This window comes from Capricornis sumatraensis, chromosome 8 (genome assembly GCF_032405125.1).
Source record: "Capricornis sumatraensis isolate serow.1 chromosome 8, serow.2, whole genome shotgun sequence".
NCBI classification, from domain to species: domain Eukaryota; kingdom Metazoa; phylum Chordata; class Mammalia; order Artiodactyla; family Bovidae; genus Capricornis; species Capricornis sumatraensis.
The window spans coordinates 102,823,446-102,961,493 of NC_091076.1; the positions used below are offsets into that span (position 1 = coordinate 102,823,446).

The 138,048-nt window shown below is 54.7% G+C and overlaps 5 protein-coding genes and 1 non-coding gene across 12 annotated transcripts; 4 read left to right on the top strand and 2 right to left on the bottom strand.

Annotated features, from left to right (window-relative positions):
* Nucleotides 1-869: 869 nt before the first annotated feature.
* RBFOX3 (RNA binding fox-1 homolog 3) lies at nucleotides 870-20,412 on the top strand. Of its 4 annotated transcripts, none has more exons than XM_068977581.1 (11): nucleotides 870-1,091; nucleotides 6,889-7,026; nucleotides 9,036-9,089; nucleotides 9,953-10,045; nucleotides 11,615-11,675; nucleotides 15,576-15,629; nucleotides 15,876-16,008; nucleotides 16,467-16,647; nucleotides 17,568-17,629; nucleotides 18,533-18,611; nucleotides 20,368-20,412. In XM_068977581.1, exons 1-11 carry the CDS (start codon nucleotides 870-872, stop codon nucleotides 20,410-20,412), a joined length of 1,122 nt encoding a protein of 373 aa, XP_068833682.1. The 4 variants fall into 4 exon arrangements, with proteins under 4 accessions (XP_068833682.1, XP_068833684.1, XP_068833683.1 ...); XM_068977583.1 differs by having other exon boundaries at nucleotides 16,608-16,647; XM_068977582.1 differs by having other exon boundaries at nucleotides 6,892-7,026.
* Nucleotides 20,413-26,596: 6,184 nt separating this feature from the next.
* On the bottom strand, nucleotides 26,597-35,274 carry ENGASE (endo-beta-N-acetylglucosaminidase). Its single transcript, XM_068977512.1, has 14 exons — nucleotides 35,153-35,274; nucleotides 34,423-34,490; nucleotides 34,079-34,280; nucleotides 32,512-32,660; nucleotides 31,778-31,935; nucleotides 31,044-31,192; nucleotides 30,539-30,704; nucleotides 29,519-29,622; nucleotides 29,082-29,190; nucleotides 28,712-28,902; nucleotides 28,223-28,371; nucleotides 27,670-27,778; nucleotides 27,218-27,332; nucleotides 26,597-27,016 (listed from the first exon to the last, which is right to left on the bottom strand). The coding sequence occupies exons 1-14, from the start codon at nucleotides 35,272-35,274 to the stop codon at nucleotides 26,597-26,599; spliced, it is 2,211 nt and encodes a 736-aa protein (XP_068833613.1).
* Nucleotides 35,275-47,496: 12,222 nt separating this feature from the next.
* Nucleotides 47,497-71,525, bottom strand: C1QTNF1 (C1q and TNF related 1). 3 transcript variants are annotated; one of them, XM_068976605.1, is made up of 5 exons: nucleotides 71,475-71,525; nucleotides 70,787-71,105; nucleotides 53,811-53,973; nucleotides 50,264-50,403; nucleotides 47,497-49,673 (listed from the first exon to the last, which is right to left on the bottom strand). In XM_068976605.1, exons 3-5 carry the CDS (start codon nucleotides 53,957-53,959, stop codon nucleotides 49,123-49,125), a joined length of 840 nt encoding a protein of 279 aa, XP_068832706.1. In that variant the 5' UTR covers nucleotides 53,960-53,973; nucleotides 70,787-71,105; nucleotides 71,475-71,525; the 3' UTR covers nucleotides 47,497-49,122. The 3 variants fall into 3 exon arrangements, with proteins under 3 accessions (XP_068832706.1, XP_068832708.1, XP_068832707.1); XM_068976607.1 differs by having other exon boundaries at nucleotides 53,811-53,976; XM_068976606.1 differs by lacking the exon at nucleotides 71,475-71,525 and having other exon boundaries at nucleotides 70,787-71,136.
* Nucleotides 66,618-66,690, top strand: TRNAG-UCC (transfer RNA glycine (anticodon UCC)). Its single transcript has one exon. It is a non-coding gene; the product is annotated as a tRNA-Gly (tRNA).
* Nucleotides 71,526-80,108: 8,583 nt separating the features above from the next.
* CANT1 (calcium activated nucleotidase 1) lies at nucleotides 80,109-96,443 on the top strand. The gene is made up of 4 exons (XM_068976803.1): nucleotides 80,109-80,179; nucleotides 90,848-91,499; nucleotides 93,267-93,470; nucleotides 94,220-96,443. The coding sequence occupies exons 2-4, from the start codon at nucleotides 90,869-90,871 to the stop codon at nucleotides 94,588-94,590; spliced, it is 1,206 nt and encodes a 401-aa protein (XP_068832904.1). The 5' UTR covers nucleotides 80,109-80,179; nucleotides 90,848-90,868; the 3' UTR covers nucleotides 94,591-96,443.
* A 10,099-nt stretch (nucleotides 96,444-106,542) lies between these two features.
* On the top strand, nucleotides 106,543-116,934 carry LGALS3BP (galectin 3 binding protein). Of its 2 annotated transcripts, none has more exons than XM_068976537.1 (6): nucleotides 106,543-106,641; nucleotides 108,817-108,892; nucleotides 109,874-110,074; nucleotides 110,747-110,878; nucleotides 113,046-113,298; nucleotides 115,335-116,934. In XM_068976537.1, exons 2-6 carry the CDS (start codon nucleotides 108,841-108,843, stop codon nucleotides 116,365-116,367), a joined length of 1,671 nt encoding a protein of 556 aa, XP_068832638.1. In that variant the 5' UTR covers nucleotides 106,543-106,641; nucleotides 108,817-108,840; the 3' UTR covers nucleotides 116,368-116,934. The 2 variants fall into 2 exon arrangements, with proteins under 2 accessions (XP_068832638.1, XP_068832639.1); XM_068976538.1 differs by having other exon boundaries at nucleotides 109,883-110,074.
* Nucleotides 116,935-138,048: the final 21,114 nt, after the last annotated feature.

A 138,048-nucleotide genomic window follows, 5' to 3' on the forward strand; every position in this document is an offset into this window, starting at 1 on the left:
CGGGGCGCTTCCGGGCCTCGCCGAGGGCTTCTCAGAGCCCCAGGTTGGCTGGGGTCAGCATCGAGGGAATACATTTCCCCCTTGGGCAGCAGACCTTTGAGGGTGGGAAGGCTCACTGGGACATCTTGGAGATCCTCGAGACGGAGGCCAGAACGCTCTGTGCCCCGTGGACAGCACCTCACCCTATGGCCACCATGAAGCTGAGTTGTACGAGGCTCCATGTCTTCACGATCAACTCCAGTCCTCCCCTCTGCAGGCTGTGAATCGTGTCCTCTCACACCTGCTTTACTGATGAGAAAACCGAGGCTTAAAAGCCTTTCTCAGGCCAGAGAGCAGGGGTGTGGCCATCCAGGGCCAAAGGCAGGATCCTGGTGCTGCTGGAAGGTTCTGTGTCTTGACTGGGCCCATGTCAGTCTCCTGGTGGGGAAGGTTTCACAAGCCGTCACCGCTGGGGGGCCCTGCGTAGAGGGTACACGGGGCCACCCTGAGCTATTTCTTACAGCTGTGTCTGTCTACAGTTATCTGGAAATGTTTAATTATTTTTAAAATTCGGTGGATTAAAAATGAACCTTTAGTGTGCTCCGACCTGACAAATTCACACAAGTGGGCTCAAACCCAGGGGTATCTCGCCACAGACCTGGGCTCCCCTGAATGCCCCTGGCAGCCCAGCTGTGAGCTGGTTGCCCTGTGCTGGGGGAGCCCCGCCCCCATGCGGCCTGGACAATGCTGCTGAAAGTCCAGTTCAGGACCACAGGGCCTCCTGGAGAGAGGCCAGTGAAAGGAGGCAGAGTCCCGGCCACACCGCGGTCTAACCAGCCTTGCTCTCTTCTCTGCAGGGCAATCAGGACGCCACGGCTCCGCCTGAAGCGATGGCCCAGCCCTACCCCCCGGCCCAGTATCCCCCTCCGCCACAGAACGGCATCCCTGCCGAGTACGCCCCACCCCCACCGCACCCCACGCCGGACTACTCGGGCCAGACCCCGGTCCCCCCAGAGCATGGCATGACCCTGTACACACCAGCACAGACCCACCCGGAGCAGCCGAGCAGTGACACCAGCCCACAGCCCATCACAGGGGCCCAGACGGTGCCGGTAAGGGCCCCCCCAGCCTCGGAACTCCAGGGGGCGGGGCCTCGGAGCCTGCGGATGGAGAGCCAGCCCATAGCAGGGGTGTCTCCGCCCCCAGGAAGGCGCTCTCAGCCTTCCCGCTCTTCACCATCCGACACCCAAGAATCTTTCCGGTGGGCAGATGCCACGCGGGGGCCCCCCTCTGCCTCCCCGAGCCATAACTTCAGGCCAGCTCTCACCTTATCTGGGAGATGGAGCGTGACCTCAACCATCAGTGACCGGTTAATGGGAAGCGAGGGCAACAGCCAGGTGGGGGGAGGGGGGGTGCTGGGCTCGCCCGGAGTCCCGGGGAGCTCAGCAGCGGTGGTTGTTGGGGCGGGCGGGGAACGGAGGGGAGGGCTGGCGGCAGCAGAGGCCCGGGAGCCCCTCAGAGCTGTCTCGGGTTGCAGGCCCTCCTATCATTTCTAATCACTTGTAATCTATCTGCTTGGCTGCCCTCCAATCAGATAACTTCAATTATGTGGTTGTGACGCAGTTCTAAGGATAAAGTGCTGAGCCCGGCACTTCGAGATTTCCTGAGAGCCAAGGGTCACGTTCAGGAGTGGCTGCTGCCCCTGGCCCGCCTGGGGTGGGCGCCCTGTGGAGGGAGCCCCTCCGGAGACCAGCTGCTGCGTCCCCGCTCCCAGCCCCCTCTGTGGATCCACGCCCCGCTGAGCTCCAGGGCTCTGGGTTCATCGAGCTGGCCCTACTGGCCTGGTGCCAGTGCTGACCGCTCGCCTGATGGGTGCCCCGCTCCGTGTGCCTCCTCAGCCCCTTAACCCAGCCTGGCTCCCACGGTGTACCCCTAGATGTGGATATCACCTTCCCTCACTGTGTGGGCAGCATCGTCCAAACTCTGGGGAGAGCGCCCACTCACGCTGCCCACCATGGGCTGGACCAAACAAACCCTCCTGCCTTCTTGGAGTGCTGCTGGACCTGAGTCTGCGCCAAAAGTACCAGTCTTCTTGATTCTCCCAGCGTCCCTGGTACAGGGTGTCCGCCACAGATGCCCCCCAAGGGTTCCACGGATAAGAAGGGCAATGTCCATGGGTCTCAGAACAGGGAGCCAAACCATACTTCCCTGGCCACTGCCGCTTCTCATGCCTCAGACTGTGACCTGGATGTGCTCAGAAAAGAGAGGTGAGTAAGGTAGGCAGCAGGGTCCCTGTAAGCAGGTCACAGTAGTCCAGACCACCAGCCGGCCGGTCTCTTTCTGATGGACAATGGCAGATGGGGTCAATCTGGGGAAACGTCTCATGACCTCCTTGGGAACAAATGCTGACCCCCCCAGAAGCAAACCCAGGAGACAAGATGACCAGATTGGCCACTGACACAGAGGAGGCTGAGGCCGACCACTGACACCTCCACAGCACAGACAGGCCTCCTGGGCCGCCTGACGCAGCCTCACCGCGACCCGTACAGAATCATCTTCATTTGGCCGACTTCTGCAGGGACCTGCTTGTGCCGGGCTCCGAACCAGCACGGGCGTGCACAGGAAGAAGGGCCTGACCCCACCCCGCGGGGGCCGTCACTTCCCACCAGTCACGGACGTTACATAGTCCCCTTCCACTCTGCGAGAGTCTGCGGCCCCGAAGAGGACCCAGGAGTCTCAGAGAGAAGCTGACTGAGATGTGAGAGCCTCACTGCTCGACTGAACGCCCCCCTCCCAGGAAAGTGCCTGGGCCAGAGAGCTGCTGAGCCTGATCCAGGCAGCCTCGGCCTTCCTCTCTCCGCAGGGAGCTCTTCAGGTCCTGGGGGGGGGTGAGTCTGCTGCTCTTCCCCTGGGACACTGAGATAGAGGCCCCTCAGGTGGAAGTTACTGGACTAGCGGATGAGCTCAAAGACACTCAGAATTGCCCAGCGAAGACTTTGGCTGCTGCTGCTGCAGGGCGTGGATGCTCCAATCCGGAGTGTTTCTTCCATCAGAGGCTTCGCACCTTGGGAGGAGCTGAGGAGGGTGGTCACTGCCTGTCCTGCTCGAAGATTCCAGGAGCCACTTCTCTTCAGCAAACTCTTGGTCCTCCTAGCCCTGCTGCTCAGCTCTCTTACGTCCATCCCAGATCAGGCCTGCGTCGCTTCCCAGAGCCTCCCCTTGGCCTTCCCCAAGCAGCCTGGTGTTAGAATCGGGAGGTACGGGGTAGCAGGAAGTGTAGGCTCCAGCTTGTGTCCACCCTGCCCTCTCCTGCCTGTGGATTCCGTTTGTCACCACAGTGTCATCTCTGTTCTTTTATCAAAAGGCAGCAGAGGACGCAGAGTGACTGGGACTGCTAATGGAGCAGGCCTGCCTCACTACTCTGCAGGACGCCCTGGGGTACAGGTTGGGGACCACCTCCCGGAGCTACCTCATTCTTGCAAGGTTTTACGGGGTCCCCTGCAGGGGTCCTCCCCACCCACCCGTCCACCCTGTGTGGTGGGGCAGCCACAGGGACATCCTCGGAAACTCCACCTGGAGCGGCAGCCTTCGGTCCTTTGTGCTCTTGGCTCCTGGGGGTGGACCGTGGTTGGAATACACCACCCCAGGGTGCTGCCCCCACTCAGGCAGGGTGCAAGCAGACGGTGCCATCAGCATCGATGCACCACGAGCAGCGGCCAGCAGAGAGTTCCCGGAGCATGGTGTCATTCACAGAGTCCAAAGAGGACACACAGCTCCACCTGAGGTCCTGAAGAAGGCTTCATGAGTGGATGGCTCGAGGCCTTATGGGGAGAACACCTCCTCCGAAGCTGGCTCACCACCCACCGGGGGCGAGCCATGTCGGGTGAGCAGCCGACGGTCACTGCATGGGTGACTAGGAGGTCTTGGAGGACCGAAGATGAGGGGAGAGGGGGCCGCAGAGAAAGGGTTTCCTGGAGCTGCTTCCTCTGTGTGGCATCACCCAGCCTTGGTTCTGTCCCAGTGATGGCCCCCGGGTCCTGGCCTGCTGCCTCCCACCCCACTGGACCTACTGACCCTGCCCAGGGCCCTCTCGGCCTTCCCAGTGCTGGGCTTGGGGAGGCCCGGGAGAAGGGGGCTGCAGACTCTTTGGAGGGTACAAGGATGGAAGATGCGCTGTCCCATGCAGAGGGACGGGATGCTGCCTTGAAAGGGGGACAAGGATCGTGTCACCACGTGGGCTAAGATGACACGGAAATGAGGAGGACGCAGAAGGACGCAGAAGCAAAACGGCCGAGAGCAGCTGGGGAGGGAAGGGGTGTTGCTGCTGCTGTTTCTCGTTTCCCTGCGCTTGAGGACCAAAGGCAAAGATTGCTTTAAAGAAGAAAAAGGGAAGTGAAGTCCCTCGGAAGGTGGTGCCAGCTGCCCAGACCGCTGTGATAGATGGTGGGAAGGCCTCCGTCTCCCCTCGGGGCAGCCAGTGTGCTGTTACACTCTGGGGTTTCTCCACACATCTTACAATTTCACAGTCATTGAACCCATTTATTTGCCTCTGTTTGCAGCTGTGCTTGGGGCCGAGGGGGGCTTTTCTTACTTTTCCTGGCCCCCCTCATCACCCCATCTCTCCCACCTCACCCTCAGCTGCACCCCTAAGGGCCTTTGAGGTGGGAAGAAGCAGGGAGACACACAGTGGGCTCAGTTCTGCTATTAGGAGAGGCCCAAGATGTTGCAGAAAGGACATCCTAGCCTGGCCCCAGATGCCCCAGCTTCATCAGTGCCATCCCATGGTGCCCCGCTCCTGCCCAAGGCTCCCCATCTCTGAGTGTGAGCTAGGTTTCCTCCCACCCCGCGACGCCACCACCCACCGTAGTCCTGGCTACCAGGTTCCACTGACCACTGCCCTCTGCTGGCCCAGAGTCAGCATTGCATGCTCCTCTCCCGCTGGTTTCCCAGATCCAGAGTCCATGAGTCACCTGTACCCAAGAGCAGCCAAGGGCACAGATGTGTGAAAGGCATGTGGGGGGAGGGTGATGGGACACCGGACCCAACCTGACACAGGCACACGAGAGGATGATGGTTTCAAACCCATATGTAGGATCATTCGCCCTGTGCTTCCTCTCAACACAGGAATACAGAGCTGAGTCTACGGGGCCGCTGAACAGGATAGCCCCACACCCCTGCAGCCCTCCAGACCCCTTCCCGGCTTGCCACCAGGAAGTGTGCCCAGGAGCTGACCCTCCTCCCCTCCCTTCCTGTCCCCTGTGGCATCTGCTGCTCTGGGGCCTGGCTGAGCGCAGGAGATAGGGGAGCGGCCCTGTCCTTCCAGAGAGGATGACCCGGGTGGCCATTGAGAGCAGCCACTCAGGAGACCAGAGACAGACCTCCAGCCAGTGGCCTTGGCGAGGGCCAGTCCTCAGCCACAGCATGAAGGCTCGGGTGCAGTGAGCTCGCCCTGCTTACCATCCTGGCTCCGGGAGGCTGTGGTACTGCCCAGTACCCCTTTGGTGGACAAAACCCACCAGAAGCAAGCAGGCAGTTGCCGGTGACCCGTGGGAGGCACACACCAGCACCTCTCCTCTCAGCTGTCCTCGTAGCGTGTCTCTGCAGCCCAGCCTCTCTCCGCCGGCCACGTGGGAGGCCGCAGCCACCAGGACTTCTGTTTGTGCAAAGTCTACCCCAGCCTTGAGGACCCTGTCCTTCCCCCTTCGCTCTCCGTAGGCGTGTCGGACAGGAGCCAAGCCCCCCGACTGTCACCTGGAATTCTGACTCAGAGGAAGACCCCCACAAAGGTTCAAGTCCAAGCAGTGTACTGGGGAGGTGATCCCAGAAAACCTGGGAGGGGAACCAGGACTTGAGACAGGAAGAGAAAAGAAGCAGTAAAAGATGCTTTCTCAGCCGGTTGTGCCCACAGGGGATGGGGACATGGCATCAGAGGAGAGCCCCAGAGGAGCTGGTCCAGAGGAGCCCCAAGTGAGAGGATAGCATCTGTCCAGTCACCCAGTCTGTCATCGGCTCTGCTCCTGGACACCAACACTAAGCGACACACAGAGGACCGGAGATGCCAGCCCCAGGGTTGTGATGAGGCCCCTCGGTGGGCCCGCCCTGCACTCACCATGCCCAGCCTGCCTTTGGCCTGGGTATTCAGCGGGACCCACCAAGCTGAAGGGCAGCCTGGCTGTGAGCTGGTGGCCTGTCCCCATGGAAGTCCCCAGTGAGGAACCTCACACGTGTGCCCAGCCCGCTCGCTGCACCGCACTGCCTCGAGGCCTCTTCATGGCCTTGACCTCTCAGGGAGCTGGTTTGGGGGACAGGGCGGGGAGGTAGTCCTTGCTTTGTGGCAGCTTTGTTCCCAGAGACCCAAGTCTTTCAGAATCCCTCTGTTGATCAGTTTGGGTCCAGAATCAGGACCAGCTCTGAGGCACTGGAGGTTGCCACCCCTGAGCCCTGGACAATGCAGAACCCCAGAGCAGGGCTAGAAGAGGCAGTCTGGGTGGGCCCCCCAGGGGCCACATCCCTCCTGATGTGTGTGCCACGAGTGGCTTCCAAAAGCCCTCCGCTTTCTTATCAGGCTGGAAACCCCAAACGTTCCCTGTCCTCCCAGAGCTCAGGCTGTCGGGGAGGTACCGCACGACCTCAAGAACTGGGATAGCCAAGGGACCACTGAGGTCGGGCATCAGTGGACAAGCTGAGCCACAGGGTGGGAGAGCGCACTGGGCCAGGGAGGCCTTGCTCTGTGATGGCATCACAGACACTGCTCAGGGGGAAAGCCCGGACGTGGGACCGCTGAGGTTGAAGCGCTGCTATGAATCCTGTGAATCCCGGGCAGGGGGAAGACCTGGTGTCTAGATCCTCCGCTACTATGGGGTGGGCATAGAAGGGGGGCACCTCCCAGCCCGGGTCCTCTCCCCACAGCAGACAGACGAGGCGGCACAGACGGACAGCCAGCCACTCCACCCCTCCGACCCCACAGAGAAGCAGCAGCCCAAGCGGCTGCACGTCTCCAACATCCCCTTCCGGTTCAGGGACCCCGACCTGCGGCAAATGTTCGGGGTGAGTGCGTGCAGCCCCTCCATCTGCCCCCCCACCCCCAGCGCGGCCCCAATGTCAGAACAGCCCCCCAGTTTCCCGCCTCCCGTTGCCCTCTGGGTCCAGCCCCGCTCTGACCCGAGCCTGCGGGATGGGAGCGGGGAGGCGGGACGCAGGCTCCAGGGAGGGACCTGCGTGACTGTCACCACAACCCCAGGCGTCCCTGGTGGCTCAGCTGGTAAAGAATCCACCTGCAATGTGGGAGACCTGGGTTTGATCCCTGGGTTGGGAAGATTCCCTGGAGAAGGGAGAGGCTACCCAGTCCAGTATTCTGGCCTGGAGAATTCCATGGACTGTATAGTCCATGGGGTCACAAAGAGTAGGACATGACTGAGCGACTTTCACTTTCACCCCAAACCCTTGCCCCTCAGGCCCAGGCAGGTGCCAGTTAGGTTTATCATTCTGCTGTTGAGGGCTCCAGAGACCTCTGTGCCCAGAAGGGCACCCAGCCTCCTGGCCTCACACCCAACAGCCCCTGCCTGTCCGGTGTGCCTGGGGCCCGGCCCAGGTACTTGACATCTCTGGGCCTGCAGCCCCCAGGCCCAGACAACAGGCTGGGGCAACAAGGAACCCACACTACGGGAAGCCAGTGAACATTCCATCCCTGGATTCTCCCGGTCTGTTCCTAGACTCTCTATAGGATCCCAGCGAGTGGCAGTGTCACCATGAGATCCTACAGGGAGGCTTTTAAGTCCTGCGGTGACTTTATTCTGCCACGTGATTTGAGCCCCTAGCAGGTGCTGATGCCCACTCAGGGCTGAGGCTGCCCTGTGGGCGGGTAAGAGGGCAGCAGCCTGGGTTCAGGCCTGGCCGTGGAGGACACATGCACCCCGGCTATGTTCTCTCTCTCTCTCCCGTCTCCCACTCCAAACTCTCCTTCCCCTGCCTTCCCTGTGCCCACTCCCCACTTCTGCCTCAAGTCCAGCAGACTCTGACCCCTGAACCCCAGCCCCCTCTTCATGCCGCCCTCAGGTGGGATTTGTCAGGTAAACGGGAAGTGGCCTCGGGATGGGGCCAGGGCCCATTAGATTGGGGTGAGACACAGTGGGGTCAGGCAGAATTTAAGCAGCTGGTGTTGGGCCAGTTCACTCGGATGCCATTCCGGTCCCTACATCATGGGTCTCAGCACACTCTGTCCCTACGGGCCACCCACGAGCACCCCCCCTTCCCTGCAGAACCATCAGCCCACTCTGCCTGCATCCCAGCTGCACCTCCCCCTCTCTAGCACTCGGCAGGGTTGGCACTGCCTCACTGTCTGGCTCTGTGCTGCCTCCTGAACGTTTCAGGATGAAGGGGAAACTCCAGTTGCATGTACTGGAGGCCCCTTAGGACCTCAGCTGGAGTTTTAGGGGACTTAATCCCCAGCTTCCTGATCTCAAGTGCCGTGAGAAGGACAGGGCTACCCCTTGGGGGTTCCAGGCCAGCGACGGGGCAGGAAGGGGTTAGCCAAAGTGTCTGGGCCCAGCTGACTGGTATGTCCCGGGCAGGTAGAGGGGCCTGGGGTCACTGTCCTCTGCACCTCACACAGCCCAGCCCCCAAACAGCACAGGCAGCAGGCAGCGCAGGGTCCTTCCTGGGCCCTGTGTCTCTTCCGGGGTCTCCTCTACACAGCGGCACCCCACCTTTGGGGAAGGGCTTATCCACAGCCCTGTATCCATGTGTGTGAATCAGGGCCGGCTGTCAGCAGCTAGGGGCACAGTCCAAGGAGGGAGACAGAGGAACACTGGTGACACATGGGTGGGGCAGGTGTCCTGGCAGGAGAAGCCCTCTGCACGGGAAGGTAGGGACCACCCCCACAAAGCTATGCACATCCCTGCAGGAAGTGGAAAGGGCCACCCCCCGCCCCCCCAGCCCGGGAGCAGAGGACCAGACGGAGGCAGTGGGCAGCGGTCCCCATGGAGAGCCGGCGAACCGGGCCGGCAGTCTTAACCCACCCTCTCCTGTCTCTCCCACCCCCATCTCTGTCTCTGCAGCAATTCGGGAAAATTTTAGACGTGGAGATCATTTTTAACGAGCGGGGCTCCAAGGTGGGTGCCGCCCAGAGGCCGCCACCATTACAGCACCCGGCTGTAGGTCCCGCCAGGCTAACGTGTGAAATGTGCGTTTCCGCCCTGGAGAGCTCCGAGCCTGAGGACCCCTGAGCTACACGGGTGCTTGCACTCCCCGCTCCTCCGCCCGCCCCGCCCTCCCCACCCTGCTGTCTGTGTTGTCGCTGCGCTGCCGCGGACGCTTCCTTCTCTCTAAGCCGCCGGGACCTCTCTGTCTGCACTCAGAGAGCCCCCACCCCTGGGCCTGGGGCCCTCCCCAGCCTGCGAGCTGCTCCCCTGGGGCCACTGGCTTTCCTGGAGCTGCCCCCCACCCCCGGCCTGGGGCTTGGAGAAGGGCCGGCAAGGGGCAGGCGGGAGGGTGCCAGCTCCTGGATGGGAGGATTCCCCCTCACCCTTGGGCTCCCTGGGGTGAAGATGGGTGAGGCAGCCCCCACTCTGGGTCCTTCAGAAGCCCAGCCTTGGGCACTCCCCCCCCAGGTGGGCTTAGGGCGACAGTTCTGGCCCCTGGTCAGGTCAGCATCTCTTTTTCAGCTTTGGCCTGTCCCCTCAGGTGCCAGGCGGTCAGCTCAGGCCAGGCTCAGGCCAGGCCAGCAGCTGCCCCTGCCAGGGGCCGTACCCCTCCTGGGCATCCTGCCAGTGGTACCAGGACAGACCTCTGAGTCTCCTTCAACTCACCTGACTCAATCCCTCTCTCTCTCTCTACCCACCCCCCATTGCCCTGCCCCCCCACCCACGCCCCACCCCCCCACCCACGCCCCACCCCCACCCCCTGCACACCTCCTTTTTTTTCCTTTTTCTCATCCTATGTCTTTCTCTCCGTGTCTGTCCTTCTCCGCTCACAGGGTTTTGGGTTTGTAACTTTTGAAACTAGCTCAGATGCTGACCGAGCCCGGGAGAAGCTGAATGGGACGATCGTAGAGGGCCGGAAAATTGAGGTGCTCAGATAAGTGTGCTGCAGCAGGGACGCCCTTGAGAACCACCTCTGGTCACCCTGGGGCCCCCCACCCAGCCCTGCCACTGCCCTGCAGAGAGCCGGGCCAGGGTCCCCGGGGCAGGGCCACGCTGAGGCTGGAGCCGAGCCCACCACCTGCCGCCCCTCTTGGGTCTCGATCTCAGGCTCACCCAAGGGCCCCGCACCCTGCCCTCTCCCTCTCCTTCCCATGGGGCTGGAGAAGCCCCAGAAGTCATCTCTCTGAGGCTTGGCAGCTCCAAGGACCTCAGCCAGCCCAGTCTGCCCCTAGTTGGGAGGGGATCATTAACCAACCCCCCGCTGGCCACTCTCACCAAGGAGCAACAGTTGCCCCACTTGCCCCCTCCCCACGCTGCCCCATCCTGCCATCTGCCCTTTGCCTTCGTCCCCCAGAGAGTGGGCAGCAAGGTGCGGCCACGGCGGAGGAATGGATCCAGCCCAGAGGAGCAGAGGGGCGAGGAGGCAGGGTCCTCCTGACACTTAGCCAGCTTCCCCAGGGCCCGTGTGCACCCTGCTCAGGGCTGTGGTTCTGATGGCTGGGAGCTGGGCTTCCCAAGCAGGCTCAGCAGTGAGGGCGGCCACAGAGGAGGGCTCAGTGGCCAGTGCAGAGCCAGAGGAAGGGCGGTTGAAGGCTTGGGGGCAGGGGTGAAGGGGGCCTTCCGGAAGCGGGACGAATGCTACAGGCACTGACCGCGGCTGGGCTCCAGCTCAGTGTCCGGCAACACTCGAGGCTGTGGCCCCAGGCCCCTGGGGCTCACACGGACTTGGGGGGAGGCAGTACGGCCCAGACGCCTCCCTCAAGTTCCCCGCCTGCTCTCTGCTCCCTCTGCAGAGGCCCTCCCCTTCCTTCCTACACCCCAGCCTGGCCCTCTGGGCGGCCCAACCAGGGCCTTAGATGTCTGGACAGTAGGACCCACTTGGTGCCCACCTGGTCCTCCCACATTGGCCTTGCCCCCCTCAACAGGCACGTATGCCCCCCCTTAGGAAAACTCTCTGCTGGCTTTGAGGAAAGGGATGCAGCCTGCACAGAGAGGTGGCCAACCTGGTGCCAACGACTAGGAAGGACTCAGCAGCTGCCCACGGCAGAGAAGTCTTAGGGGCCGGTCTGCTAGCTGCGCTGAGAGCACTTTGTGGAGAGTCCACCAGTCAGCTGCTCCCACGGCCATGGGTTGCCAGAGATAGGCTGAGCTTGGGCTGTAGGGACAGCCGTGTGAAGGGCAAGAGCCGGGCAGGGGCGCTGGACGTGATGTCTGAGCCAAGGCTGGGGACCTGGGCAGCATGAGGAGCAGTGGTAGCTCCGGCCCCCTGGGTAGGGCGGGGTGCCCAGGGAGGGAAGAGCACGGGCCGTGGTCGGTGGGGGACCAGGCTGGTGGCAGAAGCTTTCCCGTGCCTCGCCTGGGAGCCCCGGGGGCCTCGTCCCCAGCCCCCGCCCCCTCCAAGGTGGCCACAGAGGAGAAGTTCAGAGTGGGACCAGGCGGCCAGTGGCCTGCAGGCTAATACCCCTTTCAGCCTCTCCCTCTCTCTCTCCGGGCAGGTCAATAACGCCACGGCCCGGGTCATGACCAACAAGAAGACTGCCAACCCCTACACCAACGGTAAAGGGGCCCAGGACCCCTGGGAGGCTGCAGGGGCTGCCAGTGGGGACAGGGGGCCCAGGCCACTGGAGGCCGGACTCCCAGGATGCTAAGCACCCCCTCGTGCTCTGCTGTGGTCCGAAGGGGATGGGTCGGTGAGGCAAGGGAGACTGGGGACCACCCTCTTCCCACACAGCTGGTGAGATCCCCATGGGGTGTCCAGCACCCAGAGGCCAAGGGCAGGCTTCAAGCGCAGGGGGAAAGTGGCCACTTCCTGGATTGTTCCTTATTTTCTAAGCACTGAGGGAAGCCCAGGCTAGAGGTGTTCAGTATTTTAATGAGTGTGATGACAGACGGACAGTTGCCTTCTCCCAACCCCCAGCCTTTGAAACACTGAAAGGTTGAGGCCCAGTTAGCCAAGCGGCCTTGCCCATACCGACCCGGACCTGACTGTAAGCAGAGGTGACCCGTCTTTGAGACGAAACTGCCGATGCTAAATGCTGGCAGCTGGGAGCAGTGGAAGGACAGCTCTTGGCTGGCCACCCTGTGCCTTAACTTCACCGGGCAAGGAACTGGTTTGAGTGTAGCTGGCACCTCGTTGTAGCCTTTTTGAGTTCGCACCTCTTGCCAGGGAGCAGCAGCCTCGCTCCGTCAGGATGGGTCTTTCGGCTTTGCTTCCCATCCCCCAACCCCCAGCAGGAAAGAGTGGACCAAGCCACCCCAAGACTCGCTTGTCCCGGTCTGATCAGTTGTGCATGGAAGCAGGGGATGGGCCAGCACAGAAAGCCTGTGCCAGGACTGTGGGCAGACCTACCACCTGACCCACCAGCCCAGGCCCCTCACCTGACCTCCTGGAGTAGGGCTGGGGCTCTGGCCAGACTCCATTTAGACGAGATTATTGTCACTCCCATCCTGTTGTTTTTTTTTAATTGAAGGATAACTGGTTTACAATATTGTGTTGGTTTCAGTCATACATCAATGTGAATCAGCCATAGGTATACATGTGTGCTTTTTTGAGGATAACAAAGCTCAAATTCTTTCTAAACCTCTGGAGGCTCCCAGGCTTTGCACCTGTGCTGGGCCTGTACTGGATGTGACTTTAGAGACCTGGTTCTCAGTGCAGGAAGGGAAGCCGTAGACATGCTTACAGGGTCAGGGTGACCCTGGGGGCTGCACAGCCCCACCTGAGAGCCACACGCCTCTGCTGTCTGGCATACCTGAGGGTGCCAAGGAGCATGGGATTCAGGAGGGAACCAATCCCTCAGTGACTGCATCCTTGGCACGGATGGGCACAGAACCAAAGCCAGTTAAACAACACAGAGTGAAGAGAGGAAGAAACCTCTGCCCACTTTGGCGGCAATCACAGGTGGCTGCGTGGCCCAGCTCGTGGGCTCTGCTGACCAAGGCTTGACTTTGCTTAACGCTCTGGAGGACTCAAATTCACCGTTCGGTCAGAGGGGCAGAAGTTTCCACTTCAGGAAACAAAACTCTCCAGGTTTGACCGGGTGTTACTATCTGCAAAAGAAACAAAGGATCCCCCCAGGTGGCTGTCAGGCTGCCTCCGTCATCTGGGGTCCCAGAGGCATGCAGGATTCCAGAACTGGTAGAAGGAAGTGCCAGGACCATCCGAAGCAGAAGTGCAGACTCTGAAGGGACCAGAGGAGGTGCCGGATGGGACCTGGGGGCTGGACTGGGGTAGGTGGCTCCAGGACTCTGCACCACTCTGGATTTTTACTGAGAAGACTCAGTTCCAGCTTCCCGTGTAGTCCAGTGGCTGAGTCCACCTTGCAATTCAGAGGATACCGGTTCGATCCCTGGTTCAGGGAGATGCCACAAGGCAACTAAGCCCGTGCATAACTACTGAGCCTGTGCTCTGGAGCCCAAGAGCCACAACTACTGAGCCGACATGCCATAGCTGCCGAAGCCCTAGAGCCCACGCTCCACGCAGGGAAAGCCGCTGCAACAAGAAGCCTGCACACCACAGCTAGAGAGGAGCGCCTGCTCTCCCGCAAGGAAAGAAGGCCAGGCGCGGCAATGAAGACCCGAAGTGAAAGCCACTCGGCCGCGGCCGACTCTTTGCAACCCCACGGACTATACAGTCCATGGAATTCTCCAGGCCAGAGTGGGTAGCCTTCCCTTCTCCAGGGGATCTTCCTGACCCCCAGGTCTTTCCCTCATTGCAGGGAGGATGCTTTATCAGCTGAGCCACAAGGGAAACCCAATGAAGACCTAGCGAAGCCAAAAAAAATACAGAATTAAAAAAAAAAAAAAAGACGACGACTCAGTTCTTGGGACTGGAGTTCTTCTCAGAAGATGAACTATTTCTTCCCTCCTGACCTGGTATCTATAGAAGATTCCGGAAGCACAACAGTAACATTCAGGCACGTCATGTGATGGTGGACCAGGGATGGACAGCAGTCTCACAAAAAGCGTGGAGAACAGGCCACCCTGGGAGGAACAAGGCCAGCAAACTCTGTCCTGGGCACTTCTCGGCTGTCAGCCCAGCAGTGGGGCTGTCAGACTCTGGGATGTGGAGCTGGACCTGGGGGGAGTGCTGCAAAGACCCCAAGAGCTGAGGGGCCAGAGGCTGGGCCTGGTCAAACAGGTGGACCCCCCGTCCAACCTCACTTCCTGACCGCCTGGGGATGGTGAAGTTTCTGCCGACTGGTGTTCATCCCTGGGACCTCAGGTGGGAGCAGGCCTTCACTCCTGCACCTGGGTCTCTGATGGGAGATGAAGACCAGCCAGGAGGAGCCAGCCCACTGCAGAGAGGAAGAGGCTGGGGCCCAGGGAGTGGCCAGGAGCATGGTCTGAGCTGGTTTGGGCTTTCCTGATGGCTCAGATGGTAAAGAATCTGCCTGCAATGCAGGAGACCGTGGTTCGATCCCTGGGTTGGGAAGATCCCCTGGAGAAGGAAATAGCAACCCACTCCAGTATTCTTGCCTGGAGAATCCCATGGACAGAGGAGCCTGGTGGGCTACAGTCCATGGGGTCGAAAAAAGAGCTGGACACAACTGAACAACTAATGCACACTGCACTCACCAGCCCTGTAACTGGAGGCTGCCGTGCCTCTGTGAACCTCTATTTGCTCATCTGTAAGATGGGAGAGGGTGACACCTTCCTTGTTGGGTGGGTCTAGAACAGTCTGGCATGTGGTAAAGGGAATGTTAGCTGTCCTTCTTATCATCCCCAATCCCAAAGCCCTGCCTTCCCGCCTCTTCCCTCAGCAGCCCTGCCATTGGCTGCTTTGGGGAAAAACAGACACAGGAGAGCAAACTCAGCCCTGGGGAAGGGAGCCCTCGAGGAGCTCCAGCCCAGGACAGACATGGGCAGGAGATGGAGTAAGTCGCCATGGCCGAGGCCAGGCACCTTTACCGAAGCCTCTGACCCTCCTGGAAGGCAGCCAGGCGCCTGCATGAATGATACAGCTCCCAGGAGGCTGGGCTGTCAGGCGCCGAAGCACCCAGACCACCAGCACCCCTATCCCAGCTGCTACCTACAGACGCTTGCATAACACGTTCCACTTTCCCTCTTAATGCTCTTCAGCAGACATGCAGACCCCAAACTGCTGGGGCCAGTGTCCCAGGAAAGGGGAGGCCTGGGGCAGGCTGGGGAAGGCCAAAATTTGGAAAGAATCCAGACACTAGGCAGATGGTCAGGAGTGGCTGCATGCCTGTTAGGGAGCAGAAGGCACCCAGCCAGTGAGGCTGCAGCCTCCTAAGCGGGGCCTGGGGTCTGTGCTCCGGCCTCATCTGTCTACCCTGGTTGCAGAAGAAGGGATCCTGCCTGTTCTCTGCAGCCGCCACAGCCTGGGACTGTCCCAGTGGGGCCCATCCGGGAGTCTCCAGGGTTCCCAGACATAATGTGAAGTGGGGAGAGAATGGGGAAGATGGTGATTGGGTTTCTCTGCTTCTCTTCTAGGCTGGAAGCTAAATCCGGTGGTAGGGGCAGTCTATGGACCTGAATTCTATGCAGGTAAAGGCTGGGAGCTGGGGCGTGGGCTTGGGGAGGGGCTAGATGGGTATTCAGATCTTCCTGCGTGGGAGGACGCGGCCAGGGGCGTAGCCAGACAAGAGGCGCGGCCGGGCAGAGGCGGGGCAGGGCGTGCCCGGACAGGAGGTGTGGCCAGGTGAAGCAGTGGTCAGGCTTCCAGCCCTCCCGCCTCCTCTCCTCTTAGCTGTCCCTCTCACACGGTCTCCTCTCCGGCCCCCTTTCTTGCAGTGACGGGGTTCCCCTATCCCACCACCGGCACAGCCGTTGCCTACAGGGGCGCGCACCTACGGGGTCGGGGCCGGGCTGTATACAATACGTTCCGGGCTGCACCGCCCCCGCCCCCCATCCCGACTTATGGAGCGTGAGTACTTGGCGGGCACAGGGAGGGAGGCTTGGAGAAAGGCCCAGGGGGCGTGGGGAGGGAGGCGTGGTGCAGCCAGGGGAGCTAGGCAGCCTTTCCAGAACCGTGGGGGTGGGGGGGGTGGGGCTTGAACCCCAACCGTCACACTGCAGTCGCCTCCACGTCAGTACCCCCACCCCCACCCTGCTCCGGGATCTCAGGGTCACTGGCATGTGGGGGACGTTCAGAGCCCCGGCACCTTGCCCATTGCTTTCATGGGTCGTGGTCGGCCCCGGAGCTCAGTGGGCCTTCTCTAAGCCCTCCCTGGTCCGGGGCCCTCCGACCCTAATAGTGGGGTACAGCTGCCTGGGGTGGAGCAGGGGGAGGGTAAGTAAGCAAGATGGGCCGATGGGCCCCTGGGTTTGTGGGAGAAAGGAGCTGACCAGCAAGGGTGTTACTCTATTGTTATACCAAAACAGGGCACTGGAGCAAACGCTTGTTAAAATGCCAGTCCCATGGGCAGGGCTGGCACCCTGCCCCCTCCCTCCTCAGCAGACACCGGAGCCGGCCTACCCCACCTCTCCAGCGTTCCCACCACTTTCTTGTCCGTTTGCTTCCAGGGTCGTGTATCAGGATGGCTTTTATGGTGCTGAGATTTATGTAAGTGCAGCCCTGGGGGAGGGAGGGTAGATGAAGCCGATCTCTCATGTGTCTCAATGAACAGTCAGTGACCCCACTCCCTGCCCCGCTCCCCCCCGCCCCTCCCATCCTGGGAGCCCAGGAGGGCAGCCTCAGCTAAACCTGGGTTATCCCGGCTCAGGGTGGCAGCAGTAAAGGATTCCCAGCAGCACGATGAGCCAGGCGTGTCTTCTCCATTTCACAAGGTGTCAGTTGTATGATGGGGGCCATGGGTGGCTCTCCTGTATCCCTAACCACATTGGGGTCACTGAGTGAGCCCCCGCGGGCACCCCAGATCCGTTGCAGAGGCTCAGAGAATGACCGGGAGGTAGGGGCTCCAGGGCAGACCCCTGGATGGAGTCCTGCCTTTTCTCTTCTTTCACGGGGCATCACTTGCTGTTTCCTCTAGCTCAGAGCCCTTGCTGACGACCCCCATCCCCCACTGCCATCCTGGGTGGTGGTCACCTGTAATTCAGCCATCCACTGAACAGGGCTAAGATGTGATCTGAGTTAATGCCTTTTGCCCCTGACCCATCCCAGCATCCAACACTCAGAGTCACCCGTGGGTTCTCTGTGCCCATCAGCATCAAGGTTGGCGGTACACTGGCTTGGTGGCAGGTCTGTGAACATCTACTGTGTGCCAACGCTTTGAACACAGCCAGACATATAATTATTGGTGCCCACCCATGTGTGTTGAATGCACAAATGGACACATGAATGAATGAAGGAAGGAAGGAGGTGTATGGACACCCTGCCCCACTTTGAGCCATGGCACTAGACCACAAGCCAGGTGCTCTCAGGCGTGCGCCAGCCACCCCTCACCTGCCCAAGGTGAAGGTTGAAAGGCTCTGTTTGCCCCACTAAGCCCGTGTGCTGTGTTTCCCCCCACCCTTACCTTGCAGGGAGGCTATGCTGCCTACAGATACGCTCAGCCAGCAGCAGCTGCAGCCGCCTACAGTGACAGGTACCTGAGGAGGGGTGGAGAGCTGGGTGGGATGGGGAGGAGAAGATGGACGGGTCACGGGGCAGGGCTGCAACAGACAAGAAGCCTTACCCACCACTCCGGGCCTGGGGGTGCTTCCCCCTGGAGGAACATAAGAGTCTGGACAAAGGAGAGCAAGTCTACATGGGCTTGGAGACCCCAAGCCCGCAAGCCCCAAACTTCTGTAATCACTTCCTGCCTTCACAACACGGGAGGCCTTGGGACCCACCCCCCCCATCTGGGTAGCAGACAGTTCCTCTGATGCCCAGCCCTGGAGGCCTAACCACCCCCTCCCCACCAGCCTGAGCTCCAGAGCCTTGGTTTCCGCCCAGGACACCTCTGACTCTTTTCAGTGCTCCCAGGCCTAAGACCCTTCAGCCCCAAGAAAGAAAGGCAGAGCGTGTGCTCCGCTGCAAGTACATCCAGAGGCCCGAGGAGGGTTCTCTCTTGTTTTGAGGGCCGTCCTGGGGTGAGGGGCTGCCTTGATGCCTTTCCCTGTGGGCACTCGGCCTGTTGGCCACTGACTGCAGCTTGGGGAAGCGTACAGGCTCCAGAGCTGGGTGTCCAGTGGGCACTTTGTGGAGGGCAGCTGTTGCTCTTGCCAGCGGCACTGAAGGCCCCTCGGCCCTCCCTTCCAGGGGCAGGCGGCACCCTCAGCGTCTGGCCTCTGGGCTTTGTCTGGGGCACAGCAGGCCAGCACTCATGGTCAGCACTCGCTGGACGTGTTCAGAGGGTGGCTGGCTATGTTCCCTCCAAACCAGCAGGAAGGAGGAAGAGGGGGTGTGCAGGGGAGGGCGGGGCCTTGGGGTGTTGTCTCCAGGGAGGCGGGAGACCCTCACCTGCCCCGTTGCCCCCCCACCCTCCTCCCTGTGCTCACCTCCCCAGTTACGGCAGAGTCTACGCGGCTGCTGACCCCTACCACCACACCATCGGCCCCGCGGCGACCTACAGCATTGGAACCATGGTAAGGAGGCCCAAGCCGGGCTGGGGCGGGCGGGCAGGCCCTTAGGGAAACGCCCCAGACCTCGGCCTGTTGCCTGGCAGGACAGGGGCCTGGATCTGAGCTGGGCAGGACTTGCCCCTTGTGCTCCGTGGAGTCAGAGGGAGGCAGGCCTGCCCAGACAGGCAGCTGCCCGGTAACGTCGTCTGGGAGACCTTCTGGTACGGCCCGCTTTGCTTGCCCTGTAACTAAAGTCCGGGCATCCTGGCCTTCCGTTCCCTGGACTGGGAAAAGCCAACAGAACCTCCTGGCGGGGGCTCCAGAGGCAGGCAGGGCCCCCACTTCCCCTCGTGTGGGTGCGTCCGTGCCACGGTCCCTCTGTGTCGTCACCCCCTTGCTGTGCCTTTCCTCACATTGCCCACGCCCCTGCTCCGTGACCCCTCCGTGGCTCCCAGCTGGGCCTGCAGGCCTCTCCTGGGGAGGTGGGGCCTCTGCCCTGGGCTTCGGCAGCGGGCGGAGGAGGAGCACTTCTGACGGGCCTACTGAGGCCCGGAGGTGCACGGGCCAGTGTGTCTGTGTGTGTGTGTATGTATGGCCAGCGCTTGACACATACAGCCCAGCTCACTCTGTACCCCAAGATCTGCTTCCAGTGAACACCTACCTTCCAGCCCCACCCCAACCCCCCCAACCCCATGGGGTATTGATGTCGGTTTTTAACTAGCTTGGCATCCAGCATCAAAGATGAAAACGTTTTGGGCAGGGTAAAGAGGGAGGAGCTTCAGAGACAATATGGATTTTTTTTTTTCATCTCCCTTGTTTTTGATTACTCCCTCCCAATTTTTGTTTTGCCGTTTTTTGATTTTTAACGAGCCTCAGACATCCCAAGCAGCCATGGGTCGCAGGCCTCTAGGTGGGGGTGCTGGCCCAGGCCCACTCCCAGATGAAGGCCCCGAAACTGGCTTGCAGGCTCCTTGGCTTCAGAATCGCCAGGCCCTCTGCAAAGCTGTTAGCTAAAAGCTTTTGTTAATTCACAGAGGGTTCCCTCCTATGTTTTCTTTTATTTTTATAAGATTCTCTTTCCCCCCCGCCCCAACTTTTCTGCTCTGTCACTGGCCATTCCTTTCTGGGAAAACTGGTGGGTGGAGCAGGAGGTCCTGTGTAGGGCTCCCTGGCTCCGGGGAGCCCCGGGGCATGGGAGAGAGCATGCCAAAGGCCTGTCCTCCCAGCTGGATGGAGGAGGCTCAGGGACCCCAGAAGGCCCCTGGAGCTGGATGAGCAAACACAGTCCTTCCTGATAGAGCCAAGGCCCCAGGAAGCCTGACTAGAGGCCCCTCTCCCCCCTCCGGTGCCTGGAGGGGCTGAGGCCTGCCCCCCACCCCCCGCAGCCCTGATGGACAAGGAGGAGGCGGGGCTTTTGCTCTGACCTCCCCCAGATGACAGAAGATGGAGGAAGCAGGCAAGGAAGGGTCAGGCCTGAGCCAACAAAGTGCCCAAAAGACATCTCAGACCTCGTTATCCAGAAGCTCCGTGGCTGGTGACCCCAGCACCTCTCTGACCCCAAGACCACCAGCCACATCGGAAATAGGCTCAGCGCCCCTCCGGCTGCCATGACAACCAGCGCGCATTCTCCCCAAGGCAGAATGGAAGGGAGGGGGCAGAAGAGGGGATTTAGCTGTTTCTCTTTTTGTTTTTCTTTCTTTTTTTCTTTTTTCTTTTTGCTTTCCCCCTCCCCTCCCGAAAGGCTGTACTGATTGGCTGTTTTTCATCTTTGATGTTGCAGGCTAGCCTCTGCCGAGGAGGGTACAGCCGCTTCACCCCCTACTAGCAAGAGGCCCAGCCCCTAACAGCATTCACTCTGACTGCCTAGTACACACCAAACCCAGCAGTCCAAAAGCAGGCACAGCCACTCCGAGGACAGTGCACCCCTCCCGGTCAGCGACACGCGCCGCTGACCTCCGCGACTCTTTAAGTCCATAGGTTTTACCTCCGGCCAGCTGGTCTCCCCCCATGATGGTGTGTGTGTCTTTGACCCTGGTCACCCCTGTATGTCTGAAACCTTGGTTCCTATTTTGACTCTGTTGATGTTGTGCCCCACCCCACCCCCAGCCCTGAGCCATTTCAGGTATAGGACGCACAGAGTGGGAGGGGCTAGGCTACTAGAAGACCTCTTCTCAAGAACTAGCAATAGAGCCCGAGAGAGCCATGCCCACTCTCCTGTCCCCTGTCCCCACCCAGCCCCAAGGAAGACACCAGTCCAGCCTCCCCAGGAAGCCACCCCAGCCAGTCTGGCCACAGCCCTGCTCCTGCCCCTGGGGTTCAGGCGGCGAGGGGCTCTTGTCTGTCTGCCCCACTTGGTGGGTTCCCAGCCTTGACAGTGGTCACTCCTGATCTTCACCCAGCTAATCGCAGGAGTAGCTGTCTCTGCCCTCCTTGTCCCCATTCAGCTAAACTCACAATTCTGATTAAATCTGACTGATGTTTCCTGCTGAAGTTGTCACAAGTCGTGGGGGAGCCACACCAGCCTCAGGGGTTCCTTAGCCTCTGTTACAAGAAATGAAAGAGTCTTAAAGTGGTCCAGCCCTGCAGTGCCCCGGGGGCCTTCCCTTAGCCTGTCTGCCCCACTGCCCACACTCATGAGTCTTTCCAATCCAGCCACACTGGAGACGGGGTCCCTGCCCGCCTGGCACCCCAGTCTGTATTTGAGTGCAGCCCTGCCTTCCCTTCCCCAAGCTTGGAATGTTCTTTTCCGGGTACCTTTCTGGAAGGGGAGTCTGAGCGAGAGAGCAGGGAAAGGTGGTGCTCACCATCCAGCCCCTCTGGCGGGACAGTGTTTAGCACCCACCTCCTGTCTGGAGAAGCTCGGGGCTCAGCTCTGCTGCAGGGCTCTGGGGCCTGCAGGTAAAGCTGAGACGGCTGGGGGAGCTTCTGGAAGCTTCATGTGTGGCCCTGTCGCCACTGTTACAGGGGAAAGTGGCCGGGCCAAGGAGGCCCTGGGCTCCTGTGTGCCAGAGCTGGCTTCCGGAGGTATGGGCAGCCAGCTAGAGGGTGCGGGTCCCCGCCAGCCAGGGCGTAAGCCACCAGCACATGGTCTCCGGCTGGTGGGGTGGCAGGCCTCTAGAGGTACCCAGCCAGCTCACCTCCACTGCCTGAACACCCTCTCAGCTGCCTCATTCCAGACCCCCGACATGGCCCATGCAGCACCATCCACCCACCATGCCCTGACCTCTGCCCTCATTTGCCCTGAGCAGCCAGGCCCTGCCTACCCAGGGCTTAGCAGAGTCCACCAGTAGCTTCTGCCAGCTGGGTACACTGTGGCTCTTCCATCTCCGCCACCCCATCCTCCCCTTCTCCCTGCTGGAGGGCAGAGGTCTCCATTCAATTCCCTTGTGCAAGATGGGGAGTGGGGCCGGTGTGGGGCGCCCTCCCCCCGCCCACCTGGCACCCAGGGCCCCAGATCCTGCTGCCCCTCGCCCCCATAGCACGCCCGGCAGTTGCTTCTGTGACCTGCAAGTCCTGCCTTTCTGTTTCTGTTGTAGTGAAAGCTTCTGCCGTTTCCTTCTTGGACCATGAAGGGCAAAAACAAAACAAAAAAATCACACACAAAAAAAATCACAAAACAAAAAACAAAATAAAAAAAAAAAAAGATGTTCAGATCCAAGCAACAAAACCAACCAACCAAACTGAGAAGCATCCACCACGTCCGAGTCCGTGAGCCCGCGAGCCGCCGCACCCACCGCAGCGAGGGAGCAAGTCTGCAGGAAGATGGGGGGTGGAGAAGTGGGGGGCACCTCATTTTCTACCAAGTCTTCCTTCCGGGCCCCACTCGGGGCAGCGTGGGGCCAGTGGTGAGAGGCTGCAGCCCCGAGCAGGAAGAGCAGCCAGCAGGACTTGACCTTGGCTGCCGGCGGTGCCAACGGAGGAACGGGCGCGGGGAGGGGGTCGGCTTCTCATCCCAGGGCTTCGGCTGTGTCCGGTCACCCCCCCACCCGTGTCTTCCGCTCTGGGCCTCAGCTACCCCTCCTGCCTCGCCGCCAACACCCGTGTCCTGCAAACCTGAGGAGGAGGAGTCGGCAGCACCGGAGACTGTCCAACCGACCAGCAGCAGCCCTGGGCTCCAAACCCAACACCAAGGGCTGATGTCTTTCCAGAACTCTGGGGCACCCAGGGCCCCTCCACATCAGGGGGCTCCGGCTGCCCGGCCAGGGGTTGGGGGCCTGAAGGCTGAGGACTTGGCTCGAGCGGGTGGGTTTCTGGTTCCCTTTCTGGAGGAGGCCCTGGGTCTGGCCCAGGGGAGGGAAGGCCAGCCTCACCGCTGCAGCTGGAACAGAGGGACAGAGCTGGCCGGCGCCTGGCTGCACGGTGAGGTTGGGGTCACGGTCCTGTGGGTCCGGATGGCGCGTCCAGGCAGGGAGAGCGAGGGGGTAGGGGAAGGCCTAGGTGGCCTGTGGCCCTCTCCCCTGCTCCCAGATCAGGTCCCAGGGTGGCCGCAGACAGTGGGCGGCAGGGAGGAGCCCCTGGCCAGGCAGGGAGAGCTGGAGTCGGGGAAGCAGCAGAAAAGAACAAAAGCTGTAGGCTCCCAACATGGCTCCACTGTCTCGTGAAACTTAAAAGGTAAAAAAAAAAAGAAACCACCTCACTTTATATTCAGCATCAGCTCCTGAAGCTACTGAGATGAGTCTCCTTTTCTATTCCCGGTGTACATAGCCCCGCCCCGCCTCCGGCTTCGTCCTCTGTACAGGCCCCTCTACCCTCTGCTGTTCTGGGCCCTTTTCTTGCAGCCGCTCCACCCCACCGGCCCCCACCCCTGCGCCTTCCCACCCCCCGCCCCCCCACCCCCAGGACTGCAGCCAGGCCCCAGGCTTCCTTTCTTATCATTCTGTATGCTTCCAAGGTGTGACCATTTAAATCAACCGTATTATTATTATTAAGATTATTAATAAAGATTTTTCTTCAAACCAGGACAACTCTTTTTGATTGGCCGGCCCCCTGGGCACAGAGGGGAGAGGGCACAGAGGACCAGGACAGGAAGCTTCTTTCTCCCAGGAAGCCAGATGGCCAGGGGGAGTCAGAAGACCCTTCTGGGAGAGATTCTAGCACCCCCGTCCTCTCCTCCATCCCGCCTCTGGAGTCTGGAGGCAGGGCTGGCTCCTAGCCTTCGGGTAAGGTCTGTGAAGTTAGCGGCAGAGTCTAAGGCGGCAGCCCCACCCCACCTCCCCTGCAACTGGCCACCGCTCAGCAGTTGCTGCCCCTGATGGGGCCTGACTGCAGGCAGTCCCCAGCCTGCCTCCCGCCCCGGGATGAGAGAGGACCAGCTGGGCGGTTGAGGCTGCTGCACTCGGGGCCAGCCGTGGTCCCGAGGAACAGAGCTGCTTAAAGGTAAGCCCCCCATGCGCTACCCCTGTGAGCCCCCAACCCTGGCCAGATGGGGCGGAGGAGAGTGGCCGCCACCCTCCACCACCCACCCCTGGGAGAGGAGGGCGAGCTGGGAGAAGCAGCAGAATTCAAACCAACAGCCTGAAAGCCATGGGCTGGGGGCTGCGATGGGGGGGTGGACTCCAAACCCAACCACACTCCCCCCTCCATGTCTCGCCAGGACCTGCGCTTTTCATTTTTCACAGCGCCAGATAATTTATTTCAGAGCGATTACACACACCAGAGGGGCACGGGCTTAAATGCCGACATATTAATTTTCCTGCATACGAGCCTTTACATCGGTGGGACTGGGGACCGCGCTCTAGGAGAGCTGGGGCTGTGCGATCCCTCCGCATGCCACGCTCTACTAAACCCCCTTACCTCTAATTGCTTGCTCACCAGACTGTGAGAAAATAATTGCCACTATAAATTTTCCCTCCTTCTCTGCATAAAATATTCGGAAAACCAGCACTTAAAAAAGGAAGGGGGAGTGCTCCTGAAATAAGAGCGGCAGGGCATCACAGCTGTGCTGCCCACTTCCGGGTGCCTGGCTATGTTCCCCGACCCCGAACCCCATCCCTGGGGACTGGGCGGCAGGGGCAGGTGGGAGCCCTCACCCCCAGTTCAAAATGGAGAGGCTCAAAACATTTCCAGGATAAGTCAAGGGAGTAGTTCCCCAACCCCAACAGTCCTGGGAAAACCAGGGGCGCTGGGAGGCCTATTCAGGGTCAGACACTGGAGGTGTCTTCCTGGCCCACCGGACCCATCATCCCCCTCCCAAACAAACCTCTTCCCACCCTGGGAGTGAGCTGGGCCACACGTGTGGGACGTGAAGAGTTAAATGTTCCCAGTTAGGAGAGACCTGGAACCTGAGTTCCTGTGTGGGACTGTGAAAGGGGCACGTGCGCACCTGGGAAGCAGGGCATGTTGAGACAGAGGCCGTAGTCCGCCGAGAAGGAGACTCCTGTGTCCTGTGTGTGAAGGCTCAGTGGCTAAGTCTGAGTGTCTGACTCTTCAGCAACCCCGTGGACCGTAGCCCCCCTGTCCTCCTGTCTGGGATTTCTCAGGCCAAGAGTACTGGAGTGGATTGCCATTTCCTTCTCCAGGGGATCTTCCCGACCCAGGGGTCAAACCCATGTGCCCTGTGTCTCCTGCTTGGCAGGCAATTCTTTACCACTGAGCCACTCTGTCCTCTCCCAGTCGAGGGCCAAGGCAGATGCAATGTGGCTGCACTGCCGCCTGGTGGCCTCTCCCTTCCCTGCAGAGTAAATCAAGTCTGCTGAGCTGGCATAGGAGGCCCACCCTCCTAGCTGGGAGATCACCCCAGAGTGTCCTGGCCCTTGGTATCATCCACATCTCGTAGCACAGAGGGGAGGACAAGGGGACAGGCAAGTAACACCCCCATCGCTGGCCTGTGGGGCCTGGAGATGAGAGACCCCCAAGAACGAGGGGCCAACGGCCTTCATCAGAGGGCCACAGCAGAGCCCACCTGGGCCTGGAGAGGGGAGGGGAGCAGGGTTCCCTGAGGCTGTGGGGCCAAGATCGCTCCCAGGAAGCCGCCACGGCAGCCCACGTGTCAAAGGGGAGCTGTGTGGCAGGAGGAACTATCTCTGGCACGCTGACCCCCACCTCGTCCCTATGCAGAACCGCTAGGCAGCCTCAGCTTGGGCAGAGGACGGAGGGAGGGGCTGCAGAGAGGAGGCAGGAGGGACTGCAGTGGAGAGAGCTGCGGCCCCCACGCCGTGATGCTCCGGGCTAACACCTGCTCAAGGGACCCGCTGAGCAGGAAGGTGTGGAGGCAGGCGGCGACCCGGAGCCCCCACACAGGGCTGGGGGCTGCTGGGTGCAGCCTGGCCACCTGCTGCCCAAGCTCACTAGCTCCCACCTACAGCCCAGAAGAGATGAAGCAGGACCCAAGGCCAGTGGGGATGTTCCAGAAGTGGCTCTGGCTCTGGAGAACAGGAAGCCAGGGAAGCCGGGTCACCAGGTAGGTCTGGCCCATGTGCCCGCCCGGCTGGGGACTGGTGTGACCTGGCACAGCCTGGCCGAGGACTCCCACTGGTGGGGTAAAAGGCGCCCCGGGGACCCCTTCCCAGCACCTGCGCTACCACCCCCCAATCCCAGCTCTGCACCCCCATCACGACCCCTCTATCTCATTCCCACTCTAGAAAGCGTCGCAGGGCCCTGCTCGGAGGCCCTCCTGCCACAGTGAAGCTCGTTCCTAATTGTTCCAAATACAGGAATAAAAGGTCACCATTGTCAGCATAAGTGTCTCTCAGCCTATTAGGCAATACTCTTTATGGAATTTTCTAGGCTAAATGTTCCCAAATCTTTTTACTTGTACCTGGTATAGTATACTACTGAGAGAGATTGAGACCAAGGTGGGGGGTGTCCATTCACCCCTAGAAATTACCAACTCAGCAAACCGACTTCTCAGCTTTCCTATTGCAATGCCAAGAATGAAGAGCCACAGACATCTCACCCATGGTCTTCTCGCCCAGCCCTCGGGATCCGGGTCTTCCCTGAACACTCGTGTGAGGCCCCTGCGCAGAAGAAGCCTTTAGCCTTGAGATAGGAGACTCTCCTTTAATGTCCGCTCATGTGCGGGGCATGGAGTAGAGCATGGCCACCCTGCCCCACTCGGCCCGAGGCACCGGGAACCCCTCTTTGGGGACAGGCTCCACCAGGAACTCCACGCGGCTATCCTGGCCAGGCTCCGCAGCTGCCACTGCCAGGCCCACTATCCGATACCGGTTGACAAAAGCCAGGCCCAGCAGCCTGGGCCTCCCCGGCTCCGAAGGCCCGCTGCTGGGGGAGCCACCTTCCGATCCTCGGCAGCAGTGGATCCGGAAGCACCGGACACGGGGAAGAAGGTAGGCCCAGTGGAGAGTACAGCTGAGCCGCAGCCCGGCGGGGCCACCCTCCCACTCGGAGGCGGCTGGCTGCCAGCGCACATGCGAGACCGTCAGGGCCTGCACCTGGGGGAGCGGGGTCAGCAGGCTGTTGGCATCCACCACCTGGCAGAAGAGACAAGGCTAAGCTCAGCCCAGGAGCCTAGAGAAGGTTGAGGGGCGCCTGGCCCTGCACGGTCCCAGCCCTGGCACCCCTTTCCCAGCTCCCCTCTGAGCCAAAGGAGGGGGCGGGTGGGTGTCCGGCCTCGTCTGCAAGGGGCACAGATGCCTAGGCCAAGCTCCAGCCAGGTCCCTGGGATGCCTCACCTGGAGCTCTCCAAGGCGACAGATGAAGTTCTCCTCCTTCTGGCTGCCCGGAGGCCGGGAGAAACTAACGAAGAGGTCCTGCAGGAGGCAGCCCCGCAGATTCACTTCGTAGCAGCTGGGAGAGACAGAGAGAGACCAGTCATAAGGGGCCTCAGCCCGGCACCTGCAGACTGGCTGCTCACAGAAGCCCGGGGCCACAGGGAGGTCCATCCCAAAGTGGACCCTGTGATCCGTGGGAAACCTGGACCTAAGCCATGACTGTGATCGTGACCTTCCCCAGCAAGCATCCTGGGCTTGTGTCATTGAGCTGCCTGAAACCTAGGAGGACTGGCCCATGGCCCCTACATGCTTGCAATTCTGCAGTTTCTCAGTGGAGGGCCCCTCACTCTCCAATCCTCACCATGGTGTGGCCGTCCTCTGCTGAGGACTCACAGGAAAAGGGGGGGACTCACCGCTGGACCCAGCCCCCGCTGAGCTGCTGGCCACAGCGGCCCACCCATTTGGCCAGCTTGGTTGGGGGCACCCGGAGGGGTCGGGGACTTCGCCTTGTGCTTGTTTCTGCTGGAGGAAGAGACGCAGAACTTTAACAAGGGGAGTCCAAAGGAAACGGCACTGGGAGGTGTCACTGAACAGGGAGCCGGGGCCCCCCAAGACACCTTGGTAGCCTCAGGTACTCAGCCCAATGGACTGAGGCCTTGGGGAATGGAGAACAGGGATGAGAGGAGGGAAGCTCAGGGATGGATGCCCAGGACTGGCCCAAGGACCTCCTCCCACTTGGGGCACTGCTGGCAGGAGAGCTGCCGTGGGCCCACACGTCCAACCCCACGCCACAGGGCCTCTGTGGCCCAGAGGCTCCCACTCAGAGGCGGACCCCCCATCCAGGCCCGGCTCAGAGCAGCACCTGGACCCCAGCTGCCTCCACACCCCTAGCCTCCTCCTCCCCGAGACACCCCCTGAGAAGGGAGAAGCCTGTAAGGAAGGGAGGCGCCAACCACGTCCACTCACCGCTCAGCACCGAGATGCCTCCCACGTGACAGCTGCCCGCGTCCCCTGTGGTGAGCTCCAAAGCTACCCCCACAGCCGAAGTCCCTTCCAGCTTGTACACCAGGGACAGGAAGATCTTGGGTGGCACTGGGACCTGCAGGGAGAATAACCTGGAGGAGAAAGGTCCAGTGATGAGAGGCTGTGGGGAGACAGCTGGAAAGCGGGCGCTGCTCCAGGTCCTGGCTGCCAACGTCTCTCTCCAGGACCAGGAGGAGGGCGGGCCGCTGGGCAGAAGAGGCACGCAACAGCGTGCAGGCAGCTGATGCTACTCTCCTGGACACTCGGAGCGGTGAAAACGGTAAACTGGATGTTTGTTCTTCACACAGTAAAGCAAAATCCCAGTTTGTCCTCCTTCTGGCCTCTGCTGCCCACCTGCCCAGTTTTAGCAACTGACAAGGATGACAGGGGCAGCTGACGGGCCCCAGGTCCCAGCCCCCCTCACTCACCTACCTCACAGCCACGTTTCCAACCTTGGGCGGAATCAGCCCCCGGATGAGCAGAGAGCTGCCCCCGTTCCAGGCGTCCTCCAGGCAGCAGTGCGTCTTCACCCAGCCCTGCCCATCCCCTTCCAGCCTGTGCTCTCCAAACAGGGGCTGGATCTCCTGGGCACTCGGGTGGTACCAGGGCCCCACGGCCTCCTCCTGAAGGGTGAGGCAGAGGTGGAGGGGCGCTGGGGGCAGATGGAACTATCACACCCAATGCCCCTCCCACCAGTCCTAGGGGAGGCCCAAAGGCCCGAGAGAAGGCAGCCCCTTCAGCCAGAAGCAGCCACGTCCAGGAAGCCCCTGGCCCCCGGCCACCCAGTGCAGGACCCACACACCTGGCCATAGCAGACTCTTCGAGTCCCCATGCCCAGGCAGAAGGAAGTGACAAAGGGCAAGGAGCAGATGCTGTGTGTGGGCAAGTAGCGTTCCAGCAAACTCCAGAACCTACGGAGAAATGCATGGAGGCTCAGGTCCCCAAGAAGGCACTGCAGCGCCCCGAACTCGCTCTCATGACCCTAAGCTTTCCTGCACCCCTTCTCAAGTGACCTCAGCCCCCGCTGAGCGTCTGTTTGAAGTGGTCCCTTGGGGTCCCCAGCTTTCATCCTTCCTGCGTAACTGGTCTCAAGGACCCCCAGGAGCAGCCAGGGCAGCTGAGCCCCGTGCCTTGTCTTAACCCCCACCCCTCAACCAAGCATGGCCAGAATCTGGGGAAATCACCTGAGGCCCTCCCTGCCACTGGCCACACCCAGGCCGTGGGAGGCCCGGGACTCACTTGTCCTGGTTCCGGAAGAAATCCCCCTTCTCCAAACACTCGTACACCCAGCCAGGCGCAAACAGGGCCGCCGAGAACCCATGCTTCCGAATTAGCTCCAGCGACTGGGGAGACAGGAGTCAGGGAGATGCCCCCGTGCCAACAACCAGTCCACACACAGGATGAGGGGCTTAGGGAAGGGGCAACCTCCGGGGCTTTAGGGTTCATCCCTGAAGTTCCGCAGCTGCCTCAGAAGAGGGCGCGAGGCGGCGGGGAAGCGCGGAGGGAAAAATCCGAGGGGCAGGGGTCTGTACGCGGGGCGCCCACAGGAGACAGTCTCTCTCACTACACTTCGCGTTCTATTATCAGACTCACAGGGGGGCGGAGAAAATCTTCAGTTATTGGATTAATTTATTCACTTAAAAGCTTAATTAATGAGTTGAGAACGTCCCCGCGGCACCTGGGAAGGGCAGGATTGACAGCCTGGGGAAGGGCTGATTCCCTATTTATCCCACACCAGGTGCGGCGGCCCCCTCGCGGCCCCTCTTCCTCTTTTCTCACTGCCGACAAGACTTCCCTTGCCAGAAAAACCTCACTAGTTAATCAAACCAGCAGTTCCCAAAACTGTGGGTGTGTGAACTCAGTCCTTCGCCCTGAGCTAAGGAAACACCAAAATATGCTCCCTGGCTTCTGGCCCCGCCCCACCCCACCCCGGCATCCACATGATCCGCTAAAAGGCCAGCTCAGTGCCCCCCCAAAGCCCCGAGTCCAGAAGGAAGAAGAGCTATCTGTGAGACCCATGGTCGGAACAGCTGCTTTGTCCATTAGCATCTACGGAAAAAACGTACCATCTGAAGAGAGGGGCTGAAAGTTAGGATTTCAGGGCACGGCCTGTTCTCGGGGCCTCGGTGTCCCCACTTGGGGAAGGATCATTGCTGCCTCTTTTTCCCGTGAGTTGCAGGTGGGAATGAGGGGTCCACAGGAACATGAGGCACCCAGACCACGGCCACCACCTTCCCGGCCTCAAAGGCCACCACCCACCTTGTCAGTGTCGAACCGGCCCCCGACGACATTCCCGCGGGCGAACACATCCACACCCACGTACACATCCGCCAGGCGCTCCCCGGCCTGCCCCAGCATCCGCTCCAGATGCTCCTCCCGCCAGTTATAGTTGGTGAAGAAACCGTCGCAGGAGTCGAAGAAGACTCTGGGGGGCGACACGGGTGGGCCGTGAAGCCCAGGCCTTCTCCCCTCAAGCACCTGCATCCACTGGGCCCACGGACTGCACGCTGCCTGCCTCTGGGACCGAGCAGAGTCTGCTGCCGAAGAGCCCGCACCTAGACCACAAACTGTGGCCCGTAACCCTGGGCACAGGCAGGCTGACAAGGCGCTAATTCTGTCTGCTGCTGGTCAGGGTACCAAACACCTCTGCCCTCTCCCTCGCTTTCCCCCAGGGCAGCTGTGTAGGTGACACCTCCGGAAGGCAGAGGGAGCTCCCGGCCCTGCCCAGGGGCCCAGGACCCCAGGACCCCGCCTACAGGCTCACCTGTTCTGCTGGTTGAGCTCGTCCTGCCATTTGAGCTGCCCGCTGCTCACCACGCTGTCGTACCAGAGCACCAGGCCCCCGGGAACCTGCTGATGCAGCTGAGAGGTCAAGTACCGGAGGAAGTGGGGCACATTCCCCACGGCAGCCAGCTGGAGAGAGGGGTGGAGACAGACCCTCCGTGAGGCCCAGGGAGGCCTGTCGTGAGGAGCACCCTGGTCCCGGACAGACAGGACACTTAACCCCAGGGGCAAACAGGTCCTGGTCCTGGAAGCCCCTCAGCCCCACAGCTGCCGAGCAGAGGGTGCAGCCAGAGGTCCGACTTTCCTTTCTTCCTGAAGCAGGGAGGACATGGACTCCGCAATCAAGAGAAGATAAAACCCAATGAAAAGGGAGGGCACCATGAAGAGGAAGTCGCACGTGCGGCCCAAGCAGAGCAGAGACAGAGGAGGAAGACAGGGCTGCCTTGAAGGGACCAGAGAAGCAAGGCTTAGCCAGGCAAGGTTCCTGGACATCACGCTGGAGAGTGCCCATCTCCCTGTGAAGAGGCTGAGGGGCTGGAGGTTGGAGCCAGCTCTAGCTGGGATGCAGGAAGCACTGCAGTAGCAGAGACCCGGCCGGGTGAGGCTGCGGAGCATGGCAGAGGGGCCCCGTGGGGCAGAGGGGCCCCGTGGGGCAGAGGGGCCCCGTGGGGCACAGGGGCTGGCGGGCCAGGCACCAGGGGCAGGCGTGCTCACACTCAGAGAGTTCTCAATGTTGATCAGCCAGCCGTCAAATCGGAAAAACTGGGCGATCAGGACCAGCTGATCGGCCACCGCGCGGTAAGAGCGCTCGTCCCCAGCCAGGAAGGCCTCACAGAGCCGCTCCCCATCTTTCCATTCAGTGATGAAAGTCCCTGTGGGGCAGGAGAGAAAGGAGGTCAGGTCAGGGGATCATTTCCCCTTTGACCCAGCAGTTCTCAGGGTGTGGTTCCTGCAGAAACAGCATCAGTGTCACCTGCAAAAAAATTGTTAGCATTCCAAATTCCCAGTGTCCCCAGATATCAGATGAACCAGATACCCTGGGGGCAGGGCCCCGAAATCAGCGTTAGACAATAAATTATTCAGATGCAGGGAAAGTTTGAGAAGCACTCCCCTCCCCCAGGGGTGGACCACCTACATCCTACATCCTGCCCCCAGTTCTTCTTGCAAAAACAGTTTTACCGGATCACAGTTAAGCCCATTTGTTTGTTTATTGTCTGTGGGAGCTGTTGCCTCTCTGGCAGCCCCAGTACATGACTCAGAGGCCTGGAAAGCCGAGGATATTTCCTTTTTCCAGAACAAGTTTGCCTTCACCTGTCCTAACTCATCAAGGCAGGTAAGGAGGTCTACCCACCCAACAGCACCCCAAGCCCAAGCCCTTTTATCACTGGGGCCCCAGGCAGGTGTGCCAACGAGTCTGGTTGGGTTGGAGGCGGGCCCTTGGCTCTTACCCAGCACACAGACCCCATGCCTGTGGGCAGCATTGGTCCAGCCTACTGGGGGGATGGTGACCACGTGATGGCTGAAGTACACAAAGATGTCGATGTACTGCCAGTGATAAAAGGAGTAGGGAGTCTGTGTGGCTGAGCCTTGGATGAACCTGGGTGAAGAAAGAGAACAAAATCAGGACCCAGAAACAGACGAGGACGTGGCGCCCCCAAGGTGAAAAGAGAGGGCGACACGAGTGAAGATTCCCTTTAGTTCCATCTAGTTAGTGCTAAAGGTTGTTGTGCGCTAGGCCCTGCCTAGTGACTGGGCTCAGAAGCAGCACCAGGTCACAGCCCGGTTGTCAAGAGGGTTAGTGTTGTTCTTTTTTTTTTTGCTGTGTCGGGTCTCAGTTATAGCAGGTGGGATCCTTGGGCTCTCTAGTTGTAGTGTGAGCCCCAGAGCACATGGGCTCAGTAGCTGTGACATGTGGGCTTAGCTGCACCACAGCATGTGGGATCTCAGTTCCCCGACCAGGGGTCGAACCTGCACCCTCTGCATTGGAAGGCGGATTCTTAACCACTAGACCACCAGGGAAGTCCTGAGAGGGTTAGTCTTAAGGGAAGCATTTTCACCAGGCCCAACAGGCACTTGCTATCAGATCCGAAAGACCGAGCGTGTTTAGCCTCAATGAACAGACAGAACACAAGGAAAGAGACCTGGAGGAGCTCACGCAGACCTCCAAGTGCCCGGGGCTCTGCTCTATTCCAACATCTGCAGTTCCCTAGAACACAGCCGGCTTGCAGGTATGGTTGGGGTTGACAACCACATGAGCGGCTTCATCACCCGCCTCTGTACCTTAATGGCCAGCTCCGACTCAAGGCTTCCCATCAATTATGATGTCCAAGCTTGTTTTATGGATGTTTAAAGATCTCTAATGGTTTCCCTGGTGACTCAGTGGTAAAGAATCCACCTGCCTATCCAGGAGACCTGGGTTCTATCCCTGGGTCAGAAAGATCCTCTGGAGGAGGATGGCAACCCATTCCAGTATTTTTGCCTGGGAAATCCCGTGGACAGAGGAACCTAAGGGGCTACAGTTTATGGGGTCGCAAAGAGTCAGACACAACCTAGCGACTAAACAACAAGATCTCTAAGCTGACCCTGCAGGATCTTGGGAAGAAATGCCCCCAGCTGGGGTGGGGTGGAGGAGGGAATGGAATGATTCCAGAACAAGAGGGCCAAGATGGAATAGAGCTGAGGAGGGTGAAAGGAAGAAATCAGCAGAAGGACCAAGTTACTGGGCCAGGTGGTCTGAAGAAAGTCCCTGCGACGGTGCTTTCTCCAGCCTCCCTGACTTCAGGTGCAGGCAGTCCACAGAATCAGACAGTTTCAGGGCTGAAGGAGGCATAAGCTATCCCCTAACCCATCCTCCTCTTCTTACAGATGAAAGGCTGAAGCCTGAGTTCCTCTCCCAGTAGGTGGCAGGGTGGGCTGGCTGACTCCTGACTCCACATCCAGTGCTCCTTCCACCACCGGGCACAGCCCCTCCCCTCCATCCCGTCACACCAGGCCATGTGCTCGCAATGTCCTCACTTGTCATCCAGGTACCCGCCCATCATGTCATGGCACATCAAAGTTCGGGGCCTCTGGCTGCTCAGAGGGGGCTGCCGACACTCAGGGGGCCCCGAGGCCACATTGAAGCCATCCTCCGCATCAGGTGTCCACGCCAAGAGTTCCTCCAGGGAAGACAAGTAAAAGCTGATGGGTCTGGTGGTGTCCTTGTCATAATATCTAACTGATCAGAGGAGGGAAACAGTGAGGAATCAGTGGAAATTATGGAATTCATAACAGAGAACTTGAAATGGGGAAGGGGCAGCCCTGCCCAGAAGCCCCAGAGTGAATACGGACACAGTGTTCAGAGCCTCGGTCCTTCTCACCTGGCAAAGGGTCTGCGGTAAAACTGACCACTTCTCGAAAGACTGCTTCTTCTTGATCCTCTTCAATTCTAAGCAAAGAAGGAGTTGAATTGTTTTTTTGTTTTTAAATAAAAGGGTAAAGAAAAAGAACCTGTAGAAGCAAAGGGACCAGACCCCATGAAGACGTGCAGGGGGAGACGTCCTCTGGTTTACATTTTTTAATGCAAACTATGGAAACGTGCCTTTGCCCATTCTGTTCCCTCACACTAGAGCACCCTTCTCTCCAGTCTCCACCTACGGAAGTCCTCCACCTCCTCAAAGACCAGTTCAGATGTCCCACACCAGGCACCCTGCCTGTCCTCCCCAGCATGGACACTAATAATCCTAATTACACCCACTGGTCTGCACTGAGCAATTAAAATCTCTCTATAGACCCAAGGCCAGGGGAGGGAGGCATAGTCAACCCATTTCTTAGATGAGGATGTCGGAGCTTCTAGTCAGGGCGCCAGGATTCCCAGACGCGCCCGCTGCTGGGGTCGCCCCCAGGCTCCGAGACTCTGTCCGTGCCTGCTGCTGTGCGGGGCGGGCGGGACGATGGACAGAACCCGCCGCGAACAGTGAGCGTGGGGGCCGGAGATCGCTGCCCTGCGCCCAGGGCCTCCCTTGGCCAAGGCCAGGCGCCCAACGACTGCGGCCCACTGCCCGGCCGCCGGATCGATCCGCAGAATTCTCCCGCCGACCTCTTACCCACCTCCTCCGGGTCAGCCGCCCTGCCGGCCGCTGATCCCGCTGCTTCTCCAAGGTCGTGGGCGCCCGCATCCGCCGCTCCTGCCGCCGCGCCGCCGTCCGAGTCCCTGTCCCTGCCGCTTCCATGACGTTGCCCTGCCCGCGCCACCCGCCGGCCATCGGCCAATCGCAGGCCGAGACCCGCCACCGGCACCGCCCGCCGGCCAATGAGGACTTCTCTGCGCGATTGCCCCGCCCCTACTAGGCTCAGGCTGGACACCCGGCTCGCTCTGTGGGCTGGCGCACCTGCCGCCCGGCCTTTGTAGAGGAGGAAGGCCTGGGGGCGGGGCCTGGGGAGGGGGTAACACGGTGGGCGTGGGGATGGGCGGGGTCTTAGCCTAGGGCTCCGGAAAACCCCTTTGTGTGAGTTCTTTTTCAGGTGAGCAATCTCCTGAAGATCCCAAAGTCAGTAAACTGTGAAAGTGATATCTGAACTCAGTTTGCTTAACCCGTTTCAAAGATAATTTTCTGGGAAAAGTGAAATCATAATTCTCATTCAAGTATAAATATGGACAAGTGTTTAGAGACCGTCCTACTCGTTATTCAGACAGGTGTTATAACCAGTTCAAAAGCGAATCAAAAAAGAGATAGTGTATAGATCAGGAATATTGAAATGAGTATGTAAATAGAGGCATAAAGAATTTTTCCGCTGGGTGGGTGGGGGGTGAGTGAGATCACTGAGCCTCTGGACAAGACAATTTACACGTAAAAAGATGACAAAAAATAAAACTAAAATCAGATGAGGTACAAACTACAGCTACTCGTTCCAGGAAACAAACTCACTCAGAAGGACAATGCAGATAGTGGAGTGCAGTTTATTACAGGGGCAGGCCCAAGGCAGAGTCTCCTCTTAGCCAAGGACCCTGACCAGTTTTTCTGAAAACGTTATATACCCTAAGTGTATGTGCCCAAACCCACCTCCCCAAATTCCCTGAAACTAGTCTGAACAAAAGAAAAGAAAGATACAATCAAAGTTAACCCATTATGCACATGCCTTAAGCCTAGGTAGTTAACAGTGGACAATTATCAACAGGCCTGTGGTCATACCCCAATAAGCATAATAGAATGTATGATTCTATTCGGTTACACAGATAATTAGGGTTTTCTTTTAGGCAACAGAGAGTCTAGGTACAAGCCCTGGGGCTCTTCCATCCAGGGGGCCTGGTTTTCCAGTTGGTATGTCATTTCCATAGATACTGGGCATAGAGCTCAAAGTCCACAGTCTGGCCCAAGATGGAATCCTGCTTTCAACATGGAGCCTGTTCTGTCTGTTTCCTCCTTCACTAGGTATAAAATAAATAAGCTGCAAGGATATATTGTACAACACAAGGAATATAGCCAGTATTTTATAATAACTATAAATGGAGTACAACCTTTAAAAGTTATGTATCACTATGTTGTATGGAAACTTATATTGTACATCAACTATGCCTCCATATTTTTATACCTCAATTTAAAAAAAAGCTAGAATGAGATAACAGCAGGATATGCAACATGTAGAGAATGCATAGTTTCCATTGAAGCACAAGTTTTTTCTGCACCCCCAAATCTGCAAGGCCCTGAAAAGCACACAGTGCGAGGAGGTATCTCAGAGATAGCACGTCCCCAGAATCTTAGGCACAGAGGGGTCCCCAGAGTGTGGAGTGTGAGGAGAAGGGCCTGGACCCAAGGCTGGGCCCCACAGGACTGAGTGTGGGCCCGCCTGAAGTTCTGCTCAACCAGCTCCCAACACCCATTTGTGCTGCTTGGGAATGGCCTGCTGCGCGAGCCAAGCTGAGTGGGCCTCTTTTTTACGGCTGCAGACTTTGAACTTTATGAGGTCCCAAGCGTCCATAAACCTATAGAGTAGGGAAGATGACTCAGTTGTGAAATATGGATCCTGGCTGTGCCTCGGGGAAAGATGGGGCCCTGGAGAGCAGGCAACAGTGATCCCAGGGAGGACTGGGACTGCAGCACCCTGGGAAGTCTGCCTTGACCCCGTTCCCCTCTGGCTGTGCTCGAGTGAGCACAGAAGATGTGGGGTCTGTATTTAGTCTGCATTTAAACCACTTACCTGCAGCTTAGAGGTGAAGATAAATAAATTTTAATCCTCTGAACTAAAAGTTCTTAGAGATTCTTTAGGGTAATTCTCAGTCTCTGGGGAAAAAATATATTCAGACCTCCCTTCTCTGCTCCTCCCGGCAGTGTTGGCCTCTGGTCTCAGGGTCAGGGAACTTCAAGTCGCCCTGCACACCCTCTGCAGGGCCAGGAAGAGCCGGTTTGCAGCCTCTGCATCGGCCCCTGCTGCGCTGCCTGCTCTGTAGGGCCCTGTGGTTTCCGGTCTCAGTGTCCTTGTCCTGGATCAGGATGAGCCTGGAGGTCCCCACATTTGCCTTAAGCTCACGCTGGTCCCCCTGAGGCTCCAGACCCTCCAAAGCCTGGATTGGCCACCTAAAGTCCTTACCTTGTAGAGTTTCCAGATAAAGTACAGCATGCCCAATTAAACATGAACGCCAGATAAACAAGGAATGGAAATGGGACATGACTATACTAAGCGATTATTTCTCATTTATTGGAAATGCAAAGTGAACTTGATGCTGAGTTTGCTAAATCTGGCAGCCCCATCTGTGAATTTTCACTGCAGCCTTGCCCTGCCATGGGGGCCCCTGCTGACGCGTCCTGGCTCTGTGCACCTTCCTGGCTCTGCCAGCACAGGAAGCCAGGATGGCTCAGGGACCTGAGCCTGGAGGCCTCCCTGCCTGCCTGCCTGACTGAAGGTGCCACTGGTGTGGTGTTGCACCGGCCTCGTGTTTCCTGGACTGGCTGCCACATCTGACCCTCAGCTGGACCTGGGGGAGACCTGGACTCACATCTGCCTGCTTTTCCTTCCTCCACTGTCTCTCTTCTGGCCTCCACAACGTCGCTGGGCCAGAAGCTAGAACCAGATGAGTGGACATCACCTGGTCCACAGGCTTGGTTATTCATAAGCTAAAGGCAACAGCTAATTGTCCCCAGTATCCCTTCCTACCCCTTGTACTTTAGGGAGAAAAGCCCACTCTTAGCTGACTGCTGGCTGCCTAGATGAAGACAGCTTCTCCAGCAGGCCTGACAGTTTAGAAGGGCCTGGCGAGCATGTCCTATTTTCTGGATGAGAATGGAAGTCACACTTGCAATTCTGGCTGTGCCTGCAAAAAAAGGAACACCACCCCCCACCCACTCCCCCCCCAACACACACACACTTTTTCTTCCCTGCTTCCTGCTGCTGGCCAGGTGGGTGTGAGATGTGATGGTAGGAGCTGCAGCAGCCTTCTGGGACTGTAAGACAGAAGGCACAAGGAGAGGGCCCGGAGCAACCAGAGAGAAGGGGCTTGACTTTCCCGACGGCACAGACCACAGAATCGCCCTGGGATGCTGGTGTTTGGATTCCTGTGTAAGGAAAATAAACTTCTGTCTGATTTAAGCCAATACTATTTTGGTATTTTTTATAGTAGCTGAATCTAACTACAACTGAGGGAGAACACAGGAGTTTAGAAAAATTTCTCAAAATAATAGCCTGCCTTCCAAGGTTGTCACCGTTTTTTGCAAGATCTTGTTAGCTTATTCTTTCTGCATTCCTTCTGCAATAAATCCTACTTTCCCTTCATTCACAGAGCTGCCTCAGACCAGCTGGGGTGGGAGCAAAAATCACATTAAAGACTCCTAAACTATAGCTCTGTGTGGGCAGGCCTCCCGTGGTGGCTGTTATGTTGTTCTCTGTACATCCACTGCTTGACCAGTGCCCGCTTCACCCACATCCTACTCAACTGACTGACCTTTCTACGTATTCTCCCCTCCAGCCTGAGCTGGATTATTCTAGACCAGACAGCTTGTCTAAGGGACAGTGAGGCACATGCCCCTCTGCTGGTTTCCCCAGTAACTAATGAGTCCATCAGTGTCAAATCCCTATGACTGGGAACCTCCTCCTCCCCCTCCCCCCGGGAAGTGAGGGTGCATCCAGGTCCTACCAGCCATCAGCTGCACGCACAGCATGGGCTGTGCTCCAGGACCTTCTTTCCAACATGGAAGCTCCTCTATCCATTAAACCACTGATGTGTCTGTTGCTGACTCTGGGTTCTTTTTCTGGTCTTGAAGCTAGGCCTGCCCAGGGTTTGCAGGCCTGTGTGGTGCAGCCCAGGACTCTCACTCCCTTTTACAGAGTTCTCCCAGGTGCTCAGCAAAGGCCAAGGAATGAAAGGATGCTGGGCCTGGCCTCACCTTTACACCCACTTGAGTCTATGCCCAGGCACCTGCTTGAATGTCCTGCACGGTGAATATCAAGCCCCTTCTGGTTCATGCCTGCCTGTGCGCCTCACCGATGCCTATCTGTGAACACACACTCCGCAACAATCATAGCAAACCTGGGGCACCTGCCTTTGCTGGGTCCCTGTATTATTATACTCGCACAATGGGTTACATTCATTTTATCTTTTTAAAAATTTAAAGCCCTGCAGATAGAATTAATGCTCCTTTTAATCCACCTCCCTCTTGATTTCTTTGCCTCCCCTGTCCTACTGAGACCCCTTAACATCCCCCCTAATTCTATCAGTTTGACCTGTATCCTCTCAGATGTCTTAAAATACTTTTTTACACACCTATATGTATCTGGAACTATATAACATTGTTTGCATTTTATAAAACTGGTATCAGTTGCACACATTATTCTATATCTTGCTTTTTTCACTCAGCAATAGTTTTTAAATGAAGCTACATTGAAGGGACTTCCCTGATGGTCCAGTGGCTAAGACTCCATGCTCCCGCTGCAGGGAGTCTGAGTGGGAACCTGGTCAGCGAACTAGATCCTGCAGGCCCCCCAGTGAAGATTGAGAATCCCACGTGCCACAACTAAGACCCAGCACAGCCAAATAAACAAATAAAATGTTAAAGCCACTTCGTTTTAAATAACTCTAATTTGTTTTGACTGTTATTACTATGCTATCTTTCTGACACATCAGTCTACTTAGCTACCTACCTACAGGTGGACATGTAAATAGTAAATATTTGCTTGCTATTTTTTTTTAAATGTTAAAACGAACATCTTTGTGTAGACTGTTTCGGTCATACTTAACGTTTTTTTCCTTTTTCAGATAAAACAGGATTAGAGTTGCTAAGAGTAACAGCATGCACGTTTTCAGTTTTAAGTCACTAACAAACTACCAGCCGACATCCTCCGCAGCATGGGGTAAATACAGGTTACTCCACAACCTCTCAAATACTGATATTATCGAACTCGAAGATTTTTGCTCCCCTGGTGGGTAACCACAGGGGTCTGGCTGTTGCATTAAATTGAAGTTGCAGCTTTTCGTGTTGGTCAGCCATTTGGACCATGTCAGTCCTGGTGGGGGGTCTTTGCCCATTTCTACTGCGTTGTCTTTTCTTTCTAATGTAAGAGTCACATATATGCTAAACACTAATGTTTTGCCCCTTACATACATAAATGGAGCAAATGTGTGTCTGTCTATTTTTACTACAGGTCTTTCAGATTCCTGTATGCTCGAGTTTATTGCTACTGTCTTCCGTGGCTTTGCTGTTTCGGAGGGCTGTCCTGACTTGAAGGTCATGAAGATGCTTTCCTGCATTTTTAGTTAATAATCATCGAGTTTCGTTCTTTGCTGTTTATGTCTACAACTTTCAGATGCCTTTTGAGGACAGGCCTTTAATATTTCATCTTCCTGTCTGGTTATTGCCCATATAGATTTTCCTCTTTCTTCCTGGGCCAATTTTACCACAATAAGTGTTTTCTTATAAAAGTATGCACTTCACTGAGGTTTTCAAAATGTAGGAGAGTAAGTCATTTCTCATCATATTCTTTAAATCTCTTGATTATGCCTTGTGTCTTCTTCCTTTTTGTCTTGATGTTATTATTGTTTTTTTTTCCTGAAGGGCTGTCTATTTTCTTAGTCCTTTCAAAACACAAACTCTCCATTTTGCTCTAGTTTTTCTTTGCTTTCTATTTCACTCGTCTCTGCTTTTTATTTTCTTTCCTGGTATTTTCTTTGGATTTATTTTGTTGTTCTTTCTCTGGTTTCAAAAGTAGACTGTGCGGTTCACGTATTTTTAAATCTTTCTTGTTTTTCTGTGAATGCAGTTGAAGGAATGCATTTCCCTCTGAGAATGACTCTCACTCACTGTCTCCCAGTTTTTGACAGCTGCAACTTTCACTTCCAGTAAGTTCTAAACGCCTTGTCATTTCTGTTAGGGCCCCCACTAACTCATCCAAAACAATCCTTAATTTTGCTGCGGTAGAATTAATCAGCCTTTTCTGTTATGATTAGTAGCTTTGTGTCTTTTTCAAAATGTATTTCACTACCCTAAACTAATGAGAATATGGAACACTCCACCCTCTGTTACTTTCTAGAAGTTTTATTTTCTTGCCCTCCCCTTTCAGATCCACAGGCCATCCAGAATTATTTTTGTTTCTAATGTGTAGGGAGGAGGTCACGCTTTATTTTATTTCATTTTTTAATTGAAGTATAGTTGATGTACAGTGTTGTGTTAGTTTCAGGTATACAGTGAAGTGATTCAGTTTTACATATATGAGTCTGAGTGAACTCCGGGAGTTGGTGATGGACAGGGAGGCCTGGCGTGCTGCAATTCATGGGATCGCAAAGAGTCGGACACAACTGAGAGACTGAACTGAACTGAACTGACACTTCCCTGCTGGTTCAGATGGTAAAGAATCTGCCTGCAATGCTAGAGACACAGATTCTCTAGCATTCATGGGTCAGGAAGATCCCCTGGAGGAGGGCATAGCAACCCACTCCAGTATTCTTGCCTGGAGATTCCACAGACAGAGGAACCTGGTGGGCTATAGTCCATGGGCTCACAAAGAGTGGAACACAACTGAGCGATTAACATGTTTAATTTTCATTATATATATATAGATATATATAGATATTCTTTTTCAGATCCTTTTCTATTATAGGTTATAACAAGATATTAAATATAGTTACCTGTGCTATACAGTAGGACATGGCTATTGATCTATTTTGTATATACAGTTTGTTTTTTTATCACACAGACCCTCAGTCATTCGTAATTTTTGGAAAGACTGTCCTTTTTTAATTAAATAATTTATTTTTATTTATTTATTTGGCTGTCCCAGGTCTCAGTTGTGGCTTGCAGGCTCTTAATTTCCTATGGGGTCTGGTTCCCTGATCCTGAATCAAACCCAAGCCCTCTGCATTGGGAATGTGGATTCTTAGCCACTGGACCACCAGGGAAGTCCCTGTGGGGTGACTTCTGAGCCTAGGTCTCAGGAGGCCTTTCTCAGTGTCACTTCTGTACAGATATAACCTCTATTCTGTCCTTTCAGTCTTTTATCTTTCCTTGCTGCTTACTGGATATTTTCTTCTGATTTATCTTCTAATTCACTAATTTTTCTCTACAGCTCTAAATAACATGCTGTCATGCTCACCCACTGAATTCATTTCTCTTGTTTTATTTTCCACTTCTAGGCTTTCCATATGGCTTTTTCTTTTTCTCATTAGTTTCAAATTCTTTGCCACAATTCTCAGTCTTGTCTTTTATTTCCTCAAATATAGCAAGCATAGATATTTTCATTTCTGATTGCGATAATTCCATGAGTATTTCCCCCATATTGTTGTTGTTTAGTCCAACTCTTTTGCAATCCCATGTACTGTTGCCCGCCAGGCTCCTCTGTCCAGGGGATTTCTCAGGCAAGAATACTAGAGTGGGTTGCACTTTCCATCTTCAGGGGATCTTCCTGACCCAAGAATCAAACCCATGTCTCCTACTTGGCAGGTGGATTCTTTACCACTGAACCACCTGGGAAGCCCTTACCCCCATACAATAAGAATTTAATACATGCTTATTAGATATTTTTCATAGGTAGGCTGTCAAACTGAATGGACAACTTAGTGGACATCTCTATTAAACAGTTGGACCTCTGTCTTTAGGCAGGGATGTTTTCAAATTATCTAGAGTGTGTGGAATTCTAATCTTACTTGTGAAACCCTCTAAGGTGGAAATTTCTTGTCCTTGCCTGGTTATCTACCTAAGGAGAAAAGGACTCTGCTCTCTTCTTTCCTAGGAGGAGCCGGTTACCAGAGCCAGTTGAGGTAGGGGCATTTGAGGTCACTACGCCTTTCCAGTCCTTACTCCAGCTGTGTAGGGACTGCAGAGAGAAAGGCATGGTCTTCAATTAACTGCTCCTTCTGAAATGCTTCCCTTGGCACCTGAGTCAGTCTCCTGTGTTTGCATGATCTCATCCATGAGTTGATTCCAAAATGTTTGTTCAATGATGCTCTTGGAAGAACTAACCCTGACACTCCCATTCCACCTCACTGGACCCTGGACCCTAGCCCCAGGCTAAGTCAAGCCTGGGGTAATGTGAGTTTCTGCAGCTCAAAAGAGAAAAGCAAGGTATTCTGATATGTGTATTTGTTTGTTTTTATGACTATATTGAAAATGTAATATATATACCATTCAATTCACCCATTTAAAGTGTGCAATTCATGTGTTTTCAGTAAATTCATAGAGTTGGGCAGCCACAACTGCTATCAATGTTAGAACATTTTCATCACTCCAGAAAGAAGTGTCATGCTTGTCAAGAGTCATTCCCCATCCCCTCAGCCCCCGCCCCTGGAGGCCTCTAACCTGCTTTCTGTCTCTGGACTTGCCTGTTCTGGGAATTTCACATAAATGGGCGCATACAATATGTAATCTTTCATGACTAGCTTATTTCATTCAGCATGATGTTTTAAAGGTTCATCCACGCTGTGCCCCATGTCAGTGCTTTGTTTTTATGACTGAGTAATATTCCATTGTATGGATATACTGCATTTTATTTATCCATTCATCCGCTGATGAACATTTGGGTTGTTTCCACTTTTTTACTACAAAGCAATACTGTTAAGAACATCCGTCCACTTTTGGTGTGTAGATATACTTTTTCATTTCTTTTGGGGGACTGCTGGGTTACCTGTAACTCTATGTTTGAGAAAGCACCTGACCATTTTCCAAAGCAGCTGCACCATTTTACATTCCTTTCGATGTACAAGAGGCACAGTTTCTCTATATTCTTGCCAACTTTTGTCATTTTGATTGCAACCATCCTACTGGTCAGATCACTTTGCCAACAAAGATCCATATAGTCAAAGCTATGGTTTTTCCAGTTATCATGTACAGATGTGAGAGCTGGACCATAAAGAAGGCTGAGCACCAAAGAATTGATTTTTCAAATTGTGGTGAAGACTCTAGAGAGTCCCTTGGACAGCAAAGAGATCAAACCAGTCAGTCCTAAAGGAAATCAACCCTGAATATTCATTGGAAGGACTGACACTGAAGCTGATGCCAAGAGCCACCTGATGCAAAGAGTCAGCTCACTGGAAAAGACCCTGATGCTGGGAAAGATCGAGGGCAGGAGGAGAAGGGGGACAACAGAGGATAAAATGGTTGGATGACATCACTGACTCAATGGACATGAGTCTGAGCAAACTTCAGGAGATAGTGAAGGCCAGTTTAAGCCTGGCATGCTGCAGTCCATGGTGTCACAAAGAGTCAGCCATGACTTGGTGACTGAATAACAGTCCTGTGGGTTGTGAGGTTGTTACTCACTGTGGTTTTGACTTGCATTTTCCTGGTAATTAATGATGCTGAGCATCTTTTCATGTGCTTCCTGGTCATTTGTTTATCTTCTTTAGAGAAATGTTTGTTGAAACCTCTTGCCCATTTTTCACTGGTCGTTTTATTACTGGGTTGTGAGAGTCCTTTGTATGTTCTAGATGTAAGTTCCTTATCAGATACACAGTTTCCAAATATTTTCTTCTGTTTTGTGTTGTTTTCCATTTTCTTAACAGAGTCCTTTGATGCACCAAATTTTATTGTTTGATTTTACATTATTTTATTTGGCAGCACTGTGCGACATGCAGGATCCTAGCTCATGAACCAGTTCGAACCCACGCCCCCTGAAGTGGAAGCACAGAGTCTCAACCACTGGGACACCAGAAAAGTCCCTAATTCATAGAATTCTAGATTTCAGTGGTATCCAATCTGTCTATTTTTCTTTGTGTTACTTGTGTTTTGGTGTCATAGGTAGGAAATTATTGCCTAACATAGGTCATAATGATTAACACCTAGGTTTGTTGTTGTTTTTTTTGTTTCTCTAAGAATCTTTTAGTTCTTATATTTAGGTGATGGATCCATTTTGAGTTAATGTTTGTATACAGTATGAGGTTGAGAGACAACTCTACTGTTTTGCATATGGAGGTATCTTGTTTTATTTAATATTTTCTGTAACCTGCTGCTTTTTTCATGATTTGGCCAAGAAAATCATTTTATCCCAGTCTTATTACTATGGCCCAATAAAACCAACTTGCCATCATGCCATTGTGTTCCCATAGTGAACTCCGCTGAAAATTATCCTTGAGCACGCATGTACACACACACACACACACACACTCTCTCTGTCTCTCCCTCTCTAAACCCCCATAGGATTGGGTGTGCCCTCCTCACTTCCCCCATCCCTGGCTACAAAGACTCCTGAAAGCCCTAACACAAGCAGTTCTTTCCTTTGGCTGAGTCATCAGCTGTTTCTAAGTCCTTTTGGGAAAACACTAATATTTGCATTGCAACTGAGTTTATCAGACCTTTTCCAGGGAAGGTTAGCCAATTTCTCAGTAGCCAGGGTCAAGACATGGTGAAAGGCACCCCTGCAAGGTAGACCACATGGGATGGGAGTCAGGCGAGGTCAGTAACTAGGTGCCATGCATGCTGCTCTTCTGAGGAGGTGGCATCCATGTCACCCTGCAGTTAAAGTCCTAGAAGAGTCCTCTAGAAGCAAGCACCGTGTCTTGTTTGTCGCCACGCCCCAGCACTTGGCACCGGGGCTAGCACAGAGCAGAGATATATCTGGAGCGGAGAGAGAACAAGCAGTATGGGAATGCCAGCAGGAACGGACTGGAAGATTGGGTGCGGACGAGCTTAAAGACTGAGGGACAGCCAAAGGGGATCGGGTGAGCTCCAGAGCAAAGCCTGCCTCCTCTCCCTTATCGGCATGGCCGGCTGTGGATCGGGCATTACACGCTCCATGCGACTGTCCCTGGAGAGAGGGCGGGCAGTGAGCACCTGCCTCAAGCCGACTTGTTCTTTCCATTTGCACCTTTGGGAAATGCGCTCAGCCCCTGCTCCCAGCTGCATCCTCTTTCCGGGGGCCTCAGCTGTGTGGAGGTGGGGCCCACTCTTTGTCCTTCAGGGAGCAAGATTGCAGTGTCCGCCTGCTCTGGTCTGGCCCCAGCCCAAGACTGATTATGGCCACACAGGCCCGCTCCAGAACCAGGCAAAGGAGGACAGCAGCTGCCTGCCAGCATGCTGGCACCAGCAGGACCAAGGCAGCTTCGGCACTGCCTGCTGGCAGTCTGATAAGGGCACTGGCCACTAACCCAGTTGGCAAGCAATGGAGAGAGAAAAAGAAACGTCTGCTCTTCACCGCTCAGGCATGAAAGGTGCTGTCAGTGGGTGTATTCAAGCCTGCAAGCTGCTGTCGTAGGTTGAACTGCATCCTTCCAAAAGATAGATCCAGGTCCTGACCCCCGAAACCTGTGAACGTGACCTTATTTGGAAATAGGATCTTTGCAGATGTAATCAAGGCAAGGATCTCAAGAGGAAGGAGATGGTCCTGGATTTAGGCTGGGCCCTAATTCCAACAACTGGGAGAGAAGGGAGGGGGAGATTTAAGAGATTCGGGAAAGAAGGCCACGTGAAGACAGAGGTAGGCAGGAACTGGAGCAAGGTGGCCACAAACCATGGGACACGTAGGGCCACTGGAAGCTGGAAAAAGCAAGGAAGGCTGTTCCCCTACCGGGCGTCCGATGGGGCCTCATCCAGCTGTGAAATGCGTTCCTGTGAGAAATGAGGCAGTTCATGGCCCAGCCTGTGGCCACTGGGTACTCATGTTCCCAGGTTCCAGACTAAAGGCTCCCAGGCCACCAATGGACAGTAGATGGGGTTCCAGCAGGGGAAGGGAGGGGATAGAAAAGAGGATTTGAGACTTCCCTGGTGGTCCAATGGCTAAGAATCTGCCTTGTAATTCAGGTTCCATCCCTGGTCAGGGAACTAGGACCCCACATGTTGCGGAGCAACTAGGCCCAGGGCTACAACTAGAGAGTCTGTAGGCTGCAACACAGGATCCCATGTGTCCGAACAAGACGTGATGCCACCAAATAACTAAATGTTTTTTTAAAAAAAAGAAAGAAAGAAAGGAGGAGGATTTAGCTCAAGGACCAAAAATGATGAGGCTGTGATGCTGAAACACACAATTCCGAGTTTAATGTTTTCTGGAAGAGCACCGAGGCAGCACAAAGCGGCAGGCGGGCACCCTGCTCACCAGCAGGAACAGAAACACAGTTTTTAAAGTCTGACCAGCAGAGGGAGGGATGTGGGGACCCCAGACCCCACAGCCAAGCCCGGCGAGGGCAGAGGGATCGGTCAAGATCGGGCATTACCAGATCATGAACAGGAGGCCTCTTGTCGGGCCTAGGGCCCAAGCAGGCAGGGTGACCCCGCCCCGGGGGGTTGATGTAGGGAAGTGGGGGAGGGCTGCCTGGCCAAAGTCAGCCAAGAACTAGAGCACCGATCCGGGCAGCGCCCCCACACCCCACTCAGAGCAGAGGCTCTGACACTGGTGGTGCGGACACGCCCTCTTTCAGAGGCTAAGCTGTGCAGGAGCTCCGGAGACAGGCAACGGGGAGCCTTCCAGTCCCTTCCAGCTCTCCCCTGCTCTGGGGCCCAGGAAAGCCCCCTCCTGCGTGGTCTTAGGCTGATGGTCAAAGAGGTCCCAGGGGAGGGTCCTGGCAGGCTGAATGCTGAACCCTCTGGGGTGTAGGCTCTGAGATGGTGTATGAGCAGGTTTTATTGAAAATATTGTGCAATCATGACAGTTGCTACAAAACCAAAGACCCTTGAGCCTTCCTTAGCTGACCCTTTGGAGGAGAGGGACAGAAAGCCTGTGCTAGGGTGACAGGCGTGGAAGCCCTGCCCAGGATGCCAGGGTGGGGCGTGGGGGGCGCCAGCAAGCAGAGCCACGCAAGGATGCGCGGCTTGTCTGGGCTGTACTGACCTTTGCTGCTCAGAGAACTACCTGCTGCCAGAAGCCCACAGTTTCTAGTGAGCAGACTGTTCCCCCAATCAGAGGCCGAAGCCGAGGGCATGGTTGCCCCCTCTGAGGAGCTGACACTTGCCACCCAGTTCAAATCCCTTCACCACTGTGGCTCAGAAAGACCAGCTGAGCCCCTGGGCAAGCCACAGGAATGTCCACAGGACGTGGACATCAGTCCAGCTGTCCCCCAAGAAGGTTTGTAAGTGGCCTAAAATATCAAGCCAGTGGTTTCCTCTCTAGTGGATACCCTCGGCATCCACTTTAGATCTTGTCTTACCAGGAGCCTTCCGCCACCTCAAGCAGAGAGGGCCCTCCTGGGAGCCAGCGGGGCCGGCGGAAGACAGAAATAACAACTGCCTCCCTCTCTTTTCATGGTTTACTTTGCTCCTTTCACAGCCTTTAGAGCTGGCTTAATTATTCCCAGCAGCAGGAGCAAGGGTGGCTTGCTCTGGGACACCCTGGTGCGTCGTTGTCGTGGGGCACGTCGGGGGAGGGTCTCACTCAAGGACGTGTACACAGAGGGGAACTCCCGTAGGCACACCCGCCTGGTGATGGCACGTGCGGACACAGCAAGGCTTGGGACCACCCAGCCAACGTTGCTTCCCGCTCCCGTGAGGGGTGTCATGTCGAATGCCAAAGCAGGGGGGTGTGGGGGGCCTGGGAAACCTGGGTGCAGGAGGGGCTGATCAGGAGTGGGTGAGGGGGGTTCCAGATGGCGGAGGGGGTAGGGAAGGTCCAGCGGAGCAGGGCGGGGTACGGGGAGAAGGGGAGGTGAGCCTGTGGCGATGGAGGCTGGCAGGTGGCTAGGGCTCGTTGGCCGGCTTGACCAGGTAGCCGCTGAAGGTGATGTAGGTGTCAAACTCGTCGCTGAAGATGGCGTTCTCCCGCTCGCCCTTGAAGAGGCGCACCCACACCTCGTCCTGCTCCCGCAGCTCCAGCATCAGACTCTGACTCTGCATGATACTGCGGTCGCTCACCTGCGCGTACAGGATCACCACCTCCTCTGCGTTCTTCATGATGTGCAGGTACGTCTCCTTCTGGTTCCAGGTATGCACGTTGAGGCTGAAGAAGTAGATGCCGGGCACGTAGCAGTAGAATTTCCCCGTGAACATGTTAAAGTGGCTGTAGAGGTTCACGAACTCCGTGTCAAAGATCACCGTCTGATAGTAGTCGTTGCTGTGCAGGGGCTTCTTCCGGCCCACGGAGAAGGCGGCGTAGTGGTTCTTGCAGCGGTCCCCAGGGGCCCCCATGGACCCCTTCTGCCCTTTTGGTCCCGTGTGGCCCCTGGCACCCACGGACCCTGTTTTACCATATTTGCCTTGCAGGCCCCGGTCTCCCCGGTCGCCCTTCTCACCTGAACAGGACGGGAAAACACACAGTGTCAAGCAACCTCAAGGATTATTCTGTTTTCATCCAGAAGCAATCAAAAAAATTTTTTTCTTCCTTCTGGAAAATCCCTGCAACGTAAAGCATTTATCCAAAAGCAACAGGAGCAGCGGCCAGGCCCACGGCGCTATCGAAGCAGATGAACTGCAGACACAGAGCCCCGGGGATGTAGGCCCCGGGGACATAGGACCTGGGCCACTTGGCTTCCCAACTCTGTTGTGCCGGGCTGTGCGAGGTGATGTGCTGCCCGCAGGACCATGACCCTGAGGCTTTCGGTGCAAACGCAGGTGGGGTGAGACCCAGAGCTGCCCTGAGGCTCCTTCTCCCGTGGTCCCCTCCCCAACCTCTCCTCTTGGAAGGGGACCAGAGCCTCAGAAACGGAATTCCTTCCTCCCCCCTGGATGACAGCATGCTTCTGCTCAGTGCCCCAAGGGAGCCATCTGCCCCTGCCCCTCCTCCTCCCTAACTCCATCTTCTGCCCTGCCCTCCGATCAGGACAGGGCAGTGCCCCCTCTGCTCCCCAGGGGAAGGTGCCCTCGGCTGGTCTCTGTGCCCAACCTTTCAGGATGGTGATGTTGATCTGCGGCACCGGGATGGCCTGGTACATGGGAGTACCAGGGTCACAGCAGCGGAGGCACCGAGAAGCAGGGGCTTCCTCGTCCTGCCTGGGGCCGTATTTTTCATGCTCTTCTTCATCCCTAAGGGAGTAAAGACATCACTGTGAAAGCCAGGAGCTCTCAGAGCCAGGAACTCTTCTCTCGCCTCCTGCTAGAGGGTCTGGGCTGCCTGACTCGCTGCTCTCAGCTCAGATACGCTGCACCCTTGCTGTGCTCAGTCGTGTCGACTCTTTGCGACCCCATGGACTGTAGCCCGCCAGGCTCCTCTGTCCGTGAAAGTCCCCAGGCAAGAATACTAGAGTGGCTTGCCATTTCCTTCTCCAGAGGATCTTCCAGATGCAGGGACTGAACCTGCGTCTCTGGCGTCTCCTGCATTGGCAGGTGGATTCTTTACCACTAGCGCCATCTGGGAAGCCACATCTTTCTCCCAGATGTGCTGCACTGGCTCTTGGTGAACTCTGAGATCCTCGGTGAAGTTTCAGAAAGAGCCCCTGCCCTCCGTGAACTGCAGTGACTGTCATGGAAATAACGATAACAAAAACAGCAGTAATTTGAGGGCCCGGCAAATGGCAGCTTCATGGGAGAAATCTGGCGCCTCTAGGAGGGGTCTCTGGATGGCGTGACATGGCAGCCCTTGAATGAACCTCCCCTTCAGGTATCTAGGGCTTCCCTGGTCGCTCGGACTGTACAGAATCTGCCTGCAATGTGGGAGACCTGGGTTCGATCCCTGGGTTGGAAAGATCCCCTGGAGAAGGGAAAGGCTACCCACTCCAGGATTCTGGCCTGGAGAATTCCATGGACTCTATAGTCCATGGGTTCGCAAAGAGTTGGACGCAACTGAGCGAATTTCACTTCATTTCACTTCACTTAACTTGGAACTCTGACCTCCTGGATTCTGGAAGACACTGTGTTAAGCTGACTTGTTTGCAAACGAGAGGGCTCAGCCACACGTTGTGGGATTCCTGGGAGCTGCAGCAGCTGGAGACGCTACGGTCCTGTTTACAACCTGACATTAGGAAACGGGCTCCTGAGGATCCCGGGGAGCAGCAGCTCCATGCTGCCACCTCCCGGCGTCATACTGCACTGCACCGTGCTCCCTGCTTGCAGCTGTTCGGTTGTGGCAGCACCATCTTGGAGGTGGCACAGCCCTCTCATCAAAGGGTGAGCCCCTTGTTTCACTCCGCTCCTATTTTCAAACCACAGACAATCCAGGAAAAGGATCTCTATGCCCTAAACTCAGCTACCTACAAGATCTAGGGGCTTCCCTCGTGGCTCAGTGGTAAATAATCCATCTGCCAATGCAGGAGACTCAGATTCTCCAGGGGAACAGTATTCTCGCCTGGGAAATCCCATGGACAGAGGAGCCTGGCGGGCTTCAGTCCATGTGGGGGTGCACAAGAGTTGAGCACGACTCAGCAACTAAACAAGTCCTAGACTCTCAGAGGAAACCCTGCCCCCACCTCCCAGCAGAAGTCTCCACAAAGATTCCCTGAGCCCCACACATAAGTGTCCCAGATTGACGCCCTTCACTGCTGCTTGTCCCTAGACTCTTCTCTTTCCAAACCCTGTCGCCAGCAGCAGCAGCAAGACTAGCATGACCAGAATGGGGCCCTCAGCCTCACTGCAGATGCTTCTCTGCTCCATTCTGAGAATCATGCAGTCCTGAGGGGTCAGCCCAGGCCACCATCAAAGCACCTCCAGGAGCTGGGCCCTTGGCTCTCCCCACTTCTGGGACCACTGGCATTTTGAATGCTCTCCTGGAATTCATCTCTCCCTTGCCAGTTCATCCCCTGCTCTGCCACCGTCCAGAATTCTTTCTAGAACACCATGAAATGCCAATCTCTCCATGACTCCCCTATAGATGAAGCTCCAGAGAGATCCTTCCCCACCAGGCTCATCCCATCCTCCCAGCCTCCACCCTCCAACACCGGCTCCCACTACTCAAAAGACCCACCAGCTTTACACAGTCAGACACTGGAAAGGTTGCCCTTCACACATGTTGCCCTGGCTGCCAGGCAGCTTCCCCTGCTTCTGTGCCTGGGATGCTCGCCCTTCAAGACCCAGTCACTTCTCCTCCTAATTTCCCCCCCCCCACCCTCCACATCCACCTTGTGGACACACTTGTACTGCAGAGCCAACCTCACTGAAGTGGGTCGTGCGTGTCTGTCCCACCACAGCCTTGGAGTTCCTGGAGCCCAGAGACTGTGTCATTCATGTATGTGTCCCCAGGCCTAGCGGATGGCCAGATCAGTAGCAGCACTTGATTAATATTTGTTGAATGAAAAGGAGGAGGAAGAGGAAGAGGAGGAGAAGAAAAGACAAAGGTCAAGAATGCTGTTGTGTGTGTGAAAGGATGAGTCACTCAGTCGTGTCCAACTCTGCGACCCCATGGACTGTAGTCTGCCTCTGTCCATGGAATTCTACAGCAAGAATACTGGAGTGGGGGGCCATTCCCTTCTCTAGGGGATCTTCCAAACCCATGGATGGAACCTGGGTCTCCTGCATTGCGGGCAGAGTCTTTATAAGTCTGAGCCAGCAGAAAGGCCCAAGAATGATGTTCCTTTGCCCCAGACCTATGCAATTCCAATATATTCCAAGACAGCCCAAAGCCTTGAGTATCAAGTCAACCCAAAGCTGACTAGTGAAAAGTGCTGAAAAAACTCAAAACCAGCACTGGGTGTCTAGGACCTCTTGTTTGATGAACAACATTTCCATCAGTAATCCTAAGCATTTTATGTATCCCTACAAAATATCCCAAAGATCCTAGAGTCTGTGTATCACTGAAGGCATATGCATATGAAGTAAAGTGAAAGTCGCTCAGTCGTTTCCGACTCTTTCACGGACTATACAGTCCATGGAATTCTCCAGGCCAGAAGATTGGAGTGGGTAGCCTTTCTCTTCTCCAGGGGATCTTCCCAACCCAGGGATCGAACCTAGGTCTCCCACACTGCAGGCGGATTCTTTACCAATTGAGCTATCAGGTATATGAAGACAATGCCACGAGGAAGAAATTCATAGCTTTTCAAGGAAGGCCACCACTTCCTGCGTCAGTCCTTCACCCACTGTCCCCCACCTGGCAATGTGATCAGACAACAGGGTGGTGGAGACCCACTCTCGGTCTAGCAGCATCCCTGCCTTCTACTTCCAGGTGGTGCTTAGACCTCTAACAGATACTCTCAAAGGACAGATGAGAATGCAGAGAAACCAAAGGCTGGGGTGGGGGGGTGGCATGTTCTTTTTTGAGGATGTGACTGCAGAACCTCAAGCAGACCCACATTCCTCTGGGGTTGGAATGAGGCTGGGTTACTATCCACAGTTGCAGGTAACACGCCCAGGTCACTGAAAGGAGAAGTGCTGCCTCCATCCCCCAGCTCCTCAGCCTCTGCCCCTTCTCCTCTTCCCGTCAACAAGCACTTGGGGGCGCCCGGACTCGGCCCTTATCCCCGCCACTGAGCCGGAGCTCCGGCACCCACACCCCGCGGCCTCACCTCTCAGCGTGGTCCATCGGCGGCTCCCTGGTCCCCTCCTGCTCCTGCTGTTCCTGCTGCCCACGGGGCGCTCGGCCCAGCACCAGACCACAGGCGAAGGCCAGCAGCAGACAGCACGCCAGCGCGAGTCCCAGCCCATGGGAGCCCATCTTCCCGCCGAGCCCTGCTGGGGAGACACACGGAGGACGTGGGTTGGAAGAGCCCCACGGGGAGAACAAGCCCGTGGAGTTCGCCCCAGACACGACGCTGGGAGGCGCTTTGCTGCCGCTCCTCCTGGGAGGGTGATCACACACACACACTCAACACATTCACATACCTCGCTACACACTCCCACACGTACACACAAACCCCAGTGCATGTTCATGCACATACACACGGGCCCACACACACACATACTCACACCCTCTCTCACACAGTCAATACACACTCATACACAAATACACTCCACACACACTCGACAGTACACTTAAAACACACTCAAGTCCATACTCTTGTGTTCATACTTGCACACCCAACACACTCGTGTTTACTCCCATGCACTCACATGGGTGTACACTCAGGCACACATGCGTGCCCACCCCCGACATGCACTCTCTCAGCACACTCACAAACTTAATATGCACAGACTCTCACATTCCACCCTGGAGCACCCGGCTGTCTGTGGCCGCTGAGCATGGCTCTGCCGAGCGCCCCCATGCCTCCCAGGAAGGAGACCCCTCAACCCTGAGCTCTGCAGATAATTGTGTCTTGACCATGTTAGGACAATGAGCAAAATCCAGAATGAATTTGGGGGTCCACTGTGCAGTGACTCTGCCCCAGCCGGCACCGTGGGGGCCGGTGTGCAGGAAGGTGTCAAGTTGCTCCCAGCAAGTGTCCTTGAGCATCTGCTGTGGGGGTGGGGGCGAGTCTGCCCAGCCCCAGAGGGCACTTATTGTCATTGCAGCCAGCTCCATGTCTCTCCAAAAAGCTCTGGACAGGACCCTCTCTGGACAGGACCCTCTTTGTCCAGGATTGAGACAGTCCTAGAAAGAGCTGACCACTGGGGTGGTTCCCAGTGAGCCCACTAGGGGGCAGCGCTTGAGCTTAAAACAGACACAACATCTCACCTGTTTCTTACCTTCAGAGTTACCGCCCTGGCTAACCCAGGCCAGCCGTGGGGGTTACACGCATGTGGAGTCAGGAGTCACGTGCACCTCGGCTATTTCTGGTGGCTGGAAAACCTCCCATCATGGAAGGGAAGACGGTGGTCAATCCCAACCCATTTCGTTCACCAAAACATACAATTTAACATGGAAAGGGCTGACGATGACACTAAATTGGACCCTCTGGACTGTGCAGCGAAAGGGCTGAAGCTGGGGGAGTAAGAACGCCCACCCCCCTTCTCAGCCAGGCTGGGGCTGGAAACCAGGCCTCTTGGGGGAGGAACAAAGCATCAAAGCAAGGAAACAGCCTCAGAAGGTCCTGTCTGATTTTCTGATTTTTCTTTAATTCCTCTTTTCATGTCTAAGGGGAACGAAAATACTGAGAATGAATTCTGTTTTTCTTGCTAATCGTCTATCCAGGTGAATGCTCCTTTCACACGTCGTGGGCCTCCGTGGACGTTCTGCACCTCCCCTGGTTCCGAGACCTCGCAGCCCGGGAGGGCACGACCCTCTCATCGTGTCGCCCCTGAGCTTTGTTCTTTCTTCTGTGTGTCAGGGGGCTCGCTGTTTTAGCTCTGAAGACAGAACGCTCTGGCCCTGCTGGAGCCCCATGCTAAGTCAGGAAAACCTGGGGGAAGCAGAGGACCAGCACCCAGAGCCAAGGGAGCTGAGGCTCCCAGTGGGTCCTTAGAGATATGAGATGGAGCCAGGAAGGCTGGCCTCCGCGGGAACCCCACCCCCAAGCCCCTAACCCACACTTCTACCGCTTGCTCAATTCTCTGCATACCCCCATCCCCTGAAGTGGATTAGTTGGGCCCGCCACCTCCACACTCTCTACCTGCCGAGAGTCAGGGCCCAGAGACCTTCCCAATGACCTAGAGACTGGCTGGAACCAGCCCCCCCACTCAAAATGTTCACTACCTCACCTCCATTTCACAAAGAAAGTTTGTAGTTATAAGCGTAATTCGTAAAACGCATATTAAAAGAATCTCTCCTGGACTTTCCTGGTGCCCCAGTGGTGAAGACTCCGCCTGCCAATGCAGGGGACACAGGTTCAGTCCCTGGTCCAGCAAGATTCCGCTTGCGGCAGGGCAAGTAAGCCCATGCACCAGAGCCCTGAGCCTGTACGCTGCAGCTACTGAAGCCCACGTGGCTTAGAGCCCGCGCTCCACTGACAGCCCAGCTCCACCCCAGGCCCGGTGCTGGGGATCACGAGAGCTTTTCCATTCATCCATACAACCCTGTGGGTTAGGGTTCCTTCTGAGATTACTTCCTCATTAATAGGTTTTACCCCACCAAAGGCCTCAGATGGACCTGCAGTGAACCCTTGAAGGAGACAATACTCATTCATTATTATACCAAATTTACCAGCGAAGAAGGGCTTCCCTGGTGGCTCACATGGTAAAGAATCTGCCTGCAATGTGGGAGACCTGGGTTTAATCCCTGAGTTGGGAAGATCCCCTGCAGAAGGGTATGGCAACCCACTCCAGTATTCTAGCTTAGAGAATCCCCATGGACAGAGGAGCCTGACGGGCTACAGTCCATGGGGTTGCCAAGAGTCGGACACAACTGAGTGACTAAGCACCAGTGAGGAAAAAATGACATTGAAAAGTTGATTAGCCTAAGGCTGTCCAATTTGTAAGCCGTGGGGGCTGGATTTGAATTCAACAGGCTGCCTTCTGATCACATCAAAATCCTACCTAAGACCCAACCAAGTGCTTCATATTCCTCCTGAAGGTCTCCCAGACCCTGGTGCACGGCTGTGTGCTAAGTCACTTCAGTTGTGTCTGACTCTGTACGACCCCATGGACTGTAATCCCCTAGGCTCCTGTGTCCATGGGGATTCTCCAAGCAAGAATATTGAAGTGGGCTGCCATGCCCTCCTCCAGGGGATTTTCCCGACCCAGGGATCGAACCCACGTCTCTTATGTCTCCCGCATTGGCAGGTGGGTTCTTTACCACTAGTGCCACCAGGAAAGCCCCCAGCCCCTCAGCTGGAACCAATTCCCCCCGGCTCTTTGTTGTTTGTGTTTCTCTTATTGTCTCATTCTGCAAAGAGTTTTTCTTGGCCGCGAAGTTTCTGCACTGCAGACCCGTGACCTCCTCTGGGCCTGGGACATGGTCTTGTTCATCTTGGACCCGCCAAGCATCCTGCAGCACCCTCTACTCGACAAATATTTGTCAGATTGAATTCTCCAAATTTGTTTATTGCCCTATTTCTGTATTTCCTCTGTTTTTCCTTGGCGCCTTGATAATTACTCGTGTTTTCCTCTTCAATGCCAAACTTGCATCACTTGAAAGGAAAAGAGATTTTCCTTTCTTTAAACATCTTTTCCCCCCTGAATCCAAAGTAATATATAATTCATTTGGGGAAAGTTGGAAAATAACAGCAAGAGGAAGGAAAGAGTTATCTTGGATTCCTTTGCCCCCAGGGTCCCTCAGCCTCTGCACCATGGACATTTGGGGCTGGATCAGCCTTTGTCGTGGGGTGGGGGGAGGGGCAGGGGCTGTCATGTGTGCATTGCCGGATGTTTAGCAGCATCCCTAGACTCCACCCACTCGATGCCATCAGCACCACCCCACCCCCAGTTGTGACAGCCGAAAACCATCTCCAGACTTTGCCACGTGTCCCCCAGAAGGCAGAAATCCTCCCAGTTGAGAATCAGTCCTGCACCCTCAATGGAAGCACCCTTCTGCATGTTGGTATGTCTCTTTCGAAGTCTAGAAAGGGAATTTTTCTGTACCTGGGTCAGAAGAGATGGAGCCCAGGATGCAGCTGGTGAAGGGCTGGTGATATCGGCGGGGGTGGAGCCGTGCTGGCCCGGCAGTGTCGGAGGCGCCAGGCGGACTGAGAGAGGTCAGCAGAGGCTGGAGGTTCTCCTCAAGGACCTCCTCTTTGGAGCCAAGGCAAACCCAGATTGAAACCTTTCCCTCTAAGCAACTATATTCAGAACCATTTCCCCAAGTCCCACAGCAAAGTCAGCATCACTATGATCATTTTACTCACTTTGGGGCAAAAAACAGTGTTCCCAACTTCCAACCAAACTTGGCTCTGGCCCACTTTAGTGATTTCCAGTGAAACGAAGTGCCCTGCAACAGAGGGGGTGTGGAGCCCGGAAAGGTGACTCAGGAGAACGTGCTGTGCTCAGCGAGGCAGGTCCGGGAAGCGGCCCCCAGGACGCCCTGGCCAGGGGTGTGTAACCCTTCTGAATCTGGTCCTGCATGGTCCAGTCTCCTGGCTGCCTTGCGGTCAAGGCGTCTGAGGTCGATTCCAACATGACTCAAGTTCTGGACGTGCCCATCCCAACCCTGCAAGACACTCAGTTGCCAGATTCCATGGCAAGTCCATGAACATCTTTTTCTACCACTCACTCCCTTCAGGACCTGCGGCTCCTCTTCTCTCCCTCAACCCTCCCCATCCCCTCCAGCTTAACCTCCTCCCCAACAGTAGGTGGGAGGGGAAAAGGAGGAATTGGGTCAATGGCAGGGTCTGGAGGAAGGCAGGAAGTGTGAGAACACTTCTTGGTTAATTATTTTTATCTTCTAGAGCCCCGGAATGGATGTGTGGTGAAGCCTTTAAGGAGAGGATTTTCATACACAAGTCTAAGTTTCTTTATATCTGTTTAAAAATCGGTCCCACCACTTTGGGGGGCCCGCCCACTTCCAGGGTGTCAGCCAGTGTTCTGATGGTGAACTCCCAGCCCTCAGGCTCCACATATTTGCCTTGTGCCTTGTGGCCACACCCAGCTCAGTGCCCTTGGACAAAAGCATTTTATAACCATGGTTTTCCCTCTTCCCTGATTGTCATCGGGTAACCAGCTGCTCTGAGAGGGGAGAGAAACCTGGGATCTCCCTGGATTAGAAGGAATTTAGAAGACAAGTCCAAATGGCCTATGTAGCTCAGGAATTGCCTCTCAGCAGAAAACTGAACACAGCCACGGTTTCCTGGATGCCGGTGATGCGCACAGCATCAGGCAAGAGCTTGGGAGGTAGGGATGCCACTGCCAATTATAAACACCCCATAACCTCAAGGCGATTACCAGCCAGTGAAGGAGACAGCTCACAGCAGATGTTGACTCAAAACGAGACATTCTGGAGGCTTCCTGGGTGGCTCAGGGGTAAAGAATCCGCCTGCTAATGTAGGAGACACAGGTTCAATCCCTGATCCAGGAAGACCCCACGTGCCGCAGGGCAACGAAGCCCGTGCACCACAACTCTTGAGGCATGTGCTCACGAGCCTGGGAGCCAGAGCTATTGAGCCATGTGCTGAAGCCCGCGGGCCCTAGAGCCGGTGCTCGGCTGCAACAGGGGCCAGGCACTGCGAAGCCCACGCACCCCAGCTAGAGACTAGCCGCCGTTCCCCACAGCTAGAGAAAAGCCCGCTCAGCAGCCAAGACCCAGCACAGCCAAAATGAAACAAACTAAAAATTAGAAAAAGACATTCATCTACAAAAAGAAATGGAGAGAGACATTCTAGGCCCGTGCTGTGCCCGGCAGTGGCCACCAGCCACCTGTGGCTATTTCATTTTAAACCAATTAAAATTAAAGAACGTTCTAAGGACTTCCCTGGCAGTCCAGTGGTGAAGACTCCACACTTCCATAGCAGGGGGCACGGATTTGATATCTGCTTGGGGAACTAAGACCCTGCATGCCGCATGGCACGGCCTAAAAGATAAAATAAATGAAAGATCATTGTAAATTCTGTTCCCAGTCACGCTAGCTGCATTCCAGTGTCTCAATGGCTACGGGGAGCTGGGAGCTACTATACTGGAGGGCAGAGAACAGAACATTTCAATCACCGTAGAAAGATCCATTGGGCAGCTCAGTCCTATTAGCATGAAGCTGAGGGGTAAGGGAGTAGGAAGCATGAGCAAACGGCAGGCCAGAAATCTGGGAGCCATTTAGATGCCTTCCTCTCACATGTCCGCCACACTGAATCAGTCACCAACCCTGCTTAATATCTCCTGAAGGACTCTGCTCCTCTGTACCAGCTGATGCTTTCCAGGAGCTCTGGCCAGGCCCCAGACCTCAATTCACCCCCAAGACAAATATCTTTGTCTGGCTTTTCTAGGGCCTGGACATCAACCCCCAAATTTCACACACATCTCCCAAGAAAACTGGGCCTAAGATAGGATGTCTTCCCACACCTACCGTCTTCTAGGTAAGAAGGCGACTTGACTCAGCATTCAATCAGAGCCTGTCTCAACCCAGCATCATCCATCCCTCAGCCCAGCAACCGGCACATCTGCTCCTGCCCCCCTCCCCTCCCTGGTCTCCTCTCCACCAGAAAGGAAGCCCCGGGGCTGCCCTCTCTGCTTCGACATCTGGCGGAAATTCTCCAGTTGAGATGCTCAGAGCTCTCCAGCTGCTGCAAGAGGGCCCCTGGACTCAGATCCTGGGGTGCCCAGAAAGGAGAGAGCCCCATGTTGGGGTGTCCCTCTGGCCATCAGGATTGCCTAACACGTGGTATCTGCTTTCCTTCCCCAGAAGCCATTCCTCACACTCATTTTCCATTTACCAGGCTCCTCCAGTGATGGGCAGGAGGAAGGCAGAGTGACATCCACTTGATAAATGACGTTTGCTCACCAATCCCAGGAACCCAATTCATACCTAATCTAACTTTCCCTTCTGTAATGGGGCAGCCCCAGCTGGTCTTGGGCCCTCTCTGGCTTCCTCCCAACACGCTAGAGGAAGCAGCGATGGGGGATGGGCATCCTTTATTAAAGAAACTCCAGTCAGGTAAAGAATTCGCCTGCAAAGCAGGAGATGGAGGAGACACAGGTTCAATCCCTGGGTTGGGAAGATAACCCGGAGGAGGGCATGGGAATGTGCTCAGTATTCTCTGTGTGTGTATGTGTTTCCCTTTTTTTAAAAAAATTTATTTATTTATTTAATTGGAGGCTAATTACTTTACAATATTGTGGGGTTTTTTGCCATACGTCGACATGAATCAGCCACATGTGTGTCTCCCCATCCTGAACCCCCCACCCACCTCCTTCCCCACCCCATCCCTCTGGGCTGTCCCAGAGCACCAGCTTTGACCCACTCAGTATTCTTGCCTGGAGAATCCCATGGACAGAAGGGCCTGGTGGGCTACAGTCCTTGGGGTAGAAAAAAGCCAGATGCGACCGAAGCAAGTGAGCACACACGCACGCGTGCGCTGGTCAACTGGGGGTCCGCTGAGCCTTTCCCAAAAGATGAAGGCGTCCTGGCGCCCATCGCCCTCGCTGAATCTCCTTCTTGTCCTTTTCCCAAGAAGCTGTTTTCTGGCTGAGAGGAAGAGGGTTTCTTTTCTTAAGGTTTGGGGGTTTATTTGTTCCCTCCAAAGCCCAAGGCCAGGGATGGCAATGAAGTCTTCCGGGGCTACTTGCTGATGAACAAGCGAGGGCTTCCTTTGCGCTGACTTGGGACCACACAGCCAAGGTAAGACAGGCCAGGCCTCCTCCCCATCCTGAAACATCTCCATCCTCTCCTGGGTCAACTCTCTGTGCCTAGACCAGAAAGGGCTCACCTGGAGCTGAGAGCAGACACTGCCTAAATCTCTGCCCAGGCCCTGCAAACAAGGAGACCACGTGGGCTGCAGGCGGCGGGCCTTCGGGGGCACCTGGCCAGCCCAGCCTCCCCAGTGCAAACAAAGATTTCCTTGACTAGAGCCCTGTCCTTAGATCACCTCCCAGCTGTGAGGCCTCGGGCGGCAGGCTCGCCCCTGCTTTGAGAACCGTGCGAGAGAGAGGAGCCACTGAGAGCTCGTGCCTCGCCGGAGCCCGCGCTGCAGGTGGCCTGGCCCCCAGCCCACTGCCCTGCAGCGGTGACACCCTCAGAGGGCTGGCCGCCCCCAAGACGGAGGCTGGGGAGTAGCTGGGAATTCCATGGCCAACGCACTATCCCTTTTACAAGCAGCACAACCGTTTTCAATTTTCTGGGACCCGAAAATCACTGCCGCGTTTTACAGCCATCTCTGGGGACGGGGCAGAGCGGGGGGAGCTTGGCAAAAGGTAGACTGTTGTCCCATATCTAGTGGCTTCTAAGTCAAGAGTGTAATTTAGCTCAGCATCCAACAGTCCCGCCGCCTCTCAATCGAGCCCAGACGGCTCTTGCTCTCGTGTGTGCTGCAGAGCGCTTGCCGGACATGACCACCCGCCTCTCCACGTCCGCTCCGGCCCACCCTGTCTCCCAGTGTTTACCCTGCGCGACCTCCCCTTTAGAGACAGGTGTTTTCCAGACTGTCTCCTCAGCTCTCAGCCCCTCTCACTCCAAACGCTTTCTGCCCGTCTTTTCCTATACGATGGCTTCAGCAGATGGCTCCTCGATCCTTGTCCCCAGCAGGCGTCCCTGATCATCAAGCTCTGGGCCTGCGCTCTCCAGAACAGTAGGGTCTGGCCCCTGGGGCCAGATACATTCATGACAACTAAACAAAGTGAAAATTTCCGTTCTCCGTCACTCAAGCACATCTTAAGCGGCTCCCCTCTTGGACAGCACAGCTGGGAGCACACAACCATGGTTGCAAAGTCCCATTGGACAGCACTGGTCCGGATCCAGGTGTCCAGGTGTTCAGACCAGGTCTCCTCGCTCTGTCGTAAGATGCTCGAGCCCCTTGTTAGGTTCCTGTCTTCTCCCTCAGCCCCCAGCAGCCCTGCTCCTGCTCCTGCACATACAGCTGTTCACACTGGGGCCCCAGGCTGGCACCTGGGAGACCCCTAGACCCCTGCTTCTCCTGCACCATCACCAGGCCTCCTGAAGGTCTTCTCTCCCCATTTAGGATGCCATCACCGCTTTTCTCTCAGCCCTGCACTTGTCTCGTCTCTCCTCTGCCTTCCAAACTGCTTGCCAGAGGCCACTTTCAAACCTGCACATCTGAATGCCACCCTTGGCCCCAGTGGCTTCCCACGAAAATAAAGGAAATGTTTAAACTCTTGAGCTTCACCATCTATCTCCCGTCTCATCTCTGGCCCCTCATCCCCACCCCTGCACCTGTATCCTTCACGCCAGCCACCTAGAGCCACTGGAAGTCCCAACACAAGTCACACCACGGTCTCATCCTCCATATCTTTCTCCCGCCACCTTCCCCATCACCGTGTCCTTCAGAGCCCAGCCCGATGCCACCTCCTCCAGGAAGTTTCCTCCCCCAGCATCTGGCACAGAGCAGCTTTCTTGTCTGGTCCACTCACAGGCCAGGAGGTCCTCAACACACAGGAGATGCGTCTCATTTCACAAGCATCTCCAGGGTCTGGGGTCTGACTTTCAGTACTGACTGAATTCCGCACTCCCTTTCAGGCCTTCTCAAGTAGCAGAGCCATCATCCAAAGAGGGCTCAAGCCAGTGTGTTCAGATCTGTCTCTAATTTGGAGCGTGGGTGGTCTGCAGTAGGGGGAGAAGGGAAGTGGGGAGAGTGGCCAGGGACACACTATTACGTGTCATCAGAATGCTGAGTCCTGGTGTGACCAGGTAGCCGTCTTTGCCTCAAATGCTCCTCTTATCAGCACTCAAAGCCTTCTGCTTCAAAAAAAAGAGTTACGGGCTTCCCTGGTGGTCCAGCGGTTAAGAATCCACCTGCCAGTGCAGGAGACAGAGATTCTATCCCTGGTCTAGGAAGACCCCACATGCCATGGGGCAACTAAGCCCGTGCGCCCGGGTGCTGCAGCTACTGAAGCCGCGTCCCTAGAGCCCGTGCACCACCAGAGGAGAAGCCCTGTACCTCCACGAAGAGCAGCCCCCACTCACCAGAACTAGGGAAAGCCCACGAGCAGCAGCGAAGATCCAAAAAGAAAAAAATTACAAAGAAAAATAAGAGTTGCAACCCACTGCCTCCATCAACCAAAGTTACAAACCACCTCCAAGATCCTGCAAAAGCCATCCAATCAAATGATAGTACATCCACACAATGGAAAGCTAAAAAATGAGGTGGTTGTCAGGGCGACAAACTCAAGTGCCTTTAGCCATTGACCGAGGTCTTGGGTGTAATGTCATAGGGAGGGTGGAGATTGCGACAAACCAGGAAACACATGCTCCATTTAAAGGCATTTAAATAAACAAATCGGAGACGGCAATGGCAACCCACTCCAGTACTCTTGCCTGGAAAATCCCATGGACGGAGGAGCATGGTAGGCTGCAGTCCATGGGGTCGCTAAGAGTCGGATATGACTGAGCGACTTCACTTTCACTTTTCACTTTCATGCATTGGAGAAGGAAATGGCAACCCACTCCAGTGTTCTTGCCTGGAGAATCCCAGGGACGGGGGAGCCTGATGGGCTGCCGTCTATGGGGTCGCACAGAGTTGGACACAACTGAAGCGGCTTAGCAGCAAATAAATAAATGATGCTGGGAGGTGGGCAACTTCAGCCAGCAGCACCAAGGACTGACCTCTGTCAACAGATGAGTATTTATGGGCATGAAAAGATGTTCATAAAATGCTGATGGGTTTAAAATGCAGGTTGAAAACAAATGTACATAAAAACACACCCACACACGCACATACAGTAACTGCAGAGATCCAAAGCCCACCCACCTGGCTGCTGACAGCAATTGTCTCCGGGTGATGAAAATATGGATGTTTGCCATTTGCTTATTTTAGTGTCTCTGGGGTTTTCCCCTATAATAGTCACATATTTTTTCACATTAAGTACACATTATTTTCCACTTAGAAAGATGACAAAGAAGCCCCACCCTGGGGATTGAGAGATCATTTTGTTTATTCTGAAGAATCTGAGTCTATGCGAGGGAAAGGAGAATGAGGGAGGGGCTTGGGGATGCTGTGGCGAGTTTGGGGCTCAAGCCAGACTGTGTGGAATATAAATTGTCCTCGTGCTAAAGTCCCACATTCTTTCACAAGTGTGTGTTGAGTGTCTGCTGAGCACTAGGAAGAGGGCTGGGTTCTAGCAATGTGATGGAAAAAGAAGACACAGTGCTCCGATCGGGCAGCAGAACCCTGGAGTTACCGTGGGTACCGGTTATGCGGGAGAAGGCACTGGAGCGGGGCTAGAATCAGGCCAGCCGGAGGGAACACGTTCTCTAGAAGCAGGGGATTTGTTCTGCCTTTCACACACCAGTCACTGGTGACTCGCTACTGAAGGAAGCTGCCTGCAGCCATCAAAGAGGAGGAAATGGAGAAAAACCCATGAGCCCATCGTCAGGCACGGTCAGGCGCGTTAATGGGCCCGTGAGCAGCCCTGTCAATTACCAGAGATTGCTTCTAACAAAGCTCCACCGTGACCACTGGTTAAGCACCTGCTGCGTGCTGGGCTCTGGGCACACACCTTACGGAGGCTATTGCACTTGACCCCTACAGCCACTTTGATTTCTCCAAGGAAGAAATGGGCTGAGTCAGGGAGTCACCCACTCAGGCCCTGCTGTGGCAGGTGCTAGAGCTCAGGTGAGACCCAGGGGTGCCGGACAGCAGAGCTCCTGCCGCTGCGCCTCACGGGGCCTCCAGGAAGAAGCCAGGTAGGACGGGCTGGCTCTACCAAACCACGGTCCAGCGGGGGGCCCCCACCTTCTGGGCAGGCATTCACTTGCTTAGCTCTCTCAGTTACCTCGGTAACAGCAGCAGCGGCCCCGGGCCCTGCGGAAATTATCCCCTCAGCTGAACCCTCATGTCCATCCCTCCAGCAGGTTGCTGAGGGCCTGTCCCAGGCCCAGCACCATGCAGGGCACCGGGGCATCCCTGATAATAGTCTCATCAAAGTGATGTGGTAAGATCTCTTGGGGCCCACCGCTGGAGCTGAACTCCTTTGGGTTTAGGCACAGAATCACCAGGAACCCCCCTCACACCTCAGAATGGAAGGGCGTGGGGGCTGTGGTCCACTGAATGTACATGTTGAGGGCCCTGCTCTTGCACGGTAGAGAGCAAATGGTGCATGGGTGAGGTCTGGAGGGGAGGGAAGAGGGAAGCCCACAACTCACAGGCATGGTGAACGTCCCACCCCGATCCCCATGCCCTCTGATGCTCAGAAGCAAAGGGGTCTGAGGCTGAGTGCAGCTCGCAGAGAGGAATGGTGTAGAGAATCGACGTTGGGGGACTGCCCTGGCAGTCCAGTGGCTAAGACTGTGCTGCTAATGCAGGGGGTACAGGTTCAATCCCTAGTCAGGGAGCTAGGATCCTGCATGCTGCATGGAGTGGCCAAAAGATAATAATGATAATCGACACTGGGGATGCACTGAGTATGCCCTGTGTCTGCCTATCCCTCAGAGGTTGCCTGGGGTCAGGTATGGGGGCCCCAGAGGAGAGGTCCCTGCAGAGAGGGAACCGGGAGAAGAATACAGTATCAGAAGGGAACAAAGTGGAAAGGGCAGGCATCGAACTCCAGCACAGCTCCCCAGCTTCCAAGGCCTGGCTCTGCTTGCTCCATGGGACATTCTCAGGGTCTCTTTCTCATGGGTCTACCCAGATTACAGTACCATGGGCCTTGTTCTCGTGTGAAAGTGTGAGTTGCTTACTCATGTCCAGCTGTTTGCAACCCCATGGACTGTAGCCCACTAGGCTCCTCTGTCCATGGGATTCTCCAGGTAAAAATACTGGAGTGGGTAGCCAGATCCTTCTCCAGGGGACCTTCCTGACCCAGGGATGCAACCCAGGTCTCCCACATTGCAGGCAGATTCTACCACGTGAGCCACCAGGGAAGTCCCTTGTCCTCATAACTATATCTTAAATAGAGGGAGAAAGGGAACTTCCCTGGTGGTCCAGTGGTTAAGACTCTGCTCTTCCATTGCAGAGGGCGCGGGTTTGATCCCTGGCCAGGGAACTAAGATCCTGCATGATACACTGTGCAGCCAAAAAAAAAGGGCGGTGGGGAGAAGAGGAAGGTGAGGGATAGATGTCCTGAATGCTGGAAAACCTGAGAGCCAGGGCCACTCCGAACCCCACCCAGATCCACCCATCTCTCACCAGAACTCACTTCAGACTCTTCACAAGCAGAAAGAGCCCAAGTGTCTCCGAGCACACCCCAGTCACCCACCCTGACCACCAGCCTCAGAACCTGCAGGCAGAGGGGCAGAGCCCAGCCCAACCAACGTCTGGCCTGCACCCGCCCGCAGCTCCACCAGGGCTGGCAGCCTTCCCAGGCGAGGTCCTTTTCCTGTGCTTGTCCCCAGGGCAGAGGGCGGCTGGTAACCAGATGTCCCCACTTGGGGAGGGGGTGCAAGGGAGGCAAAGGGTTTGGGGCCTTGCCCCAAGTGGGGATCCACCAGTGGCCAACAGCAACGTCTGACCCAGCACAAGACACCATGAACCTGGGGTCCACAGGCTCCCCCACACCCTCCGCGGCCGCCCTGCCTGTCTGCCTCCTATCCCATCCTGCATCCCTGCCCGCAGGCTCCTGCTCTGCTCCAGCTCATTTCAAGGAAAATTTCTACCCGAGCCAAGGAGATGGTCAGGCAGGGAAGTGGTCAGACATGGAGGGGCAGGCAGGCCCAAAGCTCTCCTGATGGCCATCCTGAATGAGACAGGAAGCCGGGACAGGACTATGCCTGTGCCGTCCACAGCTGGAGAGGAGTTCACTCCAAAGGCCTCTGGGCAGGCCAGGGACAGCTGGGTGGGCAGTGGGGGGCCTCCCATACCCATTCTGCTTTGAACTCAGTCCTGGGAAGCAAGCATGGGGAAGGATGAGGGGCTTCACAGGGTCTGGGAGTTGCTTCTGCTCAGGCACTGCTCGGTTGCAACCTTGATGAGGACTCAGAGATAAAGATGCCCCCAAAAGTCTCAAGAGCTCCCACGCCTGCTCATGGCACCAAGCCGCTCTCCATGAAGCAGGAAGACGAAGGTCAGAGGTCACAGCCCGCAGCGGCGAAAGTTTCACCATGGGCTTGGGGAGGAGGGGAAGAGCCAGCATGCCCACTTCTGCAGGGACGTAGTTAAGAGCAGAACTGGTCCTGCCAGGCCGGGGATGCCCAAGCAGGGCCCCAGGGATCCCAAATCCTAGGACCCAGGGGACCGGCTCCCTGGGCTGCCCCAAGAGCACGGAAGGAAGCACCTGGTCAGGCTCTGATTGTCCTTTTCCAAATCCTTCTCTATGTGAGCAGGTGGTCCCTCGCATGTGGGAGAGGTCAGTTCAAGGAGATGTCAAGAGTCCCATCAAGGAAGCTGCCCTGTCTCATTTGACTTTATGAGAAGGCAGATTTCAGCAGGTAAAAACAGGAAGAAAATAATTAGCCTTAGCACACGTGATAGTTACACCACCAAGATGAAGTGTCCCGGGATGCCATCGCCCCCACTGAAGGTTGCTGGGCTCTCAGAGCGGGGGGACAAGGCTGCTTCCAAAACAGCCATTTCTCTCTCTAGTGGCTGAGCAGGCAGAGTTACCTTAAGTTGTAAGCAGAATGTGGGGACCATAACAGAAGGGAAACTTTCTATTCTTCCTCTACTTTGCAAACTACCACCTCTCGCCTACGATCGTGGAGCCTCAGCCACCCCCAACTCCGGGAACAGGGACCCACACAAGGGTCCAGCCCCTGAAGACAAAAACCCAACAACCAGCTCACGTCCGGAGGGCGCCCAGCAGCACGACTGTATCTATGAAATTCTTTTCATCTTTGTTTTGATGGGTAAAGTTCAATGCCAGAATATTTGGTTTATGAGTCATGCTAATTACAGCTGGGAGTCGGGGGGGCGGGTGGAGGGAAGGGAGAGAGGCACCAGGAAGAACAGAAAGAAGCATGTTCCAAAAGAATTATGCTGTGCTGGTTGCCCTGAATAGGGAGGTTACGTCCCAGGAATGAGGCGGGAGTTGCCTGCAGGCTTCCCGAGGCCATGTCGGCTTTCTCGGCTCCCACCTGCGAGCGTGCCCCTTGCTGGCTGGCTGCACCTGCCCCAGACAGGCAGCGGTGTCCTCCGGCTGAAAGACGGCCCATCCAAGACCTCTGGCACCTGCATTTCTCTGTCTTTCTGACCCACTGCTCACTTTGGCATCCCAAGAGACTCAAGATGAGAGAAGGAAGGGGGTAGAGAGCCCGAGGAGAGGGCCAGAGTCCCTGGGAAGCAGAACCTGGCTGTCTTGGCCCCAAGAAACTTTCTCTGTGGGCAGCTGGGAAGTAGAAATCTGCAAACTTGAGAAGCTTGGGTTTTCTAGCCTGTTTGGAAAGCTGCACATCCTTGAGCAAGTCACATCCCTTCTCTGGGCACAGAGATGCAGGCCTCAGGTCCTCCACCTACTGCCTCTGGGCAAGCCACAGTCTCTCTGAGCTTATCAGGGATGACAGTACCATTGGTAGAATTGTTGAGAATCAGCATTTGCTCATTGCTTACTGTGTGGGAAACACACAGATACACGCACGTGCACTGTCATCATTTATACTGCTACTATTATTGTTGGGGCATCCCTAAGCTCCTCTTAGCGCTCAGGTTAAGAAGGAGAGTGGAGAAGCAGGGTGGGAGAGGACAGCTCAGCCCTCTGGTCCCCCATCTCCCCTTCACCTGTGTCTTTCAGTCCCCCATCTCCCCTTCACCCGTGTGTTTCTGGCCTCTCTGGTCAGCAGGGACAGTGAGCAGGCCTCATGGAGCATGTACTTCTTCCCCGGCCTCTCCCAGCAGCACACACAGTCAAGTGCCTCTATGTGTGACCTTGCACGTGGGGCTGTCCGCGTGCTTCCCTGAACTATAAAAAGCAAAGGCCCAGCAGCCTCTGAGGACCTCACATCCTCCCCCCGGGGACCCAGGATGTAGCTGGCGGTTGAGAAAACTCAGTTTCTCAGGACACTCCCCATTTTCAAAGCTTGGAAGGAGGAAACTCCTAGTGTGCCAAACTGCCTCTGTTCTTAGAAACCAAGTGAAAGAGAGAAGAGACAGGAACAAGTCACAGAGCGGTCCGCCCCCCTGAGTGGGTCAGCCGGAAGCACGCTGGGGTCCCACGGAAGACACAGCAGCTGTGCACGGCGGGGCCCAGGCTCACATGACATGTGTGCCCTGGACAGGTGGGCTCACACCTGTGCTGTGGAGATGCCTGGCACTTCGTGCTGCACCAAGAGGCATGTGCCGTCCAGAGGCTTAAGGGCAGCTGAGCGACTCCAGCCCCAACCAGGGCCACCTTCGTGATGCCAGCAGACCAGAGGGTCCCCGGGAAAGGGACATCATTTTTTCCTGGCCAGACTGGATCCCCTCCAGGAGCACCAAAGCCATTAGATGCAGGGGCCAAAGTCAGCATTCCCTGTTCTGTGTGGGGTCCAAGTTGCCCACAGGTAAGGCTGGCTCTCACATGACCCAGGAGATATTGGGGCAGGGGCTCCCCACCAGGGGTAGAGGGGGAACTTGGGTATCATTCCTTTCCTTTTCACACCGGGAGAAGATTGAAGCAATGTAAACACGCCACAAAAATCAAGGGAGGTCCAACCATTCCCAGGGGCTTCCCAGGTGGCTCAGTGGTAAAGAATCCGCCTGCCAATGCAAGACCACGCGGGTTGGATCTGTGGGTCGGGAAGATCCCCTGGAGGAGGAAATGACAACCCACTCCAGTATTCTAGCCTGGGAAATCCCATAGACAGAGGAGCTTGGCGGGCTACAGTCCATGGGGTCGCAAAGAGTCAGACACCACTTAGGGACTAAAACAAACAAACAAAACCAGCCATTCCCAACAGCATCTGCCACGGAGCCTCCTGCTTCCTGGCCACAGAGGGAGACCACGACCACGGCTCTCCGTGGTGTCTCCAAGGCAGGCAGCAGCAGGAACCCGCACCGGAGCCTTCCCCCAACTGGTCTTTCTGCCCCTCAGCAGCAAGTGCCCCGACCCCTCCCACTACGCTCCTCGCCCGCTGCCCGCCCCAGTCAAGGTACCGGTTCTCTGAGTATGCTGAAGCCAGAAAAAGGAGCCCCTCGCCCCGCACACACACCCCGCCCACCAGGCTACCTACCGCCAACCACCGGCGTCCGGGAGCGAGCGGGGCGCCCGCGTTCTCCCCGCGGCCTCTCTTACAGCATCTCCCGGCGGCGGAGCCTCCTCCCGGCCAGGTCGAGGGAAGACAAGACTTGTCGAAGGAGAGAGCAAGCAGGAAGAAAAAAAAAAAAGTCCTCCGGAACAGAGGGCCCTGAAAGTTTGCGGGGGAGGGGGCGGGGGTGGGAGGGGAGGTGGTGCAGGCAACAGCCGACCTCTTCCCGGCACCTGGATCGCCTGGACTCCGAGGTCTCTTTGGCCCGAAGCGGAAACGCGGTTTCTCGAAAGTAGAGGAAGAGCTGAAGAAAGCGGGACAGACGTGTAAGGAGCAAATCCCGGCCAGATGTGAGCGGCCGCGGAGCCTCGAACGCTCCCAGCGCATTTTATCCAAACAGCAGCCGCCGAGGATTAACTGTGTGTGTGCCCGGGGGGAGCGCCCGCACCTCCCTCCTCCTGGCAACCCAGGGAGCCGGCGGGCTGGGGACTGGCCAGTGGGGGTGGGGTTCTGAGGGTCTGGAAGTCCCTCCTGGTGTGGAGGGGCTGGGGGTCCAAGGACAAGGAGGGTTGGGAACTCCCAGTGTTGCTGGGTGGCAGGGGGCTGAGCTCCAAGGCGCTCAAGGGGCACTTGCAGCCACCCCACCCCCATTGGTTCCCAGATGGTGGCAGACCTGAGACATCCAGCTGGGGTGCCAGGGGCCTCCGACAGGTTTGAGGGAGTCTGTGAACGCCCAAACAGAATGCAAAATTGCACGTGTGCCTGTGCGTGTGCATACACGGGTGTTATTGGATGCTGACGGTCTAATGCTTTGATAGATTCTTAGAGGTGGCTGTGATCCAAAGGTTAAGAACCCTGGCTGGGGGTGCAGACTTTCTGGGTGACATGTGAGCCAGGGTGGGGCCAGCAGGGACGTCAGTGTTTCTCAGTCTCTATCGGGCCTTTCATTCCTTGATATGAAAAACAGACATTTTCTCCATTTTATACAAAAGTTCTTTTGCAAGAACATCCTTTGCCCCCCCCCCCATTCCTTCCCTGCATCCTGATAAACTGCCCTAGGCTTCTCAGCAGCTGCCCCTGGTCAAGCTGGTCTCCATCCCCAAATTCTGAGTCAGACCAGATAGTTCTAGCATCTTATCATATCAAGAGACGTAGAACGATCTGTCTTGAGACACACAACTCTGTTGTGATGATAAAATTTGCGGGGGAGGGGTTTCTCCCCGTCTCCCACGGTCTCTCCAATCTGTTTGGATGTCCTCCCTGCACTTTTTGCTTTGTGATCACTCCTCCCAGGACCTCTCCCACTGGCTCTACTCGGACAGGAGATGTAGAGGCAAGGATGCTGGATTGGGGTGCTCAGGGCAAAGCAGAGAGACTGAGTCTCACTCTTGCTTGCCTCGGAATTTCTTCTCCACCTCTGCGCTCCACGTGTCTGCCTGGAAGGCTAAGACATTAAACGAGAGGAGGAGGGGAGTGCGTTTCTGACATGCACCCAGCACACCTTCTCACCAGGGCGAGCTGAGAATGGTGGCGATGGAAGAAGACAGAGGGGCTCTGGGTAGTGGAGAGACCCCGGCCATGAACTCGCTTCTGTGGAGCAAAGTCACGAGTGGCCCTGATCCTCCGTAGCCCTAGAGAACTTCAAGGACACCATGGAAAGATTAAGTAAATGCTTTTCCCCTGGAGATATGGTTTTATTTCAGCTGGCGTTAGAAGACTCAGAACTGCTCACGATCTTCGGCATGTGTCTGAGACTTGGCAAACCCTACATCCCCGGTAGCTTATCCACACAGGAAAACCCAGAGATAAGCTCGTCTTCGTTCAGTGCATAACCCGAGGGCACTTCCCGGTCAACAAGACCCCAGGCCAGCACACCCACTGACCTTCCCCTAGTTGTTCTGTCCTCGAATAACCTTCAAAGCAGGGAGATGGCAGTAAGTGAAGAGGCCACCCTGTGGGTTCTTCCTGGACGTTAGAGGATTCAGGTCTTTCTCAGAACTTCTGTGAACTGGGAACCCCCTGAGTCCAATGGGAAAGCCCTCCTTTGTCCTACTCAGGAGACTCAGACCTGGGAAAGTCCTGGACCAATAGCAGAATTCAATGTGCACAAAGCTGGGCACACAGCTTGAAAGGGACACAGACGTGGAGATGGAAGGTTTGTTTCCTTCTTGCCTGCATGCAAGACGGCTTTGGTGTTGAAGAACTAAAAGACAGTTACCTCTAAGATCATTCCAAGGCATGAACTCAGAGGCCCAATATAGAGCAGAGCTCTGGAAATACAGCCAAAGAAGGACTGTCCCTTTCAGCAGCAGTTGGCTTGTCTTAAGAGGAGTCTTCGAGTCCGCAGCCAGGGAATGCTGCCCTACCTCGGTGGGTCTTAGCCTATTAAGCAGAGCCAGGTCCAGAGTCTCTTCCTAGAACCTGTGAAGGCAGATGTGTCCAGAGTACGATGCAACTGTCACAAGAGCATCCTACCCAGTGGGCTTTGGTTGGGGCCCCTTCATCAGATGCTTGTGTCGTCTTTAGTGGGATAAAGGAAAGACATGCATAGTCTCACAACACTTTAAATCACGTTGTTCTTTCAAATTTGTTTCATGCCAAATTTAGGGGAACACTGTGTTTTCAGAGTGTTTATATTGGGGGCATTTGGGGTCAAGTGTGAGAATCGTCATGATAACTATCATTACAAGAATGATCTTCTTCCCTCTTTCCTGTTGGTTTGAGCCCCCAAATCTCCCAAGAGTTAGAAAGAGATTACTTTTTTTTTTTTTTTTTTGAGGCAGAAACTGTGGGGTGGGTGTGCTGATATTAAATGTGGCAACGAGAGCCTGGGGTTTCCCAAGATATTCATGAGAAACAGAAGACTCTGAGGCGTGGGAAGTTCTGGAGAACAGGAACTAAAGTCTGAGTACACATTGGGTAGTGCCATCGGGGCCCATAACCCAAGCCAACAGACAACTGGGCAAAGATTCGAAAGTCTACGCTCCCAGAGAAAGCAAAGCCTGCCCTTAAGAAAAGAAATATTATGTCACGCAAACATAGAGCTGGCCGGGGCCCTCATGCCCTTTGTCAGGTATTTCCTTAAAGTGGTAAGTAGTCAAGATTTTGGCGATGCTTGATTCTCTCCATTGTGGGTATAGCTTGCCTCCCCCAGCCCACCCCAATCCCACCTGCAGCAACCAGGGCAGAATGTTCTCAGTTCAGCAAATATCTTCCGCTAGGACAGTCTGAGCCAGGGCTAGGACAAGAGTGATGGTTAAAAAAAAAAAAAAAAAAACAACTAACAAATCAGAACTCAAAGCCAGCAGTCATGCCTAGGGGAGAGTTCATCAGCCCTGTGATGGGTCAGAGGCCAAGGCCAACCAGAATGATGACCCTCCACCCCACTGGATCAAGGTCTCTTAGGTTCCCAGAGGAGTCATAGACCACGCCCATCCTGGAATTCCCTAGGAGCCCGCACCTCCTACACAAAGATGTCTGGGCCAAACTCCTAAAGTTTTCCTGAACATTCCCAAGTGGCTCCACATTCTCAGACACGGGTTGCTCATGGGATGTAAAACCCAGCGGCTCACGGTGGGGGGAGGGGAGCACACTGCCCGGAATCTCTGCCCAGAGGCAGCACATTCTGTGCACTCTTTGGCAATTCCTTCTCTCTCCCTGGGCACGTCACGATGCTCACTCTGTTTTCTCCTCCTTGGAAAAAACTACGTGACCTCGGTTAACATCTGCAAGACGCGCAGTTCTAGATAAGCAAAGCCTGTTATTAGCAGCTCTGTGATTTTTTTTCCCACTGAGGCCTCTCCCAGCTATTTTTGGGCCGGGTTGCCCAGCCATCCCAGTCTCAAGGGCAGAGACCAGTACTGCAAACTTTTGAATTCTGTTCCAAACGGTAACGAAAGGCAGGCAGGCTCTGGTGGTGGTGTCCCATGGCCAAGGGATGGGGGTGGGAGAGATTCCGTGGAGATCTGGAGAAGGAGCTAAGATGGAAACTTGGCAGCCAAACCCAGCTTCCCTGGCTGCTGGCCCACCCTCAGTGCTCCTGGATGGTGCTGCCCCTGTTCTGGAAGGCTCCGGGGCAGGTGGGAATCGGACTGATAGCTGCCAGGATAGAACAGGCTAATCCGGGAGTGATCTTCAGACCTGGAGAAGACACGCCCACTCTAAGGGGGAGTCCCCTCAGAACTCCAAGCCAAGTTGGGCAGTAGGGGATAGAAAAATACAGTTGCTGTCTTTCTTTTGCCTTTTATATGCCTCCTGACTCTAATCAAGCCACTTAATGCCTCATGCCTCAGTTTCTCCATCTCTCAATGCTTACTCCCATTTCCTAGCACTTTCAGTTACACAGAGACAGTCCTAGACAGACCAGTTAGGTAAGACTACTTTACTTGATGCACGAAATAGGAGGCCCTCTAGTGGACGGCACAATTGTATGCCTTTCACTGTGAGTGAATGAGTAAGTGGGCACAGGAATGAACAATTAAAGTGAAGAATTTTGTAGTCTTTCATGCAGAGCCACAGAAATAAAAGGAGGAGGGAATTTCCAGGAGAAGGTCGCGGTGAAGTCTCCTATGATGCAAAGAAGACAAGGACAATGAAAATTAAAGAAAAACCTGGTTGTGCATGATTGCTGACTGGGAGGAGGGCAATTTCATGCCACAGCCTTCTGGAAAGCAGTGTCTATTCACCAGAGGATGCAAGTCCCCTTTGACCTAGTCACCTTTCTTCCAGGAATTTATCCTGCAGGTATACTTACAACTGGGCTCCAATAAGTAAGTTCTGGGCTATGCCCCCGAAGCATCACTGTAATGCAGAAAGATGATAGATACCCTAAAATGACATCATTAGGGGCCTGGTAAAGTAAATTACACAACATCCATACAGCAGATAACACGTGGCTCCTTAGAGAATGAAGCCACTCTCTATGTAACGATATAGAACAGGCATTCACGTGAGGTGAAAAATTACAAACTTTATTAAAAAACATTAAAGAAGACCTCAGAAAATGGACCAACCTAGACAGTATACTGAAAAGCAGAGACATTACTTTGTCAACAAAGGTCCGTCTAGTCAAGATTATGGTTTTCCCAGTGGTCATGTATGGATGTGAGAATTGGAATATAAAGAAAACTGAGTGCCAAAGAATTGATGCTTTTGAACTGTGGTGTTGGAGAAGACTCTTGAGAGTTCCTTGGACTGCAAGGAGATCAAACCAGTCCATCCTAAAGGAGATCAGTCCTGGGTGTTCATTGGTGGGACTGATGTTGAAGCTGAAACTCCAATACTTTGGCCACCTGATGGGAAGAGCTGACTCATTTGAGAAGACCCTGATGCTGGGAAAGATTGAGGGCAGGAGGAGAAGGGGATGACAGAGGCTGAGATGGTTGGATGGCATCACCGACTCAATGGACATGGGTTTGGGTGAACTCCGGGAGTTGGTGATGGACAGGGAGGCCTGGCGTGCTGCGGTTCATGGGGTTGCAAAGAGTCAGACACGACTGAGCGACTGAACTGAACTGAACTGACAGTAAACAGAAAGGCAAACCATGTTCTTGGGTAAAAGACCCATCACCATAAAAATTTCAATTCTCCCCCAATTAATCTACAGATTCAAAGTAATTCCATTCAAAATCCTAAAAAGCTGGGGTGGGGGGGTATTGTGGGAGGGAGGAAGGAATTGTCCTATAACATATAAACGCTTATTAAAAAGAAGTAATAATGAGGACAGTGGTATTGGAACTACTATGAAAAATTACACCAGTACAACCTAATAGAAAGCCCCCCAAACAGACCCACATATATATGAAAACTTCATCTATGACCAAACAGGCATTGCATACATATCAATGGGGAAAGGATTATTTCCTTAAAAAACCACTGAGATATTGGGGCATCTGTAGAAGAAGAAATAGAAATGACCAAAATATATGATATACAATCAGTACTCAGACAGTATCCCAGAGAAGATATTTAATGCCATAATTGGCAAAATTAATAACCTGATAATATCTCTGGAGTGATTTGACCTCTCATCCACTGCGTAGTTTTATTTCTTGTTGTAAAAGTTATAATAGGCATTGTGAAAGTGAAAGCCACTCAGTAGTGCCCGACTCTTTGCGACCCAGGCCTGAATACTGAAGTGGGTAGCCATTCCCTTCGCCAGGGCATCTTCCCAACCCAGGAACTGAAACCAGGTCTCCAGCATTGCAGACGGTTTCTTTACTGTCTGAGCCACAGGGGAAGCCCATGAGTCCTGGAGTGGGTAGCCTAGCCCTTCTGCAGTGGCTCTTCCTGACTCAGGAATCGAACTGGGGTCTCCTGCATTGCAGGCAGATTCTTTACCAGGTGAGCTATCAGGGAAGCCTATTTGCTAAAATTATAAAACAAAGCAGGAGAATCACTATTAACACAACATTCAAGATTGTGGTTACCTCTGGCGGTGGGAGGGGATTGGGAAGAGGGAGGAGTACGGAGAGCTTTCAAGATAGCAGGGCTAAGGTCTTATTTCTTAAGCTGGGAGGGCTCTGCAGATAGAGAATGGGTGTGTGCTCAGTCATGTCTGACTCTTTGGGCCCCCAAAAATAGCAGCCCACCAGGCTCCTTGGTCCATGGGATTATCCAGGCAAGGATACTGGAGTGGGTTGCCATATGCACCTCAAGGGGATCTTCTGTACCCAGGGATCCAACCTGAATCTCTTGTGGCTCCTGCATTGGCAAGCAGATTCTTTACCACTGAGAGGGAAGCCATATAGATACGAAGCGAAGTGAAATTTGCTCAGTCGTGTCCAACTCTTTGAGAATTCTCCAGGCCAGAATACTGGAGTGGGTAGCCTTTCCCTTCTCCGGGGGATCTTCCCAACCTAGGGATCGAACCCAGTTCTCCCGCATTGCGGGCGGATTCTTTACCAGCTGAGCCACAGCGAAGTCCAAGAATACTGGAATGGATAGCTTATCCCCTCTCCAGGTGATCTTCCTGACCCAGGAACTGAACTGGGATCTCCTGCATTGCTGGTGGATTCTTTACCAACTGAGCTATCAGGGAAGCCCCATATAAAGAGAGAGATACCTTAATAAATAAAAGATGTAAAGAATTTAAAGTAATAACAATATATATGGTATATATGGTACTGGAGAAGACACTTGAGAGTCCCTTGGACAGCAAGGAGATGAAGCCATTCAATCCTAAAGGAAATCAACCCTGAATATTCATTGGAAGGATTGATGCTGAAGCTGAAGCTCCAATACGTTGACCACCTGAGGCAAACAGCCAACTCACTGGAAAAGACCCTGATGCTGGGAAAGATTGAGAGCAGGAGGAGAAGCGAGTGAGAGAGAATGAGATGGTTGGGTCCCATCACTGAATCAATGGACGTGCGTTTGAGCAAACTCTGGAAGGTAGTGAGGGGCTTCCCAAGTGACTCAGTGGTAAAGAATCTGCCTGCCGATGCAGGAGACTCAAGAGAAGCAGGTTCGATCCCTGAGTCAGGAAGATCCCCTGGAGGAGGAAATGGCAACCCACTTCAGTATTCTTGCCTGGAAAATACCATCGACAGAGGAGCCTGGTGGGCTGCAGTCCATGGGGTCACAAAGACTCAAATACTACTGAGCACAGCACAATCAGTCCAGGAGATAGTAAAGGACAGGGAGGCCTAGCATGCTGTAGTCCTCAGCGGTAGCTGAGTCAGACACAACTTAGCAACTGAACAAACACAAATATGGTGTATGGCCAGGATTTATTTTAGCATGATAGGAAACAAATGAATTCATGAAGGGTCCCCCCACCCTAAAAAAAAGGCAGAACCATGTCTAGCACATTTGCATTTTTTAAAAGGTAATTTAATGTATGTGTTTATGATTAGTTTGTGCATCATAAAATAGCTCTAGAAATAACCACAAAAAACTAGTAATAGTGATTGCCTCTGGGCAGAGAATGCCAAACAGGGTAGTGGTGGGGGGGCGGATTATTTTTCACTGTGCACCATTAATATAATTTGAATTTTTCCCTTGTGCATCTGTAAGTTCTTGAGAAACCCTGGGGTGTTTGCAGGCACCAAAAGACTGAATCAGGTGCAGACCAGCAGAGTGCTGAGGCACCCTCCTAGCCCAGCTCTTGAGAGGTGAAGCGCCATTGCTATCAGGCTTTTTTCAGAATTTCTAAAACAGGTACATTGCAGGAAGAAGTCTGGGGGTTGGGAAGGAGACTGGCAAAAACAGGATGAAATCAGAGACCCTCATTTGGGAGAGGGTTCGTTGACTGCAAATCAGTGGCACCCTATTCCCAGGATACTACCACCTGTGCCCAGACCTTTTGTTTGGAAAAGGATCAACATTCCAATGTGGTCAATTGGAAGAGCCAAGGAGAGGGGCTCTCGGAAAATGAAAGTGTTAGTTGCTCAGTCGTGTCGCAGTCTTTGCGACCCCATGGACTGTAGCCCGCCAGACTCCTCTGTCCATAGGGATTCTCCAGGCAAGAATACTGGAGTCGGTTGCCATGCCCGCCTCCAGGGGATCTTCCCGACCCAGGGATAGAACATGCATCTCTTAGGTCTTGTGGACTGGCAAGCGGGTTCTTCACCACTAGCGCCACCTGCTGCTGTTGCTAAGTCGCTTCAGTCGTATCCGACTGTGCGACCCCATAGACGGCAGCCCACCAGGCTCCGCCGTCCCTGGGATTCTCCAGGCAAGAACACTGGAGTGGGTCGCCATTTCCTTCTCCAGTGCATGACAGTGAAAAGGGAAAGTGAAGTTGCTCAGTCGTGTCTGACTCTTCGCCACCCCATGGACTGCAGCCCACCAGGCTCCTCCGTCCATGGGATTTTCCCGGCCAGAGTACTGGAGGGGGTTGCCAGCGCCACCTGGGAAGCCCTAATGAATAAGGAGTGGGGAAAAAGAAAAAAAGTACTGGAGTGGGTTGCTATTTCTTTCTCCAGGGATCGAAGCCTGCATTGCAGGCGGATTCTTTATCGTCTGAATGAGGGTGGCAAGGGATCCCTCCAGGCAAGGGATCCTACAATCTCAGCTGGAGGAATGATAACTCCTTCCTCATAGCCTTCATTCCATCCCCACCTTCCATTTTGGCCAAAGTTCTGGAATAACTCGCCGAAAACGGCCTGCGGGTGGAGCACACTGCCCTCGGGCCCCCTCCCAGCGAGCGGCTCCTCCCCCGGGACCTGCTCGCTGAGCAGCGAAAAAAAAAAAAACCACAGCTCCCAGAAGCCCGCAGTGGGCGTCGGCGCGCAGTCGCGGAGCGGGGGCTGCCGGGAGCGTGTTGCCCGGAGGCGGGGCGAGCGCGCCGGGCGGAAGTCGGCTGCCTGCTGGGTCCCCCGCGCTACCCGCAGTGAGGCCCCGCCGCCCGCGGGCCCCGGAGCCAGCCCGCACCGGGTGAGTGATGGCCTGCCGGCGGCTCGCCGGCGCCTGCTGCCCGCTTCGATCCCGTCGCGTCCCGCCTCCGACCCCAGGCTCCAGCCCCCTTCTCCCTGAGCGGGGCCTCCGCCCCCCTTGACTCGCTGACTAGGGTGGGACGCCTGCCTCTCCTCTGACTTGTAAGACTCTTACCTCCTCTGACCTACGGGACACCTGCCCCCTCTGACTTAGGAAATACCTCCCTCGTGTGACTGCAGGACGACCCTCTCTGACCTGGGGGACTCGTCCACCCTCTGACTGGCACGGTCCACCACCCTTCTGACTGCAGGACTCCTGCTCGCTCTGACTTGTGGACACCTCGCCCCTCGGCCTAGGTTGGGACATCACCCCCTCTGAGCCTGGAGGATGCATTCCCTTCCTGAGGCTTAACTATCCTTGAGGACAACCCTCTCCTGCCCGCTGTGATTTCATTACAGCCTCTCTGACCTGTGCAGGGCTTCTCCTGACCTGTTAGGGAACCCCTCCCCTTTCTGACTGGCACTTTGTCACACCTGCAGCAGGTCAGCATCCCCCCACCCCAGCAGGCCTTCCTCTTCTTCCCCTCTTTCCTTTGCACCCAGACTGTCTGCCCTAACCCCCTCTCCACTCTCTTCTCCCCACCTTCTGGTCAGGATGGGCACCATTCCTAGGACAGGTGCTTTGCCCATCCCTGTGGTTTGTCGTGACCCTTGCCCTCTCGTCCCTAGGCTTGGCAGGCCCCCTTCCGTCTTGCGGACACGTCTTTTTCCCAGGCACCTGAGAGTCCCCCAGGAGATGGGTGCCTCTTTGCACTCCAGCCCTGTTTCTGGTATGTGCTTGACATCTTTTCCTACCCAATTCTGAACAAATAGTAGATGTAGGAGCCCACATCTGCTGAGGTCGAGTGAATCTTGCTGGTCCTTCTAAGGACCAAACCTTAACAAAAGCACGGGGTCTCCGGGGGTCCATGAAAAGGGAGCAGGTGCTGCAGCCCTTCAGGAGCCCTAGGGTCTCTTCAGCCTCCCCCTCCTCTCCCTTCGAGAAGCTTGATTGAGAAAAGTCTGCCTGGGCTGGGCTGCGGGCCTTCCTCCAGCCCCCAGCCTCACCCCACAGGCCTGCCAGTGGAACAGCCCAGCCTGAGCCTGTGGGCTTGATGAGGCTCCTCCCAGAACAGCCAGCAAGCAGCCGGCCCCTGGGGCGCCTCCCTGCCTGCCTCAATGAGCCCTCTATTCGGCCTGAGAGACACACCAACCAGCCAGCCACTCCCTCTACACTTGGTAGGGGCGTCCTGTCCTGAGAGCGTCTTTGGGAGAGGACTCAGGGGAGACGCGTCAATTTGGTCAGGCACTGTCACGAGGCCTCTGGGGCCAGGATTCTCCATCTTCTCCCTTTTCCTTGTCCCAGTTAACCTGATCACACAAGGCACCGTGACGTCACAGGGTAGTGGAGGAAATCCTCCACGGGCAAGCATGCTTTGTGGTGCCATGTGAGCTGATTGTTGCATTCCTTCTGTTAGCTGAGAGTCTGCTTTCTTCCCCCTAAAGATGTCACCCAAATGTAGCTTACCCCTTATTTTCATAGCCCATAGCTGTAATGTGTTTAAGCTGTGGATACTTGAGGGATTTCTTACCTGCCAGTCTGACTGCACCCTGCGCGTGTGCCCAGCCTCCCTGAGCCACAGAGGTGGGGAGGAGGGGCCCAGGGTGCAGGAGGAGCGGCTGTGTCCACCCTACTCCCTGAATGTGGCCTTTGAGGTGAGCACTGCAGGCTGCCACACACACACGCCCCTTTCATCTGAGTCTCGGGACTTGCCAGCAGTGACGTGGCAGTGCTCGTGGCAGCTGTGGAGGGTAGGTGGACACATGTTCCAGTGTGTTCTCCTTTAGAAACAGAGTACCTCAGATCTGGGAATGTGGTCTGGAGACCACATTCAGGTGATTGTGGAATGGTACCTAGGACACTGCAGGGAAAAAGGTAGTGATGTTACTTTTCCCTTCAGTAACACTCTGGACTGTGGAGATTCCTGGAAAGATATTATTAAATGCCAACGTTAGGGGAATCTAAAACTTTCAATTTAATCTTTAAGGACCTCTGTGTTGATTTCCCGTTTCACTGGACTCAAGATGATCAGTTAGAAAAAAATAATCCTGGTGATAGAGAAATCTGTTTGGGAAGGTGTTCAGTTTTCTCATTTCCTATACCTTTTTTTTAAAAATCCTACTTGTTTACTTGTAGTAGGTCCAGTCATTAAGTGGAACTCACAGCTTCAGGTTCTGAAGCAGAGCCCGACTTCCATTCTTGTTCAGCTGGGGGAACAAGCCGTGGGGAATGAGGCTGGAGTAGGGCCCCAGACAGCAGGGTTCAGAAGGGGCCAGACCAGATCCTGATACAGTTACTGATGGTGTGAGGGTGAGGTTGGAGCCCCCACAGAAGGGCTCCAAGGGTTGAGTGAGCCCCAGCGATATCTGCCACTGAGAAAAGTGCCAGGAGGAAATGGCTTCTTGTAGGTGCAGCTCTGCTGTCTGGGAGCAAGCCCTGATTCAGATGGATCATGGGATGATTATGTCCTCGTATTTGTGGGCTCTCTGCATAAACAGCCCCAGTGATGTGTGGTTTTGTGTACGGCACAGCACCTCACTTTCAACTGGAAAGATCACTTTTTGCTAAAAATCCTCCAAGTATAGCTTTAATGATACAACTGAAGCACACGCAGCCCTCCCATGATGGCAATAACTACAAACTGTGGACGATCCTGACAGCGTGTGCCCACCCCGGAGACAGAGCCTTGTGCGAACGGCCCTGCCCCTTCGGAAAAGCTGGAGGTTCTTTCTCTGTCTCCCTCCTTGTGGTTGGCAGAATAATGCCCCCTCACCCCCCGCAAGATGTCCACATCCTGACCCCCAGAATCTACAAATATATCACGTGGCAAGGGGTTATTAGGGATTCCCTGGTGGCTCAGATGTAAAGAGCACCTGCAATGCTGGAGACCTGGGTTCGATCTCTCAGTTGGGAAGATCCCCTGGAGAAGGAGATGGCAACCCACTCCAGTATTCTTGCCTGGAAAATCTCATTGATGGAGGACCCTGGCGGGCTACAGTCCATGGGGTCACAAAGAGTCAGACACAACTGAGCGACTCTACTTTCACAAGGGGATATTAAGGTAGCAGATGGAATTAAGGTTGTTAACCCACGACCTTAAAAGAGGGAAACCATGCTGGGTTATCGAGCAATCACAGAGCCTTTAAACGTGGAAGAGGGAGAGAAGAGAACTTTAGAGGGAAGTGACGTCAGAAAGGCCAGAGCGAGACAGTGTTGTTGCTGGCTTTGAAGGTGGAGGAAGGGGCCACAAGCCAAGAAATGTGGGCAGCTGCGAGAAGCTGAGAAAGGCCAGCTCCTCAGAAAGGGACACAGCCCTTGATTTTAGCCCAGTGAGACCCATGTCAGGCTTCCGTCCTCCAAGACTGTAAAGCGAGTTTGTGGTGTGTAAGCGCTGAGTCTGCGGTGATTTGTTAATAGCAGCAACAGAAAACAAACTCACTCCTCTTGGGTAGTGACCTTAAAGCAAGCCAGAGGGCTGAAAAATAAGTTACCTCGAGCTGTATGTAACCGGATTCAGCACGCAGTTGTGAGTGCCTGTATACAGAGTAAGAGGAGCCCGGGAAGGTGCAGACTCAGGTAGGACCCGGAGTTTCAGCCCTGACCTCAGTATTCACTGGAAGGACTAGTGTTGAAGTTGAACCTCCAATACTTTGGCCACCTGATGGGAAGAGCTGACTCATTTGAAAAGACCCTGATGCTGGGAAAGATTGAGGGCAGGAGGAGAAGGGGACGACGGAGGATGAGGTGGTTGGATGGCTTCACCAACTCAATGGACATGAGTTTGAGTAAACTCCAGGAGTTGGTGATGGACAGGGAGGCCTGGCGTGCTGCAGTCCAAGGAGTCGCAAAGAGTCAGACACGACTGAGAAACTCAACTGAAAAGGACATACTGGACTGCTGTGGACCTTTCCCTTCCTTCCTGGTTTCCTTCCACTGTCCACCCTGCCCACATTTGAAATGGCCTAAAATAGTACAAAGTAGGAAGCCTTGGCAAGTCCAAAACAGAAAAATCCCTTGAATCAGGTCATATTTTCCAGAAGCTGAGACACACCGTCTGCATTCTTTGAGATGCCGTCTTGCTGGAGCTGTGAAACCCTTGGCGCCTAGTGATGTCAATGGGATGAGCTCTTGACTTTCTAACCAGGAAGTGCCCTTTGGCAGTGAGCAGAGCAGGAACTCGGAGGCCAGCCCAGCCCACTGTCTGGACAGGGCTCTCTAGGAGCGAGGTGGGGCCAGGAAGGCGGTGGCTGCCCCCAAGGCGACAGGGAGCCAGGAGAGTCCTCCTTATCTCCACACTGTGCTTCCTGCCTCCCTAGATCCTGAAGGGGTGTGGGGGGCGGGTAGCCTTGGCAGCTGTCGTTAAACCTGTTTGCCTTGCCACCTGTCACACCCCTGAACTGAAGGAATCTACAGAAAAAGGCTCTTGGCTGTGTCGGGGGTTGCCACCCACTCTCTTCTAAGCCTTGGTAGAGTCCAGTGATGAAAGGCCCGTGGAAGTAGGGGTGTCAGAGCCTGTCCTCCTCCTTAACCGTAACCAGACCTCGGAGGGGCGGCTGCTGCTGCTGGGGTGGGGAGGCAGCGCCCCCCTGGTGTACAGCAAGAGACTGGTGCCGCCTCCCTTGGGTCTGGAGTCCACTGGCCAGTGGATAATCACCACCACCACACCTGGCTGTTTCTGGTCTGTCTGCTAAGGAAGTGCTGGTTCCACGGACACCAGAAAAGCATGAGTGTCAGCGAGCCATTCTTGACACCTGCCCCAAAGAGAGGGGACCCGGAAGGAAATTAGAGCTTGAACCTCCTGGGTGGTGGTTGCCCCTCGACAGCCAGGGACGCCTTTCCAGAGATGCTGCAGTGGGGCTGGCACGGGAGAAAGGAAGCCGGGAGGGGTGTGGTCCCCAGGGGTTTCTGAACGGGAGCGAAGGTAGGCATGCCCCCTGAACAGGTGAGCCTGACCGGCCAGAGAGCTCGTGACTTTCTACTGCAGCAACTTGATTCCAGTTTTCCTGGTTACATAAAATCAGCCTGGGACCTCCCTTGTGGTCCAGTGACTAAGGCTACGCACGCCCAATGCAGGGGGCTCGGAGTCAGTCAGTCCCTGACCCAGGAACTAGCTCCCACGTGTGCAAATAAGACCCAGTGCGGTTAAATAAATGAAAATAATTTTTTAAAAAATCGACCCATTAGGATGGCTCAGTGGGTAAAGAATCCGCCTACAATGCAGGAAGGGAGATGTGGGTTTGATCCCTGGGTCAGGAAGATCCCCTGGAGAAGGAAGTGGCAACCCACTCCAGTGTTCTTGCTTGGAGAATCCCATGGACAAAGGAGCCTGGAGGGCTACAGTCCTTGGGGTCGCAAAGAGTCGGACGCAACTGAGCTCGAGCTGCACGTGGTGGGGTTGACAAACTTCTCGTCCCGTAGAGCAGACATTTAAAGTGCTTAGTGTTCGGAGGTGTGTGGGCAGGGGCAGGTCCTTCTGGGACTGGCTTTGTCCATTTCACCTCTCAGCTGCGCTGGCTTGTCTCCTGGTTTTCGTGGATGGCAGGTTTTTGTTTTTGTTTTGTTTTGTTTTTTAATAAAAATGCAAGCTCTCTCTTGGAGCCAGGCCTCCAGCAACAAGAGGCTACAGGCAGCTCACCATCAGTTTTAGATGATAAACTGGCGGGTCATGGCACGGCAGGAAAACGAATCTGATTGGAAACTTTCTTTTTCTACAAAATAAAAATAATCCCTTGGGATGCCAAAGCAGGGATGGACACCAAAGTTGGGCTTTGATCCAGTGGTGAAGCTGAAGGGGCTTTCTGGACGGCAGCCCGAGCTCTCCAGTCACCGAAAGCAATCGAATAAGTATTTATGTAGCAAAACGTGATCGAAGCCCAGGCCTCCTTTGGTCCTGGGAGCCAGCCTGGCTGAGCAGAGCCCCTGGGCTCCTGGGGCTCAGAGTCAGTGGGGAGGCTGAGACCGGGTCGCAGGCAGAGAAACGGCGGAGCCCGGCCCTGCAAGAGGCGCAGCCGGCATCAGGAGCGTTGGTTCTAGGCCTGGCCTCACACACCGCCACAGGCTTCTCGGCTGAAAACAGCACACGTGCCCTCCTTGTTCTGGAGGCCAGAAGCAGCTGTCGTTTCACTGGGCCTAGACGGTGTGGGCAGGGGCGCGCTCCACCGAAGGTGCCAGGGCACAGTCCGTCCTCGCCTCTTCCAGCTCCTCGGGCTCCCATGCAATCCTTGGCCGTGGTCACATGGCCTCCTCAGCTGTCACATCCCCCGCCCCTCTCTTCGGTGAGGACACGCTGAGGGCCCACCTGGGCAATCTCGCCATCGCAGGGCCCCTGACTGGCTCTCGTCTGCACAGTCCCTGTTGCCATAGAAGGGGCCAGTCCCAGGTCCTGGGATCCAGCCCGGCTGCCTTTGGGAGGTCAGCCCCTCAAAGGAGGGACTCTCATGGGGGAGGTGGGGGACATTTCACATAGACGCAGGACAGGAGGGGGGCAGGACAGCAAGTGCGTGACTCTCACGGGACAGCCAGGAGCTGCTAGGTGGGTCCATGTGGCTGAGTGGAGAGCGTCCTGTGCGAGTGTTTGGCACACAGATTGTGGGATCACGAACAAGGCGGTGCTTAGCATGGGGAGCGTGTGCGGGGATGCGAGCCTTCGCCTGCAGGCTGAGGAGCTTGTCCTTTGGCAGGAAGGTGCCAGGGGCTGGTAAAGATTCACTTTTCAGGAAAGTCTCCGTCAGGTGTGTGAAGGATGGATTGGGGAGGATCTGTTTCTCTCGGGCAGCAGAGTGTGGGTATTCTCAGCTTGGCAGGCCATCTAGTCCCTGGCCCTGGCTGTGCCCGGCGCTCACAGAAGTGGGCCGGCCCCTGCGCCAGCTTTGCCTGCAGAGCCGGGCCCCCCAGGCCTGCGCACAGGTGCTCGTAATGTGAGGGGGGACGCGCTGGACAGCAGCGGGAGGTCAGTGCCAAGTCCCACAGCATCTGACCCGGTGCCCGTGGCCCTGGGATGCCAGTCCGATGTGCACAGTTTACACGTGGAGAAACGGAGATCCAGAGGAGCGAGGTCACTTGTTTGGGGTCACGCAGCTGGTAACGGGCAGAACTCAGGTTGCCCAGAGGTCTGGGTCATCAGGAGGCCAAGGTGAGATCAGGGCAGAGGCTGGGGTGGCGGGGGGAGTGGTGCGGAGTTGAGAGCTGGGGTGCGGACAGGTGAGGGGGCCTGGCACCTGCCAGAATGTGGCGGCATGAGCGATTTGACTGCTGCCCAGGCTGGTGCTGAGGGCTGGGAGCACCCCTGGCCAGCAGTGCCTTCCTGCCGGGAACCTGCTGCAGGCGCGGGAGGCTCAGCATCTGGGCTCCTGGCCTGAATTCCAGGGAGACATTCAGGCTGGGAGGGTGTGGATTCAGAAGAAGTGGTGGGTGGCGAGGAAGGAGCCCGCCTTGGGGGCCGAGAAGAGAGGGAGGAGGGCTGCAGACAGGTCACCACTGGCGGCCCCGTTGCTGCCGGCAGGAGGTGCAGCAGGACCCCTGGTGGCTGGGCCCCAGGAGCAGGCCTGTCTGTGGGTGGGGTGTCTGCAGGCCAGCAGTGGACCCTAGCTAGGACGGGGGAGAGCGCTTCTCCGGGATGGGGATGCTGGGCTCTGCATTCATTCACAGAGGCACGGTGTCACCCTTTCACATGCTGAGCACTACCATTGTACCTGAGAGTGTACCCTGGAGCTGGAACAGTGGCTCAGGTGGGAGATTTGGACAAGTACAGACTGTGAGAAGGAAGCCGTAGAGCGGGCACGGCTGACCCGACCCCGAGCGAGCCGGAGGTCCTCCCCCTGGACCAGGGCCAGGGGGCTGGGCAGGCTCCACTGGGCCCTGGCTGCTGGTGGCGTCCTCAGAGTCTGCTGGGAGCGAGTGGAGGGGGGGACACCAGGACCGTGACTCAGAAATGAAGAGTCGGCCAGGGGCTGTGAGGGCACCTCACAGTGGAGACATGTCTATGCTGGCAGGCTCTGCCCACTGCACCTGCAGCCCTGTGACGGCAGGCAGCTCGACCCCGGCTGGATCCAGGGCCGGGGGTTTGCATGTACCTAAGCTGGGGCGCAGGGGCAAGGAGCCTCAGCTGCTCAGGAAGTGGGTGTCCTTTTCATTCCTTCGGCGCAGTATGCTGTGGGGTAGAGGGTGGGCAGGGAGGCCCTTCTGAGGAGTGCGAGCAAGACCGTCAGCAGCCGGGGCAGGACGGCGAGCCCTGTCTGGGGGAAGCGGGGTAGAAGGGTGGTCGGTTGGCAGGCAGAGGAGCCGGCTTGCTAGGGACGGGTTGGGGTTGGCAGGGGTTGTGTAACTAGCGAGGGTTTGCTCCCAAAGCAGGGAATGACACGCCAGAGGAACTGGCTTGAATGGCAGGTGTTGGTGGCCGCAGGGCACCAGTGGGTGTCGGGGTGGGGGGAGTGGCAGCAAGAGGGCGCCTGTGTGGTTCCTGTGAGAAGGGGCCGTGGGAGCCGATGGAGAGGAGGCAGGCAGCCGGGTCGCTGGGGCTGACAGAGCAGATGCTGCAGATGGAGGGGGATCGGGGCCACACCTGGGCTTTTCGAGGTGGCGGTGGCTTATAACTTTTGGTTGAAGTGTGTTCACACAGAAAGTTGTGTCTCCCAGGGTTTTGATGGAAGTTTAGACCAGGACAGCTGTGACGATGGCCATCCGCCATCGCTGCCTCAATTCCTGAGGGAAGAATTGCAGGCGAATGTATGTCAGAAATCCAGGCAGAATTTTGACCAGGAGATGCAGGAACTGAGAGCTCAGTGGCGACGGTGGGCTGGACGTGGACAGCGGGCAGCTTTGGCCTGGCCATGCTTTTGAAGCCGTGGTTTGGCGAGGAGGGGCCAGGACTCCTGCTTTCCCTCAAGGTCCCCAGCGACCAGCTCGCGTCTCCATGGCGAATTGGGGGACTGCTTCCTGGGTGCAGAGGGAGCCCTCTCCCAGGAGGGGAGGAGAGGAGGACTCCGAGGCTGTTCCACAGGGCCCCTCATGTCTGACCTGCTCCTTAGAAGTCCCTTTTCTGTACTTGACCCTGTGGCCAGAACCTAAGAATCTGTCCGGAAAGCAAGGGGATGGGAGGCCTGTTTACCATGTGGGCCTGTTGCCCTGATTTTCCATCCGAGGAGCCAGACCACATGCTCTACACTGTGGTGGGGGGTCGTTCACAGAACTGCCAAGTCCCCGCATGAATCCCCACGCCCTTCCCAGCTGCCACCTGGCGGAGTGAGGAGCATCTACGCAGAGAGTCAGCCGTTAGTTGTTTGGGAGCCAAGGCAGAAATGCTCCGTGGCCCGAGGGACGTTTCTCAGGCTGAGACCTGCCAAGTCACAGCTGAAGGTCGAGACAGAGAGTGGCCACGGGCCAGTGTTCTGCTGCTTCTGCCCCTGGTGCTGCTGTGACCTGTGAGCTGCTGTGACCTGTGAGCTGCCGTGACCTGTGAGCTGCCGTGGTCTGTGCTGGGGACGAGAGCCGCTATTCCTGGCCACCACAACCTCCCCCAGAGCTCGGCCTCTAGCTGCACTCGGGGAGCGGGCCGGGCCAAGCCACGCTGTCCTTGGAGCTGATGCGCTGACAGGCGGGGCTCCAGGGATGAGGACGCGACAGCCTCTGGACCCTCAGCCTTTTGCATGACACAAAGGCGCCAGGGGACAGATGTTGCCAAAACCCTCACTGTTTCTGTTTGGCTTGATTGTGTTCCTTAGTTGACTTGAATGGGCTTCCCCAATGGCTTAGCCGGTAAAGGATCCCCTGCAATTCAGGAGACACAGGAGGTGCAGGTTCAGCCCCTGGGTCGGGACTGTCTCCTGGAGGAGGGAATGGCATCCCGCTCCAGTGTTCTTGCCTGAAAAGTCCCATGGACGGAGGAGCCCGACAGGCTACAGTCCACAGGGTCCCGGCAGGTCAGACGTGAGTGACCAGCTAAGCGCAGCACAGCACGTTTCTGTTCAGCTGACAGTGTTTTATGCTTTATTTGAATATCAGGGAAACGTGACCCAGGAGGAAGTAAAAACTCCCTCTCTGAGCATGTGTCTGCTCTGTGCACTGTTCTAGTGGCTGGGGGCGCAAATGAATGAACTGTAACGTGATGTCCAGTGGTGACAGGTGCCAAGGAAAGGGATGGAGGCCGTCGGGAGCAGAGCCATCAGGGAGGGCTTCCTGGCTCAGGTGACCTTTGCTTAAAGTGGACCTGTACTCTCTCTGATAGTTTGTCCTGCCCAGCGCCCTCCCCACCTCCCCGCCTGCCACGTGCCCTCTTTCCCAAGACTGCAAAGCACCAGCTTACGCAGAACTTTCACTGAGGTTTGTGTCTTGCCAGCTGGGACAGAGGACACGGAACAGTTTTGCTTTGGAAAGACTTTTCTTCCTGCTGAATAAGAGTAAACAAAGATACTGCTAGAGTCAGGGTTTACTTGAGCCAAGAGAGCAGTAATGGCCCAGAGACGTGGCCACGCCAGGCACCCTGGACGAGGCCACCTTGGACCGTGCACCCACTCGTACGTGGGGCGCTGTGCCCGGCAGGTCGTGACCGCTCTCCTTTCCCCCGCGTTACAGGTCCCGCTGCCCTTCAGTCTGATGCCCGTCCAGCTCTCCAACCCCCCGGAATGGAATGAGTCTATGCACTCTCTCCGGATCAGCGTGGGGGGCCTTCCCGTGCTGGCGTCCATGACCAAGGCCGCAGACCCCCGCTTCCGCCCCCGCTGGAAGGTGATCCTGCCATCCTTTGTGGGCGCCGCTGTCCTCTGGCTGCTCTATGCCCACCGCCCCCCTCCTGGCCGGCCCCCCCTGCCCAACACCCACAACTGGAAGCTTGTCCAGCCGCCTGCTGCCCGGTACAATGACACCTACCCACTGTCTGCCCCCCAGAGGACGCCGGGTGGGACGCGATACCGGATCGCTGTTATCGCCGACCTGGACACAAAGTCCAGGGCCCAGGAGGAGAACACCTGGGTCAGTTACCTGAAGAAGGGTCATCTGACCCTGTCAGACAGCGGGGACCGGGTGGCCGTGGAGTGGGACCAAGGCCATGAAGTCTTGGAGTCCCACCTGGCAGAAAAGGGGCGGGGCATGGAGCTGTCGGATCTGATCGTCTTCAATGGGAAGCTGTACTCTGTGGACGACCGCACCGGCGTCGTCTACCAGATCGAAGGCTCCAGGGCTGTGCCCTGGGTCATCCTGTCCGACGGCGACGGCACCGTGGGGAAAGGTAAGTCAGGCCATCTGTCCCCAGGCTCACTGCAGTGCTGGAGGACAGGTCATCCGGTTGGTTCTCAACATGTGCACAGCGAAGCAGTCACAGGTCCGGGGGGGTGGACGTCGGGGAGATTTCATCTCCCCCACCTCTGACCTGCGGCCCCCACAGCCTGAGCAGAGTCCTCGGGGACCTCAGACCGAAGCCATGCCCAGGAGTGTGAGCTTCTGCTGGGGGCTGGCGGGGAAGCAGGGTCTCTCCCAGAGGAGCGCTGGGCCCTGCCCTCAGGGACAGCCCCTTTCTGCGTCCTCAGCCGTATCAGTGTCTTGAGCGTACGTTGGGACTGCGCCCTCCACGTGCCTCAGCCTTAAAGCCGGAGCATCAGGTTTGCTCATTCTGAACTGAGACTTTGTTAAAAAGCAAACTGCTCCTTTCTGAAAACCCAGCAGGGGAAGGTCTGAGTGTGAGCAGCAGAGCCCCCCACCCCGACCTTGAGTGGAGTCTGACCTCTGGCATCGGCTGTGCCCCACGCCAGCAGGCAGGTAGCAGAGCTGTGGGAGGGAGCCTGTGTGCCCAGAACCTTCACATGGGGCAGCAGGAGAGTTGACATCAGCTTCCATGCGTGTGGCTGGGTCTGCACCTGCTAGAAAGCCAGGCTCCACTGCCAGTGCCTGGGGTCAAAAGAGAAATCACATTAACTCACTGGGCGCTGGGCTGGCTGCCAGGCCCTCCTTCCCTCGAAGTGATAAAAATCTGCCCAACTTTACCCGAGGCTGGGCAGGTTGGCAGGACTCTCAGCCACCGTTTTATTGAAAACCTCGGTTGCCCACTTTCTGCCTCAGGCCAGCCGCGCATGTCCGGCACCATCCAGCAGTTCTGCTTGCCCCTGGGGTCTGGAGGGTAGCAGGATAAAGGGAGCTCGGGGTTGCCCAGTGGTCAGTCCCCCAGAGGAGACCATAGGAAGTCAGTGGGGCCCCCAGAGCCACCTGCAGAGAAGCATCCCAAGGTGAGGGTTGCAGCCACAGCTCCTTGGGCCAGCCAGAAGTTTGCAGAACATTTGGGAACAAGCAGAGATTAGAACACAGTGAAGGAATAGGTGAGAATATGCAAGAACAAAGTGCCCACACAGCCTTCAAAGCTAGGCTCATGGTAAGTAAATCCATCTAAGAAAATAAACACACTGATTGGCGTGGCTACTGTGAGCATCTGTGCAGAGCCCCACTAAGCTCTGGCCGCTGGCACTTAAATCCCTCTGGGGTGTGGCTGTGTGACCAGCACTTTCCTGCATTTTCCCAGGGTTGGGCGTGGTCTGAGATGGGGCTGACGTGACAGCTGGAGAAACAGGAAGATTGGGGTCTGCAGAGATTGTGAGTGGAGGGCCACTTTTCTGGCTGGGGAAGTACTAGGCCACTCCACTGGGGGGTTCACTTGGGCTAAGGGGGAACGGTCCAGCAGGGTTCCTGGAGTGAGTTTGGGAAGAAGATGCTGGAGGGCAGGGAGAGAGGAGTCAGGAGGCGGAGGTGGTGCCCGTCTGCCCTCCGTGAACGCCATGCTGTCTGCTCCGAGGCGCCCGCCTGCCCGCCTTCCGATGGAGCTGCAGGGTGGCTGATCCGTCCTCTACTCTCTTGTTGTCGCCCCAAGTTGAGCCCACTGTGAGTGACCTCTGCTACCTAGAGCTGCCGGGCCCAGAGGGCTCTCTGCTCTGGCCTGACTGGGCCCACGGACCAGGCCAGCAGAAGGCTGGCCCTCGCCTCAGCCCCGCCCCTGTCTCCCTGTCCCCAGGCTTCAAAGCTGAGTGGCTGGCCGTGAAGGATGAGCATCTGTATGTGGGCGGCCTGGGCAAGGAGTGGACCACTGCCACGGGGGAGGTGCTGAATGAGAACCCAGAGTGGGTGAAGGTGGTGGGCTGCAGAGGCAGCGTGGACCACGAGAACTGGGTGTCCAGCTACAACGCCCTGCGGGCCGCTGCCGGGATCCGGCCGCCAGGTGAGAGCCAGGCCCGCGGACGGGCACCGCGAGCTTGCTTGCTCGGCTGTCTCTGACGGTTGCTCCCGCCAGGCCTCTGGGTTCTGGGGCCAGCGAGCCATTGCTTTTCACCCAGGCTCACCTGGCGGGCTCAGACAGTAGCTCCGTCCGCAGGGTCCTCCTGGGGACTGCCCCGAGGTTGGGCCTCGCCCCTGACCTGGCGGTGGGAGCAGGTGCACAAAGCTTTGCTTCTTTGCCCCCATTTCTGGAAGTCATTGTTTGTAGTAGGGAGGGGTGGTACTTGGAGCGGGCTCGGGGACGTGACTGAGGTCACAGCTTCACCTCCAGATAAGGCTGACTTCCCATCCTTTTCGGCTTGCAAGGCAGCCTCTCCTACCCTCCCTGATCCGTCTTCTCAGATCAGACCTGGTGTTAACTCGTGCCTCTTGCAGAAGCTGTCTCCTCTGCACCCCGAGAGAGGTGAAATAGCACCAAGGAGGTAATATACAGACAGACCTTGTAGCCATGGCTACTCAGCAGTGCTGGGGGAGCCGGCGAGGGAGGGCAGCCAGAGAGGCGGCCCAGCAGAGGCTCGTACGGCCCCATGGGCTCTGTCCTGCTGGGTTCAGCCACTCTGGACAGACGGACAGCTAAAGAAAAGAACGGTGCTGCTGCTCGGCTGCCGGGCCGCTAGCGGTCTGCACGCGGGGCGAGGTCGCCCTGGGCCCAGGGCGGGTCGGGTGGGCTGTGACCGGCCTGTGTGTCCCCAGGCTATCTCATCCACGAGTCTGCCTGCTGGAGTGACACGCTGCAGCGCTGGTTCTTCCTGCCGCGCCGCGCCAGCCACGAGCGCTACAGCGAGAAGGACGACGAGCGCCGGGGCACCAACCTGCTGCTGAGCGCCGCCCAGGACTTCGGGGACATAACTGTCCAGCGCGTGGGGGCAGTGGTCCCCACCCATGGCTTCTCCTCCTTCAAGTTCATCCCCAACACCGACGACCAGATCATCGTGGCCCTCAAGTCTGAGGAGGATGGCGGCCAGATCGCCACCTACATCATGGCCTTCACGCTGGACGGACGCTTCCTCCTGCCTGAGACCAAGATCGGGAGTGTGAAGTACGAGGGCATAGAGTTCATTTGAACCAAGAAAAGTCAAGAGGACGAGCAAGGCCGAGGGGTGGACGGTTTTAAGCTTCATCAGGACTCAAGTTTTATAAAAACCCAAGGACTGCACTTTCATGTGATGTTTAGTTTATCTTTTTTTCTTGTTTTGATTTTTTTTTTGGAACTCTTGAGGTGTGTGCCTGGTTTAGAAATTTCCAGAATTGGGAGCTCAGTCCCAGCCTGAGATGTGGCTTCTCAGAGGGGAGGGGAACGGAAGTGGCGGGGTGGGGCTGTCTCCCAGAGCTACAGGCCGGACGTTTCCCTGCACCTCCACCTGGTGGTTGAAGCTAGTCATTGCAGGCATCTTAATTTGGGGCCCATCCTCCGATTCAGCCCTTTCTTCCATCTGACCTCCTTTTCTTTTCTCTCCATTTCTTCTCCTGCTCAATAAATATTTCTTAAGCTCCTACAGTGTGTCAAGCACTGTGCCCTCTCTGGGAATCCAACAGTGAGTGAAGTGGGCTGCCAGCTTGGTGCTCCTGGACCACTCCACAATCCACCCCTCCAGGCCCCTGGGAAAGAACCTGTTTACACTGCAGGACCTCACAGGGCTGTGAGGGCAAGGGCAGGCCTCCGGGAACACGTCTGCTCAAAGGGCCCCAAGAGGGGCCACAGGCCCACCGTCTGCCCCCACGTCAAACTTCTCCATTCAAGGGGCTGGCCCCGTATATTCTGTCTTCAGGAAAATTCTGTCCCTGCGTAGCACTTTGAAGTTTTAATTATTAGCTTCTGTATTAGTTAGTTTCCTTTCTTATAAAATGGAATCAGCAAATCTTATCAAGAGCAAAGTCCTGTAGTTAAGAAATTCATTCCCAACAGTGAAGAAAATGGTAATTAAGCAGTTACAGTCGGTAAGGCAACTTTTCAAGCATTTCTAAGTCCTTGGCCAAAGGATACAATGATAAGGATACAATACCTTTTTTTAGCAATTATCAGAAATTGCCATTTCTTTAAAGACTTCTGCAAATGACTTGAATGTGTAATTCCTGAGTCAAAGAGGGGCCCCAGGTTCTGGCAAGCCTGCACCTGGCCCCCAACGCTGGGGCTCCCTTACCCTGGAGCTTGTGGACGAGGCCTGCCTGGTCCGGCAATTTCTGTCCTGGCCTTTTATTTCTCCACTTACCTGTGGGAGTTTTGCAGCCTCTTCTTTCTAGAAACTTCACAGAAACTTTGGCATGTCTTAGTCCCTATGGTCTCTTCTCCATACCCCAGGGTAAAGGTGGAGGGTTTGGGACACAGGTCAGCCAGAACCGAAGTCTAGAAGGGCCATCACCATCAGCCCGCGGTGCCCCTCTCCCAGAAGCTACCTCACCTCTCAGGAGAATGTAGGGTTTGCGATGGCCGGGGAGGGGCGTGCTTCAGGCTCTGGCTGTTTGTGAACCTCTGTCTCATAGACTTTTCCCACTTTAGAATTTTAATACAAATGCCCGGAGGGGATCCAGGAAGCATCCCTCATTCCTGTGCTGGTTGTTTCTTCCACTATAAAATGAAGAGCAGAAGAACAGAAAACAAGGTTTTGAGCAGACATGTCTCTCTAGAACTCAAATCCCACTGTACGACAGTCTGAAGGCCCAAGTCTTTTCTGACTTTGCTTACCTGGGCTCCCTGACCCACCTCCTTGATAAATATCCACGACATTCAGGGCTGTGTGATATTAAAAATACCAGAGATGAAATTAGGAAGGTTGGAGGACTAGGGACATTCACTGGATTGAGATCTAAGACCCAGGTGCCCAGAAGCTCCATTTTCACACAGTGATTTTCAAGTATTTTAAAGCTAGACTTTCCCCCTATCCCCACCCCTGTTCGCTGCTGTAAGCATAATGATTGTGTTCCTTCCTACTGGAGCCATTGTTTTGTAAACAATAAAGTGAATTCTCTTTGTCTCCTGGTCTGCATTGGCTTTTGGCACTGCCCCAGGGGATATGAGAGCCAGTTCACACAGGGGCTCAGAGAAGGGTGCGCTTCCTGTGGGGATGAAGAGGGATCCTGGCAAGGAATGAGCCAGAAGCATTCTTGATGCAGGATGGCCGGGGTGTCATGGGAGCTCGTGGGATTGAGACCGTGGACGTTTGTGGACTAGAAGCCTTTATGGAAACCAGATCAGCCAGTCCAGCCTGTCCCTAAGACTGAAGACGCTGTTTTGGTCAGACTGATAAAGAGTATAGGTTCTGGTTCCACTCCAGGTTCCAGTCCTGGCTCTGACACTCTGCAACTGTGTGACCGTGGTTGGATCAGTTAGATCAGCTAACTTCTCTGAGCTTCTCTTTCCTCGTCCGTGAAAGGACAGCGATAATGGAGCTACTTCACAGAGCTGTCATGAACAGTAAATGAGTCCATACACAGGTTAGCATCTACTTATCCATTTTCTTGGAGGCTACTAGAAGACTGGTAGTGGGGTGGGCTCCAGCAAGAGTTCTTGACTGGTCCAGATGTCATTAGGTGTTGATGAGCCTGCAGGAACCAACTAGATCATTCTGGAGGACACTGGGGGCCCTAAGAGGAACCCTCAGGAACCTGGAAGGAGGCAGGTATGGGTCAGGGTGCCCGTCCTCCATCCTTTCCCCATCCTGCCCAGCCTCCCCAGAGGCTGACCTGAGTGAGCCTCTGCACCTCATCAGCGCACACTGGGACAGACCCCCGACCAGCAGGAAGCAGTGGGCCAAGCTGGGAGGCCCTGATTCCCTCGCCAGGGCTGCCTGCCTCCTGCACTACCTCCAGGAACTACTTCCTGCCTTTGTCGCTTCCGACCTGGGAGTGGCCAGAGCTCCAGAGAGCGGCTGCACCTGCTCACTCACACCTTGTAAATAGCTCCCCTGTCTTTAAATCTTTCTTAGCGTATCCTAATCTGGGGCTACCTGCTGCGAGCCTGACCAGGACAGCCAGGGAGGAGAGTCAACCGTCAAAACGCTGCAGGTGTCAAGTAAGGAGGTTGTGTTTCCAGGGGCCTGCAATGAGGAAGTGATCCTCAGGAGAACAGTCCCAGGATGGGAGATGGGGAGCCAGAGCACATGGAGCTGAGGAGGGGAACAGGGTGAGCAACTGCACACGGAGGAGGAAGGCAGAGAAAATCGGCGCTCGGCTGTGTCTTGAGCAGCTGCGACATTCTGGGCTCCAAGCGACTTGCGCCTGCCTAGAACTCATGCTTGCAATTCATTAGTGTTAGTCACTCAGTCATGTCTGACTCTTTGTGACCCCATAGCCTATAGCCTGCCAGATTCCTCTGTCCTTGGGGTTCTCCAGGCAAGAATACTGGAGCGGGTTGCCATTTCCTTCTCCAGGGGATCTTCCTGACCCAGGGATCAAATCTGGGTCTCCTGCATTGCAGGCAGATTCTTTACCATCTGAGCCACCAGAAGTCAGGTGAAGTCGCTCAGTCGTGTCCGACTCTTTGCGACCCCATGGACTGTAGCCCACCAGGCTCCTCCATCCATGGGATTTTCCAGGCAAGAATACTGGAGTGGGTTGCCATTTCCTTCTCCAATTCATTAGCAAAAAAAGAAATTCCCAAAAGTCATCTCAGAACTAGGTGAAAGAAGATGAGATTAATTTCTTTCCAAATGTTAATCCTGCCTTCTTTGTGCATTTTTGCTGGCTTCCCTGGTGGCTCAGAGGTTAAAGCGTCTGCCTGCAATGAGGGAGACCCAGGTTTGATCCCTGGGTCAGGAAGATTCCCTGGAGAAGGAAATGGCAACCCACTCCAGTACTCTTGCCTGGAGAATCCCATGGATGGAGGAGCCTGGTGGGCTACAGTCCACGGGGTCGCAAAGAGTCAGACACAACTGAGCAACTTCACTCACTTGTGCACTTCAAATTGGTAAATTATACCTTAATAAAACCATTAATAGATTTGGGTAAAGCAAAAATAAAATACCTTCACACAAAGAAAATTCTAAGGCCAAATGACTTTATTGGTAAATCGTGTCTTAAGACATTTAAGGAAAAAAATTGTAAGGAGCCAACACAAAATCTTCCATAATTTTGGGAACTGGGAACACCCTCAATTCATTCTATGAAGGCATCACTACCCTGACACCAAAACCAGACAAATAGAAGAAAAATACAAACCCTCGTGAACGCAGAAGCAAAACTCCTTGACAAAAATTTAGCCAGTTGAATACAACGTCTTGTAAAGTGGACAGTACTTCATGACAAACTGTGATTTACTCCAAGAATGCAGGGTTGGTTTAATATTCTAAAATCCACATAGTCCACTATATTTAACAGATGAAGAAGGTAAAACCGTATGATAATCTCAAAAGATAGAGGAAAAAAAAAAATCTGATGGAATCCAGTACACATTCATGACTTAAAAGCAAACAGAGACTTCCCTGGTGATCCAGTGGCTGACTCCAGGCTTCTACCACAGGGACACGGGTTCAGTCCCTGGTTTCACAACTAAGATGCGGCATGGTGCATGGCCAAAAAAGAGTATTTGTTAAACACTAAGAATATATTTTCTGAACATTTGTCGTAATAAAAATGAATTTTCTTAATAATTTAAATATTTTTTTAAATAATAAATACAAGCGGGGAAAAAAAAAAAAAAAAACCTCTTTGCAAACTAGAAATAAAAGGAACTTCTTTAAGCCAGTAAACGGTGTCTGTGGAAAAAACCTTTAGCTAACATAATACTTCAAGGTAAAAGACTTTCCTCTGAAGGCTGGGAACTAGGCAAGAATCGGCATTCTCCACTTGTTTTTTCCCTACCACTTAACTTTTTGTTTTGAAATCATTTTAAGCCACAAAGAAGTTGCCAAACTAGAATTAGTGTTGCTGTGTTCCCTTCATGTTGTTACACAACCACAGCTCCGTGATCAAAGTAGGAACCTGGCAATGTGCTTGTCACTTTCCGTCACCCACAGCCCATATGAGGTCCCGGACAGTGCAATTAGGCAAGAAAAAGGAGAATCTTTAGACTGGGAAAGAAATGGTAAAACTGTCTTTTTTCACCAAGGACAAGTTCAACTAGATAGGAAAACCCTAAGGACGACTCAAAAAAGACCTAACAGCTGAGTTCAGCAGAGCTGAAGGATACACAGTTCACATACGGAAATTAGTGTTATTTCCATGCAGTGAACAACTGGAAATTTTTTGAGACAGCAGCATTTATAATAGCACCCCAAAACGTGAAATAGATAAAAGTCTGACAAAATATGTACAAGATCTATATGCTGAAAGTATAAATTCCTGACGATTGGCGATACCAAGTATTGGTGAGCATTTAAAGCCACTGAAACAGTAATAGGAAGTGCCAATAGGGATGCAAAAATGGGCTCAGCCACTTTGGAAATTTGACAGTTTCTTAAGAAGTTAAACATACACCGACCATCAGTTCGGTTCAGTTCAGTCGCTCAGTCGTGTCCGACTCTTTGCGACCCCATGAATCGCAGCATGCCAGGCCTCCCTGTCCATCACCAACTCCCGGAGTTCACTCAGACTCACATCCATGGAGTCAGTGATGCCATCCAGCCACCTCATCCTCGGTTGCCCCTTCTCCTCCTGCCCCGAATCCCTCCCAGCATCAGAGTCTTTTCCAATGAGTCAACTCTTCACATGAGGTGGCCAAAGTACTGGAGTTTCAGCTTTAGCATCATTCCTTCCAAAGAAATCCCAGGGCTGATCTTCAGAATGGACTGGTTGGATCTCTTTGCAGTCCAAGGGACTCTCAAGAGTCTTCTCCAACACCACAGTTCAAAAGCATCAATTCTTCGGCGCTCAGCCTTCTCTTCACAGTCCAACTCTCACATCCATACATGATCACAGGAAAAACCATAGCCTTGACTAGATGGATCTTAGTCGGTAAAGTAATGTCTCTGCTTTTCAATATGCTATCTAGGTTGATCATAACTTTTCTTCCAAGGAGTAAGCGTCTTTTAATTTCATGGCTGCAGTCACCATCTGCAGTGATTTTGGAGCCCCAAAAAATAAAGCCTGACACTGTTTCCACTGTTTCCCCATCTATTTCCCATGAAGTGATGGGACCAGATGCCATGATTTTCGTTTTCTGAATGTTGAGCTTTAAGCCAACTTTTTCGCTCTCCTCTTTCACTTTCATCAAGAGGCTCTTTAGTTCCTCTTCACTTTCTGCCATAAGAGTGGTGTCATCTGCATATCTGAGGTTAATGATATTTCTCCTGGCAGTCTTGATTCCAGCTTGTGTTTCTTCCAGTCCAGTGTTTCTCATGATGTACTTTGCATATAAGTTAAATAAGCAGGGTGACAATATACAGCCTTGACGTACTCCTTTTCCTATTTGGAACCAGTCTGTTGTTCCATGTCCAGTTCTAACTGTTGCTTCCTGACCCGCATACAGATTTCTCAAGAGGCAGGTCAGGTGGTCTGGTATTCCCATCTCTCTCAGAATTTTCCACAGTTTATTGTGATCCACACAGTCAAAGGCTTTGACATAGTCAATAAAACAGAAATACATGTTTTTCTGGAATTCTCTTGCTTTTTCCATGATCCAGAGGATGTTGGCAATTTGATCTCTGGTTCCTCTGCCTTTTCTAAAACCAGCTTGAACATCAGAAAGTTCACGGTTCACGTATTGCTGAAGCCTGGCTTGGAGAATTTTGAGCATTACTTTACTAGCGTGTGAGATGAGTGCAATTGTGCAGTACTTTGAGCATTCTTTGGCATTGCCTTTCTTTGGGATTGGAATGAAAACTAACCTTTTCCAGTCCTGTGGCCACTGCTGAGTTTTCCAAATTTGCTGGCATATTGAGTGCAGCACTTTCACAGCATTGTCTTTCAGGATTTGAAACAGCTCAACTGGAATTCCATCACCTCCACTAGCTTTGTTCATAGTGATGCTTTCTAAGGCCCACTTGACTTCATATTCCAAGATGTCTGGCTCTAGATGAGTGATCACACCATCGTGATTATCTGGGTGGTAAAGATCTTTTTTGTACAGTTCTGTGTATTCTTGCCACCTCTTCTTAATATCTTCTGCTTCTGTTAGGTCCACACCATTTCTGTCCTTTATCAAGCCCATCTTTGCATGAAATGTTCCCTTGGTATCTCTAATTTTCTTGAAGAGATCCCTAGTCTTTCCCATTCTGTTCTTTTCCTCTATTACTTGGGACCCAGTAATCCTGTCCCTCCACAAAAGATAAAAACTGACACTCACACAAAGACTTGTCTCCAAATGTTGTTAACAGTTTTATGTGTAATACCGTAGCTGCCCCCCACCCTGACCCCTGTATCTGCAGAAGATACTTTCCAAGACTCCACTGGATGCCTGAAACTGTTCAGTTCAGTTCAGTTGCTCAGTCGTGTCCGACTCTTTGCAACCCCATGAACCGCAGCACGCCAGGCCTCCCTGTCCATCACCAACTCCCAGAGTTTACTCAAACTCATGTCCATTGAGTCGGTGATGCCATCTAACCATCTCATCCTCTGTCATCACCTTCTCCTCCTGCCCTCAATCTTTCCCAGCATCAGTCTTTTCAAATGAGTCAGCTCTTTGCATCAGGTGCCAAAGTATTGGAGTTTCAGCTTCAACATCAGTCCTTCCAATGAACAACCAGTGTCGAGTCCAGCTTGACAACCTGGGTTTCCAACAGCACGATACAGCGAGAGAATGAGAAACGAGACACAAGAACTCAGAGAAAAGCGAGGATCAGGGGACCAACACCACTCCAGGTGAAGGTGCAGAAACTGAATCCAAGCCAGCTTGATTATACTTTCAGCTATGAATGAAAGAATAAGCGGGGAGTTAAAACTGTAACTCATGTGGCCTTCAGGGCCAAAGGGCAAAATCATCACTAACCATTGAGTAATTAGGAAATAGCGACCAATAACAAATCAGTAAGTAAGACTAATACTCTTATCTGTAGATTTTCCACCAGATATGTAAAACATGTGACTCTGAGACGCGAGTTGAGAAATGGTTTTCCGACCCCAGGATCATATCTTGTTTTCACGATTATGAACTGTTTGTTCCCTTTGGACTTGTTCCAAGAGTTTCAGGCCCTATAGCATCCAGCTTATCAATAATTGTAAATTTCTTTTGTGGCCCTTGCCGGGGCCTGCTTTTCTTTTATTCTTCCTGTCTCTTACAAACCAGGGCTGATCTCCTTCAGGATGGACTGGCTGGAGCGCCTTGCAGTCCAAGGGACTCTCAAGAGTCTTCTCCAACACCACAGTTCAAAAGCATCAATTCTTTGGCACTCAACTTTCTTTATAGTCCAATTCTCACATCCATACATGACCACTGGAAAATCCATAGCCTTGACTAGATGGACCTTTGTTGGCAAAGTAATGTCTCTGCTTTTTAATATGCTGTCTAGGCTGATAATAACTTTCCTTCCAAGGAGTAAGCATCTTTTAATTTCATGGCTGCAATCACCATCTGCAGCAATCTTGGAGCCCAGAAAAATAAAGTCAGCCACTATTTCCACTGTTTCGCCATCTATTTGCCATGAAGTGATGGGACCAGATGCCATGATCTTCGTTTCCTGAATGTTGAGCTTTAAGCCAACTTTTTCGCTCTCCTCTTTCACTTTCATCAAGAGGCTCTTTAGTTCTTCACTTTCTCCCATAAGGGTGGTGTCATCTTCATATCTGAGGTTATTGATATTTCTCCCGGCAATCTTGATTCCAGCTTGTGCTTCTTCCAGTCCAGTGTTTCTCATGATGTACTCTGCATATAAGTTAAATAAGCAGAGTGACAATATACAGCCTTGACCTACTCCTTTTCCTATTTGGAACCAGTCTGTTGTTCTATGTCCAGTTCTAACTGTTGCTTCCTGACCTGCATACAGATTTCTCAAGAGGTAGGTCAGGTGGTTTGATATTCCCATCTCTTGAAGAATGTTCCACAGTTTATTGTGATCCACACAGTAGGAGTAAGCAGATCACCAGTTGCCAGGCGTGGGGGCTGGTAGAGGAGATTGTCAGCAAAGGGCCTAAGAGAACATTGAGGGATGATAAGAATGTTCTCTGTATTGCGGTTGTCATGGTTACCATCTGTCTACATTTGCCAAAGCTCATTAAATTGATGCACTTTATTGTATGTAAATTATCAGATCTCAAGTCAGTTTTTTGAAAAAGTGGTTGACATGCTGTCAGTCCCCCTTCTTGGCTGTGTAACTGGGTGGGCTTCCCCTCTCTGCACCTGTGTTTTCTCATCTATTAAAGAGTTAATAAGAGCCCTTCCCTGGTGGTCCAGTGGTTAAGAATCTGCCTGCCAATTCAGGGCACACGGGTTCGATCCCTGGTCCGGGAAGATTCCACATGCCTCGGGGCAGCTAAGCCTGTGTGCCACAACTGCTGAGCCCACGTGCCTACAGCCTGTGCTCCACAACAAGAGAAGCCAGCACAGTGCGGAGCCCACGCAGGACAGCTAGAGAGCAGTCCCTGCTCGCTGCAGGTAGAGAAAGCCACGAAGAAGCAACTAGAGGCAACTAGGGAAAGCAACGAGAAAGCAACGAAGACCCAGTGCAGCAAAAATAATACATCAGTAAATTTTTGAAAAAGAGTTAATAAGAGTTCCTTGGAAGAAAAGCTATGACAGCGTTTTAAAACCTAGACAGCAGACATCATTTTGCCGACAAAGGTCCATATAGTCAAAGCTATTTTTTTTCTAGTAGTCATGTATGGATGTGAGAGCTGGACCATAAGGCTGAGTGCCAAAGAATCAATGTTTTCTAACTGAGGTGCTAGAGAAGACTCTTGAGAGTCCGTTGAACAGCAAGGAGATTGAATCAGTCAGTCCTAAAGGAAATCAACCCTGAATACTCATTGGAAGTACTGATGCTGAAGCTGAAGCTCCCAACACTTTGAACACTTGATGCAAAGAGCCAAGTCATTGGAAAAGACCCTGATGCTGGGAAAGATTGAAGGCAGGAGGAGAAGGGGGCGGCAGAGGATGGGATGGTTGGATGGCATCACCGATTCAATGGATATGAGTTTGAGCAAACTCTGGAAGATAGTGAAGGACAGGGAAGCCTGGCATGCTGCAGTCCTTGGAGTCGCAAAGAGTCGGACATGACTGAGTGACTGAACAACAACTTCCTGTAGAGGTTGGGAGTATTGAATGGGTCCCATCATAGATGATAGCCGTGCCAGCTGTCTCTGTGTTAGCATCACAGGCAGCGTTCCCCTGTGTGGCGGAGCAGGAGAGGAGACACGAAAGAAAATCTAAAGGCTTCATACGGGCTCTGGTCTCTGACAGCCCCCAGCACACTCCAACTGTGTCAGCTGTGGCTGCCTGCTTATAGCAGCCGCATCCACATGGTCCCCACCGGCCCGATTATCTGTGGAGCCGAGACTTTCACGGATGGTCTCCTTATCACAGCTTAGTCACTTCTCTCTGGAGCAGATGGCCTCAATTCTTGTCCCAGGTCCCTTAGTGGGCGGAAGACTGGAAAGGCCGGAGGGGAACATCACCCCTGCTTTGATCCCAAACCCTTGGGAGCTTGGGTTTTTCCAACATCGCCACCAGTTCCTCCCAAAGGACTTCCTCTGCACTCTTGACCCTGACCAGCTCCTTACTGGGGCAAGGAACCAATGGAGGCTAGAAGTGACAAGGCCAGGGTTTCTGTGACAGCCAGCACTGAGACTCCTTCAGTTGGGTGGGATGTTAAATCTCTCCAGTCTCTTCTGCCGCTTCTGTTTCTGCGGCCCCACTCCCCTTTCCCCCCACGGAGCTTTACAGCTTCTTTGGAGGGGATCATATGAGCCCGTAGTCCCCTCAAACCTCAAGTTTTGGGCAAATAGTCATTGGATGGTTGGCCCGAGGGCTCACTCTCTTGGACTCAAGAGCTGCCAGGGAAACTCTGTCTCCCTACTGATGGTTCTCAGCCCTGGCTGTACATAGAACCACCTGCAAGGCTTTAAGGCCAACGCCTGTCCCCACCCCAGAGATTATGGATCTGGACGCTGGGAGTTTGTGAGACTCCTGGGTGATTCTCAGGAGCCGACCAGGGTGACAGCCAGCAGGTTAGAGAGACCTGGGGACATTCCTAGGGGATAACTCTCGTCCAGAACCTGGGATGCAAATGACAGAAACAAAATAGGATGTTGAAGCCTCATCTGGCCTTGAAGCCAGGGCTTGGCCTTGAGTTCAGGCCAGGGGGACACAGGTGCTCAAACCATAGCATCAGGACCTAGGTTCCTCCCTCTCTCAGCTCTGCCCTCACCTGCATCCTCAGCTGGGCTTTCCTCAGGGCACAGTCGGGGGCACCAGGGGCATCAGCGCCTCCAGGCCGCCTGCTCCCTACAGGGTCCCCTTCCAGCAGTCTAAAACTGACCCCTCAGGGGGCTGGGATCACAACACCTCCCTGACACCATTGTCTCCAACCTACCAGACTCAGGCCAGACCCAGAGTGCTTCCCCAGGGGGAAATCGAGGTGCAGGCTCTCTGTCAGAGGGAAGAAGAGGGAGTGGGTGTGAGAGGGGCAGAACAAAGTCCACTCCAGAGGCTCTGCCCCTGCCCCAGAGGGATGAGATGTTCAGGTCAGGCATGTCAAGTGCTTAGAGCAGAGCGAGCAGCCCCCCTACCGCTGCCCCCAGCAACACATGAGACCCAGGAGACGGGCATGGGCGTGCAGTGAAAGAGCCCACGGTCCCTGGATGCAGACAGAACCTGTCCATGCCCATCCTCTGCTCTTCTGACCGCTGACGCCTGCTGCCCTTCCTCTCCCCTCCCCCAGCACCCACCCCTGGCACCGGTTCAGCTTGTGAGAGTGTTGAAATTCAAATGCGGCCATCAGCCACCTTGCTCTGTAACCAGAGCAGAATCAGCCAGACTGCAGCCTTGGGCGGCTGCCATCCTCCCCACCGCCATCCCAGCCGCCCCCAGTCAGAGCCAAGGGCGGGGAGGGGAGCAGGAAGCCTTGGCAGCAGCCAACCCCAGAAGGAAACAGGGTCAGGTGGTTTCTCGAAATCGAAACTAGACTGAGCTTTCTGAAGCGCTTCCTGGGACCAGCCTGACACACTCTGTACTGGGAGGGTTTTGGGGGTTGGAGGTTCCTTTGCAAGTGGGAGGCCTTAGGACAGCCATCTGCAGGTGCCCCAGGCAGGTAAGCTGGTAACCTCTTGCTCTCAGGTGGGTGTCCCTCTCTTTATACAGTGTAATCTTACAGCGGCCAAGTCTCCCTGCCTGTGCTCAGTTAGGGATCTGATGCTCCTCCTGAAACCAGGGACCATCACTGCTGCTCCTGTGTCTCTCTGTCCATTTGGGGAGGTTGTTCACTGGTGCACAAGGAGACCACCCGAAGGGGCAAGCAGTTCAGCCGAGGCGCTCTCTCCGATCAGTGCTTTTCAGCTCAGGCTGTTGCTGCTGCTGCTGCTGCTAAGCAGCTTCAGTCGTGTCCGACTCTGTGTGACCCCACAGACGGCAGCCCACCAGGCTCCCCCGTCCCTGGGATTCTCCAGGCAAGAACACTGGAGTGGGTTGCCATTTCCTTCTCCAATGCATGAAAGTGAAAAGTGAAAGTGAAGTCACTCAGTCGTGTTTGACTCCTAGCGACCCCATGGACTGCAGCCTATCAGGCTCCTCCATCCATGGGATTTTCCAGGCGAGAGTACTGGAGTGGGTTGCCATTTCAGCTCAGGCTGCACCTTTCCCCAATTTGCACAAGAGTGTGGAATGGCCCCGGGCAGACAATTCTGCCCCATCTCTCCAATGAGTCAGGCAAAAATGGGTGGCCAGAGCCAGCCGAAGGGCAGTGACATTTGCATACCATGAGCCAAGTGCCTGATTGGCCATCTGCCTGGGACCCTGGGTTCGTGTCTCAGGGTGAGCAAAGCTGGTGGCCGCCACTCTCTGGGGAGTGCAGAGGGTGACCAGCCGTCCCCATGTGCCTAGAACCGAGGGTATGTCCCAGGACATGGGACTTCCAGTGCGAAAACCAGGACAGCTGGTGTGCTGGGTGGTTGGTCATCCTGGCCACTCGGCCATCAGTGTAATGAAGAGAGGGTGGCTGCTGGGCAGATTCCCCCACGGCCACTCACCACCCACAGCTCCCCAGCTGTGTGAGCAGAGCTGGCTACCCTTCCGGGCTTCAGCCCCCTCACTTGAAGGTGGGATCAACAAGGTCTTTCTCAAGGTCGTGGTCAGGATTCCATGAGCCAGTGGTGTGAGCAGTCTGGTCCAGGGACTCTGTTCAGTGCCGGCAGACCCTCGTGCCTGGGAGCCCCCGGAGGGTCTGGTTACCAGGCCCTGACTCGAGGGATGCAACAACAGCAGCCACAGCCCTGCTGGCTGGGCCCTGAGGCGGGGCGTGGGTGTCGCAAGGCCCTCCCTGGGCCAGAGCAGCAGGGCTCTCTGCACCCGCTCCGTGCCCCTCTTCCCGCCTCACTGTGCTGGTGCGGACATGAAGGGAGGGAGGCAGGTGAGGGGCAGGATGTGGGCGAAGAGAAAAAGCGAGCTGCGAGAATTACAAAGGCAAGACGCCCCGGCAAAAGTGGAGAGACTTGGGTCCCCGCTGCTCCCCTTCCCCGGGGCTGGCTGTGTGGCCTTTGTGGTCCCCCGCCTCCTCCAGCCTCTGTTTCTTGGGGACACTGACCTCGTGGCAGTGCCAGGCCCAGAGTGTCCTCTCATCTCGTTCCCCTCCCCCAGTCTCCCCCCAGCCCCACCCAGCTGCCCAGGCAGAGGCCTGGCTCTTAGCCCTCAGCCCTCTCCCCCGCCCGCCCCGCAACCACCCCCAGCCCAGTCTCTTCACTGCTCTCTGTCACAGTGTCACCCCTGCGCGGATTTCTGTGGCCTCCTCCTGACACGTCTCCCCACCCTACCCACCCTCGTCCCCCTCCCTTCCAGGTTCCACATGGTCCATTTCACGCAGTGTTCTTTGGCAGCTGCAGACCTCAGGGTACTCTCGCAGGCTGGCCTGCCATCTGAGCCATCCCTGCCATCTCTCAGCCACCCTGAGCGGGCTTCCCCAGGCCCCCCCAATCTCGGCCCTGCACCCTCTGCCTCCTCCCTCCCCGCCCTTCCCACCCATGCCCCCTGACAGTCAAGCCCAGGGCCTAGCTTTCTGATATGGGCACCTTTCCGCTCCCCCCACCCCACCTCGTCCCACTGTCCTCGCTGCCCAGAGACACTCCCTTCATCTGGGAAAGTCTTCCTCATCCTTGGAGGACCACCTTCAGATGAGGTGAGGGCCCCCGCTGGGACACCCAGAGCACCCTCCACAAGGAGGGCCCAAGGCCTGTCCAGCTCCACCCTCTCACTCCACCGCCTCCTTTCACTGCAGGACAAGGGACTCCCAGGCAAGGCCATGGCCCCTCTACGGCTCGTCTGGATGTGGCTGCTGGTCGCAGGGACTCAAGGTGAGCTGAGCCCCTGGAATCCTGAGAGCAACGGTCTGTGACCTTGCTCTACAAGGTCGGCTCCTTCCCCTTGCAGAAAGTCAAGGCAGTGTTCTGCCTGGTGCCTGGGTTACAGGGGCCAGCCCGGGTCTTCGCTCCTGCGTGAAGCCCTGGCTGCCCCCACTCATGGCTTGGAGATTTGGAGAGGAGGCCAGAGGGCTCCATTCTCATCCAGCCGGAACCAGAGGGACCAGGCAGGAGGGGCTCACAGAATGGCTGAGCCCTGAGGGGCCTGGGGTCAGTGCCCTTTGGACAGTCAGCTTCCAGAGTCCATGGAAGGGCTGTTACACCCCATCTGAGAAGTGCCCTTTGACCTGGCACCCGGCTCCTGCCTGACACTGTTGGCTCCAGCAGGGGCTGAGGTGGGGCTGGGTGGGGAGGTCAGCGGGCTGAGTCCCAGAAGAACGAGTGTGGAGCTGGGACCCTGCGTTCTCTCCTGGTCTGGCATACTCTTCCTGTGTTTCCAGGGCGCTCTAGACCTTTGCCCCCAGGCCTTCCCAAACATCTCTCCCAGAACTCCTTGCCATGGTGCCCAGGCTGCACCCCAGGCCCCAGACACCCACAGGTGGGGCCGGTGTGGGCCTATTCTTCCCTTGGGGTCCTGCCACTCCACTCTCAGGGGGCACCAAGCGCCCCCCTGGCCCTTCTCTATCAATGGCACGAAGGACTCAGACCCCAAGGACTAGAAAGGGGACATCTACCCTCAGTGTGTGTATGGAGGGGGGTGTCTATGTGTATTTTTCACTCCTCCCAGGGGGTGATCCCCTCGAGGATGGATGGGGTGTTCAAAGCTAAGGTCCAGGGTTCACCCCTGTTGGGGAGAACTCTACCACCCCAACGAGAGCCCATGGCCCCCAGGAGTGTGGGGTGGCCATGCTTCCGCCCAGGGATGAAGGCCCAGCACCCAGCTTCCATTCTTGCTGACCTCTGCTCTCCCTTGAGAGCCTGCAGGCGTGAAAGACGGCGACATGCGGCTGGCCGACGGGGGCTCCGCCAACGAGGGCCGCGTGGAGATCTACTACAGCGGCCAGTGGGGGACGGTGTGTGAGAACATGTGGGACCTGACCGACGCCAGCGTCGTCTGCCGAGCCCTGGGCTTCCGGAACGCCACCGAGGCTCTGGGCGGGGCCGCCTTCGGGCCAGGTAACCCTCGGGTCCCCCAAAGCAGGACGCGCTGCCAAGGAACCAGGCCCAGGAAAGGGTCATACCTAAGGCTTGCAAATGGCATTCCCACCACTGGCAAAGGTTTCCAAGGGGTAGAAGCCCTGCGCTGGCCAAGAGCTGGCGGCCCAGCCTGCACTCACACTTGCCTGGCCACTGTTCCCTCCAGCCCAGAAACTCCACTCCAGACTTTACCTTCTTGAAACAGTTTCCCCCTAAAAGAAAAGTCTGTGTGCAGTGCCTATGATTCTGAAAAAATGAGAAATCATCCACGTATTCAGCCACAGGAGTAGATGCATAAGTTATATACGCAATAATTGTTTGACATCTACAAAGCCGACCGACCGGGTCGAACAAGGCTAGTTCATGGCACAGAGTTTCAATAATAGATCTGGACCCACGCTCGAGCAGTCACACGAGAGTACCGGGTGAAAGCACGTGCCCACGTGGACCCACGCTGGGGGGGACGTCACCAACCAGGGGCTGCTTTACTGGGAGGCAGGATTGCAGAGTGCTTTTCTCCATCTCTGTGCGTAACTGCGACTGTCCTTTACTAGGCTTCTCAGGGAAGAAGCACTGTTGGGAGGGCCTTCCTCCCAGGGCCGAGAGCCCCAGCTCCCCCTCCAGGCTCTGTCATCCTTGCTGTGCTTCCAGGACACGGCCCTATCATGCTGGACGAGGTGAGGTGCACGGGGACAGAGCCCTCGCTGGCCAACTGCTCTTCCCTGGGCTGGATGCGGAGCAACTGCAGACACGATGAGGATGCCAGCGTGATCTGCACTAACGGTGAGCCCCATCCTAGGCCCCAGAGGCCCGAGGCCTGGACCCCAGGGACGGTGGTCAGGCCGGCTCCCCGGCTCCACGTGAATCACACGCCTCCCTACGCGAAGGTTCGCAGGTGATGCCCGCTCTCCAGGAGGGGCGGGAAAGCCCACAGTTCCCACCACCTCGCAGCAAGGGGTGCCCACTTCCTCCCCACCCTTCCTGAAGCCACTCAGAAATACTCCGTTTTAACCTGATTCTCAGGCACTGAGCCACTTCCAAATACAGGCCCACCTCAGAGATAGCGTGGTTTCCAGACACTGCCGCAAAGCGAGGATCTCAGTAAAGCGAGTCATGTGAATTTTTTTCCCCAGGCCTGTAGAACTTGTGTGTACACTCTGCTGTCGTCTAAGTGTGCAACAGCATGTCTAAAGGAACAGTGTACATACTAAAATATTGAATCTCTATGTTCCTTACCTGAAATCAAAATAACACTGTGAGCCATATACTTCAATTAAATGAATAAATAAACAAACACACTTAGAAGCAGAGCTGAGACTGGAACAAAGATTTTCTGATCCTAGCTGAGAGTTCTAGGATTCCCAGCTGCCTCCTGATTCGGCTCCACGTGAATCACACGCCTGCCTGAGCAAAGGTTCCCAGGTGACGTCCGCTGTCCAGGAGAGGTGGGAAAGCCCACAGTTCCTACCACAGTAAAGAATCCCCGTGAGACAGGAAGCAGTTGTCACCGGGCACAGGCTCCTGGCCCAGCGGCGCCCCCTTGCGATGGTATGGGGAAGTACAGGGAGACTAACCCTGCTTAAGGCACAAGGGCGGGGCCTTGTTGCCTTGAGAGGATGGAAGATGAAGAGTTTTAGATAACATAAATATGCATATTTTCTCTCTCTCTGTTGAAGAGAACAAATTTAAAGAGTGGCCAATCCTAAATACAAGAGATCAATGGCGTAAAATCAATAGACCAGTGCGGTGGCTTAGTCTCTCAGTCGTGCCCGGTTCTGTGACCCCATGGACTGTAGCGTGCCAGGCTCCTCTGTCGATGGGGAATCTCCAGGCGAGGACGCTGGAGTGGGTTGCCATGCCCTCCTCCAGGGGATCTTCCCAACCCAGGGATCCAACCCCAGTCTCCCACACCACAGGCGAATTCTTCACCATCTGAGCCACCAGGGAAGCCTCAATAAACCAGAAAAGCTAGCAGTAAAAATAATGATAATAACATACACACTTTATTTTTTTTTAATAATGCACATACCTTAATTAAACAATATTTTATCGGGACTTCCCTGCTGGTACTGTGATTATGACTCCACACTTCCAGTGCAGAGGACATGGGTTCAATTCCCAGTCAGGGAACTAGGATCCTGCATGCCATGAGTTACAGCCAAAAGAACCCAGTACTTGAGTGCTGAAAATTGCTAACTACCCTCCGAGCCTTCAGCAAGTCATAATCTTTTTGCAAGAGTAACATCAAATATCACTGAGAATTGCCAAACCATGACACAGAGACTCACAGTGAGCAAATGTCATCAGAAAAAAAATAGCAAGACACTGTTGCAACCTTCAGTTTCTGAGAAACATGGCAACGCACAGCGAAGCAAGGTGCCTGTGCACCCCATGTCTGCACACTGCAGGCTCACCCCTTGAATCGGCAGCCTCTGTTTCTGCTGGGAAAGGGGGTGCATCACCTCCAAACCAGGCTGGGAACTTCCAGGAGCTTCTCTAGGCCTCAGTCCCTTGTAGGAGGCTGCCAAAGACCCCAAAGCTCTAAACTGCATTGCCGTGGGACCCTCTTCAGACCAGACGAGGCGGGAGATTCAGGTTTTAGACAGTCACATCTGGGTGATTGATTGACTGACTGATTGGGATAGGACCCCAAGTTCTGGAAGTCAGCCCCTCCAGATCCCCCCAAGATGTGCCATCTGAATGTTGGGGGGGCAGGTGAGCTACGACATAGGGGTGTTTGACGGGGTGGGGCTCTGGGCCACGGGGGGCGACGGCACCCTGTGTTCCAGGGCTGTTCTTTCCTCATCTCCCCAGAAGCCTTTCTGAGTTGATAAGGCAGGATCCACAGTTTAAGGGAAGAATCTGACTCCGGGGAGCAAAACTCTGTGTTTTTCGGGTCACAGAGGAAGCGAGTGCCGGGGCCCCTCCTAACATGCGTCCCCCTCCATAGAAACCAGAGGTGTCTACACCCTCGACCTATCCGGCGAGCTCCCCGCGGCTCTAGAGCAGATCTTTGAGAGCCAGAAGGGCTGTGACCTGTTCATCAGGGTGAAGGTGCGTGAGGAGGACGAGCTGGCCATCTGTGCCCACAAGCTGATCCTGTCCACCAACCCCGAGGCCCATGGCCTGTGGAAGGAGCCGGGTAGTAGGGTCACCATGGAGGTGGATGCTGAGTGTGTGCCCGCCGTTAAGGACTTCATCAGGTGAGTGGCTTCGGGGCCAGGCCCAGGGACCAGGCAGCGTCCCTGCCAAAGGAAAACCCCAGGGACGAGGGACGCAACACCAACCGCGGCTGTGCTCACCTGAACACACGCGAGGGCAACCACATACATGCTCTCTCACTTGTGTGCACGCACACATGCTCACACACCCACACATGTGTGCACACTCACTTTCACAGCCACGCGTCTTCACCTTTGCACACACATTCTTATGTATTCTTTCCACAGGGACTGTGAGAAATGGGTCAGCCCTCACACATACACACACACACGCACACCACACCTGTCTCTCGGGTGTCATAAGCGCCCAAAAAAAAAACTATCAAAGTCATTCTTCCTCTTTTCACCTCACTGATCTGCTCCTGTGAAAGTTTTTTTTAAAGAAACAGGAATCCAAGTCTGCTGCCGGAAGAAAGTGGGGAGAAAATTCCCAGGTGGCACCGTCCAGGCGGCAGTCTAACCAGCGGGCCATCCACGCCGGGAGCCCATCTCCCAGTTGAGAGTGGCCCCCGAGGGGTCAGCCCCATCCCCCGCAGACCATCCTGCTGGGGGGTCTCTATGTCACCACCTCAGGCGGGCTTCCCAGGGACTGGCGTTCTGGGAGCATCAACTTAAAGAGAGAACCAAGTGTATGAAAAGCCGTTCCCTCTCATGACCCAAAGTTGTAGCTAGCCGAAAGTGACATTTAAGAGGAAACAGCAAGTGGCAGTTTAAAAAGTTTAAATGGCGTCTTTTCAGCCGAGGATGAGAGCTTGGCCGCTGTCCTGTGCCCCTCCCAGCAGGGCTGAGGTCTGTGATGTGTCTGTGCCTGGTCCCAGCCTCTCGGCAGTCACCGCCCTCGGTCAGAGTCAGCGGTTCTCTGGACTGTCTAGCCATGTGCTCCAGCTTGCTCTCTCTGTCTCTCTCTGCCTTCCTGTCTCTTTCTGCCTCTCACTCCGTCTCTATCTTCCTGTTGCCCCGTATCTTTGTGTCTCTCGGTCCCTCCCTCTCTCTCTGTCTCTCTCCCTCCTCTAAGGCAGAGAGGCAGCAATGAGCCCCACCCAGGCCCTAGAGGGCCTCTGGAGACCCTTGTTCACTGCCTACACCACCCCCCACTCCCTTTCCCTCTGCCCGGCAGCCCCCACGTGGTGCAGATGACCATTTTGGTTCTCAAGTTCACATTCAGCAACAGAATCACAGGATGTACTGAGCACATCAGGGCAGAGCGGCAGGTGGGACGAGGACCGGCCCACCCTTGCTGCTGCCACTGGACTCTGTGGGGTCCCGGCTCCTTTCTGGGCACCCGAGTCTCCGTGTTCAAGTGGTGGGGAAGCCAGCAAGTCTGAGGCTCCCTGGAAGGCTCGTCACTGGAGAGAAGTGGTGGACAGAGTTTTGTTCTTTCCAAAGCAGGGCCCCATTCACCATCTCCCAGGAGACGGCAGGGGCCATTGCCTGGCGTTTCCCCTCCCAGCAGGCTCCCTCCACACATGTCTTCATGGGCAAAGTGACTCCTGGTGGCACACTGAGTTACACGTTGGGTGCACAGGGCTCACAGCTGGCAGGGATGGCAGACAGGAGGTGACCCATGACGATGCCCATGTCATGGGGGCACCAGACAGGTGCTGGGGCAGAGGGGCACCCATGGGCACCCAGTGGGGAAATCAAGAGTTCTGCCCAGGGGTGTGACAGGGGAGAGGGAAGGGCAGAGCCCCGGATGGCCAGCGGGTCCTGGTGTCGGGGCCCAGCCCATGAAGATGACGGTGATGATGGAGGAGGTGGCGGGACCGTCCCCATCAGTGAGGACGAAGCAACATCCTCAGGATGTCTGGGGTCCACCCAGCTGCCTATGCACTTGGCTCTCGGCCCACATGAGCTTGGAATGGGGGTTGACTCAGGAGATAAGTCAGGGGGCTCCAAATGCCCCCTGAAATAGCTGGCACCCCGGGGATCAGCAGTCAGCCAGACACCTGCACCGGGGCACACCTGTCGTCCTTCGGGAGAAGGGGTGTAGCCAGGCATCAGCCCTCGTCTCCCCTCAGGTACCTCTACTCCCGGAGGATCGATGTGTCTCTGTTGTCAGTGAAGTGTTTGCACAAGCTCGCCTCTGCCTACCAGGCCGAGCAGCTGCAGAGCTACTGCGGGCACCTCTTTGCCATCCTCATCCCCCAGGACCCCTCTTTCCGGACACCCCTGGAGCTCTACGCCTACGCCCTGGCCACCCGGGACCCCGTGCTGGAGGAGATCTGCGTGCAGTTCCTGGCCTGGAACTTCGGGGCCCTGACGCAGGCCGAGGCCTGGCTGAGCATCCCCCCGGGCCTGCTCCAAGACCTGCTCTCCAGGACCGAACTGGTGGTGCCCAGCGAGCTGGTCCTGCTGCGGGCTGTGGACGAGTGGAGCCGGGAGAGGAGCACCTCCCACAAGGAAGTGGAGGGCTTGGTGGAGAAGGTGCGGTTCCCCATGATGCCACCCCGGGACCTCTTCTCGCTGCAGTTTAACCTGTCCCTGTACTGGAGTCACGAGGCGCTCCTCCAGAAGAAGATACTACAGGCCCTGGAGTTCCACACCGTGCCCTTCGAGCTGCTGGCTCAGTACTGGGGCCTGAACCTCACCGAAGACGCCTACCAGCCCCGGCTTTACACCTCGCCCACCTGGAGCGAGTCTGTGATGAGCTCCAGTTACAGCCCCTACCGGTCCTTCCAGACGCCCCAGCACCCCAGCTTCCTCTTCCAGGCCAGTTCCGTCTCCTGGTCTTTAGTCTACCTTCCCACCCTCCAGAGCTGCTGGAACTACGGGTTCTCGTGCTCCTCCGATGACCCCCCACTCCTGGCTCTCTCCAAGTCCAGCTACTCCATTCCCACCATTGGCTATGAAAACCGGGCCCTGCTGCACTGTGAGGGGAGCTTTGTGGCAGACATCATCGACTTCAAGGGCTGGAAGGCCCTGATCCCCAGCGCCCTGGGTACCAACAGCTCCAGGAGCACTTCCCTCTTCCCCTGCCCGGCAGGGTTTTTCAGCAGGTTCCAAGTCGTCATCCGTCCCTTCTACCTGACCAACTCCACGGGCGTGGACTAGACTCGAGGCTGGAGGTCGGGGTGGGCAGGAACCCAGAGGCTGGGCACCTCCCTCCCCTCCTTCACATCCTCTCTGCAGCCGCCTCCAACCACCTGCCACCAGGTAGCCCCCCTGCTTCCCTTGATCTCTCTGAGCTTACGGAAATTACTGGAAGACTTCAGCTACTGCAGACTTCCCTGGTGGCTCAGATGGTAAAGAATCTGCCTGCAATGTAGGAGACCTGGGTTCAACCCCTGGGTTGGGAGGATCCCCTGGGGAAGGGAATAGCAACCCACTCCAGTATTCTTGCCTGGAGAATCCCATGGACAGAGGAGCCTGGCAGGCTACAGTCCACGGAGTCACAGAGTCAGAGACAACTTGTTGCAAAGAGTTGGACACAACGGAGGGACTAACACTTCCTTCCTTCCTTCAACTAGTGCACTCGCAAGCTGAGAACTCCCACTTCAACTGCCCAGCTAATTTGTTGGGAAGCAATGAGATGTGAGCCAGGAGCTGTTGGGTTTCCTACCTGGCCTTTCACTTTCTCCACCCTCTGCTGTCCCTCATCTGAGACCATTAAAATTGTACTGTGGTTCCCCCAAGTTCTCTTGTTCACGCAGAATGGGCTGATGAGTCCATAGGGTGTTGAGACAGAGGATGATGCGCTAGGCCCTGGGATCCAGTGATGAGCCAGTGTGGTCCCTTCCCTGTGAAGCTGCTGCGGTCTCGTAGGTGAGACAGGCCATTACAAGCAAGCAAACCCTTGGGGTGAGGACCAACGGGAATAATGGGTGATGGGAACCGGAGGAAGGAAGGTGGGAGGCACGGGCTGGAGCTACTTTAGTGGATCTCGGTGGAGAAATGAAGAGTGCGAGGCAGCAGGCGTGGGGGAAACGGCAGGAGGGTGTGTGTGTTCCAGGGAGAAGGACCGGTAGGTGATCGGAATCTTGGCCCCATCAATCTTCCCACTTGTGTACGGGGAAGGGGGCAGAGGTTCTCGTCCCAGCATTGTTTGTAGAAGTGGAAATTTGCAAAGAACCTAGAAGGCCACCAATGGGGTGCTTGAGCACAAATAAAGGACCACCCACAATGTGGAGGGTCAGGCAGAAGGGTATACGGAGAGGAGACTGGAGGACCCACGGAATCTAGGGCAAGGCAAGGGAACCGGACCTGGGGTCCCACGGGGACATTGCGTTAGAATGCCACCACCAGGTTCTGGGCGCTGGAGGCTGCCCCCGCCACAAGCGGGGCAAGAATTCTAAACTGTCGCCGCTTCTTTGTGATACACACGCTCCAGGCACCCGGCCCCGGTGGAAGCATCTGGTTGGCCAGGCTCAGGCCACGTGCCCTCCCCCCTGGCCAGGGTCTGAGAGAACAAGCACCTGGACTGTTCTGGCCTTGAGAAGGGAGGCGGCACTGGACTCACCCAATGGGAGGGAGATCCGGAAGCTGGGCGGCCAGGACGGCAGCTGTCCCCACCACACACGCCTCTTCCCCTCTAGCCCTGCGAAAACAAGCGCAGGGACACACAAAGCCTGCCCCTGCCCCAAAGCAGCTTCACCCTCTCCCAGAAGGCGCCCCTAGCCCCGGCTCCCTCCCAGGGTCCAGGCCCACCATCTTGGGCACCTCTATGGCGGTCCTTTGACATCATAAAAATCTACCACTTTGTTTAAACCACACCGTTGACCGTGGCCATCACCGCCATCGGGGACCGTAGCTGGTAAAGGAAGACAGGAAATGTTGGTTATCAACGTGCTCCAGACACACACAGAGGGGCGCCAGTCTCACTGAAGCAATGAGCCACAAACCCACAGCATCCTCCTCTCCTACCCGCTCCCTGGACCTCTGCCCAGAGCCAGCACCCCAGAAGTGAAGGTACAGGCCTGGTCAGGTAACCGGAACCTTTGCTCCAGAGTGCTCCGGGCCCTGGTGGATCCAGACTATAAGGAAGCCTGTAGCCCCACCTTGAGCCATGGGATCAGCCGTGTGAGGACACGCCCAAGGAATCCCCGAGTTCCTTCCATCCTCCTTATGGGCGTTCAAGTGGCAAGTTTGTTCCCCTGACAGTCAGGGTCCAGCAGCCCAGGGTAGGCCTCCCGCCTTCTTTCCTCACCCATCCATTTGCCTGAACACATGAGTGGTCCCCTTGGTCGACGCTGGTCTCAGCTTCTGGCCAGCGGAGCCTGGAGGTGTCTGTTAGTGGAAACATTCCTTTCGTGGGTGTAAAAACTAAACCAGCAGAGTCCAGAGTTAGGGGGACTGGACGCAGAGCGTCTGGCCCTGGGGCCTAATCTGTCCTGCTCGGCCACCACTGGCTCCCACACTAGGGGTGCAGGTCGGGGAGGGACTCCCACTGCCACAGACTGGAGCCCAGGGCCGGGTGTTTGTTTGGGGTTGTTCTGTTCTGTTCTGTTCTGTCCTGTTCGGCAGTAAATAATGAAAGAATGTATGAAGGAATCTGGAAGTTGGGCGGTTCCAGGATTGGCTAATGTGCTGTTGATGTCTTCAGACCCAGATCCCTCTGTCTTTCCTCACTGTTATCTGGAGCCTTGGGATCTGGCCTCGCCCTCCGTGTCATGGGCTACTCTTGCGACAGCAAATCCCCTGGCCTTGGCACCTGCATGCTCGGGGAGCAGCGGTCCAGCCGTCGCGCTGGCCGGTGAGTCCAGGGCTGGTAGCGCTAAGGCGGACTGATGGGTGGGGAGACAACCCAAATCTAGTTAGTGTCGATCCCACGGATGGCAGGTGAGCTGCCTGCCTCGTGCTCTGACTCTAGGCTTTGGGTCACCACTAACGGGCCACAGCAGCACCAAGTGCGGCAGGTGCCACCTCAGACGTCCAGAGGGGGTGCCCTCTTCTAAGTGGCCAGGGCCACCTGTCCTTGGCTGTGGCACAGTGAGACGGCAGGGTGCAGGCACAGAAGCAGCGAGCTGGCGCGGACAACAGCCGCATTCCAGGTGTTGGGCTATACCACTCTGCTCCGATCAGGCTGTGTCTGGAAAAACAGGAGGGCCCACTGGGATCTGCACCTGGTCTAGTTCAAGATAGCCTGCTAACCAAGCGTGTACAAGAGCCCACAAAATCTTTCCCGGGAGCTCTCGGTCACCTGGTTAATGGCCAGGAGGAAGGTTGTCAGGACTGCACACTGTTAAAGTGCAGGGCCTAAAAGCTTGGCCACTTGCCTCTGAGGGAGCTCTGAGTGACCCAGAAATTGGGAGGGGACCGCACCCTCCCAAGGTGGCTCTGCTTGGGTTTTTTTCTCGGTGATAAGAATTAAGAGTTTTGCAAGCTGCCCATCTATTTTGGTCCTGAGCATCTCATGAACAGCTAGCCACATCCCTCCCATTGCAATCAGGAAGCCCTCTCACTGGCAGTGTCTCTAGAGGGGTCCCTCTCTGACCTTCAGAGATAAGCCACAGGGTACTTTCTAAAAGGCTGGTGCCTCCTTTCCCAGTGATTTCACCAGGTCTTGGGGCAAAGACAGCTGTCTGGGTCTTTCCAGATTAGAGGCTGGCTGCTCACAGTCCATTCCTCAGTGGTTCTGGCTCCTGGATTCCTTTCTCTATATTGTACCAAGGAGAATTGATGCTTTTGAAGTGTGGTGTTGGAGAAGACTCTTGAGAGTCCCTTGGACTGCAAGGAGATCCAACCAGTCCATTCTGAAGGAGATCAGCCCTGGGATTTCTTTGGAAGGAATGATGCTAAAGCTGAAGCTCCAGTACTTTGGCCACCTCATGTGAAGAGTTGACTCATTGGAAAAGACTCTGATGCTGGGAGGGATTGGGGGCAGGAGGAGAAGGGGACGACAGAGGATGAGGTGGCGGATGGCATCACGGACTCAATGGGCGTGAGTCTGAGTGAACTCTGGGAGTTGATGATGGACAGGGAGGCCTGGCATGCTGCGATTCATGGGGTCGCAAAGAGTCGGACGTGACTGAGCGACTGAATTGAACTGAACTGAACTGAGGGAGGCCAGTTTTCAGTCAATGAATTGAGATAGTTAGCATCACTCTCAGCTGCTCAAGCTAGTGAGGAAGCTAGATCCCTGATAGATGTACCTATATTAGATATTTTTAGCTTCAGCTTCATATAATGACAACTGAAAATAGCAGTGGCTTGAGATCCTTACTTTTTCTCTCACATAGTAGGGAGGTAGGCTCCTTCTCTTTCTACACCATTTAGTATGTGACTACCATTCTCAAGGTTACCTCATGGTCCATAATGCTGCTGGGGTTCCAGCCATCATGTCTGCCTTTCAGGAAGCAGGAAGGAGGTAACAGAAAAGGACAAAGGGCTTTCCCCAGTCATCTATCCCCCGAGACGGAATGTTTCTTAAAATTTTCACCTAAGGTGCCTCACTTGCTTCATCCTTGCTTTAGTCCCATTAAAAGCAATCATCTCTGACCCTGCAGTGCTTGAAGACCTCATTCCAGGGAACCACAGGCAATGACTGAATCAGCAGCTTCACCACTGGGGGCAATGCCAAACTCCCATCCCTGGCAGCCAGAGGGATTTGGAGAAATGACTTTTCTGGGGTATAACATACACATATACCTACACATATTCATATCTATGCATGCATACAAAAATGAGCTCAGTTCATTTTGATATTACATCTACATACCATGGACCCACCGCTTAGACCCAGACAGAGAAATCTTCCCTCATCCCCAGAAGGCTTCCTCCCGCCTCTCCCCCTGGTTAATACCACCACCCTCAGCACAGCCACTGATCTGACTTCTGTCAACATAGATTAACCTTTCCTCTTCTTGAACTTCATATAAAGGAATCAGAGTATGTGCCCTTCCGTGGAAACCTTGTTTGGCTCAATATTTTGTCCAAGATTCAGTGTGTTGTTCCAGGCAGCAGAGCAGAATTCCATTGTCTGAATTCCTCACAATGCTGTTTCCAGTGTTTTGGTGTTTGGGATAAAGCTTCTCCGAGCATTCTTGTGATGTGCTTTGCTGGACACGCAGGCTCATTTCTCTTGGGTGCTTACCTAGGAGTGGACTTGCTGGGCCGTGCATTTAGCTCTCCCAGCGCCCAGTCTCCCCGGCAGCGTGCAGGAGTCATTTGCTCTGTATCCCCAGCAGCACCTCACAGCCTCAGTCTTTTAAACTGCGGCAGCTCTGGTGTGTGTGTGTGTGTGTGTGTGTGAACATGGGTCGTTCTCTGCTTTCAGCCCCTGATTCCCTGAAGGTCCATTACCTGATATCCATTTCTACCACCAATCTCTATACCAGCCAACCTTCTTAGTTGCTTAAAATAGAAACCAGCTCTGGTGAACTTAGGACTTCCCTTGTAGCTCAGACGGTAAAGCATCTGCCTGCAATGCAGGAGACCCGGGTTCAATCCCTGGGTCAGGAAGACCCCCTGGAGATGGAAATGGCAACCCACTCCTGTATTCTTGCCTGGAGAATTCCATGGACAGAGGAGCCTGGTGGGGTACAGTCCGCGGCATCACAAAAAGTCAGCTGAGTCACTGACATTTGCACACACACTGGTGAATTTAAGCAGAAAAGGGATTCACAGAAGGAATTAGGACGCTCGCAGAATGAGCGGGGAGGCTAGAGAACCAGGCTGAGGAACTGAGCAGGAATTAAGGAAGGTTAGTGTTCCAGGTGGGAGAAGGCAATGGCAGCTCACTCCACTACTCTTGCCTGGAGAATCCCAGGGACGGGGGAGCCTGGTGGGCTGCCGTCCATGGGGTCGCACAGAGTCGGACACAACTGAAGCGACTTGGCAGCAGCAGTGTTCCAGGTAAGCTTCCCAGGCGCTAGTGGTAAAGAACCCGCCTGCCAATGCAGTAGACATGAGACCTGGGTTCGATCCCTGGGTCAGGAAGACCTCCTGGAGGAGGGCATGGCAACCCACTCCAGTATTCTTGCCTGGAGAATCCTGTGGGCAGAAGAGCCTGGCAGGCAACAGTCCATGAGGTCACAAAGAGTCAGACGCGACTGAAGTGACTTTAGCAGCAGCAGCAGTGCTCCAGGGAACTTTCCACAAGGCGCTAACCACTACAAAACTTAGCAGCTCACTCCCACCACCGTGCATCTGTGTGTGGTCCACTGGGCTCGGCTGCGATGGGCCATCTTGGCTCTGCACAGGGTTAGCTGGGCTCACTCATGTTGAGGCTTCATCTGGGACAGCAGGAATCCCTCTATATCGTTTCCCATCCTGGTGGACATGACCCAGGCTTGGTCACCTGGTGGCAGGGTTCCATGATTCAAGATGCAAGGCCTCCTGAGGCCCAGGCTTGGAACTCACCTCCAACATCCCGGGGCCAGCAGGGATCCAGTGGTTGGCAAAACAGACTCTATCTCCTGCTGAAAGGAGTGCTATTTGTAATCAGCTCCTCGCACGTAATCAGAAAGCCAAACACGGCAGGACCCAGAGAGTCGGGTTAGAAGTAAAACCACCAGATGAGACTTCCCTGGAGGTCCAGTATTTAAGACTCCAGGCTTCTACTGCAGGGGCATGGGTTCAATCCCCGGTTGGAGAACTAAGATAAATATATATGTATATATATATATAAAACTGGCAGCCCATGGATGTGCTTACTGCCTCATGGGATCCCGGCTTCTGGACGCAGTCGCTGTGACCATTCCACTGCCACCAGCAAGCTCCCTGGACCAGCCCTGTCTCACCAGCTGCAGGCTGAAGACTCAAGGGCCTGAGAGGGCATCTGAGAGCAGTGACCTGATCTTTTCAGCTCACTTGATGGCAGGTTTCCTAAACACAGGAGGGAGACTCAGGTGCACTGAGGAATAAATATATTCCAGGCCCTCTGAGGAGTGGAAGACTATACAGCTGTGCAAATGGACTTCAGGGACCCCTTGCGTGTTGACGTGAAAGAGATGCAAGACACACCATCAACCTGGACAAACGTGGAACAAGCCTGCCTTGAGCACTCACCGTTGTCTGTTGAGTCTCCGTTTCCCATGTGTTCCTTCCCCAAACAACCCAGAGGTTCCTTTGGGACCTAACCCCCACCCCCTCCACTGGGCAGCAGCCCTGGGTGATCCCTGGGAGAGGCCCAGGGGAGCCCCAGTTACGGGTTTGGGGTGCGCATGGTTGGGGGTGAGGAGCTTGTGGCCCATGTTGATGCTTCTGTTGGGGAAGGGGATTTATGGGCAACTCCCCCCTGCCCCGCCCCACCCCCCTACACCGAGGACACTGGTGTATCCTTTGGGCAAGGAGAGGTTTTCTTTGTTTCTTTGTAATTTATTCAATTTACTTTTTCATGGAGGTGAAAATGTCACACAATGAAGTATTTTTAAAAAGCCGTTTGCCCCTGCTCAGGCCCTCGGCCTGTAGGTTATGGCCACAGCCTCACACAAAGCGGCTCAGACCTCCTGAAATGGCCAGAATTCAGGAGGACTGGTTGGTGCCTCACCCATGTGGCCCTGGGCAAAGGTGGCAGGCCCCGGGGCCTCAGGGAGCGCTGGACAGGAAAGGTCTGATGTGGCAGCAGCTGATGTGCTGAAAGAATGTCGCTGGTGGGGACGCCAGGAGCTCAGAGCCAAGCATGTGGTCGTTGCAAAATGTCAGGGAAGGAATGCAGAGCCCTTCTCCCGGCTCCCTGGTCCCCACACAATCGCTGCCCGAGTGCCAGTCAGATCCGTCTGCACAGATGCCCGCGCCACATATGTGCGTTCAGGCTATCGGGACAGGAGGCTCTCCTGGAGGCCCCTCCAGGCTGAGCTGGGGTCTCTGCCTGTAGGAGACAACCACGTGACCGGCAGAGATGGCAGAGACAGAGAAAGAAGGACACACTTACCCGGACAGAGGGGCAGTTAGAACCGGTTTGGAGGAATCATGGGGAGCCGGCTGCAGGCTGTGATCTAAAGAGAGAAAAGCCGGGGGTGTTGGGAGAGGGGCTGAACAAGGCTGAAGATGAACCTAGGAGTCTCAGGGAGGCCAGGCAGCCGGTCCAGAGGGGGCCGAGAGGCCCCAGGACGGAGCTGTCCTAGCCTCGCCCGGGTAAGACAGGGAGGGCGCAGGGCCGGAGTCACGGTGGCCAGGCCTGGCTTCTTGCTAGCAAGGGCCAGGCAGGAACAGGCTTGGGGATCTCTGCCTCACCAAGCTCACCATCACCTCTGATCCCTCTGAGCCTAATCCTGGAGATGGCCTCAGACCCCAGGAGCAGCCTAGAGGTGGATCCTTCACAAGGAAAGAGGTTTCTTCACCACCCACCCCCAAATCCTAGCTCTGCTCAGAAGAACTTCTTTTCTTCCTTAGACTGCACACAGATGGTTTCTTCTTCTGAAACACTCCCTTCCTCTTCACCAGGTTAATTCTTTTTTATCCTTCAAGTCTGGGAGCCTCTCAACCTTGGAGGGGCCTCAGATCTCAGGCTCTTACTAAAAGGGGCCTGAGCTTCTGCATTTCTAACCAGCTCCCAGTATTGCCAGCACTCCTGGTCTTCAGGCCACACTCTGGGGACCACACTTTAGGGGCCAGTGACTCAGATGCCTGAACTCTTGGGAAAGCCTCTGTCTACAGCCTGGAGGCAGCTACCCTGTCCCATGGCCATGACACTCTTCATTCCCCCACTCAATAATCTTTGGTTTTGCCAAAAGTTTTACTTCATTTTAGGTTTGAAGGATTTGTTGAGAAACCACTCATCACACACAATAAACAATTTCAACATTTAATAGGGGATTATTTGACTTAATTTCAATACACAGTCACTAAAAGAAAAAAAAAAAAAAACAGAAACAATAGACGTAATGTCACCAACTTGGGTCAACAACCTACATCCAGACTTGACCAGCGCTGGGAAGTCCCAGTTAGGAGAGTCCCAGGCTGTGTTCACCCCACAGGTGAGACTTCAAATTGCAGCTTTGGGGATGGGGATCCCACTTATCATTCCAGGTAGCAAACTGATAACATCAATTCACCTGCAAAACTGCAGCCCTGGCTTTATTTTTTACGTTAACAATTCTGTTTGCTTGTGAGTCAAGGGAGTTCATTTAGACCCCTGGGGGATTGGCCAGGTCCTCGGGAACTTAAGAAATTCCAAGCCTATCTTATCTAAAGTGCTTCCTGACTTGGTTGCTTGCAGGCAGGCAGAGAATCTGGGCAGTGTCCAGGAGAGTCAGAAGCAGGTCAGAGGCCTGAGCCCCAGGTTCTGAAGCCTGAATAAGACCTTCCTCCGTTTCGATTTCCCTAACATCCTCCCACAGGGCATGGCCAAAACTCTCGGATGTCTCTGCCACCTCTAGACTGATTTCATCTTTTCCACCATCAGATCCCAGGCACGCCCAGCACAGAGCAGCAGCACGGTAGCCTTTGAATCCTGGTTGAATGAGTGAATCAGTTCATGCATTCAGACAAAACGTTGATACAAAACTATGCCAGAAGCTCCCACGTCTACACCTTGGGAGAAAAAATCCCAAACACTTAGAACTTGAATCTTTTTTGGAGTTGTAAGAAGATGAAGTGTAAAATCTGTGGAACAGCAGCCCAGTGCAGCTGGGAAACTTGTTAGCAGTGCAAGTACTCGGGTCTGCCCCAGTCTCCCTAAGTCAGAAACCCTAGGGACTGCAATCTGTATCTCTGAGCCTTCCAGGGACTCTGGGTCACTCAATTGCAAAGCGTCCTGAAGTCTGGACCAGTGACAGCTACTGGCCGCCTATGGGAGCCACCCAGGAGCTTTGCAAGCTCTTTCGCCTTTGCCCCTCTGTGCCATTGTTACAATACTTCCGACCCCAGATGAGAGCTTTCCTTCTCTGAACACCAAATCTGTATTGTCCTTTCTAATACCACGTCTCCAGCCCTCTGACACTACCTGGAGTTACAGCAGACCGCACAAGTTAAGAGCTCAGTTCCTTAACTGAGCTATGACTCACCCCCACTTCAGATTACCAGTTGCAAGCTAGGGTTGGGAGTTCCTACCACCCACTCTTCAGGTGTAGGATTTGCTAGAGTGATTCTTACTCAGGGAGATACTGTCCGTACTAATAGCAGCTTATTATGAAGGATGTACAGAGAAGGCAATGGCAACCCACTCCAGCACTCTTGCCTGGAAAATCCCATGGATGGGACGGGGAGCCTGGTGGGCTGCCGTCTACGGGGTCTCACAGAGTCGGACACAACTGAAGCGAGTTAGCAGCAGCAGCAGCATAAAGGATGTGATGCAGAGTCAGTTGGAAGGTGTGGGGGGGGGAGGGGAGCAGGGCTGCTGTGCTCACCTGCTCACCACCCTCCGAGCACCTGCACACAGGGATCCCTGAACCCCGTCTTTTAGGAGTTTTCAGGGAGACTTCATTCCTTAAGCGTGATTGGCTAAACCATTGGCCATTAGGATTAACTCCAGCCCTGGAGAAGGGGACAACAGAGGACGAGATGGTTGGATGGCATCACTGACTCAACGGATATGAGTTTGAGCAAACTCCAGGGGACAGCAATGGACAGGGAAGCCTGCCGTGCTGCCGTCCATAGGGCTGCAGGGAGTTGGACACAATAAGGGGACGGAACAACAAACTCACCACTTCCCAGAGGCCAGGGGGGTGGAGCTAAAAATTCTAAGCTTTAATGAAGCTCATTGGTTCCTGCGGCAACCTCAGCTCCATCCTGAGGTTACTGAGGGGCCCACCAAGAGCCACCTCATTCTCATAAGCTCAGTTTTGGACAAAAAGGGGCTTCTCACGAACGCCAAAGTGTGCCCTCTCACCCTCTCATGAAATTCAAGGGTTTTGGAAGTTCTTATACCAGAAACTAGGGATAAGGACCCAGTATATATTTCTCAGTAGGTGACATTTTACAGTATCACAGTCCCCCTGCCCCCGCCTTTCTGGGGGTAGGTCAGCTCTATTCTGGGTAGGTCAGCTCTGTTCTGGCTCCCCAGACTCCACCTCCTTTTTGCTGAAATGGGGGTGAGGGAAGGATTAGAGAGGAGAAAGCAGGGGTGAAGCAGGTGTGTGGCCAGGACAGCTCAATAAAGCGAGGGGGAGGGAGGCTGTCACAGGTGGGAGATGAGGGGTCGCTGACCTCTTTTCCCAGAACCTTGCCTGGAGGGGGACGGTGCCCAGGGCAGCTCCCCGCGACTGTGTGTGTGGTGTGCTGAGCAGCTGGTCCTCATCAGACCAGCCTCAAGCCTTTCCCAAGGAGGCTTTTGCTTCAGTCGCAGCAGACCCTGTATGGGGATGGGTAACTCGGGAGGAGCGTTGCCTTGGCAACACAACCACTTAGGAGGGTGGTGCTGGTAACCAGGGCTGCTTTTGACCTTCACCATCTTTCGGGCTGGTGGCTTTATCATTGCCTGCCCTGCTGCTTCCCAAGTCTGCACTGAAAAGCCAGCCTCAGGGGAGGCCTTTGGCTACCCCTTTCCACCCACCTTCTCATCTTAGAGGGCATTGTCTTGAATTACATTTCACCAGGAGGTGCCACTTGAAAGCATCTAAGCCAAAGCTGAGCCCCTGTTTGCCCTGGATTTACCCTATGGCTGCCACACCAGGCCGCCCCTGCTGTTCATCCTGCAGCTATAACCAGACAAGCAAGGGGACTTCCAGTTTTCAGATGGATCCAACGCAAAAGACGGTGAAACAGCCTCAGCATCACGTGGCCAGGTTTGACTCCTCTCAGCTTGATGCTCTTAGGCAGAAGCCTTCACCTCTCTGAGGCTTAGCTTGATCTCAGTAAAGGGGGGCTGATACCCTTCCTCTCTCCAGGGGATGTCACTGAAGCTGAAGGCTTTCATGGGCCACAGTCCCTCGTGTCATGAGGGTGAGGTGGGTGTTAGTCTGCTCAGGATGCTCTAACAGAGCACCACAGCCTGGAGGCTTATAAAACAAAAATTTAGTTTTTGCTGTACTGGAGGCTGGAGTCCGGAGTCTGATTCAGCATTGGATGAGGTCCTCTTCCTGGTTCATTGATGGCCATCTTTTTTTTTTTGCTGTGTCCTTACAGGGCAGAAGGGTGAAGGTGCTCTCTGAGTTCCCCTTTATTAAGACATGCACGCATGCTAAGTCACTTCAGTTGTGTCCTACTCTTTGCGACCCAGTGGATGGTAGCCACCAGGCTCCTCTGTCCATGGGGTTCTCCAGGCAAGAATACTGGAGCAGGTTGCCATGCCTTCCTCCAGGGGATCTTCCCCACCCCGGGATCGAACCTCCGTCTCTTATGCCCTCTGCATTGACAGGCAGACTCTTTACCACTAGCACTACCTGGGATGCCCTTTATTAGGACACTAACCCCATTCCAGAGGCTCCCTCTCCTGACCAGATTGCCTCCTAATGCCATCGTACTGGGGGTTAGTTGTCAACATGTGGATTTCAGGGGGACACAAATATTCAGCCCATGCAAGATGTTTATGAATCTTCTATCATTGTGACCAGATGTTTGTGGAGGTCCAGTTCACTGCCAGGACCTTCAGGAATATTGACTCTTTCAAAGACCCCTGTTAGAGACCCCAGTGCCCCTCCACCCCGGCCCAGCCATAAACCTTTCCCCACCCCTTCCAGCCCACAGGCAGTGTTGCAGGACTGGGGTTCAGGCTTCCCAGTAATTTGAAGGCTTTGTGTTGATTGGGGTTCAGAGAAGAGGAGAGGGGAGCTGGCCCCTGCTGGCACGGAGCCGATGCTGCAGATGGGCGGGCCCCCTGGGGCACCCTCCTCGGTGGCCCTGGCCTTGAGAACAACGAGGAGGCCCCACCGCTGACCGCACGGCAGGCCAGGCCAGCTCCTCCGCCCGCTGGGCCGGGCAGCTCCCTCTGACCTTGGCGGGGCCAGCTGGACATGAGCACGGGCATCCTGCCTGGTCTCATGCAGGGTCAGGGGATTTCTGGAAGTGCTTAAAAGCCTCAGCTCCTTCAAGAAGGGTTTTCTTCATTGTGGCGCAGTAGGGTATTTCTGGGCTGCGGGCTGCCCAGGCCTGGATGCGCCTGAGTTTATTTACCCAGTCTGGGGGTGAGGCCCAGCTGGGGGGAACCTTGACTGGCATCCCTGGAGGACTAGGTCTTAGGGACTTCTCCTGAGCTTCCTCAGGGTGGGGGTGAACACCCTGTAGCTAAGGAGGAAAAGGAGGCTGGTTAGGTGGCTGCCCCCGCCCTGTCAGAGTGGCCTGGCCACCACGGCCCCAGGGCTGACCACCAAGGGAGTCCTCTGGCTTGCCGGCCCTAGCTGACCCGAAGCTGGCAGCTGCGCCCCACACGAGGTCAAGAGGGCACCTCTGGGGAGAACCCAGAGGGAAGGTGTCCTGAGGCCCAGAGGATGAAAACTAGCCCGGCCTCTTTAAGAATCTGTATTGCCAGAGGAGAGAAAATGCCGAGGGAGGCCTTCAGTAAACATCTGAGAGCTTGCAGTAACAACTCCCAGCTGTGTGAGGGGCGTGGGGGCAGGGAGGCCCGCGGAGCTAGACTGGAAGGTGGGATGGGCTGAGGTCAGGCTGGGTGGGGACCGGCCAAGAACGCATGGAGGGCGGGCAGTGGGCGGAGCGGGGGCAGAGGTTTGTCCAAGCGTGGTGGGCAGTAGACGAGCCTCCAAGCTGCTGGGCCTGGAAACTTCCACTTCCCTCGGGGCCTTTCCTGAATCCTTTTGGAGATCTGTAGACCCTCCTTGCCGCCAGTGAGGACACTGACGGAAAGGAAGTTTTCCATCCCATGGGTGCGGAGGGGAGGGGGTAGGGAAAGGTTGGTGCAACATTTTCCAAATCAGGGTCAACAGCTCAATTGCCTGTCTGAGTGATACTTAGTATCTCTGTCACACCGAGGATCAAACATAGCACCGTGAACAGCCCTCAGCAGCGCTCTTCTCCAGACCCGTCCCCTGGAGCCCCACTTCTCTGACCCAGGAGTGGTCCCAGCCTGTTTCCCTGCCTCCCAGCTCTGTCCAGGCCAGCCCCATAGAGCCACCACTGTTACTGCTCTAAGACGCCTGATCAGGACATTTCCCTTGGCTTAAACCCAGGTGGTGATCCTGTTGGTGATACTAGATGTCCTAGTCAGGATGCTTTGGGTTATAAGTAACAAACACAATTCAGAAAGGCTTAAATGTTGGAGAGGATATTACTGTTCATAGTAACTGGAAAGTACAGGGGCTGTGTGGGCATCATGCACGGTTGAGCCAGCAGCTCAGCCCTGTTCGGAGGCCTAGGTTCAGGTCCGTCTCTTCTCTCTGTCCTCTGCAGCAGCAGCTTGAGCCTCACAGCGGCTTCCTTCATGATGCCAGAATGGCTGCAGTGGCTCCAGCTCTTTTTCAAACCTTTAAATGGCAGAAGGAATCTCTTTTTCCAAATTCCTGTCCTGGTTATATTTTTCAGTACAACAGATCACCCCCCAAATTTTTATTTTGCTTATAAACTTGCTATTTGGACAGGGCTTAACAAGAACAGTTCATCCTTGCTCCACATGGCATCAGTTGGAGCAGATAAACTGGGGCTTGGAGAATCCATTTCAAGATGGCTCACTCATGTGGCTGACAGATTGGCACTGGAGCTGGCTGGGAACTTGGTTCCTCCGCATACAGAGCTGCTTGGGCTTCCTCAGAGCATGGCACCTGGGATCCCAGGGAACAAGGCAGGAATGCGTGATTTTCTTATGATCGAGCCTCAGGAATCCCACAGCATCACTTCCTTCGTGCTCTGTTGGTTGCGGTGGTCACAAAGGGCTGCCTGTATTCAAGGGGATGGACCACAGTCCTTATCACTCACAGGAGGAACATCCCAAGGTCGCATCCATGAAGAGGTGGTGGGATGGGAGCTGTCATTGTCACTATCTTGGAAATGATTGGCCACAACCCCCAGCAAACATCTTGACTCTCTCTGAGCCAGCCTGGGGGCACATGCCCAGCTCTAAACTGATAACCAAAGCCAGAGGATGGGTTGAGTCTCATCCCTGGAGCTGGGGAAGACTCGGCTCTCCCCAGAGTGTCTGGGCTGTGTGGGAGAGGTGTGGGTCCCCCAGGGAAAGCAAGAAGCTCAGGATGCAACCAGCGCCCCCTAGGCTGGGGCTGTGCTAAGTGTTTGGTCTCATTCACTTCATTACTTCTCACCACAAGCCAGTGAGGCTGGTGCTGCTGTTCTCTGGACTTTACAAGACAGTAAGATTTGTAAATTGCCCAGACCCATAGACCCACAAGACCAGAAGATGGCAGAGACAGAGTTAAAGGTTGGGATTGTAGGACTCTAAGTCTATGCTAGTAACCAGTCCATAGAAAAGTTGAAGGCTTCTGGTCCATGGCTGAAGAAAGCAACTTGAATGTGGAAGCATATAGCCTGGTTGCACTGGCAGCCATTTTGTGACCTTGAGGAAATCCAATTTGAGAAAGAAGCAGATACACAGAGAATGGGTAAACCTTGATCAATCACAGCGTTGTCCACCCTCCACAGGACTCTTCAATTATGTGAGGCAGTGAATCTGCTTTACTGTTTAAGACCGTATGGGTATGAGGCATAGTTACTTATAATTGAAAATATCTTAACCAACAAAGGAGGCTATTGCAATATTTTTCCCATTTCATTATAGGAATTGTCTTTATGTCTGTCTGTGATTAGATAACAAGTAGCTTAGAAGAAGAGTCCATGCCTCAAACATTTCTCTATGCCCAGTCCTTAGCACCGCAAGTGACACTCTATATTTTGAACCATCCTTGGAGAGGAAATAAATGAGAACAGGTATAACTTATTCTTCTAGAATTTTCAGGTATGATATGAACGATCATAACCCCCTTCTCTGCTTCCTTATCGGGTGCTGCTCTATCACTGTCTCTTGTTTTCAAAGCCCAAACACAGAACACACACTGCAATTGAGCTCCCCACAGTGTGACTCTGGGGAAAGAGGCGAGGAGAAGAGCAAGTAGGTGCCTGGTGACCGGAGTAGCTGGGCCACGGAGGTGGCCCTTGGCAGATGGCAGTAGAGAGACTGAGGAGAACCTTCGTGAGAAACTGGGGTGTGGCTGGGATGAGGCGAGCCTGGGTGCTTTTATGCTATCAGCACATTTCATGGCCATAAACTTGGCCTCGTTGCTATAAAAGCCTTCAGCTCAAGACACACAGCCTTTCTTGTTTTCTTTACTGAAGGTTAACTTTTCACAAGTTAAATTTCCTCCTACTCATCCAGCCTCATCAAGGAGCTTTGGCACACAGAGCTTTGCTGAGCGTGATAAAAGAAAGCCTCAAAAAAAAAAAAAAAGATGAGCATTCCGAGTGTGTTTCTGGGAAAAGCATGTTCAGCCAGCTCACTCTGCAGCCTTCCGTTCCCCAGCTCTGCTCCCAGACTCAGGCCCACCCTTGTCAAGTGTGTGGGCAGCAGGGTCTGCCCCACCCCTGATCGGGGCCACAGAGCTTAACTTCAGAGCGGCTGGTTGGAGCCCAGTCCGAAGGCTGATCCCAGAATGGTGGTCCCCAGTCTGCCCCTTCTGTGAGAAACGAGCAAACTAAGGAAGATGTCTCAATCTTTTCAGAGCGGGGTCTCTGCAGCTGATGCGGCTGGCTCTTGTTGAGACATTGGGTCTCTGTGTGGTTTGCTTTCCCCAGCAAATCAAAGACAACTCCAGTGCTCACTTCAGCAGGACACGTACTAAAATTGGAATGATACAGAGAAGATTAGCATGACTCCTCAATAATTCACTTAATGGGAGGGGCTACCCTTGCACTAAGGAGGACACACAAATCCTTGAAGCCTTCCCTGGTGGCTCAGAAGGTAAGGAATCTACCTGCAATGCAGGAGACCCAGGTTCGATCCCTGGGTTGGGAAGATCCCCTGGAGAAGGGAATGGCAATCCCACTCCAGCAGTCTTGCCTGGAGAATTCCAGGGACAGGGGAGCCTGGCGGGCTACAGTCCATGGGGTTGCAAAGAGTCAGACATGACTGAGCGACTTACACTTTCACTTCCATAATTAAAATAAGAAAAGGAAAGGAAAACTCCAGCTCGACAGGTATAAACAAGAAGAATGGTTTAAAAACCTCATCCGACACTGAGCCCGAATCAGCACCCGGGGGTCCTCACCCAAACACTCAGCCGGGCCACTCACACCTGTCATTGCTGGGTGCGGTTCTCTTACTCACCGGCCGCCACGCGTTTGCCATTTTTTCCCATGCTGGCAGAGGCAGAACTATCCTTTATGTCTTTTCTGGGCTGCTTCCCCAAGAAGAGAAGGGAAATGTTGGACCAAATTCTGGATATTCCAGGGGTCAAGCAATCTCTATAGACATGATTCCTGCCACCTGGCACCTTTCCCTCTGAGATGGTCACCCTAATACAGATAAATACAAACTATTGGCAAGAAATTAAACAGTGGCTGTATTTTCTTTCTTTCTTTTGGGCTGCAGCATGCATGCAGGATCTTAGTTTCCTCCTTGGGGATCAAACCCATGACCCCTGCAGTGGAAGCTTGGAGTCTTAACCACTAGACCATCGGGGAAGTCCCTGCATTTTCTATATGAATAAAATCATCTTTGCAAAAATGACTGGACAGGTGTTTGAAAAGGGGGGATGTGGATTTAGGGTGGTCTGCTCTAGAAGACAAGCCTGTCATGGTGGTTGCCCAGTGCTAGCAGTCAGGACTAAGGTCAGTGGGAGGGAGTGACCAGGAGGTGTGTCCCAGTGCTGGCAACAGGCCATCTCTCAACTGTTCTGGATGGCAGTCGCTCAGTGTCTTCACTTTGCAGGTGTGTATCCGCTCATAACTTAAGCTGTGTGCACGTCTCTGTACGTCCTGATATATTTGTCCCAGAACAAAAAGTGTCTTTCGGTACCTCTCCAGCCAGGGCACCCATGATGCAGGGAAGGTGACCTGCTTGTATCCGCAGTTTTCGCTGGAGGGGGTCTGCTTCCCATAAAAGCAACTTAGGAATGTGTGTCAAACATTTATTTATCTGTATCTTTCAGGGAACTGGGAGTTCAGTGATTCTGCTACGTGGCTGGTTTATAGCCTAAATTGTTACCAGTTTCTCTGACCAACAAATATTCTTTGTTTCTACATCTGCACATTTCCTAATCAGGAACTCTCGAGCCAGCCATGCTGAGACTCGGGGGAGGCTTGGGAGAAGGAGGCAAAAACTTTGACTTCAAAGGACAAGGACACAGGGACCGGTAGGCTGTTTCAATTCCCCATTTTATTTGATACCCCTCAATCTTGAGGAAAACAGGTGTTGGATAAGAAAGGAAATCAGGTTGGTTGGTTGCTTGGGTTTTGGCCATGCCGTGCAGCATGTGGAATCTTAGCTCCCTGACCAGGGATCGAACCTGTGCCCCCTGCAGTGAAAGCTCAGAGTCCTACCCACTGGACCACCAGGGAAGTCCCTGGGAATCACGTTCTGAGTAGAGAGGCCAGTCACAAACTTGGCAGAAGAAACCGATTTTAGGGGGACTCGGTTTCAGTGGCTCTCCTATCCTAAGCCCCTCACTCACCCTCCCTGCCAACTTCTCCTCAGATGCTCCCTGCCCAGGCCATCCTGTCCTAGCCCAGGTCCATGCCCCCAAGCCAGGCTATCTCCCCTCTCTGCACATCCCTCCCCACCTCTGCCCAGGGAAAGCTTCTCTGCCCCGACTGCCCCAATTTAACCCAGCTTTCAAGATCCAGTTTCCATCATTCACATGTCTTTGGGGAGAAAAAAAAAGTTATATGGAGATATAATTCACATATCATACAATTCACCCATTTAAAGTATACAATTCTATAGTTTTTTAGCACATTCCCAGTGATGCAGCCATCTCCATAGGTAATTTTAAAACATTTTTATCACTTCAAAAAGAAATTGTCTATCTCTCCTGCCTCTCTTCCTTCAGCCCTGACCCTATTCTGAACACTTCATATAAACGGAATCATACAATACGTGGCCTTCTGTGTCTGGCTTCTTTCACCGAGCATGTGTTTGAAGTTCTCTGTGTTAGCGCTTCACTCTTTGTGATGTCTAAATCCTAATCTATGGTCCACAGGCAGCTCGTTTTGCTTATCCAGTCATCATCCAACCGACATTTGAGTGGTTTCCATCTTGTGCTGTGATGAAGCCACCATTCACCTTTCAGCTTGTTCCAAGCAGCTGTGTCTCCCTTGCACAAACCTTGCCCCTACTAATATTAACTACCCTCTACCAAGGGGCTTCCCAGGTGGCTCGAGTGGTGAAGAACCTGCCTGCCGACGCAACAGATGTAAGAGACACAGGTTCCATCCCTGGGTCAGGAAGGAGGAAAATGGCAATTCACTCCATCCCCAGGAGGAGGAAATGGCAATTCACTCCAGTATTCTCGCCTGGAGAATCCCATGGACAGAGGAGCCTGGTGGGCTACCATCCGTAGGGTCACAAAGAGTCAGACAGGACTGAAACGACTTAGCACGCACACACACGCACCAAGCACTTACTACGTGCCAGACTCCAAGCTGGGCTCTTTTTATGTCAGTAGGTTGAATTCTCACTGTAACCCGATGATGTGGTGAGTATTGCTTCCCCTTTATGGATGAGAAAGCTCAGGTCCAACGAAGTAAAGAGACTGGCCAAGATCACGGTGGAAATGGGACTTGAACCCAGGTCTGGCCTGCCATAAGGTCCTTCTGTTGTGTTTATTTCATTTTTGTCATTTCACCTTTCTTTAATTGGTTTTACATATTTTGGGGTCTCCCTCAAATTGTAAGACTCTTCAGGGTAAGGACCGTGTCTCACAGTTCTTTAGTCTTAGACCTGCTACCTTGTTGGACATTCTTTCCATGCATATTTATGGGAGCTCCTATTGGCTTGCAGTCTGCGGGGGGATCAGTGCTTTTCGTCCGCTCTGCAGCCCTCCCCTTAGCCTCCTCCTGGCTACAGGACGGACATGTGCCTCAGGCCTAACCAATCAAAGCCCTCAATCCTGCTGGCCACAGTGATTGGCTTAAGGATGGGCCTAGGAGCCCAGCCCAGCCAATCATAGCCTTCCTCAAGTATTTTGCCATAGTAACGGCTGAGGACACCTGCTTACTCTTTGGGACTGGGAGCTATAGGGACCATCAAGCCTGGCACTGCCATTGGCAACTTCATCCTGCCTCCTGGGCAGAGCCTACATCAGAATGCCATGCAGATGTTAAAAATAGTATTGAAGAGAAATAATCACATAGAGAAATCTTCAGATACCTTCCTGGGTTTAAAATAAGGCAGCTACAAAGTAGAACATATTATATTACTTGCTACATATGTGTTCACATACATACATGCAAATAAAAAATGGATAATAGATGCCAAAGTACTAACATAACTTCTGTGTGTATGAATATTGATTATATAATTTTTCTTTCTGTTTATTTGAGTTTTCAAAACTCCAACTGATTTCTATACATCTAAGGGTTCTTTCTCCTTTGTTTTTTCTGTTTGTTTATTTTAAGCTAGAGCCCTTCAGTTCAGCCTGAGTCATCTCATTCACCTTTTTAGAGCACACACTTCCCCAACAACCCCATCATCTGCCCTGGTCCTGGGCCTTCCCTATTCTTGGCCACTCTGCGCACCTGGGTCCCTCCTGGCCACCAGGTCCTGCCGACCCAGCTGTGCCCAAGTCATGCCATCCCCGGGTGTCTCCCCAACTCTCAGAGAAAGGCAGGCCTCCCTCCCCTACTCATCCTGGTGCGTGTTGTGTTTCCATTCTTGGCTCACAAGGAACCTGCAAAAAATATTTTCTTTGGCAGTCAATTAGAGAGTAGCAGCCCCAGACATGCCTTCCACGCGACGTCCGAGCCTGGACCGGCTGCTGCCCTCCCCTGCTGCCAGGAGACACGGTCAGAGACGAGGCCAGTGTTCTGACATCATCGCCTTGAATAGGGCTCTTGCCCCCATCAGGGTGTAAGCGATCTCAGGGCCCAGGAGGTGCAGCCCCCACAGGAATCCCCTGGTGGACCAAACCTCTCCGAGTCAATGGCACAGAGCCATCCTCCTGGGTCGAGAACCTGACTGCCTTCTCCCACTACTGAAAGGTTCAAGGGTACGAGAGTCTCACTATCAGAGAGTCAAGGGCCCAACTGCCCCCCACCCCGAGTATCTCCCTGGGGAGGGCCTGTCCACTCCAGAAAGGTGTCCCTTCCTGTTCCTCTTCTGGACTAGCCTGTCCTTCAGACACCAGGACCTGAATACCCAGGTAGTTGTTGTTGTTCAGTTGCTAAGTCGTGTCCAACTCTTTGTGACCCCATGGACTGCAGCATGCCAGGCTTCTCTGTCCTCCACGATCTCCCAGAGTTTGCTCAAACTCCTACTCATTGGGTCAATGATACCATCCAACCATCTCATCCTCTGTTGGCCCCTTCTCCTCCTGCCCTCAATCCTTCCTAGCTCTTTTCCAATGAGTTGGCTCTTCGCATCAGGTGGCCAAAGTATGGCAGCTTTAGCTTCAGTGTCAGTCCTTCCAATGAATATTCAGGGTTTATTTCCTTTAAGATTGATTGGTTTGATCTCTTTGCTGTCCAAGGGACTCTTAAGAGTCTTCTATAGCACCACAATTGGAAAACATCAGTTCTTCAGTGTGCAGCCTTCTTTATGGTCCAGCTCTCACAGCTGTACATGACTACTGGAAAAAAACATAGCTTTGATTATATGGACCTTTGTTGGCAAAGCGACATCTCTGCTTTTTAATATGCTGTCTAGGTTTGTCATAGCTTTGCTTCCAAGGAGCAAGCAAACCCAGTTAGTACCAGAAGCCATGGTCACTGAGCCAGGTATGGGTCTAGTCACCTGACCCTGGCTGGTCCTTTGATTCTGTACTAATAAGAATGACCTGGATCGAAGGGCCAAGAGGGTAGAGC

What these genes read in the sequence shown, in the direction of transcription:
- RBFOX3 (XM_068977581.1), top strand. Translation starts at nt 870, where the DNA reads ATGGCCCAGCCCTACCCCCCGGCCCAGTATCCCCCTCCGCCACAGAAC. An exon ending in TTTATGGTGCTGAGATTTAT is followed by an intron (nt 16,648 to 17,567) that starts GTAAGTGCAGCC and finishes CTTACCTTGCAG; the next exon opens with GGAGGCTATGCTGCCTACAG. An exon ending in GCAGCCGCCTACAGTGACAG is followed by an intron (nt 17,630 to 18,532) that starts GTACCTGAGGAG and finishes TCACCTCCCCAG; the next exon opens with TTACGGCAGAGTCTACGCGG.
- ENGASE (XM_068977512.1), bottom strand. Translation starts at nt 35,274, where the DNA reads ATGGAAGCGGCAGGGACAGGGACTCGGACGGCGGCGCGGCGGCAGGAG. An exon ending in GGGCGGCTGACCCGGAGGAG is followed by an intron (nt 34,491 to 35,152) that starts GTGGGTAAGAGG and finishes TTCTTTGCTTAG; the next exon opens with AATTGAAGAGGATCAAGAAG. An exon ending in AGGCATCTCGGTGCTGAGCG is followed by an intron (nt 27,779 to 28,222) that starts GTGAGTGGACGT and finishes CTCTTCCTCCAG; the next exon opens with CAGAAACAAGCACAAGGCGA.
- C1QTNF1 (XM_068976605.1), bottom strand. Translation starts at nt 53,959, where the DNA reads ATGGGCTCCCATGGGCTGGGACTCGCGCTGGCGTGCTGTCTGCTGCTG. An exon ending in CCGATGGACCACGCTGAGAG is followed by an intron (nt 50,404 to 53,810) that starts GTGAGGCCGCGG and finishes TTACTCCCTTAG; the next exon opens with GGATGAAGAAGAGCATGAAA. An exon ending in CAACATCACCATCCTGAAAG is followed by an intron (nt 49,674 to 50,263) that starts GTTGGGCACAGA and finishes CGTCCTGTTCAG; the next exon opens with GTGAGAAGGGCGACCGGGGA.
- CANT1 (XM_068976803.1), top strand. Translation starts at nt 90,869, where the DNA reads ATGCCCGTCCAGCTCTCCAACCCCCCGGAATGGAATGAGTCTATGCAC. An exon ending in CGACGGCACCGTGGGGAAAG is followed by an intron (nt 91,500 to 93,266) that starts GTAAGTCAGGCC and finishes CCCTGTCCCCAG; the next exon opens with GCTTCAAAGCTGAGTGGCTG. An exon ending in TGCCGGGATCCGGCCGCCAG is followed by an intron (nt 93,471 to 94,219) that starts GTGAGAGCCAGG and finishes GTGTGTCCCCAG; the next exon opens with GCTATCTCATCCACGAGTCT.
- LGALS3BP (XM_068976537.1), top strand. Translation starts at nt 108,841, where the DNA reads ATGGCCCCTCTACGGCTCGTCTGGATGTGGCTGCTGGTCGCAGGGACT. An exon ending in CGGGGCCGCCTTCGGGCCAG is followed by an intron (nt 110,075 to 110,746) that starts GTAACCCTCGGG and finishes CTGTGCTTCCAG; the next exon opens with GACACGGCCCTATCATGCTG. An exon ending in CAGCGTGATCTGCACTAACG is followed by an intron (nt 110,879 to 113,045) that starts GTGAGCCCCATC and finishes CCCCCTCCATAG; the next exon opens with AAACCAGAGGTGTCTACACC.